We start from the raw sequence: 144,179 nt of genomic DNA, 5'->3' as shown, positions 1-144,179 counted from the left end.
AGTCTCTCGCAACCAAGACTAATGTCTGGCAGAGGGACTCCCACGACCCCCCTTGTTAATTTGCATATTTGAGTAACTTTGGGTCTCACCCTAAGTTACTAGGGGAATCCAGACGTGGACCCCTTGCTCACTATTCTTAGAGAGGCACAGCTCCTCCCTACTGATGAGGTCCAACCAGAGCAAAACACGTGTCTGGGGATGCTGTTGGTACTCTTGTTCAGAGGAGAATTGCCTAGCATTTCGGTGCTGGACTGCCCCAGGGCAGGACAAAGACTGATATGTTTGGGATATTTCTTCTCTGTGAAAGATAGTGAGCTAAAGACTCTGGGTAAGTCTCTCGCAAACAGGACTAATGTCTGGCAGAGGGACTCCCAGGACCCCCCCTTGTTAATTTGCATATTTGAGTAACTTTGGGTCTCACCCTAAGTTACTAGGGGAATCCAGACGTGGACCCCTTGCTCACTATTCTTAGAGAGGCACAGCTCCTCCCTACTGATGAGGTCCAACCAGACCGAAACACGTGTCTGGGGATGCTGTTGGTACTCTTGTTCAGAGGAGAATTGCCTAGCATTTTGGTGCTGGACTGCCCCAGGGCAGGACAAAGACTGATATGTTTGGGATATTTCTTCTCTGTGAAAGATAGTGAGCTAAAGACTCTGGGTAAGTCTCTCGCAACCAAGACTAATGTCTGGCAGAGGGACTCCCAGGACCCCACTTGTTAATTTGCATATTTGAGTAACTTTGGGTGTCACCCTAAGTTACTAGGGGAATCCAGACGTGGACCCCTTGCTCACTATTCTTAGAGAGGCATAGCTCCTCTCTACTGATGAGGTCCAACCAGACTGAAACACGTGTCTTAGGATGCTGTTGGTACTCTTGTTCAGAGGAGAATTGCCTAGCATTTCGGTGCTAGACTGCCCAAGGGCAGGACAAAGACTGATATGTTTGGGATATTTCTTCTCTGTGAAAGATAGTGAGCTAAAGACTCTGGGTAAGTCTCTCGCAACCAGGACTAATGTCTGGCAGAGGGATTCCCAGGACCCCCCCTTGTTAATTTGCATATTTGAGTAACTTTGGGTCTCACCCTAAGTTACTAGGGGAATCCAGACGTGGACCCCTTGCTAACTATTCTTAGAGAGGCACAGCTCCTCCCTACTGATGAGGTCCAACCAGACCAAAACATGTGTCTAGGGATGCTGTTGGTACTCTTGTTCAGAGGAGAATTGCCTAGCATTTCGGTGCTGGACTGACCCAGGGCAGGACAAAGACTGGTATGTTTGGGATATTTCTTCTCTGTGAAAGATAGTGAGCTAAAGACTCTGGGTAAGTCTCTCGCAACCAGGACTAATGTCTGGCACAGGGACTCCCAGGACCCCCCTTGTTAATTTGCATTATTGAGTAACTTTGGGTCTCACCCTAAGTTACTAGGGGAATCCAGACGTGGACCCCTTGCTCACTATTTTTTAGAGAGGAACAGCTCCTCCCTACTGATGAGGTCCAACCAGACCGAAACACGTGTCTGGGAATGCTGTTGGTACTCTTGTTCAGAGGAGAATTGCCTAGCATTTCGGTGCTGGACTGCCCCAGGGCAGGACAAAGACTGATATGTTTGGGATATTTCTTCTCTGTGAAAGATAGTGAGCTAAAGACTCTGGGTAAGTCTCTCGCAACCAAGACTAATGTCTGGCAGAGGGACTCCCAGGACCCCCCTTGTTAATTTGCATATTTGAGTAACTTTGGGTCTCACCCTAAGTTACTAGGGGAATCCAGACGTGGACCCCTTGCTCACTATTCTTAGAGAGGCACAGCTCCTCCCTACTGATGAGGTCCAACCAGACCAAAACACGTGTCTAGGGATGCTGTTGGTACTCTTGTTCAGAGGAGAATTGCCTAGCATTTTGGTGCTGGACTGACCCAGGGCAGGACAAAGACTGGTATGTTTGGGATATTTCTTCTCTGTGAAAGATAGTGAGCTAAAGACTCTGGGTAAGTCTCTCGCAACCAGGACTAATGTCTGGCACAGGGACTCCCAGGACCCCCCTTGTTAATTTGCATATTTGAGTAACTTTGGGTCTCACCCTAAGTTACTAGGGGAATCCAGACGTGGACCCCTTGCTCACTATTCTTAGAGAGGCACAGCTCCTCCCTACTGATGAGGTCCAACCAGAGCAAAACACGTGTCTGGGGATGCTGTTGGTACTCCTGTTGGTACTCTTGTTCAGAGGAGAATTGCCTAGCATTTCGGTGCTGGACTGCCCCATAGCAGGACAAAGACTGATATGTTTGGGATATTTCTTCTCTGTGAAAGATAGTGAGCTAAAGACTCTGGGTAAGTCTCTCGCAACCAGGACTAATGTCTGGCAGAGGGACTCCCAGGACCCCCCTTGTTAATTTGCTTATTTGAGTAACTTTGGGTCTCACCCTAAGTTACTAGGGGAATCCAGACTTGGACCCCTTGCTCACTATTCTTAGAGAGGCACAGCTCCTCCCTACTGATGAGGTCCAACCAGACCAAAACATGTGTCTGGGGATGCTGTTGGTACTCTTGTTCAGAGGAGAATTGCCTAGCGTTTCGGTGCTGGACTGCCCCAGGGCAGGACAAAGACTAATATGTTTGGGATATTTCTTCTCTGTGAAAGATAGTGAGCTAAAGACTCTGGGTAAGTCTCTCGCAACCAGGACTAATGTCTGGCAGAGGGACTCCCAGGACCCCCCTTGTTAATTTGTGATTATAGAAAACCAGAAGGTGGAAGACAAGGTGGCCAGAGCAATGGGTCTGGTGTCAATTTCTGGCTTTTCATACCCTGAGTCATTGAATTATTTCTCCTCACCTAAGTCAGAAAGGAAGCCACCTTTGCAGTCTTACATAGACTGCACGCTTGTGACCCCCTTCTGGGACAGCTGGATGGGGAAAAAACATTTTGGCACAAAAAACCTCACTTGATCGGTGAGTAAGTTGGTCTGTAATCCTCAGGTGTAGAATGATGCAGCACTAATCCCACAGTGACCGGAGTGCAAAGGAGAATTATACCAGGTAATGGCAAAGGTAGTAAGGGTTGTGACAGAGTACTGGAGGAGGCGATCCGCAGAGCGGAGCCCCGAATGGATAGAGCTTCTCATTAAAGAACCCCGAGTGAGAGTAGCGATTCCAAGGCATGCGCACCGCAAGTGTACGCAAAGAAATAAACAAACAAACGGAGCACACCGATGGAGCGCCGGTGGGGCAGAGGTGAGAGAGAGAAAAGCACTGCACAGAACGCGGAAATTAGAAAGGCTGGAAGGAAGGAGTAAAAGGAGAGAAAGGGCAGTTCCAGAAGAGTGGTTCAGCCAAGACAGAAGTTCACGTTGGTGAACGAAAGAAATCAGAGCACTAGCGTTAAGGTAGCAGTAAAGTGAAACACTCCAGTTGCAACGCATCAGCTGCTGGAGCGGAAGTGAATAAGAACCACAGGCAGCGCCGACTGGTCAAAACAAATAGACCACGCGTTGCTAGCGCATGGAGCGTGAAGGGCGTTCAATGGCGGCGCCCTGCCTTCCACCTCAGCCATAGTCTCCATGCAACTGGGTGCATGTCATCTAGTGATGCTGGAGATAGTCTGGAAAATGTGTAAAAACACAGCACTAAATGAATCTGTGGTGTAGAGGAGCAGCTGCATGCCTCTGCAGGAAATCCCACCCCCCACCTCCTATATGTTGCACGTTCGAAACTGTGTCACGTTTGACCCCAGCAGTTGTGCCCATACCGCAGCGAATCTTTGAAAAAAGGTATCCACTGAGGAAACCCTATCGAATGTATCCCCGAAGAGACGAGAATCTGAGGGAGGAACTCTATGAAGGAATATGAAAAGGAGTAAAAGAGAGAAGCCAGTGAAGTCACAAGAAACAAGCGTGACGCCCTGAGAATACTAACTGAAGAGAATGCATAGACCTTACAGAACCTGATGACGAAGTTAAGAACCAAGTAAAATTTTATATGTGAGAAGAAGATTGCATGTGTGCGAAGTGCTACAGAAAATCAGCCGTTCAATAATTGTACAGACCCTGAAACCAAGTAGACTAAGTCATCATAGAAGCTGGCTAAATGTAGTGAATAGGCTGCAGGTCGAAGCCGCCATTGTATGGAAGCTGTACATTGGTGTCATGAATTTTAGTAAGCCAGAACCCATGGAGAGGAAAGGCAGACAATTGTGTTGCAGCAAGAAAAAGCTGAAATCGTGGAAGTGCCTGACACGACTGTCTGGCCTGGCATCAAAACAGAAGCAGCCAAGGCTGGTTATCTATTCTTGAAAGCAATAAACATTAGAAGGATTAATCATCCCTTATTAAGGGGCAAAGAAAGAAAACCAAGAGTGCCAAGTTGTATTAATTAAAGACATTTAAATGCTGCAGAATAGACCAAATCATCGTCTCCTGTCACGTGACCCAAGAATGAAAATAGAGTTGAGCTCGGAGTCCTAGAACAATGACATGAAGGAGGAAGCAAACAAGTAACATTTGCCCTAACATTCTTCCTGGAAGCCATGGAAAAGACCCTAAATGGTGATGGAAATAATATATGATACTAGACGGATTCACCGAGAAACAAGGAGAAAGAGAGTGTTGATTTTGTTGTTTTTGTCTTCTTTTCTTTTAACATAAATCATATTTTAAAAGTTTGTAATGAACTATTGAAAAAATAAAAAAAATAAACAAAAAGAACAACGACAGTGAGAGTCGGTACTACCATATATTCTCACAGACAAGGATACTTGGCAAGGCCAAGTTCAAAGACAATCTTCATGGCAGAAGGCATGGGTGATGAGAGATTTTGGGCTAATGGGGTGGGGAGGTAAAGTCAAGTCCACCTCCTGGGACCTAGGTCTGAGCTTATGTGCTGCTAAATGAACTGAATGTTCCAGACATGGCACGAGCATGCCGACCAATTGTAGAGGGCCACATAACGAAGGGCCTTATAGTTTAAGAACCAATGATAAACTGTGTACTTAATAGTGTTGAAGATGACTTAGAGGTAAGCATAAGTTGTCCACCTGACAGTAGAGCAGCCAATCACAATTCAAGTCCCTATGGAATGTATACTTAGATGTTCCCCTTGAACCAATTATAATCGCTTATAGGTTTTTCTTATTTACTACGTAGGATTAATTTTTAGTATAAAGTCAATCGGACTCATTACGGGTCAGGCGGTATCCCTGCCGGTGCTACTGGCGGGTTGCTGACGGACCCGTAAAAATTACTGGTGCCTCACTTCCCAGTGCAACTGGGCTATTACAAGTCTGGCGACCGGGAAGTCAGGTGCCGGCAATTTCATTAGTCCCCATTCCCATAGAGTCCCGTACGACTCTATGGGAATGGGGACTCTGGAGCAGGCACCATTGCTAACGGTGCCGGTGCTCCCGTGAATTCTCTGTGGGTGGGTGCTGTCTGGCCGGGCAGGTCTGACCCTGCCGGGCGGGACAGCACCCGCCCGTAGAGTTGTAGTGTCCCGGTCCAGATACAACAGTGCCGGCAAGCTTCCAGGGACCATTGTTTCCGGACCGGCACACTTATAATGAGGCCCAATGTTTAATGAGAAAATTGACGAGAGCTGAGCCATTGTAACAACCCTGTTTTAGATCATTGTCAGTAAAACAGCAACCGTTGCCGTCTTCTTGAGTTGGTTTGATTATTTGATCTCAGAGTTATTCTGTGAACCCATCCATTGCATGCACGTTACTAAAGAACCATATGTTCATTATTATAGCAATTACTTCAGATGCGCAATCATATAATCAATCACGTTAAGTTATATGCCGTTTGTATAGCACCTACTGCTATTGTATGGCTTCAAAGCGCTGTGGCATGACAGCTGGCACTCTGTGAAGCACCCTACCAAATGTATTGCAATGGCTATTGTGTGGTATGATATGAAATTATATTTTATTTATATCGCGCCCATAGTGTTTCAGGGCGCAACGAGGCAAGGGATGGGTTTAAGGGAGGACAAAACAATGATCTTAATAGGCCTAGCGACATTGAGAATGCGCAAGTGCAGGGGAGAGGGAAGGGGGAAACTGCAAGGGGCAGGGGAGGACTGTAAAGTGCTGAACAAGCGATCAAAACAACAACAGGTAGTGCGGCCAGCAGTGGCAATTGCAAGAATAAGGCACGGTCAACGGGTGTCTAATACGTGCAAGAAGGGGACTGTAGGGTTTCAGATACAGACCCAAGTGCCAGGGTGTCCAGTAGGCAGTGCAGGTTTGCAGCTGAGTGGGCAGGGATGTGAGCCCAAATCAGAGGGTAGCCAGGTGCCAATGCCGAAGCAGACAGGGATAGGAGCAGGGGAGAGGAAGAGCAAAGGCAGGAGCAAAGAGAAAGGTCTTGAGGTGCTTCAGGAACCGAAGATGGTTCTCCTCAAGTTTCAGAGAGGCAGGGAGGCTGTTCCAGAGGGAGGCCCCAGCCAAAGAAACAGATCTACCCCCAACTCATTGCTTGTAGAAGCGACTAACCCTGAGGGAGTTAGAGGTGTAGGAGCAAAGAGCTTGAGTAGGAAGGTATTTCTGTAGGGAGAGTTGAAGGTATTGTGACCGAGGCCCCAGAAGGTCTTGTGGTAGCTGTGAACCTGGGTTTAATTTAGCATGCGTAGACTGGAGCCATCCAGTTTATCTGTAGATATCTGCGGACCTAATCCACTATCATGATAAAGTTCCAGCAACAAAGGCAGCTCGATCTGCCTCGTAAATCAGTTAACCTTGGTCCAGAGACACAGAGATACGCAGCGTGCACGGCAAAAACCTTACGCTCACATAAATGGTCCAAGGCTGCCCTAAAATGTGTACACTCCTCCCCCTTACATTACTGTGGGTTATTTATCAAATATTTCGTTCCCAGCACGGCCCACCATATCTTCTTGATCCTCCATTGTTCCCAGCACGGCCCACCATATCTTCTTGATCCTCCATTGTTCCCAGCACGGCCCACCATATCTTCTTGATCCTCCATTGTTCCCAGCTCGGCCCACCATATCTTCTTGAACCTCCATTGTTCCCAGCACGGCCCACCATATCTTCTTGATCCTCCATTGATCCCAGCACGGCCCACCATATCTTCTTGATCCTCCATTGTTCCCAGCACGGCCCACCATATCTTCTTGATCCTCCATTGTTCCCAGCACGGCCCACCATATCTTCTTGATCCTCCATTGTTCCCAGCACGGCCCACCATATCTTCTTGATCCTCCATTGTTCCCAGCACGGCCCACCATATCTTCTTGATCCTCCATTGTTCCCAGCACGGCCCACCATATCTTCTTGATCCTCCATTGTTCCCAGCACGGCCCACCATATCTTCTTGATCCTCCATTGCTGCTTACAGTGTTGCCAGGTCGGAAAAAAACAAAAAAGCTTAATGGCTTTCCAAAACAAGCCCAAAACAAGCTGACCCCCATCCAAATAAGCAGACAAAACAAGTGGACACTTAAAATGCTGTGGATAGGTTTCAAAAGTAAGAAACATACAGAATAGCATAGATATACATAGAGAGAACACATAGGGCCTCATTACAAGTCTGCTGGTCCGGAAATAAGGGTGCCGGTAGCAACGTACCAGCATCCTTTCCGGACCGGCAGACTACAGCTCTGCTTTCCGGTGCCTCTGCGCCCGGTAAGTCTGACCTGGAAGTTGTCCTGGATTTCAGCTAATCAAGGGCTTGTGCAATGGACCTACCTAGGCTGTAAAGCAACATAAACATACTGGGAATATATGGGTCTAGCCTCTGCCATCATATGTTACAGAGAGGGATATTTTATTGAAAGAACACCGTCTACCTGCAACAGTACATCTCCCTGTCTGAATATGACCAACTACAGCACAAAATGTGCAGTCTTTGCTTCTTGCAACATATGTGGGATGCCTGGCTCCCATGAGACACGGCCACCTACAACACAACATGTGCAGTCGTTGTTTCTCGCAACATACGAGGGATGCCTGGCTCCCATGAGATGCGGCCACCTACAACACATGTGCAGTCTTTGTTTCTCGCAACATACGAGGGATGCCTGCTCCCATGAGACTCGGCCACCTACAACACAACATGCACAGTCATTGTTTCTCGCAACATACGATGGATGCCTGGCTCCCATGAGATGCGGCCAACTACAACACAACATGTGCAGTCTTTGTTTCTCGCAGCATACGTGGGATGCCTGGATCCCATGAGATGCGGCCACCTACAACACAACATGTGCAGTCTTTGTTTCTCGCAACATACGAGGGATGCCTGGCTCCCATGAGATGCGGCCACCTACAACACATGTGCAGTCTTTGTTTCTCGCAACATACGAGGGATGCCTGCTCCCATGAGACTCGGCCACCTACAACACAACATGCACAGCCATTGTTTCTCGCAACATACGATGGATGCCTGGCTCCCATGAGATGCGGCCAACTACAACACAACATGCGCAGTCTTTGTTTCTCGCAGCATACGTGGGATGCCTGGATCCCATGAGATGCGGCCACCTACAACACAACATGTGCAGTCTTTGTTTCTCGCAACATATGAGGGATGCCTGGCTCCCATGAGACACGGCCACCTATAACACAACATGTGCAGTCTTTGTTTCTCGCAACATACGTGGGATGCCTGGCTCCCATGAGACGAGCCATCTACAACACAGAATGTGCAGTCTTTGCTTCTCACAACATACAAGGGATACCTGGATCCCCTGAGACGCACCTCTGCAGGTGTATGAACTGGTGGCACATGTCACATTTGTTTTAGGAAAAAAGTAGGTGCCTGTGAGAAAATGGCTTCTGTCCATGGGAAATTCAGATTCTTCCAAAATGTAAGAGAGGTACCAGGTATCGAAGCAAACTACCCCGCAGAGGCCTATGTTTGCAGACCAAGACCTGCGCCGACGAGATGTGTGCAGATGGAGGGCAGACCTCATACTTGCTGGCTGGAGTCTCTGCCAGGTAAGTGCTGGTGCGCTGCACACTCCTCTCTGCCTGCATTGCCAGGTAAGTCCTGGCGCTCTGCACACTCCTCTCTGCCTGAATGTGTCCATTGCCAGGTAAGCGCTGGCGCTCTGCATACTGCTCTCTGCCTGCATGCGTCCATTGCCAGGTAAGTGCTGGTGCTCTGCACACTCCTCTCTGCCTGCATGCGTCCATTGCCAGGTAAGTGCTGGCGCTCTGCACACTCCTCTCTGTCTGCATGCGTCCATTGCCAGGTAAGTGCTGGTGCTCTGCACACTCCTCTCTGCCTGCATGCATCCATTGCCAGGTAAGTGCTGGTGCTCTGCATACTCCTCTCTACCTGAATGCATCCATTGCCAGGTAAGCGCTGGCGCTCTGCATACTGCTCTCTGCCTGCATGCGTCCATTGCCAGGTAAGCGCTGGTGCTCTGCACACTCCTCTCTGCCTGCATGCGTCCATTGCCAGGTAAGTGCTGGCGCTCTGCACACTCCTCTCTGCCTGCATGTGTCCATTGCCAGGTAAGTGTTGGTGTTCTGCACACTTCTCTCTGCCCTCTCTGCCTGCATGTGTCCATTGCCAGGTTAGTGCTGGTGCTCTGCACACTCCTCTCTGCCTGCATGTGTCCATTGCCAGGTATGCGATGGCGCTCTGCATACTGCTCTCTGCCTGCATACGTCCATTGCCAGGTAAGTGCTGGCGCTCTGCACACTCCTCTCTGCCTGCATGCGTCCATTGCCAGGTAAGTGCTGGTGCTCTGCACACTCCTCTCTGCCTGCATTGCCAGGTAAGTGCTGGCCCTCTGCACACTCCTCTCTGCCTGCATGCGTCCATTGACAGGTAAGTGCTGGTGCTCTGCAGACTCCTCTCTGCCTGCAGGCGTACATTGCCAGGTAAGTGCTGGCGCTCTGCACACTCCTCTCTGCCTACATGCGTCCATTGCCAGGTAAGTGCTGGCGCTCTGCATACTGCTCTCTGCCTGCATGCGTCCATTGCCAGGTAAGTGCTGGTGCTCTGCACACTCCTCTCTGCCTGCTTGCGTCCATTGCCAGGTAAGTGCTGGTGCTCTGCATACTCCTCTCTGTCTGAATGTGTCCATTACCAGGTAAGCGCTGGCGCTCTGCATACTGCTCTCTGCCTGCATGCGTCCATTGCCAGGTAAGTGCTGGTGCTCTGCACACTCCTCTCTGACTGCATGCGTCCATTGCCAGGTAAGTGCTGGCGCTCTGCACACTCCTCTCTGCCTGCATGCGTCCATTGCCAGGTAAGTGCTGGTGCTCTGCACACTCCTCTCTGCCTGCATGCGTCCATTGCCAGGTAATTGCTGGTGCTCTGCATACTCCTCTCTGCCTGAATGCGTCCATTGCCAGGTAAGGCGGGCACTCTGCATACTGCTCTCTGCCTGCATGCGTCCATTGCCAGGTAAGTGCTGGTGCTCTATACACTCCTCTCTGCCTGCATGCGTCCATTGCCAGGTAAGTGCTGGCGCTCTGCACACTCCTCTCTGCCTGCATGCGTCCATTGCCAGGTAAGTGTTGGTGTTCTGCACACTTCTCTCTGCCCTCTCTGCCTGCATGTGTCCATTGCCAGGTTAGTGATGGTGCTCTGCACACTCCTCTCTGCCTGCATGTGTCCATTGCCAGGTAAGTGCTGGAGCTCTGCACACTCCTCTCTGCCTGCATGCATCCATTGCCAGATAAGTGGGGGTGCTCTGCACACTCCTCTCTGCCTGCATGCGTCCATTGCCAGGTATGCAATGGCGCTCTGCATACTGCTCTCTGCCTGCATACGTCCATTGCCAGGTAAGTGCTGGCGCTCTGCACACTCCTCTCTGCCTGCATGCGTTCATTGCCAGGTAAGTGCTGGTGCTCTGCACACTCCTTTCTGCCAGCATGCGTCCATTGCCAGGTAAGTGCTGGTGCTCTGCATACTCCTCTCTGCCTGAATGCGTACATTGCCAGGTAAGCGCTGGCGCTCTGCATACTGCTCTCTGCCTGCATGTGTCCATTGCCAGGTTAGTGCTGGTGCTCTGCACACTCCTCTCTGCCTGCATGTGTCCATTGCCAGGTAAGTGCTGGCACTCTGCACACTCCTCTCTGCCTGCATACATCCATTGCCAGGTAAGTGGTGGTGCTCTGCACACTCTTCTCTGCCTGCATGCGTCCATTGCCAGGTAAGTGCTGGTGCTCTAGACACTCCTCTCTGCCTGCATGCGTCCATTGCCTGGTAAGTGCTGGTGCTCTGCACACTCCTCTCTGCCTGCATGCGTCCATTGCAGGTAAGTGCTAGTGCTCTGCACACTCCTCTCTGCCTGCATGCGTCCATTGCCAGGTTAGTGCTGGTGCTCTGCACACTCCTCTCTGCCTGCATGTGTCCATTGCCAGGTTAATGCTGGTGCTCTGCACACTCCTCTCTGCCTGCATGTGTCCATTGCCACGTAACTGCTGGTGCTCTGCACACTCCTCTCTGCCTGCATGTGTACATTGCCAGGTAAGTGCTGGTGCTCTGCACACTCCTCTCTGCCTGCATGTGTCCATTGCCAGGTAAGTGCTGGCACTCTGCACACTTCTCTCTGCCTGCATGCGCCCATTGCCAGGTAAGTGCTGGCGCTCTGCACACTTCTCTCTGCCTGCATGCGTCCATTTCCAGGTAAGTGCTGGTGCTCTGCAGACTCCTCTCTGCCTGCATGCGTCCATTGCCAGGTAAGTGCTGCCGCTCTGCACACTCCTCTCTGCCTGCATGTGTCCATTGCCAGGTAAGTGCTGGAGCTCTACACACTTCTCTCTGCCTGCATGCGTCCATTGCCAGGTAAGTGCTGGCGCTCTACACACTTCTCTCTGCCTGCATGCGTCCATTGCCAGGTTAGTGCTGGTGTTCTGCACACATCTCTCTGCCTGCATGCGTCCATTGCCAGGTAAGTGCTGGCGCTCTACAAACTTCTCTCTGCCTGCATGCGTCCATTGCCAGGTAAGTGCTGGCGCTCACTCCTCTATGCCTGCATGCGTCCATTGCCAGGTAAGTGGTGGCGCTCTACACACTTCTCTCTGCCTGCATGTGTTCATTGCCAGGTAAGTGCTGGCGCTCACTCCTCTATGCCTGCATGCGTCCATTGCCAGGTAAGTGGTGGCGCTCTCCACACTTCTCTCTGCCTGCATGCGTTCATTGCCAGGTAAGTGCTGGTGTTCTGCACAAATCTCTCTGCCATCTCTGCCTGCATGCGTGTATTGCCAGGTAAGTGCTGGTGCTCTGCACACTCCTCTCTGCCTGCATGCGCCCATTGACAGGTTAGTGCTGGTGCTCTGCACACTCCTCTCTGCCTGCATGCGTGTATTGCCAGGTAAGTGCTGGTGCTCTGCACACTCCTCTCTGCCTGCATGCGTCCATTGCCAGGTAACTGCTGGTGTTCTGCACACCTCTCTCTGCCCTCTCTGCCTGCATGCGTGTATTGCCAGGTAAGTACTGGTGCTCTGCACACTCCTCTCTGCCTGCATGGGTCTATTGCCAGGTAAGTGCTGGTGTTCTGCACACCTCTCTCTGCCCTTTCTGCCTGCATGCGTCCATTGACAGGTTAGTGCTGGTGCTCTGCACACTCCTCTCTGCCTGCATGCGTGTATTGCCAGGTAAGTGCTGGTGCTCTGGACATTCCTCTCTGTCTGCATGCGTCCATTGACAGGTTAGTGCTTGTGCTCTGCACACTCCTCTCTGCCTGCATGGTCCATTGACAGGTAAATGCTGGTGCTCTGCACACTCCTCTCTGCCTGCATGCGTCCATTGCCAGGTAAGTGGTGGTGCTCTGCACACTCCTCTCTGCCTGCATGCGTCCATTGCCAGGTATGCGCTGGCGCTCTGCATACTGCTCTCTGCCTGCATACGTGCATTGCCAGGTAAGTGCTGGCGCTCTGCACACTCCTCTCTGCCTGCATGCGTCCATTGCCAGGTAAGTGCTGGTGCTCTGCACACTCCTCTCTGCCTGCATGCGTCCATTGCCAGGTAAGTGCTGGTGTTCTGCACAAATCTCTCTGCTCTCTCCGCCTGCATGCGTGTATTGCCAGGTAAGTGCTGGTGCTCTGCACACTCCTCTCTGCCTGCATGCGTCCATTGCCAGGTATGCGCTGGCGCTCTGCACACTCCTCTCTGCCTGCATGCGCCCATTGACAGGTTAGTGCTGGTGCTCTGCACACTCCTCTCTGCCTGCATGCGTGTATTGCCAGGTAAGTGCTGGTGCTCTGCACACTCCTCTCTGCCTGCATGCGTCCATTGCCAGGTAACTGCTGGTGTTCTGCACACCTCTCTCTGCCCTCTCTGCCTGCATGCGTCCATTGCCAGGTTAGTGCTGGTGTTCTGCACACATCTCTCTGCCTGCATGGGTCTATTGCCAGGTAAGTGCTGGTGTTCTGCACACCTCTCTCTGCCCTTTCTGCCTGCATGCGTCCATTGACAGGTTAGTGCTGGTGCTCTGCACACTCCTCTCTGCCTGCATGCGTGTATTGCCAGGTAAGTGCTGGTGCTCTGGACATTCCTCTCTGTCTGCATGCGTCCATTGACAGGTTAGTGCTTGTGCTCTGCACACTCCTCTCTGCCTGCATGTGTACATTGCCAGGTAAGTGCTGGTGCTCTGCACACTCCTCTCTGCCTGCATGTGTCCATTGCCAGGTAAGTGCTGGCACTCTGCACACTTCTCTCTGCCTGCATGCGCCCATTGCCAGGTAAGTGCTGGCGCTCTGCACACTTCTCTCTGCCTGCATGCGTCCATTTCCAGGTAAGTGCTGGTGCTCTGCAGACTCCTCTCTGCCTGCATGCGTCCATTGCCAGGTAAGTGCTGCCGCTCTGCACACTCCTCTCTGCCTGCATGTGTCCATTGCCAGGTAAGTGCTGGAGCTCTACACACTTCTCTCTGCCTGCATGCGTCCATTGCCAGGTAAGTGCTGGCGCTCTACACACTTCTCTCTGCCTGCATGCGTCCATTGCCAGGTTAGTGCTGGTGTTCTGCACACATCTCTCTGCCTGCATGCGTCCATTGCCAGGTAAGTGCTGGTGTTCTGCACACCTCTCTCTGCCCTTTCTGCCTGCATGCGTCCATTGACAGGTTAGTGCTGGTGCTCTGCACACTCCTCTCTGCCTGCATGCGTGTATTGCCAGGTAAGTGCTGGTGCTCTGGACATTCCTCTCTGTCTGCATGCGTCCATTGACAGGTTAGTGCTTGTGCTCTGCACACTCCTCTCTGCCTGCATGGTCCATTGACAGGTAAATGCTGGTGCTCTGCACACTCCTCTCTGCCTGCATGCGTCCATTGCCAGGTAAGTGGTGGTGCTCTGCACACTCCTCTCTGCCTGCATGCGTCCATTGCCAGGTATGCGCTGGCGCTCTGCATACTGCTCTCTGCCTGCATACGTGCATTGCCAGGTAAGTGCTGGCGCTCTGCACACTCCTCTCTGCCTGCATGCGTCCATTGCCAGGTAAGTGCTGGTGCTCTGCACACTCCTCTCTGCCTGCATGCGTCCATTGCCAGGTAAGTGCTGGTGTTCTGCACAAATCTCTCTGCTCTCTCCGCCTGCATGCGTGTATTGCCAGGTAAGTGCTGGTGCTCTGCACACTCCTCTCTGCCTGCATGCGTCCATTGCCAGGTATGCGCTGGCGCTCTGCATACTGATCTCTGCCTGCATACGTGCATTGCCAGGTAAGTGCTGGCGCTCTGCACACTCCTCTCTGCCTGCATGCGTCCATTGCCAGGTAAGTGCTGGTGCTCTGCACACTCCTCTCTGCCTGCATGCGTCCATTGCCAGGTAAGTGCTGGTGTTCTGCACAAATCTCTCTGCCCTCTCCACCTGCATGCGTGTATTGCCAGGTAAGTGCTGGTGTTCTGCACACCTCTCTCTGCCCTCTCTGCCTGCATGCGTCCATTGACAGGTTAGTGCTGGTGCTCTGCACACTCCTCTCTGCCTGCATGCGTGTATTGCCAGGTAAGTGCTGGTGCTCTGCACACTCCTCTCTGCCTGCATGCGTCCATTGACAAGTTAGTGCTTGTGCTGTGCCCACTCCTCTCTGCCTGCATGGTCCATTGACAGGTAAGTGCTGGTGCTCTGCACACTCCTCTCTGCCTGCATGTGTCCATTGCCAGGTAAGTGCTGGTTCTCTGCACACTCCTTTCTGCCTGCCTGCGTCCATTGACAGGTAAGTGCTGGTGCTCTGCACACTTCTCTCTGCCTGCATGCGTCCATTGCCAGGTAAGTGCTGGCGATCTACAAACTTCTCTCTGCCTGCATGCGTCCGTTGCCAGGTAAGTGCTGGCGCTCACTCCTCTATGCCTGGATGCGTCCATTGCCAGGTAAGTGGTGGCGCTCTACACACTTCTCTCGGCCTGCATGTGTTCATTGCCAGGTAAGTGCTGGTGTTCTGCACAAATCTCTCTGCCATCTCTGCCTGCATGCGTGTATTGCCAGGTAAGTGTTGGTGCTCTGCACACTCCTCTCTGCCTGCATGCGCCCATTGACAGGTTAGTGCTGGTGCTCTGCACACTCCTCTCTGCCTGCATGCGTGTATTGCCAGGTAAGTGCTGGTGCTCTGCACACTCCTCTCTGCCTGCATGCGTCCATTGCCAGGTAACTGCTGGTGTTCTGCACACCTCTCTTTGCCCTCTCTGCCTGCATGCGTGTGTTGCCAGGTAAGTACTGGTGCTCTGCACACTCCTCTCTGCCTGCATGGGTCTATTGCCAGGTAAGTGCTGGTGTCCTGCACACCTCTCTCTGCCCTCTCTGCCTGCATGCGTCCATTGACAGGTTAGTGCTGGTGCTCTGCACACTCCTCTCTGCCTGCATGCGTATATTGCCAGGTAAGTGCTGGTGCTCTGCACATTCCTCTCTGCCTGCATGCGTCCATTGACAGGTTAGTGCTTGTGCTCTGCACACTCCGCTCTGCCTGCATGGTCCATTGACAGGTAAGTGCTGGTGCTCTGCACACTCCTCTCTGCCTGCATGCGTCCATTGCCAGGTAAGTGGTGGTGCTCTGCACACTCCTCTCTGCCTGCATGCGTCCATTGCCAGGTATGCGCTGGCGCTCTGCATACTGCTCTCTGCCTGCATACGTGCATTGCCAGGTAAGTGCTGGCGCTCTGCACACTCCTCTCGGCCTTCATGCATCCATTGCCAGGTAAGTGCTGGTGCTCTGCACACTCCTCTCTGCCTGCATGCGTCCATTGCCAGGTAAGTGCTGGTGTTCTGCACAAATCTCTCTGCCCTCTCTGCTTGCATGCGTGTATTGCCAGGTAAGTGCTGGTGCTCTGCACACTCCTCCCTGCCTGCATGCGTCCCTTGCCAGGTATGCGCTGGCGCTCTGCATACTGCTCTCTGCCTGCATACGTGCATTGCCAGGTAAGTGCTGGCGCTCTGCGCACTCCTCTCTGCCTGCATGAGTCCATTGCCAGGTAAGTGCTGGTGCTCTGCACACTTCTCTCTGCCTGCATACGTCCATTGCCAGGTAAGTGCTGGCGCTCTGCACACTCCTCTCTGCCTGCATGCGTCCATTGCCAGGTAAGTGCTGGTGTTCTGCACAAATCTCTCTGCCCTCTCCGCCTGCATGCGTGTATTGCCATGTAAGTGCTGGTGTTCTGCACACCTCTCTCTGCCCTCTCTGCCTGCATGCGTCCATTGACAGGTTAGTGCTGGTGCTCTGCACACTCCTCTCTGCCTGCATGCGTGTATTGCCAGGTAAGTGCTGGTGCTCTGCACACTCCTCTCTGCCTGCATGCGTCCATTGACAGGTTAGTGCTTGTGCTCTGCCCACTCCTCTCTGCCTGCATGGTCCATTGACAGGTAAGTGCTGGTGCTCTGCACACTCCTCTCTGCCTGCATGTGTCCATTGCCAGGTAAGTGCTGGTGCTCTGCACACTCCTCTCTGCCTGCCTGCGTCCATTGACAGGTAAGTGCTGGTGCTCTGCACACTTCTCTCTGCCTGCATGTGTCATTGCCAGGTAAGTGCTGGCATTCTGCACACTCCTCTCTGCCTGCATGCTTCCATTGAAAGGTAAGTGCTGGCGCTCTGCACACTCCTCTCTGCCTGCATGCGTCCATTGACAGGTAAGTGCTGGCACTCTGTACACTCCTCTCTGCCTGCATGCGTCCATTGCCAGGTAAGTGCTGGTGCTCTGCACACTTCTCTCTGCCTGCATGCGTCCATTGCCAGGTAAGTGCTGGTGCTCTGCAGACTCCTCTCTGCCTGCATGCATCCATTGCCAGGTAAGAGCTGCCGCTCTGCACTCTCCTCTCTGCCTGCATGTGTCCATTGCCAGGTAAGTGCTGGAGCTCTACACACTTCTCTCTGCCTGCATGCGTCCATTGCCAGGTAAGTTCTGGCGCTCTACACACTTCTCTCTGCCTGCATGCGTCCATTGCCAGGTTAGTGCTGGTGCTCTGCACACTTCTCTCTGCCTGCATGCATCCATTGCCAGGTAAGTGCTGGCGCTCTACAAACTTCTCTCTTCCTGCATGCGTCCATTGCCAGGTAAGTGCTGGCGCTCACTCCTCTATGCCTGCATGCGTCCATTGCCAGGTAAGTGGTGGCGCTCTACACACTTCTCTCTGCCTGCATGCGTTCATCGCCTTGTAAGTGCTGGTGTTCTGCACAAATCTCTCTGCCCTCTCTACCTGCATGCATGTATTGCCAGGTAAGAGCTGGTGCTCTGCACACTCCTCTCTGCCTGCATCCACCCATAGACAGGTTAGTGCTGGTGCTCTGCACACTCCTCTCTGCCTGTATGCATCCATTGTCAGGTAAGTGCTGGTGTTCTGCACACCTCTCTCTGCCCTCTCTGCCTGCAGGCGTGTATTGCCAGGTAAGTACTGGTCCTTTGCACACTCCTCTCTGCCTGCATGGGTCTATTGCCAGGTAAGTGCTTGTGTTCTGCACACCTCTCTCTGCCCTCTCTGCCTGCATGCGTCCATTGACAGGTTAGTGCTGGTGCTCTGCACACTCCTCTCTGCCTGCATGCGTGTATTGCCAGTTAAGTGCTGGTGCTCTGCACATTCCTCTCTGCCTGCATGCGTCCATTGACAGGTTAGTGCCTGTGCTCTGCACACTCCTCTCTGCCTGCATGGTCCATTGACAGGTAAGTGCTGGTGCTCTGCACACTCCTCTCTGCCTGCATGTGTCCATTGCCAGGTAAGTGCTGGCGCTCTGCACACTCCTCTCTTCCTGCATGCGTCCATTGCCAGGTAAGTGCTGGCGCTCTGCACACTCCTCTCTGTCTGCATGCGTCCATTGTCAGGTAAGTGCTGGTGTTCTCCACACTCCTCTCTGCCTGCATGCGTCCATTGCCAGGTAAGTGCTGGTGTTCTGCACAAATCTCTCTGCCCTCTCTGCCTGCATGCGTGTATTGCCAGGTAAGTGCTGGTGCTCTGCACACTCCTCTCTGCCTGCATACGCCCATTGACAGGTTAGTGCTGGTGCTCTGCACACTCCTCTCTGCCTGCATGCGTGTATTGCCAGGTAAGTGCTGGTGCTCTGCACACTCCTCTCTGCCTGCATGCGTCCATTGCCAGGTAAGTGCTGGTGTTCTGCACACCTCTCTCTGCCCTCTCTGCCTGCATGCGTGTATTGCCAGGTAAGTACTGGTGCTCTGCACACTCCTCTCTGCCTGCATGGGTCTATTGCCAGGTAAGTGCTGGTGTTCTGCACACCTCTCTCTGCACTCTCTGCCTGCATGCGTCCATTGACAAGTTAGTGCTGGTGCTCTGCACACTCCTCTCTGCCTGCATGCGTGTATTGCCAGGTAAGTGCTGGTGCTCTGCACACTCCTCTCTGCCTGCATGCATCCATTGACAGGTTAGTGCTTGTGCTCTGCCCACTCCTCTCTGCCTGCATGGTCCATTGACAGGTAAGTGCTGGTGCTCTGCACACTCCTCTCTGCCTGCATGTGTCCATTGCCAGGTAAGTGCTGGTGCTCTGCATACTCCTCTCTGCCTGCATGCGTCCATTGACAGGTAAGCGCTGGTGCTCTGCACACTTCTCTCTGCCTGCATGTGTCCATTGCCAGGTAAGTGCTGGCATTCTGCACACTCCTCTCTGCCTGCATGCGTCCATTGACAGGTAAGTGCTGGCGCTCTGCACACTCCTCTCTGCCTGCATGCTTCCATTGAAAGGTAAGTGCTGGCGCTCTGCACACTCCTCTCTGCCTGCATGCGTCCATTGCCAGGTAAGTGCTGGCATTCTGCACACGCCTCTCTGCCTGCATGCGTCCATTGCCAGGTAAGTGCTGGCGCTCTGCACACTCCTCTCTGCCTGCATTCGTCCATTGGAAGGTAAGTGCTGGCGCTCTGCACACTCCTCTCTGCCTGCATTCGTCCATTGGAAGGTAAGTGCTGGCATTCTGCACACTCCTCTCTGCCTGCATGCGTCCATTGCCAGGTAAGTGCTGGCGCTCTGCATACTCCTCTCTGCCTGCATGCTTCCATTGAAAGGTAAGTGCTGGCGCTCTGCACACTCCTCTCTGCCTGCATGCGTCCATTGCCAGGTAAGTGCTGCCATTCTGCACACGCCTCTCTGCCTGCATGTGTCCATTGCCAGGTAAGTGCTAGTGCTCTGCACACTCCTCTCTGCCTGCATGCGTCCATTGCCAGGTAAGTGCTGCCGCTCTGCACACTCCTCTCTGCCTGCATTGCCAGGTTAGTGCTGGTGCGCTGCACACTTCTCTCTGCCTGCATGTGTCAATTGCCAGGTAAGTGCTGGTGCTCTGCACACTCCCCTCTGCCCTCTCTGCCTGCATGCGTCCATTGACAGGTAAGTGCTGGTGTTCTGCACACCTCTCTCTGCCCGCATGTGTCCATTGCCAGGTAAGTGCTGGTGCTTTGCACACTTCTCTCTGCCTGCATGTGTCCATTGACAAGTAAGTGCTGGTGCTCTGCACACGCCTCTCTGCCCTCTGCCCTCTCTGCCTGCATGCGTCCATTGCCAGGTAAGTGCTGGTGCTCTGCACACTCCTCTCTGCCTTCATGCGTCCATTGACAGGTAAGTGCTTTGCACACTCCTCTCTGCCCTCTCTGCCTGCATGCGTTCATTGACAGGTAAGTGCTGGTGCTCTGCACACTCCTCTCTTCCCTCTCTGCCTGCATGCGTCCATTGACAGGTAAGTGCTGGTGCTCTGCACACTCCTCTCTGTCTGCATGTGTCCATTGACAGGTAAGTGCTGGTGCTCTACACACTCCTCTCTGCCTTCTCTGCCTGCATGCGTCCATTGACAGGTAAGTGCTGGTGCTCTGCACACTCCCCTCTGCCCTCTCTGCCTGCTTGCGTCCATTGACAGGTAAGTGCTGGTGTTCTGCACACATCTCTCTGCCCTCTCTGCCTGCATGCGTCCATTGACAGGTAAGTGCTGGTTTTCTGCACACCACTCTCTGCCCTCTCTGCCTGCATGTGTCCATTGACAGGTAAGTGCTGGTGCTCTGCACACTCCCTCCTGCCCTCTCTGCCTGCATGCGTCCATTGACAGGTAATTGCTGGTGTTCTGCACACCTCTCTCTGTCCTCTCTGCCTGCATGCGTCAATTGACAGGTAAATTCTGGTGTTCTGCACACCTCTCTCTGCCCTCTCTGCCTGCGTACGTCCTTTGACAGGTAAGTGCTGGTGCTCTGCACACCTCCCTCTGCCCTCTCTGCCTGCTTGCGTCCATTGACAGGTAAGTGCTGGTGTTCTGCACACCTCTCTCTGCCCTCTCTGCCTGCATGTGTCCATTGCCAGGTAAGTGCTTGTGTTCTGCACACCTCTCTCTGCCCTCTCTGCCTGCATGTGTCCATTGCCAGGTAAGTGCTGGTTCTCTACACACTCCTCTCTGCCCTCTCTGTCTGCATGCGTCCATTGTCAGGTAAGGGCTGGTGCTCTGCACACTCCTCTCTGCCTGCATGCATCCATTGCCAGGTAAGTGCTGGCACTCAGGACACTCCTCTGTGCCTGCATTTATCCATTGCCAGGTACGTGCTGGTGATCTGCACACTCCTATCTGCCTGCATGTGTCCATTGACAGGTAAGTGCTTTTGTTCTGCACACCTCTCTCTGCCCTCTCTGCCTGCATGTGTCCATTGCCAGGTAAGGGCTGGTGTTCTGCACACTCCTCTCTGCCTGCATGTGTCCATTGACAGGTAAGTGCTGGTGTTCTGCACACCTCTCTCTGCCCTCTCTGCCTGCATGTGTCCATTGCCAGGTAAGGGCTGGTGTTCTGCACACTCCTCGCTGCCTGCATGTGTCCATTGCCAGGTAAGTGCTGGCGTTCTGAACACTCCTCTCTGCCTGCATGCGTCCATTGCCAGGTAAGTGCTGGTGTTCTGCACACCTCTCTCTGCCCTCTCTGCCTGCATGCGTCCATTGCCAGGTAAGTGCTGGTGTTCTGCACACTCCTCTCTGCCCTCTCTGCCTGCATGCGTCCATTGCCAGGTAAGTGCTGGTGCTCTGCACACTCCTCTCTGCCTGCATGCATCCATTGCCAGGTAAGTGCTGGTGCTCTGCACACTCCTCTCTGCCTGCATGCGTCCATTGCCAGGTAAGGGCTGGTGTTCTGCACACTCCTCTCTGCCTGCATGTGCCCATTGCCAGGTAAGTGCTGGTTATCTGCACACTCCTCTCTGCCTGCATGCGTCCATTGCCAGGTAAGCGCTGGTGCTCTGCACACTCCTCTCTGCCTGCATGCATCCATTGCCAGGTAAGCGCTGGCGCTCTGCACACTCCTCTCTGCCCTCTCTGCCTGCATGCGTCCATTGCTAGGTAAGGGCTGGTGCTCTGCACACTCCTCTCTCCCTGCATGCGTCCATTGCCAGGTAAGCGCTGGTGCTCTGCACACTCCTCTCTGCCTGCATGCGTCCATTGCCAGGTAAGCGCTGGCGCTCTGCACACTCCTTTCTGCCCTCTCTGCCTGCATGCGTCCATTTCCAGGTAAGGGCTGGTGCTCTGCACACTCCTCTCTGCCTGCATGCGTCCATTGCCAGGTAAGTGCTGGCGCTCTGCACACTCCTCTCTGCCCTCTCTGCCTGCATGCGTCCATTGCCAGATACGCGCTGGTGCTCTGCACACTTCTCTCTGCCTGCATGCGTCCATTTCTCTGCTCTAGAGAAGAAACTAGAGCGTAGGGAAGGGTTTAGTAGAGCTGGGCAGGGCTTGAATGGGCTGTATTTATTATCATTATAAATCTGTGAAAGGGCTTATGAAAACAAAAATCTTTTTAAACAGCAAGGGTGACAGTGGAGATAGCCCTGGTCCCAATCTCCGGGACTTTGCAAGAGTAAAGGCTGGGCCCCTGCAGCTAACCGTTGCCACTGGCCTACACTGAGTTACCAGAACAGGTGCTTTCCTGAGCTATGAGTGGCCTCTGCCCGGCGTGGGTTCTGTGCAACTTTGAAAGCAACTGCAGAAGGTTGCAATAACTAATACTGCCTTTCCCTATACCTGCCCACGTTGGCCATACTGTTCTCTGTGTAATGGCAGGGTTGGAAGGACCCAGAAACTCCCAGACAGAGGTATGCTGCGGCTCTGCACTTTCCAGAAGTGCATATATAGGTAACTAAACACCAATGCCAGACTGGGCATCCATGATAAGCTTGAATGGCGTCATCAATCAACGGTAATGCTTCCAGTGGGAGTGTCTGGGCCTCATTACGACCCTGGCGGTAAGGGGTTAGCGCCAGCGTTAGCTGCGCCGACCCCTTACCGCCAATTACGAGGTCCCTTAGCGCCATGGCGCTTTTAACACCTGCTTTTAGCAGGTGTTAAAATCCATGGCGCTAAGGGACCATGGAGTTAATTACGCCACCGTAATTTACGGTGGCGTAATTAACGCCTTCCCCACTCCCATTATGCCCTATGGGGCAAAAATGGGAATGGGGAAGGGTAAATGGGGATTGGGGACTTACCGCCCCGCCGACCTCGGAATGGGGCGGTAAGTCCGCCAACCACCATGGCGTAAACGTAGTTTACGCCATGGTGGTAAAGTCACGGCCCAGGCGGTAACTTACCGCCTGGGTCGTAATGAGGCCCTCTGTGTTGTGATCCATTAGATTGGGAGACAATAAAGGTGCTTTAATAAAAGGTTGTAACCTTTTATTAAAGCACCTAGAATCCTGAGGAATCCGGCATGAAGCTCAATATTAGAACACAAATTACAATCTTCAAACCTTTGCTACTCAGTGATTGAGAGGGAGCACCCATTAGCAGGCCATTGGCAGGACAATGCTGCCAACGAGAAGCCCTGCCCTGGCTGGGAATTGGCTGTAAGTAGTGTTGTGGAGTCAGTGGAGGGGCCTGTTCTGAGCAGCGTGCTGCGGTAATGAATACACTCACACAGGTGTTGGTCTCACAGGTCCCTGCTTCACACTAAGGAAAGCGCGCAAAGCCAGGTCTCGTTATTTGCTCCGCACATCGGGACGTGCAACGTCACGGCATGCGGTCACATGACATAACACCCCTCCCAATTTTTATAACAACAAACATTTCTCAATAAAATGTCAAACAAAACACCTGTTGAAACAGTAAATACATGGCACAGAACTCACAGTCACCCGGGGACTGGTGGCACACCTGCACGGGAAGCTATGCCGTTTCAACTGGGGGCTTTATTTTTCTCTCATGTCAGAGTTCAGCTGCCCAGGTCATAGTCCCTCAGGCATACAGGTGGCCCTTTCTGCTCATGGGTTGGGTACCGCCCTACGGGCTCGGCACTTGGGAGACCTCCTACCTGACAATCATGCTCCCTGGGTAGCTGGTGTGTTACTTTCTCCTGCCGGGGTTCTCCTAGACTGTCATCCGCAGCATCACTCATGTCATGGTGACGGACTGCACCGTTCTCTCTCAGTCCATGCCAGTTAGTCTGTAGTCGGGGGTCCAGAGACCCTGTGAAAGCAGCTGGAGTTCCTTTACACCAGTCCATGGCCATCTGCAGCCGTTATTTCCAAGCCTTGCACCGAACTACCTCGAGGTGCGATGGCTCAAGTGTGAGAGAGGTCTTTCCTGTCGGGTGCCGGGTTCTCACCAAGACTGTGTCCCCTACCACCAGGCCACGCTCCCTTAGGCCTCAACGTGCATTTTCCTTGCTGATTACAGTTTGTCTGGAGTTCTCCCATCCAGCTTGGGATGGAATGTGCAGGGACACCTCTGAAATAGGACCTCTGCATGGGCCTCACCTGTGGAGCAGTGTGGGGTGGTTCTGTACTCGAGCAAAAACTGGAAGCGTGCTCATCTCTCACAGGCCCCCTGGCTGAGTGCTATTCGGAATGTCTTCTTTAGGGTACGCATGAATTGCTCTGCTTTTCCATTTGCATGAGGCCACACCGGCGTGATCTTTCGGTGCTCAATCCCTCATTCTGTTTGGAGGGCCATTGTCTGAACACACAGCTTTAGGGAAACCATGGGTGGCAAATATTTTCTCTGTTGCTGGTAGTTCATCATGCAGGGCTAAGGACGGTACAAAGTCTTCGGGATAGCAAGACCATTAGCCTGCCATCACAAGAAAATGGGAGACTCGCTGGGCATGCATTGAATGGCGTATACCCTCTCTTTCGGGGCTGCCGCCTGTCACCATTTGCAGGCTCGGATGAATTCATCCACTTTCAGTTCCAGGGCAGGAAACCAGACTTTGGGCCTCATTACGACCCAGGCGGTAAGGGGTTAACGGCAGCGTTAACAGCGCCGACCCTTACCGCCTGAGTACGAGGTCCCTTAGCGCCATGGCGCTTTTAACACCTGCTTTTAGCAGGTGTTAAAATCCATGGCGCTAAGGGACCATGGAGTTAATTACGCCACCGTAATTTACGGTGGCGTAATTAACGCCTTCCCCACTCCCATTATACCCTATGGGGCAAAAATGGGAATGGGGAAGGGTAAATGGGGATTGGGGACTTACCGCCCCGCCAAGGTCGGAATGGGGCGGTAAGTCCGCCAACCACCATGGCGTAAACGTAGTTTACGCCATGGTGGTAAAGTCACGGCCCAGGCGGTAACTTACCGCCTGGGTCGTAATGAGGCCCTTTGAGTCTGAGGCGGCTTTTTGTTTTTACGCCCCATTTGTGGCCATGGTGGACCAGGGCGATTGCCCTTTCTGTTAGTTTGGTGGGGATCACCATGTGGACTCCTCTCAGAATGAGGCTGTCCTCAGTGAAAGTTAGTTTATTCCTCACCTTCTACAATTATTCAAATGTTGTCTTGGCTTCATGGGTTCTGTTCCCCAGGTCTTCGAGTACCGATTTCCACTGACATGATTCCATGGCTACCTGTAAAAATCGGAAGTATCCGTCGTGTCTTGACGCGGATCTGAGTTCTTCAATGTCCATGGATATGGGGACAGTCCCTTCCGCGACTAGTCTCACATATTCTTCTGCCTCAGCGACATCCTCCTGGGTGGCTTTGTTCTTCACTTGCGGGTGTCGGGACAGGTAATCGGCGGCATTGTTTTGTGTAGGTCTGTACACAAGGTTTACGCTGTACTCCTGAAGCGCCAGAAGATACTTCTCAATTGGTGGGTTGGTGGAGCCTCCCGTCATGACTGGCAGCAGGGGTTTATGGTCTGTGACCACTCTGACCGGTTTTCCATAATTGTATACGTGGAAGTGATGACGTCCCCACAGCACGGCTAGTGCTTCGCGTTCAATTTGAGAGTACCTCTGCTCAGTCAGGGAGAGGGCTCTGCTGGCATATGCCATCGTGCATTTCTTTATTTTAATTTTATTTATTTCATTTGTTACACGCCCATACCCTTGGGTATCACAGCGAGGTTACAGACAGCTTGTGAAATATCTAATACAGTGGTACAATACAACAATTGGTATGACAGTAGTGCAGATGAATCTAGGAACAGTGTAATTGCATATTTAACAAACAAAGTAATTCCAGCTAGGTTCTGCAAGGTTCAAAGCTAGTCATTTGATTGGTAAGATGAGTCTGTCTAGATAGGTGAGGGTGGAAGAGGTCAGTATTGGTTAAACAGCCACGTTTTCAGTGATTTTTTGAAGCTGACAAGGGTTTGCTCATTTTTAATTGTGAGTGGTAGTGAATACCAGAAGGTAGGGGCCAGGACTCTGAAACTGTTACCTCCTGCTTTGGTGCTTTTGTGACGCAGGATTTCTAATAGTGCCTTGTTATTTGATCTGAGTGCTCTGTTTGTCATATTTTTTTTATAGCATTGTTACGGTAACTAGGGGCTGTGTTGGTGAGACATTTATATACAAGTGTTTTGAAGATGATTCTAGCTTTAATGGGCAGCCAGTGATGTTCTCGCCTTATGTTAGAGATATGTTCAGATGTTTTTATACCTAAAGCTGCTCTAAGAGCTTTATTCTGCAGCAGTTGTTGTTTGCTGGTATTAGCATTGGAAGTTCCTAGGATGAGGACGTTGCAGTAGTCGAGCTTGGTTAATATCAATGCTCTGGCTAACGTTATGCAATTGGCAGGTGTAAGGAATTGGCGGCTCAGAGCGATGAGTTTGGCCGTGTATGCTGTGGAGGATGAGAAGGCTGAGATATGTTTACACATAGTGAGGTTGGCATCTAGATATACGCCAAGAGTTTTGACCTGCTTAAGAACTGGTATCAGGGTACCGTCGATATTGATGTGAGTGTAATCTGGGTGGAGAGTGGATGTTCTAGCTTGAGATCCTACGATGAGGACCTCAGTCTTCTCATCATTAAGACAGAGACTATTTATTGCCATCCAATTTTGAATGATGGCGTAGATGATATTGATGGTCTGGGTGTCTTGGGCATAATCCCCGGTGATAGGAATAAGGATCTGGGTGTCATCTGCGAAGTTAGTGTAGATGACACCCATGTTGTCTAATGCTGAGAAGAGGAATTTGGTATAGGCATTATACAGAGTAGGGGAGAGGCATGAACCTTGGGGTACTCCGATGGGTACTGCTATAGGATTGCCGCATCTTTCCCAATGGCGGCTCTGGAGGTTCGTTCAGCTAGAAATGATTTAATCCAGAGGGTGGCATCAGTGGAGAAGCTGAAGTCCTTAGCTCGAGTGTCACAGAGTTTATCATGGTCTGCAAGGTCAAACGCTGCTGATAAGTGCAGCAGCAGCAGTATGGCCAATTTTCCTGATTCTCTAATGGTGTCTATCTGTTTTTTGAGGTCGGTGAGAGCGGTTTCAGTACTATGGTTGGGTCAGAACCCCGATTGTCTAGCTCCTAGAAGATTGTTCTGTTCCAGGTGGGTTTGTATTTGGTTATATGCTATTTTATCAATGATTTTAAGAAGGAATGGGACCGAGGTTATGGGCCTATAGTTTGTTGGGATTAGGGGGTCCAACAAAGGCTTTTTTAGTAGTGGCGTGACCCAGGCTTCTTTGATACTTGCCGGGACCATGTTAGAACTGAAGGATGCATTAACAAAATTAGTGATAACAGGGGTGGGTGTGGATGCAGATAGGTTGACTAAGTGCACAGGGAAATTGTCCCCTTTGCAGTTTGAAGCTTTTAGCTTGGCTATGGTCTTAAGCACTACTTCTTGGGAGACTGGGGAGAAGTTGAAGACTGGAGTATTACATATTATGGGGCTGGAATTAGGTTCCGTCAGGGTATGTTTTTCATCTAATGTTTTCCTTTTGGTGGTGATTTTAGTTTGTAGTAATTGGATTTTAGCGGCAAGAGCGGTTGTGCACCATTCTTTGCTTGGTTGAACAGGGTTGATGATGGGGATAGAGTTTTCCAACTCTTTGAGTATGTTAAATAATTCTCTAGAGTTTGAAGATGCATTACTAATCCTCATATTGAGCGCGTTTTCTTTGTGTGCAGTCATAGCTGCTTTCTAAGTTTTATTTGCACGATTAAAGGCGTTAGTTATTTCAGGGGTAGGTAATTTGTTATAGCGATGTTCACAAGAGCACTTGATTCGTCTGAGTGAAACTAATTCCTCATTAAACCAAAATGAAGTTTTTTTATTTGTTCATCTAGATTTGCTGACACAGGGTGCTAAGGTGTCTATTGTTTTAGTAAGGCAATTTTGGTATGTATCTGCAAGGGAGCAGAGGTTATCACTTGTAATCATTTTGTCTGTGAGTGTATTCTTTAGCTTGAGTTGAGGTTTTCCTCTGATAGTTTACGAATATTTCTGGTTAGATAAGAGTCCAGCATGATGGGTTTAGGTGGGTCAGGTTCATTTCATGCGATGGAGAAGCTGATGCTATGGTTATCTGTCCAGGGCAGAGGGGTGATAATTTCTATGGAAACTGGGGTATTAAGGGATAATACACAGTCCAATGTTCTACGTTTACTATGGGTAGGTGCATTCACCAGTTGTGTGAATGGCATGTCTTTAAGGGCGGTATGTAAGGCTTCTTCTTTGTGATCTTGGCTCTCATTGAATCCGAGGTTCAAGTCACTGAGGATGATGTATTTTGCTTTTGGCTTAATCAGTGTTGTTAATAGTAGTGGTATGTCTAAGTCTGGCTGAGAGTTGTTCTTAGGTGCTCTGTATATAGTTACTAAATTAATAGTAGTTTTATGGTTGGTCGCATGTTTAGTGAGCAGAACTTCATATCCCTCTGGATTGTCTATGGGGCAAGCTCTTAGTTTAAGGCGGGTTCTAGCGATGATGGCTACACCCCCACCTACTGAAAAGGTTCTATTCTTTCTACGGATAGTGTAGTTTGGTGGAATGGCAATGGTGAGAGTAGGTCCAGAGGCTTGCTGGAGCCAAGTTTCTGTCACTATGAGCATGTCAAGTCCCTGGTCAATTATATAATCATGTATTTCTGAGGCATGGGCAGCTATGGAGCGTGCGTTGATAAGCGCTAGTTTGAGTTTAGTAATGGGCTGGGTCTGTGATGCCGGTGTAATGTGGGAGTTACCAACTTTGTTTGGGGTATTCTGGATTTTACTGGTATTGGTGATAGTCTTTTTTTGTGGTGTGAATAGGTGATCTACTATGGTTATGGTAGGAGTAATCTTAGTTAGGGAGTGGGCAACTGCAGTTGGATAGTTGAAGGCTCAGGACCTAAGCCTATGCTTTCTCCTATTGAGCTGTAATAGGTTTGGTTTGCATTGTTTATATTTGGAGTGGTCTGTATTTGGAACAGGTGGGGTGGTGTGCGTCCGTGCTCTAAGCCTGTTGCATCTCAGAGTAGCTAAGCTTGGCTAGGAGCTCCTTATGGGCTTATTCTTTGTGGTAAGGGTGTATGGGCTGGATGTGATTCTAGTTTTTTGGTTACTACTCAGTGCTGTGGGGAGATTATTGTAGTCCTGGTGAGGCTGGTAGGGGCTTATTTTAGGAAGGAATGGGGTAGGACAAGGGATGTGGTGGTGTCTCGGGCATGCTGGTCTGCTGAGACCATTAGAGTGGACATGGAAGTGAGATCCTATGAATGGTAGGTCAAAGGTTACAATGCAGAATGGAAACATGGTGAGTATTAACCAGGCTGTCATAACTATTTGTGGGTAAAAGGCAAACAATTGAACACTGGTAATTTGCTATTACCTTTGTTTTGTGTCAAGGTGGATCATTTATATACCCAAGGGATGGCCTATGTTACTTTGCTATATATATGTAAAATACCTCAAGTTAAGTTATACAGTTACTACCTGTGAAATTGTGGTCATAACAAAATCAACTTTAGCTCAGCATTTCTTAAGTATTGTAACGTTTGCATTTACACCAGTAGCCGGATGTCGGAGTACAATTTAGTATCTATGCGAACATAACATTTATGGCAAATAGGAATGGCACATGTCAGATAAAGTGAACTGAGAATTACACAGCGATGAGGTAGCTTAGACACTATGGGGCTGATTCATGGAATTATTTGCGCCGAAGAACAGAGATTTGTGCGCCATTCTGCCCGCAAATCCCTGTTTAACAAATGGGGATTTGCGGGCTGAATGGCGCACAAATCTCTGTTCTTCGGCGCAAATAATTCCATGAATCAGCCCCTATGACTAAATATTAGGCGACAGCTGAGACACATGTGTGACAATAACAATAGAGTTAAGTACAGGGTTGTTTCTATGCCAAATGCTGGTTACTATACAAACAAGGATTGCTAATGACGACGTAGTGTAGCCAGCACGCTTAAGCAAATAGGCAGATCAGGAAGACCACTAAGGGATAGCGGTCTGGTTATGGTACAGTACAGTAGAACAGGCTGGGGTGGACAGGCTTGTGAGTAGCTAGGTTTCAGGAGACAGTCGCTTACCCGGGGAGTATAACGCCCTTTGCATGTTCCGGCTCGGACAGGCGCAGACAGGGGTCGCCCTTATGAGGTGGCCCTTAGGGATGGTGGACCGCCGGCTCTCGCCTTCTGGTGGCGGCGCTTCCACTATTAGTAGGGTGGCAGCCATTCCGCAGCAGGATCCGTTGCATAGCAATGTGTACATACAATACGGGCGGCCATTTTGAGGCGGCTCCTCGTGTGTTCGTCGGGCTTTGGTTCCGACGTGGATCCAAAGGACTGGATCACGGTCTTTAAAATACATCAAAGTGGGCACGGTGGGCACGCTCTATTCAGTGAGCTTACCAATGATATTCTGTTGCATGGGGCCTTGCAACTGTCCTCCGCTGTACTTCAGCGACGGCTGGTGCAGGGACTCGGATGGGCTCCAGCACTCCCGATCAGCTGCTCTGGAGACAAAGACGACAGGCGCAGACAGGGGTCGCCCTTATGAGGTGGCCCTTAGGAATGGTGGACCGCCGGCTCTCGCCTTCCGGTGGTGGCGCTTCCGCTATTAGTAGGGTGGCAGCCAATCCGCTGCAGGATCTGTTGCTTAGCAATGTGTACACACAACACGGGCAGCCATTTTTAGGCGGCTCCTCGTGTGTTCGTCGGGCTTTGGTTCCGACATGTATTCAAAGGACTGGATCACAGTCTTTAAAATACTTCAAAGTGGGCACGCTCTATTCAGTGAGCTTACCAATGATATTCTGTTGCATGGGGCCTTGCAACTGTCCTCCGCTGTACTTCAATGACGGCTGGTGCAGGGACTCGGAGGGCTCCAGCCCTCCTGATCAGCTGCTCAGAGACAAAGACGACATGCAGTGCCATCTTGGTTGGCTTGCGTGAGGATGGCCTTTAGGCCAAACAGGCTTGCATCGACAATGATCTCAGTGTCTCTCCATGGGTCGAAGAAAGCCAGGGTGCTTCGTCTGACAGAGCTCTCTTGATATTGTCAAAAGATTTCTGCTCCAAGGCTGTACATCTCCAAGTTGTGGATTGTTTTGTGAGGTGTCGCAGGGGCTGAGAGCGTGGCTAGGTTTTCAATGAAGCAGCCAAAGTAGGTGACCATTCCTAAGAAGCTTAGAACCTCAGAAACTGACTCTGGTGATTTGGCCTCCTGTTTGTCTCTACTTTTGCCAGATCTGCGGACAGCCGTCCCTCCTGGAAGATGAATCCAAATAATTCTCTTCCTTTTGCCCTATGCCTGTGAACACGCCTTGGAACCTCTTCATCAGTGTTTGCACATCTTCTAGGAACACCCTGTATGCAAACTGGGTGAGTCTGAGGGCTGCAGCGCAGCCTAGTGGAGTCTGGGTGCGTACTTTGGTTACGTAGAAACGTGCGCTGTCCCCTCCTCTCCCTCTTTGGCTACCTTGCCCTCTCTCTCCTCCTCCTTTGCACCTCCTAGGGCCCTTTCTCCTGCACAGGGTGTACCTCTGATCTGTAGCCCTCCCCGGAAGGTCTTTAAGGCTGGCAACCTTCTTCATATTGCCACTCTCAACTCTTGCTCTGCTGTCAAACACTCCTCTGACATCTGTCACCTCCTTGAACAAATAGAACTTGATGTCCTTTGTCTTACTGAGACATGGGGCCTCATTACAATTCAGACGGTCCGGAAATAACGGTGGTGGTAAACTTGCCGCCACCGTTGTTTCTGGACCGCCTGATCCCGACCCCTGCAGGCGGGAGGTGATGTTCCCGCCAGGTCTGATCTGGCGGGTTTAACACTGCCCGCCTGTAGGCGGACGAGGAAACACCGGCAGCATTACAAGATGCTACCGGTGTTTCCATCATCCCCATTCCCATTGAGTCCCATAGGACTCAGTGGGAATGGGGATTAACACCATTCCGCCTCCGTGATTCCCGGGAAACCGTGGTTGTAATGCCCCGGTAATTCTGGGAGTCACAGAGGCGGAATGGTAATACGAGTCCAGCGGTAACCAGGCGGTTTTACTGCCTTGGTTACTGCCGGACTCGTAATGAGGCCCATGGTTCACGGCCAGCTGTCATGAGCTTTGACACTCTCCTCACTGATGGCTACAAGATCCTCTCCGCACCCAGATCGTCCCGGTCCGGTGGAGGGGGGTAGCCCTGATCTTTTCCTTCTCCGTCCACATCTCTGATATCTCTAAAACGTGAAACTTCCTACTGCACCTCCTCAGAGGTACTCTGCCTTTCCTCTCCTTCCCCAGAAGCTCATGGTCTCCCAAGCTCTGGTTCTCTCCAGGTTGGACTATTGTAACAGCCACTTTCTAAATCTACCTGCCTCTACTCTCCGCCCTCTGCAACTAATCCAGAACAGGACTGCAAGACTTGTCCTTGGCCTCAAGCCCTGGGATTGTATCTCTCCAGCTCGGAAATATCTCCATTGGCTCCCAGTGGATGCAAGGATTAAATTCAAAACCCTCTGCATTGTCCACAAGGCTTTCTGGGGCCTGGGCCCAAAATACCTTCAGCTATCCCTCCGCAAATAGCTCCCCACTCAAGCTCTTCGCTCCTCTACCTCTAACTCCCTCAGGGATAGTCATTTTTCAAAGAAACAAGCTGGGGTTAGATCTCTGTCTTCGGCTGGAGCCTCCCTCTGGATCAGCCTCCCTGCCACTCTACAACTTGAGGAGAACCATCTCCGGAAGCACCTCAAGACCTTCCTCTTTTCTTCTGCATTCGCTCCCCCTCTCCCCTGCTGATCTGTTCTCTCTTGGCACCGTGCACCTGGCCACCTTCTGTCCTCCGGGCCCAGGTACCTGCTCACCCTGCCACCTTCCCGCACTGCCTCCTGGCCACCCTTTGCACTGGGGACTGTCTCTGTACCGATACAGTCCCCCTCTTTATCTTCCTGCACTTATCAGACCTACCTTATCTGCTGCCTTAAACCCAGCACTTGCCAATTGCTGGCTGCACTACCATTGTTTGTTGCCTTTATTATTTATTTATTTATTATTATTTATCTGTTTCTCCTTTGCTCCGCACTTTCCACTTCTCCCCCTTCCATGCACTTGCGCATTCTCAATGTCACTGGGCCTAATAAGATGGTTTAGAACAATTTTACCTAACCCCAAAAGTTTGACCCCCAATTTTCCGCATATATATATGTGGGGGGGTAAAATATATAGAAAATGTATAGGGGTAAGGTGGGGGGGTCTCCCCCACAAATATATTTGCAGGAAATAAAAAAAAATTAAAAAGTCAAACTTTTGGGAAGTCGAACCTTTGGGTTCGGTAAAATCACTTGATTCTCGTAAGATCATTGTTTTGTTCTCCCCTGTACCCCTCCCTTGCCTTGTCGCGCTCTGAAAAACTTGTGTACGAGCGCAATAGAAATAAAATTTCAATATCAATATCAATAGCATATGGAAACGTCAACATGCTGGACGGTGGCTACAAAGGCGCCTTCTAGGGGTAGCAGGGTTATGCTCCCGAAGGTGAATATGTGCAGCTTGGTCATTTGGAGTGGAGGAGGTCCCGGCAGCTTCCCGTATTGTTTGCCGGCCATCACACTGATGAAGGCACCCGTGTTAAGAAGTACAGGGACAGCGGTGTCTAGGATAGTCACCGAGCACCTGGGTTGGCGCTTTCCTCTGCCCCCAACAGTGAGCGTGGCTGAGATAAAGTAGACATCCTCGCCTTCATCCCCCTGGCCCTCTCCTGGTAGCTCCATTCTGGTGTCTACTGATGTGGTGTTAGCATTCTGGATTGTACGATCCGGTGGAGTGCCTCTTGGATGCCCATCGCCCCTCGACACGCTGACCAAGGCCGACACATTGCACACTCTTAAATAGTGGTTTTGAATCCCACACCTGGTACAGGTGTATCCTTTGAGTGGGAAAGGTCATACCCACATAGCGCGCTGGAGGCGTTGGTGGATGAGTTCCAGTGCTTTTTTTGTCGCCAGGCGCTCCTTGGCTCTTGTGGGGATGCTTTTCAACTGAACAAACCTCCTCTAGCTTGACAGACTTCCGTGATGACTCCATTTTTGAGGCCCTGATGTCTTTCAGCTTGTGGCACTGTCCGAGATCAAGGATTCTGGGAAGCGTCATTCCCAGCTGGCAAAGGATATGTCCCTGCAGTTTGATGGAGTGGCACCCGTTGATAATGTGGACCCTCACCTCTTTATTTTCCCAGGCGCAGGTTGCTGCAAGTACCCTCAGGTGACTGTGGTACTTGTGTAGGCATACATCACTCTTTTGCATGGCGGTGCACATCACAAATTTCTCTGTGTAAACCATGGGAGCGAAGTAGTCTGACAGCGCTTTTACAGCTGCCTCATACGAGCCATCGGTGGGGTGCAGGGTCTTAAATAGCTTGTGGACCACTTGGCCTCCTGAATATATCAGCGTACATTTCTTTGTCAGGTCATTCTTCTCCCCCGTAGCATTGAAATACATATCCAGGGGTTCACACCACAACTCACACTGTGGTCCTAGGTTGGCTGGTGCACCATCTAAGTCGAATTTACAAAGGGGTGCGAGGGACCTTCGCTGATGTAATGTGCCTCCTTGTGGTCGTGGCGCAGGTGCACCAGCCTCATCGACTGACATCCTCCCTGGGGGGTATGGCGTTAGTCAGGTGGTGTGGGCGGACCAAGAGGGGCACACAGGCAATCCAGGCAGAGCCGCAACCCTGATCTGGAATGGCAAGGCCTCTCTTCTTGTACAGCAGGCGCACAGTCACTCCAAAGGAGGGGGTGCCGCAACCCGCTTGTGACTAATGAAGGTGATAACACAGGGCTGGCGCATGAGCACTCTCTGGCGAGAGCCAAACCCCACCCTTCTTTTGGAGTGGCCCTGTGTGGGTCTGTGGTGCAGGTGGGCAACCTGGACGAGTGTAGATTCAGGATTAGCCTGAGGTTTCCAAAAATTGAGGTGGGTGCCTCAGAATGACTACGTGAAGAGCGGCGGCTGAAAGAAGGGCATGGAGCTTTTTATCATCATTCACAGAACATGGTATCATTCTTACGTGAGGCTGAGTCTCAGCACGCAGTGGGAATCCAGACGCCACGGGCCCGCAGGGCAGGCAGGGGCGTGTCATGGGCCTGCAGGGCAGGCAGGGGCGTGACATGGGCCTGCAGGGCAGGCAGGGGCGTGTCATGGGCCTGCAGGGCAGGCAGGGGCGTGTCCTGGGCCTGCAGGGCAGGCAGGGGCGTGTCATGGGCCCGCAGGGCAGGCAGGGGCGTGTCATGGGCCCGCAGGGCAGGCAGGGGCGTGTCCTGGGCCCGCAGGGCAGGCAGGGGCGTGTCATGGGCCCGCAGGGCAGGCAGGGGCGTGTCCTGGGCCCGCAGGGCAGGCAGGGGCGTGTCCTGGGCCTGCAGGGCAGGCAGGGGCGTGTCATGGGCCCGCAGGGCAGGCAGGGGCGTGTCCTGGGCCCGCAGGGCAGGCAGGGGCGTGTCATGGGCCCGCAGGGCAGGCAGGGGCGTGTCCTGGGCTCGCAGGGCAGGCAGGGGCGTGTCAAGGGCCTACAGGGCAGGCAGGGGCGTGTCATGGGCCCGCAGGGCAGGCAGGGGCGTGTCCGGGGCCCGCAGGGCAGGCAGGGGCGTGTCATGGGCCTGCAGGGCAGGCAGGGGCGTGTCATGGGCCCGCAGGGCAGGCAGGGGCGTGTCCTGGGCCCGCAGGCATAGCTCTCAATTCACCCGCTTTTGGCGGGTGTCACCCGCCTTGCAAAGGGGTGACTCACCCGCCAGTCCTCCTGCACGCCCATTCATTCCAATGGGCGTCTCACCCGCCAGAAACAAAATCGGGTGATTTCACCCGCCTTTGCAAGACAAATGGTTGAGAGCTATGCGCAGGGCAGGCAGGGGCGTGTCATGGGCAGGCAGGGGCGTGCCATGGGCCTGCAGGGCAGGCAGGGGCGTGTCATGGGCCCGCAGGGCAGGCAGGGGCGTGTCCTTGGCCCGCAGGGCAGGCAGGGGCGTGTCATGGGCAGGCAGGGGCGTGTCATGGGCAGGCAGGGGCGTGTCATGGGCAGGCAGGGGCGTGTCCGGGGCCTGCAGGGCAGGCAGGGGCGTGTCCGGGGCCTGCAGGGCAGGCAGGGGCGTGTCATGGGCCTGCAGGGCAGGCAGGGGCGTGTCATGGGCAGGCAGGGGCGTGTCATGGGCAGGCAGGGGCGTGTTATGGGCCTGCAGGGCAGGCAGGGGCGTGTCATGGGCAGGCAGGGGCGTGTCATGGGCAGGCAGGGGCGTGTCCGGGGCCTGCAGGGCAGGCAGGGGCGTGTCATGGGCCTGCAGGGCAGGCAGGGGCGTGTCATGGGCAGGCAGAGGCGTGTCATGGGCCTGCAGGGCAGGCAGGGGCGTGTCATGGGCAGGCAGAGGCGTGTCATGGGCCTGCAGGGCAGGCAGGGGCGTGTCATGGGCAGGCAGGGGCGTGTCATGGGCAGGCAGGGGCGTGTCCGGGGCCTGCAGGGCAGGCAGGGGCGTGTCATGGGCCTGCAGGGCAGGCAGGGGCGTGTCATGGGCAGGCAGAGGTGTGTCATGGGCAGGCAGGGGCGTGTCATGGGCAGGCAGGGGCGTAGCATGGGCCTGCAGGGCAGGCAGGGGCGTGTCCTGGGCCCGCAGGGCAGGCAGGGGCGTGTCCTGGGCCCGCAGGACAGGCAGGGGCATGTCCTGGGTCCGCAGGGCAGGCAGGGGCGTGTCAAGGGCCTGCAGGGCAGGCAGGGGCGTGTCAAGGGCCCGCAGGGCAGGCAGGGGCGTGTCCTGGGCCCGCAGGGCAGGCAGGGGCGTGTCATGGGCCCGCAGGGCAGGCAGGGGCGTGTCCTGGGCCCGCAGGGCAGGCAGGGGCGTGTCCTGGGCCTGCAGGGCAGGCAGGGGCGTGTCCTGGGCCTGCAGGGCAGGCAGCAGGCAGGGGCGTGTCATGGGCCCGCAGGGCAGGCAGGGGCGTGTCATGGGCCTGCAGGGCAGGCAGGGGCGTGTCATGGGCCTGCAGGGCAGGCAGGGGCGTGTCATGGGCCTGCAGGGCAGGCAGGGGCGTGTCATGGGCAGGCAGGGGCGTGTCATGGGCTGACTCGTCACCGTTGTTGTGGAGTCAGTGGTGGTGCAGTAATGGGGACTCTCACACAGGTGTAAGCGCACAAAGCCGGGCCTCTTGCTTCACTGCGGGGCTGAGGCTTTCGTGCCTCGTGCAAGCAATAGAAGCAGCAGCACTGGGCCTTCTTAACGGCGCTTTTATGCACAAGGGGTGACGCCTTCTTGCCACGGGATAAGACTTGAAGAGGGGCACCTCAAACAGCAAAGGTTCCAGCCTCAGCCTGTGTCCAGGGCCAGCACAGCTTTGCCCCTTACAGAAAAGGACTCTAATTCACACAGAACGGCCTGGCACCAAGGTCTCCTCAATTTGCGTCACTTCGTTTCTTTTCTGTTATGCCAATAAAGCATGAATGCAGTCGTGGTCTCTGATAGTGGATCTTCTCTGCGCATGTCATGTCGATGGAAGCTGTTCTCTGCGCATGCGCAGCTGAGATAGTTTTGTACTGTGCGCATGCGTTGCTGATGGCACCGTCTTCCAGGCGCGCGGGTTTCCTCCGTGATACCTGGTTTTCGAGTGTCGGCGGTCTTTGTTGCCTCTCTGCGCATGCGTGGTTGAGCTGACACTAAGCAATACGCATGCGTGCCTGATATTTAGGCAGCGCTGCGCATGCGCATTCTCCAGAAGTGGCTCTTGTCAGAGAGCTTTTTATCGGGGATTTACCTTTATTTGTATCCGTGGAAGCCCCTCCCGGTTTCTTGCTAATTCACGTCCAAACCCAACATGTTCCCGCAGGAGACGCGGCCCAGAGGACGCAGCAGTGACGGCAGCGAGAGACGCCGCAGGTGCGGGCGGGGCTTCTAGGGGGCAGGTTGGGCGTTGGGGTTGAGGTTAAGAGAACAGCAGCGCTCCCTTCCAAGTTCAGTTATTCAGCTCGTCTGGAGGGCTTTAAGTGAGCCGGGGCCTGCCGGGGCTGTGCTCCGAAATCTCGTTTTGAGGCGGGGCCCTGCCGGGGCCCACTAATCTCCCCAGGCAGCCTGGGCCCCTACACGAAAAGGCATTTTTTTCTACAGCCTGAAGCTCTCGCTCGTGTGCGAGAGCTTCAGGCTTCAGAAAAAAATGCCTTTCAGCCATAATGGTGGCGCCGCACCTGCGAGGCATCCCTTTAATTAAGTGATGCACATGGCTCTCAACCATTTGTGTCGCATAGGCGGGTGAAAACACCCGATTTTGTTTTTGGCGGGTGAGACGCCCATTGAAATGAATGGGCGTGCAGGAGGTTTGGCGGGTGAGTCAGCGCTTTACAAGGCGGGTAACACCCGCCAAAAGCGTGTGAGTTGAGAGCTATGGATGCACGTGGGCCGGCGCCACCATTATGGAGAAAACGTGAGGCCGCTGGAAGCAGAGGCCTTGCATTCTAAATACTGAAGCTCCCGCGGATTCTCAGGAATTTCAGTCTTTAGGAAAAAGGCCTCTGCTTCCAGTGGCCTCACCCTTTCAGCCCTAATGGTGACGCTGCCTCTCCCCAGCACCGCCATTAAGGCTGAATAGGCGAGGCGCTGTCCCCTGCCAGGCAAGCTTATACAAAATAAATGCAGAGATCAGCACCCTGTCCTCCATAGGGGAGAGGGTGCTAATCTCTACAAAAGGCTGCCTGGCAGGGGTGCCAGTAACCCATTGAGCTGGGGCTCATCGAGTGGGTAAGAAGCCCAGGCTACATTATATCATCTAATTAATGATATAGTAATGTTCTCTGGTTACAGACCCGAATAGAGTATTAATGTTTCTTCGTAAGAAGCCCAGGCTACATTATATCATCTAATTAATGATATAGTAATGTTCTCTGGTTACATACCCGAATAGAGTATTAATGTTTCTTCGTAAGAAGCCCAGGCTACATTATATCATCTAATTAATGATATAGTAATGTTCTCTGGTTACATACCCGAATAGAGTATTATTGTTTCTTCGTAAGAAGCCCAGGCTACATTATATCATCTAATTAATGATATAGTAATGTTCTCTGGTTACAGACCCGAATAGAGTATTATTGTTTCTTCGTAAGAAGCCCAGGCTACATTATATCATCTAATTAATGATATAGTAATGTTCTCTGGTTACATACCCAAATAGAGTATTATTGTTTCTTCGTAAGAAGCCCAGGCTACATTATATCATCTAATTAATGATATAGTAATGTTCTCTGGTTACATACCCGAATAGAGTATTAATGTTTCTTCGTAAGAAGCCCAGGCTACATTATATCATCTAATTAATGATATAGTAATGTTCTCTGGTTACATACCCGAATAGAGTATTAATGTTTCTTCGTAAGAAGCCCAGGCTACATTATATCATCTAATTAATGATATAGTAATGTTCTCTGGTTACATACCCGAATAGAGTATTATTGTTTCTTCGTAAGAAGCCCAGGCTACATTATATCATCTAATTAATGATATAGTAATGTTCTCTGGTTACATACCCGAATAGAGTATTATTGTTTCTTCGTAAGAAGCCCAGGCTACATTATATCATCTAGTTTGGTTGATGGTGAGTTCTTGTAAGATGGCTTCTTGCGTGGAGAGCGCAATGTTATGGACGGAGGTTCTTTTGGCTAATATTTTCTCTTGAAGCATGGTGATTTTATTGCATAAGGCATTTTGAATGTTAGTGCACCAGGCTTTATCTTTGGTGCATGAGTCTACAGGTGCAATATTTGTTTCTTTGTAAGAGCCCAGGCTACATTATATCATCTAATTAATGATATAGAAATGTTCTCTGTTTACAGACCAGAATGGAGTATTACTATTTCTTCATAAGAAGCCCAGGATACATTATATCATCTAATTAATTATTATTATTTTTTTATTTTTTATAGGTTTATAAAAACCTTTAAAAAGGAGCGAACAAAAAAACAAATTGAAAAAGAAGAAAAGAAAAAAACAAAAAGATGCGCACATTACAGAATCATTACATCACTTAAAACAAATACAGCATCATGAGTGTCGAATACAGCGCCCAAATTATGTAAAAAGAGAAGAAAAAACAGTTTGTACTACACACTGGATTTAGTAAGTTCTTCTTCAATTTTTTCGAGAAGCAATGTCAGAGCATAGGTTAGTTTTCTGTCTGTTTCTCTGAAGCAATCTTCCCACCATTCTTCAATTGACCGGTGAGCTTTTTCTGCAACAATTGTTTCAAACAGTATCTTTCTTACTACTTTAAAAGCATTGCAGCTAAGGATTAAGTGCTTTATGTTTTCTTCATAATGATTGCAAAACCTACACTTTGGATCCAGCTTTCTATATTTGGGCCATCGCGTGATCACTACTTTTGTTTTGAATTGATTCAATCTGAATTTCATTAGAAGTATTCTCTTCTGTTTGTTTGGACATTTTTCCAGATATTTATACAAGGAATTATATGCTTTCCTTTCCAGAGGAACATTTTTCATTAACAAATATTTTACTCTGCTCATATCAGTATTTATCCAGTCATGTTCCCACAATTTCTTCTTAACAGCATCTGTATTTTCCATCAGAGTAGTCTTATCACTGCTTATATTCGCCAAGATTTGATAGCATTGTTTTGTCCATGCAGAAAAAACTGAATTTGATTGTTTCTTCTCTTGCTCGTGGAGAATTTTCATTTGCAGAGTACCATTGGGCAAAATTATTTTGCGAAAAATAGCCAAGGTGTTCCAAATGATCTTTGCATTAATAGATATTATTCCCAATTCATATTGTACAACTGTTGCTGGTATACCCTTCCCCACATTTAAGATTCTGGACCAAAAAATATTTTCGAGTGTATCCCACATGGTAGCTGGACATCCAAAGGCAGTTTCTGCACCAAATATTAAAGATGGCATGGCTTTTTGCTTATAAAAATTGATTATGGGTACCAAAGAAAATCCACTATATTTTTTATCAAGTGCTGCTCCTTGGGCGCTTACCTGGCGACACTTGGATTTTGTTTTTTCTATCCAGATTTGGTCGTTTATATTTGAGTTCGGCCACAGGCCCAAGTATTTTAGCTGATTCACGTGTTGCAGGGGCACACCTTCCAAGTGCCATTTGAATTATTTTGCATTTGCTGCACGTTTTCTAAGATCTTGTAAAGTAAGAACAGCTGATTTACTTGGGTTTATATACAACCCATTCTCTTTTACATACTGCTCTAAAGCTTGTATTTTGCGTTGCAGCCCAATTGGTGTAAGATCCATCATTATCAGATCGTCAGCATAGAGAATCCAATTCAGGGTAGCATCATCTATTTTGGGAGCAAAAACCTGAATTTTCTCAAAGACCTCACCAATATCAGAAATAAATGCATTAAAAATTATAGATGCCAAAGGGCACCCTTGCTTGACTCCACAACAAGTGGGAATAGATTTTGACAGAGTGCCATTTGCATCCAACCAAATATTAATTTCTGTATTTGTATGTAAGTCTTTGATAGCAGCGAGAAGGCTCTCAGGGCAATTCCAGTTTTTTAATTTTGTCCATAGCTTTTCTCTATCAATGCTATCAAAATCATGGGCCAGATCAACGGAAGCAAGATATACTTTTGAGCCTTTCCGTATTGCCTCCATTTTCAGCAGGTTAATTAAGATAAGATTTAAGGAACATCCCACGCACTTCACGAATCCGCTTTGTCTACCATCTAGATGGTTTGTTAGGGCTAGCCATTCCTTTAGTTTATGCTGGAGTTGGGTCGCATATATTTTGCTGATAACAGCTAGTAAGGCAATTGGCCGATAGTCCGTTGGATTTAATCTATTGCCTTTCTTAAATATAGGCACAACGATGGCCTTCTTCCAAGAAGTAGGTGTACTTGCTTCTGCTGCGACTTTGTCAAAAAGAATTTTACAAAACTCTGCCCACATTTCTGGGTTCACTTTGAGCATCGCATTTGTAATGCCATCTGGGCCTGGGGCGCGGGAGTTGGACATTTTTTAAATATTTATCAAGATGTCTTCCTGATCGAAATGTAAATCCCACTGTCGTAAGAATGGCATAGATGGGTCGATGGTGTTACCCTTTTTTGAAAATAGCGTGGAGAAATGCTCAATCCATTTTTTTTCAGTCACCATATTTTTTTGTGGCGCCTGCTGCACACTGCATTTGTTGTTAATTACTGTCCAGAAATCTGACGAATTCTTCTCTTTCAGACATTTCAACATTCTTTCTGCATCATGTTATTCCGTTAAGGATCGATGTGCTATGATCCAATTCTTATACCTTTGCCTGATATTTTTCTTCAACTCTAAATGCTCTGTTTTCAGGAGATTTTTAATTTGTCGTAGAGCCTTGTGCATTTCCCTCTTTCTGCCGGCAATTTCTGGGTTATAAGCATGTTTTTGCTTGTAACTCTGGGTGTTGTTTGGATTATTTCCGATCTTATATTGTTCCAGCAATGGCGTATAATCAACACCTAAGCGATCTATATGATTTTCGTATTCCTTTTTTATTTCGCTCACCTGCTTTGCATTCAGTTTCAACCTATTTCTACCGCAGTTTAGCGTTATGTTGTAGTTCCATATCGGGAAAGTAGTTTGCTTAAACATCTTAAAGCGAGCTATGACCACATTGTGGTCACTTACTTGCATTTTATGTACTTGAAGATCAATGATGTTTAAGTTTTCTGATGCAAAAATATAGTCCAATATGGATTTTTGGTTATTCCTTTGCCAGGTGTATTTCGCCGATATGTCTCCCTCTACATTTCCATTTAACCTAACAAGGTTTCGTAAGGATAATTCTTCCAACCATTTTTCAGCTAGATTCTGTTTCGCTGGTGGCTCATTTTTACTTGGCTCTATACAGTTCAAGTTAAGATCTCCACAAACAAGGATGCATGCAGAGTTGTCAGCAATCAGTAATTCATCGATCACATCAATGACTTAATCAACAAAAGAATCTGTTCCAGCTTCACTGTGATGCCAGTAGAGGTTTAGAATAAAGAGGGGTATTGATTTGTTTTCTATACCGTCATTCCTTATGATGGTAGCAACTTCTTTGTAAGGAGATACATTCTTAGACTCACGCAGTCTGTAGCCAGATGTTTTTTTGATGAGTATCAGCATGTAGTCATGTTCTCTGGTTACAGACCTGAATGGAGTATTATTGTGTTTTCGTAAGAAGCCCAGTCTACATTATATAATCTAATGAATGATATAGTCATGTTCTCTGGTTACAGGCCTGAATGGAGTATTATTGTTTCTTCGTAAGAAGCCCAGGCTACATTATATCATCTAATTAATGATGTAGTAATGTTCTCTGGTTACAGGCCTGAATGGAGTATTATTGTTTCTCCGTAAGAAGCCCAGTCTACATTATATAATCTAATGAATGATATAGTAATGTTCTCTGGTTACAGACCTGAATGGAGTATTATTGTTTTTTCGTAAGAAGCCCAGTCTACATTATATAATCTAATGAATGATATAGTAATGTTCTCTGGTTACAGACCTGAATGGAGTATTATTGTTTTTTCGTAAGAAGCCCAGTCTACATTATATAATCTAATGAATGATATAGTAATGTTCTCTGGTTACAGACCTGAATGGAGTATTATTGTTTTTTCGTAAGAAGCCCAGTCTACATTATATAATCTAATGAATGATATAGTAATGTTCTCTGGTTACAGGCCTGAATGGAGTATTATTGTTTCTCCGTAAGAAGCCCAGGCTGCGAAAGGTAAATAATGTTAAATGTTAAAGGTATTTGTACTGCGCACCGTCACCAACGGAGTTGGTCCCCATTCCCTCTGGCGGGAAACAAAAAGGTGGGATGGGTTAGTAAGGTGAAGAGTGAGTAGGATAAAGAGAGAAGTTGTGTTCTGTTGGCAGCTTCAACTCAGTATACACTGGGTGCTGACCTTTGGTGCGAGTATTGGACCGGTGTCAGTCCGCGTGTGCTGTTGGTGCAGCTTGCGTGTTGTTCCGGTGTGGTGAACTGCGTGCTGCTTGTTGTGCCAGAGATGGTTGTGTGCGTTCTTTGAGTGAGAAAAGTATGCAGAGAGTTTGAGCTTATATTGGTTAGTGGGTTATCTGACATTTAACATGCTAACATTCACAGTTCTGTCCAACTGTGGCACTCGCTAACCTTCACAATCCTATCTAGATGTGACGGAGGCCAATGTTCACAATTCTATCTAAGTGTGGGCATGACAACACTCACAATCCTATCTAGATGTGATGAGGCCGATGTTCACAATTCTCAGTTTCATCCAGATGTGGCGCTTGTTGACCTTGACAAGTATGTTAGTATGTAATGCAAGGCAACATCTACAATCGTAGGTTCAGGCTGGTGATCACAAATCTTTCTAAGCATGCCTGATGTAAATCTGTGGCAGTCTATGTTATGGGAAGATAAGATAGAGTGGCAGGGACTTTCTGGAGTAGAGCAACCGCTCCACACCCCACCCATGCCACACCCACAGTCTTTGTTGATGTCCCACAGTCTTTGTTGCAGAGGGCTGCCTGCCCTGCTGAGCTACATGCAGAGAAAGTACCAATCAGCAGGCAGGGGCCGTCCGGGGTGCAGGATAAGGCCAGAGCTTGAATCTGGCTGTGGTGCGCAGGAAAGCCACGCTCCACGTGTTTTTTAAACCTCATTGAGGTCCAAAATGGGGTGCTGGGTGCCGGGGGCCTGCAGGGGCACTCACATTGGCCACGGAAATCGAGGAATGAGGCATCATGCGGAGGAGACTCCGAGCCGTAGGCCTGGTGTTGTGGCTTGTGGAGAGCACCAATCAGGGGGAGGGGCCGTCCAGGAGGTGGCATAAAGCCAGAGCTTGAATCCGGCTGTGGTGCACTGGAAAGCTGCTCGCCATGTGTTTTTTAAACCCCATTGAGGTCCAAAATGGGGGACCGTGTCCATCTCACGCTCTCCCCGTCTGCATTTCCTCTTCTCGTACCTCTTCCTGGAAGGGGTGCCCGTGCCTTCCCTATCCGTGCCCTGTGTACCCCTGCCCTGCCTGCCTGTGTCTGTGCTGTGCGTGCTCTTGACCTCCCTGTCCCTTTCTGCATTTCCTCTCCTCATACCTCTTTGTGGAAATGGTGTCCATGCCCTGTGTGCCCATGCGCATGTGCCCTGCATGCCAGTGTGTGCCTGTGCTATGTGTGCTTGCGCACTGCATGTCCGCATCTGTCTGTGCCGTGCATGCTCTTGCCCACCCTGTTCCTTTGTGCATTTCCTCTCCTCATGCCTCTTCCTGGAAGTGGCGTCCATGCCCTGTGTGCTGGTGTGCTTGTGCCCTGCATGTCCGCATCTGTCTGTGCCGTGCATGCTCTTGCCCACCTTGTCCCTTTCTGCATTTCCTCTCCTCATGCCTCTTCCTGGAAGTGGTGTCCATGCCTTCCCTGCCCGTGCCCTGTGTGTTTATGCGCTTGTGCCCTGTATGCCCGTGTGTCTGTGCCATGCATGCTCTTGCCCTCCCTGTCCCTTTCTGCATTTCCTCTCCTCGTCCCTCTTCTTGAAAGTTGTGTCCATGCCCTCCCTAGCCGTGCTCTGTGTGCTTATGCCCTGTGCCCCGTGCCCTGCATGCATGTGTGTGTCTCAGCCATGCGTGCTATTGCCCTCCCTGTGCCTTTCTGCATTTCCTCTCATGCCTCTTCCTGGAAGTGGTGTCTGTGCCCTCCCTCCCCCCCTCGCTGTCCATGCTCTGCATTCCAGTGTGCCTTTGGCTCTGCAAGCCCATGTGTGCCCGTGCCCTGCATGCATGTGTGTGTCTCAGCCATGCCTGCTTTTGCCCTCCCTGTCCCTTTCTGCATTTCCTCTCATGCCTCTTCCTGGAAGTGGTGTCCGTGACCTCCCTCCCTCCCTGTCCATGCCCTGCATTCCTGTGCGCTTGTGCTCTGCACGTCCATGTGAGTCTGTGCTGTGCATGCTGGTGTGTGCCTGTGCCATGCATGCTCTTGCCCTCCCTGCCCCTCTCTGCATTTCCTCTGTTAGGGAGAATTCTCCAGAATGGCTAATTTCCCTTACCCACTGAGTCCATCAGCAGCTTTGCTGGAATTCTAGGATTTATTTTTTTCACCTGGTAAGAGTGTGAGCCTTTTTTCCCATTCTTACATGTGTTTTTGCTGTGTGTGTTCAACATTTTGTGTTCATAGACTGTGGAGCCTCACCTACTCCACAGGCATCATCTTTTTACTGTGTGTTACACAGCACCTTCAGTGCAGTGACACAGGGTTGTCTTTTAGAATTCCGAACCCAGACTCAATTTTCTGGGACTGACTACTGTCTCCCAGAACATGTAAAGTTGCCATTGACTTTTTTAGTCTTTTTAAATCCACAGACCCAGTACAAATAGTCTTACATGGAGTACTGAGAAGGGTTATTACTTATCCCTTTTTGTCTGTTCCTCTTGGAGCATTGTTTCGCTCCCTTTTCATCAAGACTTGGCTGGTGGCAGTGGTGACTACCCTATTTTTTCTACCACGGTTATCTTAATAACCTTGGTATTGTTTTAAGCTATCTTGGTAGCCTCGAACTTAAACCCGCTGGACCATATGTTTTATTTCGGTTCCGGCTGGGTTTATTGGCCATTTCTTTTTGGAAATGTCTTCCTCGTGTTTTACTCTGTGTGCCAAACCAAGTTTGGTTCCTTTGTTCACCGTCTTTTCGCTGGCTTCTACCCAGAAGCCCTCCTTAGGCACCTGTATGTCTGGGTGGGACCGGATGTGAGGGAGGGGTTTAGGACTCCATGCACAGGGTCTCCTTGGAGACCCATGTCGCGCTCTGAACTGATTGGCTGTGGTGACTTTCCCGGCGGGACAGCCACCCTGCTGTGTGATTGACAGCCAGGCTGTGTGAATGGGGGAAAACTGCATAAAAAGCAGGTCTCTGGGTCTGGAAAGGCAGAGTCGCCACTGGAGCGAAAGAACCGACGAGGAGTTGATGGAAGAGGATCTCTAACACGACTGAACCGCCCAGTGAAGCCCTGCTGCAGGTCCGAATCCTTGAATTCCAACGACAGAGAAGATCCTCCAGGAATCTTCTTCCCCTGAGTTGGTGGGACCAACCATTTTGCCCAAACTGCAAGCCATGACTCCCTCCTCTGGTCGAATTCCCTGTACATATCTACAGTGGGCCGGATAGCCAGGAAGGTCGGATCCTGCTTGGGTTTTAAGGAGTGCACCTTTTATTTGTTGCTTTGCTCTGCTGCTGGTTTCTTCCCTGGGCAGTGCAGGACTCTTCAGTCTTCCTACTTCATGTCATCCCTACAGTTGCTTCAGCAACCGTGAGCCTGCAGGAACTGCCGGGAACGTCCGCCTCAGTTACTGCTTCTTCTCAATTTAAAGGTACTGTGCAAATCCGGTTGTTTGTTTCGTTCAGCCGCGGTGAAAGTGTGTGAAATCTTTCTCCAATCTGAGGGCTTGTCGTTCCCACTCTTTAAACTAACTTTTGTGCCGACCAACCTCTTCTGGAACTCTTGGAAAAGACTTAAGCGCGAAATACCTTGAGCTGTGTGATCTTGAGCAAAAGACTTTTGTCCTATTGACTTTGGCCCTAAGCGTTTTTGATTTGATTCCATCACTGTAGTCCCTCTTTCTAGATTGCCCTGCTTACTTACCTGTTGGTGCTGTTCAATTTCGGCCTAACTTTGTCTTTCCCTATCTTTTTAATTTCTGGAGTGCCATTTTGCTCCCACTTCATTTGTGAGCCTAACTTGTCTGGAACCTATTGGGCGTGGTGTGGTGTATTAAGAGTGTGATTTTTAAACTGCTTTACTTTAGCGAAATGTTATACAACTGATGTGTAAATAAATGTATATTCTTTTACTCAGAAACCTTGAGTCACTGTTGGTTTGAATCATAGTAATTGCTGTCCTTTGTGTAACTATTGATACTGCTCACTTTAGTCTTGAGATAAGTCTGGCTGCTCAGCCATCGCTACCACTTTACTGTGTAGTACGGGCTTGTACCAAAGGTGAATTTGTACTGTCACTTGTAGTCTTAATTGTGTGTGGTGTTCCCAAAGGGTACTGCATATAATTCTGCCTAACATCCTCTCCTCGTCCCTCTTCCTGGAAGTTGTGTCCATGTGCTGTGGATCCCTGATTCTGGGTTTTGGTCGGTGGCTCAGTGGACTAATATATCCACTAGCGGCTCTTTTTTGACCTTGTGGTTACCAGTTCAATTCCATGCAGATCCAATTGTCCCTTCAGGTGTCTGAGATTGACAGAAAGAGTAAGTGAAGTCCACTGTACAAATGCACCTGTTGTATTATGTTAATACCTTTCTCTGTGCCTTCCTATTGGCAGTGTTCTTTGTTGGAGCACAACAAATTAGCCCTACCCTCAAGGTTTAGTCATTATTCTTTTGAGGAGTCCACCTTCCACCTATTTTGCTCCTCATTACATCATGAAGAATCCACTGCAAGGTTGAGGCATCACTCTAATATCGAAGGCCTGTTGTCGAGTCAAAACCTGGCGCATTAGGGCTGCATGGTGGCAGGTGAAGCAGTTCATTCTGGACTGTGAGAACAGTTTGGGGCTTGTGGGAGACATCCGAGTAGACCTCTGGATGAGATGAGGTGGGATTCTGCCCCCTGCCCCCACCAATGACTGATAGACATGACAAATGCCTTACCCTGCCTCGATGGACCCTTCCTTCGACAGGCAGACATCCCATCAGGCCATCAAGCATAGCACCTGAGCATGTTCAATGTTATGCAGCCTTTCCACTGAACTTTAAGGTCTTGCCTCCAATAAACCTCAGCAGGTTATTGCAGTTTCTATCCCTGGGTATTAAGCACGTTATAAATAACCAATTATAATCGAAGTTGGTACTCATTTATCAACCTCTGAAGGATGAAAGGCTCAGCTGGCCTTGCCGGGATTTGAACCTGCAACCTTGCAGATGAAACACAGACCACAGCAACAAGCATTTAACCCGCTGAGCCATCTTAGTGGCTTGGTCAGCACAGTGCCAGAGAGGAAGACGCTCAAGATGCAGCTTTCAAGATATACACACCACTAACGTATGATATTTGCTTCTTTCTATAGGTGACTCTCATAACGCTGCACGCCAGTTTACTGCTGTTTTCGAGAGTTCTGAGGCACTAGAAGCATGCAGAAATGCAGGTATGTAAGTCTTCACTTTGAACCTGAGCAATGGCAAATAGTCCCTTCTATGTGCGAGCTCGCCAGAAAGGCAGACATTATGCAGCACCTGCTGTAAGAATCTTGAAATGTGCCTCATTGAAATGTATCATCACTTTTCATAGTGTTCTTTTACTGGCAAAACTAAATGTCTGCATAAGACGATTGTGTTCTAAATAATGAGTTCAGTATCTAACTTCATTTTGCAGCACTTGTGTGTATGTACCCCGCATTCTCAAACTATTATAAATAGCTGAATTATACAAAGGCATGGCTGTGTGTTCTATCTAAGCACAGGTTGCACACCACACCATTCACTGAATGCCAGGGATCTTCCCTGCATGCTGCACAGGTCGCACACCACACCATTCACTGAATGCCAGGTATCCCGTAGGAGCAAAACAAAAAAGGGTTATGCTAGAAAGCAGCTTTCTGTGCATATGTGCAGAAGTACAGGCCCCTGGAGTCTCCTTAGGAGCATCCCCGCCATACCTGTCTTTTTTCAGCTATCACTGCCCTTTAAGACTGTTTATCTCTGCACCTCGCGCCTTGAAACACTTGTGTATAGGCGCGTTTGTTTGTTTATTTATTTATATTGCGCACCAGACCCTCGGGTATCAGGGCGCATTGGAATCAAGAAGTCTTACAGCCTAGTTAACATCAGAAGGACATGCAGGTCAAAAAGTGCAAGTACATAATACATGATGGAATTACAGGTAGACATATATAATAGGGTAATTTCCAGAGAGTCAGCTGGGGGCTATACAGATGGGGCCGCATTCAACATAACATTCGGAAAGCTATTTACAGTGCAGGAATGAATGGGGCAGTGGCATTACTGGTCGTTCTCCGTAAGCCATTTGGTGAGATTTTGTCTAAAGTTAGAGTATGTTTGATCCATTCGCGTGGTGGGGGGAGGGGCGGTATGGCATTCCAGAGCTGCGATGCCTTAACAGGAAAGCTGCACCCGCCGATCTTGGTGAGTTTGAATCTCGGGATAGTAAAGCTGTTTTTATTGGCTGTTCTAGTGGGCCTAATTGAAGGTTTCCTGGAGAATCTCTCATTGAGGTAGCTAGGTGAAACATTATTCAGACATTTATGAATGAGCGAGGCAGTTTTTAGCTGGATTTTGTCGTGGGTGGAGAGCCAGTTGTTTTGTCTTCTGGTCCCGACCAGTGCTCTCTCCTTGCTATTCCAAGTGCTGCTCTCAAGGCGTTATTCTGGAGTGTTTGAATTCTTTTGATGATGTGCTTATTGGCCCCAATGTAGAGCGAGTTGCAGTAATCCAGTTTTGACAATATTAAGGCTCTGGCAAGGGTGATGCAACTATTCTTACATAAGAAGGGTTTGCCTGCTCTGATTAGTTTGCAGGCATATGCGGTGGCCGATGACATGGAATTGACTTGTTTGGTGAATGAGAGGGTGGAGTCGAGGTAGAATCCATTTGCCTCGTTGGCGACTATAATGGGGTTGTTGTCAATATTAAAGGTAGTATATTTAGGACCTAGTTTTTTGAGACTTAAAGTAGTGCCCAGGATGATGAGCTCAGTTTTGTCATCATTCAGGTATAGACTGTGTGTAGCCATCCATGCCTGGATGATGAGATACACCCATTTCACCAAAGCCAAATCCTTATCATAATCCCCAGTTAGTGGAAGGAGAATCTGGGTATCAAATGCATAATTTGTGTAGGTGATACCAAGATGGTCCAGATCATCGATTTTGTATAATGTGGGTGAGATACATGATCCTTGGGGCACACCGCAAGTGATGGGGAAAGGGTCTGCAGCTTTTGTAGGTGAGAACACTCTCATAGTTCTATTACTTAGGAATGATTGTATCCAGACTATGGCTTCTTTCGAGAAATGCACTGCTGTGTCCAGATGGTCGCATAAGACCTTATGATCCACAAGGTCAAATGCAGCCGAGAGATCGAGAAGCAGAAGTAGGGCTGATTTCCAATTATCCCTAAGCTCATCAATTTGAGCCTTGAGGTCAATTAAGGCAGTTTCCGTACCATGTTGTGGCCGAAAGCTTGATTGCCGCGCTCCGAGAAGTTGGTTAGTTTCCATATATTTCTGTATTTGTAGATAAACCACCTTATCTAGAATTTTAAGAAGAAATGGCACTGTGGTGATTGGCCGGTAATTAGTAGGTGTGGCTAGGTCAAGTGTCTGTTTTTCTATTAGGGGGAGGTCCCAGTATTCTTTAAGGTTATTTGGGATGGTGGCGGAGGTAAATGAGGCATCAATTCGCTTTGAGATGAATCCTTAATGAGTTGAGCAGGACATTGATCACCCTGGCAGTTCGATGGTTTAAGGGAGAAAATGGGCCTGATTACGACCCTGGCGGTCGCTGTATGAATGGTGCCGGTAAGGTACCGACACAGTTCGTACCAGGCCGCCACATTAAGAGTTTGCTCGCGGGTGGTGGTATGCATGTCTGATCTGGCCAGACGTGCATACCGGCCCCGCGAGCAGACCAGGATGCTACCAACGGACCCGTCATTAACGGGTCCGTTGCTAGCATCCTCCCCATTCCCATTGAGCCCTATGGGGGCTTAAATGGGAATGGGGACGTACCAGGTCTGGGTCCCAAAAATGGGAATTACCGGGCCCGCAAAAGTCGGAATGGCCCGGTAATTCCCTTTTTTCAGGACGCGGACTCGAGTTTGGAAGTAGCCATGCCGGTAATGACGGCATAGCTACCTCCAAACTCGTAATGAGGCCCAATGACTTTTTCAGTCTCGAGAATAAAGACTTCAGAAAAACTGAAGCGTGGGGGAGGAGCAAGGTTGTGAGAGTGGGCAGGAGGGTTGTTCAGTGAGGTAGTAATAGTTATGGAGGCTTTTTTTTGCAATTTTATCTTGGAGGGTGATAACTTTGGTTGCTAGTGCTGAGCACCAGGATTTGTCTTTAACACAATTATCTTGCACCGGGATGGGTGCTTCTAATTCTTTCAGGATTACAAATGTCATATCATATACCTCATGAGCAAGACACAACCCTGCTTCAGTGTTAAAGGCAGTGCCCTCAAATGAGGTTGTCTTACCTGCTTTGGTCAAGAACTGAAAGCAAGCTCTTTTTAGCAGATGCTTAATTATTTGTTGCAAAATTAAGTTCGAGACAGAATTGTAAATGTACAATCTTAATTCACAAGAACGTTCATTATTTAATGTACTTGCTGAAAGCACTGAACGCTTTCTTTAAAAATTAACTTGAACTTGCCTGAGTCATTTGCCTCTTGACAAAAACAAAAATGCATGTCTCTTAAAACCATTGCCTGAACCCCTAGCCCCTGGGCCTGCACTTGATGTGCTTGCCCCTGTGGCCCCCACATTCATGGCTTGCACTATAGGTTCTCACTAGTGCTTCTTTATGTCTCATAGCACTTTCCCTCTTCCCTCCCTATTGTATGAGCCCTTAGCCCTTCAGACTGCACTTGATCCATTTTCCCCATTGCTGCTTGCACTATAAACTCTCACTAGTGCTTATGCTTCTTTATGTCTCATAGCACTTTCCCTCTTCCCTCCCTATTGTATGAGCCCTCAGCCCTTCTAATTGCACTTGATACATTTGCCCCCATTGCTGCTTGCACTTTTAGCTTGCACTATAGATTCTCACTAGTGCTTATACTTGTATATGTCTCATAGCACTTTCCCTCTTCCCTCACTATTGTATGAGCCCTTAGCCCTTCAGCCTGCACCCGCTACGTTTTCCCTCATTGCTGCTTGCACTTTTTGCTTGCACTATTGGATCTCACTAGTGCTTTTCCTTGTATATGTCTCATAGCACTTCCCCTCATTCCTCCCCACTGCTCTTACCTGTCTGAATGCCTCTGAGCCTCTAGGGGGATCATTGCCTGTGCTATTTCCCTTTACCTCCGAGACATGACAAGAGTCCACAGACGATTCCATGTAAATCACCAGTCACTAATGTGTGTATCGTGTGGCACTAATTTGGTTTGCATGGTGTTTCCTAATGTTGCTAATTGGATGCATTTTAATACTCCTTTAGTTTTGTCCTTTACTTCCCAGTGTCACCTGGTTGATGAGACCTCCTTGTATAGACGCTGCACCAGGCAACATTACAGTCTCTCCATGAAGCCCCCTCCAATTGATCCCTAGAAAAAGCATGCTCAGGTTCCACCTACCAAAGTGACTGCTCCTGGCCTGCTAGCCCGCTTTAGGGTCCACCTACCAAAGTGACTGCTTCTGGCCTTCTAGCCCGCCTCAGGGTCTACCTACCAAAGTGACTGCTTCTGGCCTTCTAGCCCGCCTCAAGGTCTACCTACCAAAGTGACTGCTTCTGGCCTGCTAACCCACCCCAGGGCCCACCTACCAAAGTGACCGCTCCTGGCCTGCTAGCCCGCCTCAGGGTCCACCTACCAAAGTGACTGCTTCTGGCCTTCTAGTCCGCCTCAAGGTCTACCTACCAAAGTGACTGCTTCTGGCCTGCTAGCCCGCCCCAGGTCCCACCTACCAAAGTGACTGCTCATGGCCTGCTAGCCCGCTTCAGGGTCCACCTACCAAAGTGATTGCTCCTGGCCTGTTAGCCTGCCTCAGGGTCCACCTACCAAAGTGACTGCTCCGGGCCTGCTTGCCTGCTTCAGGGTCCACCTACCAAAGTGACTGCGTCTGGCCTACTAGTCCGCCTCAGGGTCTACCTACCAAAGTGACTGCTCATGGCCTACTAGCCAGCCTCAGGGTCCACCTACCAAAGTGACTGTTCCTGGCCTGCTAACCCGCTTTAGGGTCCACCTACCAAAGTGACTGCTTCTGGCCTGCTAGTCCGCCTCAGGGTCTACCTACCAAAGTGACTGCTCATGGCCTGCTAGCCTGCCTCAGGGTCTCCGTACCAAAGTGACTGCTCCTGGCCTTCTAGCCCGCCTCATGATCTCCCTACCAAAGTGACTGCTCATGGCCTGCTAGCCTGCTTCAGGTCCACCTACCAAAGTGACTGCTCATGGCCTGCTAGCCCACCTCAGGATCTCCCTAACAAAGTGTCTGCTCATGGCCTGCTAGCCCGCCTCAGGAACTCCCTACCAAAGTGACTGCTCATGGCCTGCTAGCCCGCCTCAGGGTCTACCTACCAAAGTGACTGTTCCTGGCCTGCTAGCCCACCTCAGGGTCTCCCTACCAAAGTGACTGCTCCTGGCCTGTTAGCCTTCCTCAGGGTCTACCTACCAAAGTGATTGCTTCTGGCCTGCTAGCACGCTTCAGGGTCCACCTACCAAAGTGACTGCTCCTGGCCTGCTAGCCCTCCTCAGGGTCCACCTACCAAAGTGGCTGCTCCTGGCCTGCTAGCCCGCCTCAGGGTCTACCTACCAAAGTGACTGCTCCTGGCCTGCTAGCCTGCCTCAGGGTCTACCTATCAAAGTGACTGCTTCTGGCCTGCTAGCCCGCCTCAAGGTCTACCTACCAAAGTGACTGCTCATGGCCTGCTAGCCCGCTTCAGGGTCCACCTACCAAAGTGACTGCTCCTGGCCTGCTAGCCCGCCTCAGGGTCCACCTACCAAAGTGACTGCTCCTCTCCTGCTAGCCCGCTTCAGGTTCCACCTACCAAAGTGACTGCTCATGGCCTGCTAGCCCGCCTCAGGGTCCACCTATCAAAGTGACTGCTCATGGCCTGCTAGCCCGCCTCAGGGTCTACCTACCAAAGTGATTGCTTCTGGCCTGATAGCCTGCTTCAGGTCCACCTACCAAAGTGACTGCTCATGGCCTGCTAGCCCACCTCAGGGTCCACCTACCAAAGTGACTGCTCATGGCCTGCTAGCCCGCTTTAGGGTCCACCTACCAAAGTGACTGCTCCTGGCCTGCTAGCCTACTTCTGAATACCACCCCCATAGGTAAAGGCGGCATATAAGCACTTATACCGACCTAAGGGAGCCTCAGCAGCTGACTGATAACCTGGTTAAGTGCCACAAGGGTTACTAGTAACCTGCTTAACCTACTCATGGCTTATCTTGGAGACTCCTCTGGGGGTAACTTGTCAGTCTGTTGAGGTCTCCAAGGCAGTAAACTCTGAAGTGTATTTTGCGTGAGAGCCTTATCGAATCTATAAAGGGCTTATGGGGCTTGTCATGAGGGTGAGCTGAGGACCGGGCTGATGACACATGCCGATTGTGGGTGAATTGGAGACCTATTCCTATACTTTCTCCATTGATTATTGTCAAATGGATGCAGTGTTGTCCAAAGCATTGGCTGCACAGCAAAGGCAGCACTGAGTGAAATATGCACACCCAGGTGCAGAGAGGCGGCTGGTTGAAGAGAATGAGGTGTATGCAAGGTGAAGCATAGGACGATGTCCGGGCATTAATGTACTAGGTAAGGAGGGCAGGGGAGTAATAGATAACACTTGCAGGGAATAAATGTGCTGAGGAGAGTCAGGACTCTGTGTGCATAGGGACTTCTCATCCATTGCATTATGCAAGCAAAAGTAGGGGTGCTTTGATGATAGGAGGTGCAGGGCAGGGGGAGGAATGGATATCTCCTGCAGAGGAGAAATGTATTCAGGAGAGTTGGGTCACTGTGTGCATAGTTGCTCTCACGGATTGGCCACACACAACTATTTGGGCCAATCCTACCTACCGGCAGGTGGAAGCCTGCCCACTATCCTACGGGCCCTATCCCAAGGCCCTGTCTGTGCCTGTCCGGGCTGCTGGAGCACATTACTCTGCTCTACTTTCCAAGGGCAGGGGCTCAGGCACTGGACTGTTCCATACGCAGAACCAAACTGGCACTACGGTGGTAGCGCATGGACGGCGAGATACATCTGCAGTGAGCGTTGATTGGTCAAACTTCTGGAACCTTAAAAAACTTGTGAAGCTTCCAATGTTAATAGATTTCTTATTCTGAGGCCCCGCCTCTTAGCTGACTGTTGCTAGCCACTGTAGCTGCATTATAGGGCAGTTCTATGTTGCTTGCCTTAGGCTTCTGTTATCAGCGATGCAATACTAAATGCTGCGCCTGGTCACATCGAGCCTATCATTTGTTAAGTACACTGACAAAGCTATTAGGAGGTTGGCTTAGGGGCAACGCGCTCGCCTTGGAAGCAAGATGACATGGAGCAACACAGGTTCGATCCCCGGGTTCGTGCTAAGAAACCTCTGGGTATTAAACATGTTATAAATAACATATCATATCTGTTTTAAGATTATGTCGGGTCTGACAGCTGTTTGCATACGGTACCTACTTTACTGTGCTGTAAACTGGCTAACCACCACCCTACTACTTCCCTAACCAGCCTTGTTTCCACGAAACCACCTGTGTTAGTCTCCTTTAACCAATGCCTCGTCATCTATGCATTCACTTCCCGGCTGAGACTCACCAACCTCGTACACTGTACTGCCGCCGTATGCTATTTGTGTACGGTGAAATATCCACCTGACTTCAACGTCCTTGCCCAGTTAAAAAATCTGCCATATTGTTGTCACCTAAACGCCATATTATGCAAGGCCATCACGTCTCGAATGTCAGCCTTTAGCTTGTGCTTCCGCAACTTGATCCCATTGTCACAGCCAGGCTTGAAACGTTTGTTGGTACTCAACGATTCCGTACAAGGTTCGAAGACCCAACAGGACGGCAGACCAGCAAAACCAGAAAACTGTCAAAGCGCTTGACAACCTGGGTTAGACCGTAACCCAGGTCTTCTCAACATGGGGGAGTTCTTCCTCTCAATATACCCATATACCCATCCGCCATTGGTTTTGGGATGGACCAGAGGAGTGGATCAAGCGAAAGAGCGGGGAGCACCCATTTCTATGGTACCAAAGCTGCAAGAGAACAAGACACTTATTACTTGATAGCAAAAGGAAATCACAAGGATTAACAGAGCTGGCGCGACTTATACCTGTGAGGTATCGAACTGTGGCTGGTTGGGTACAAGGAGAAGCACTAGTAGACCAGTATCTATGGAAATGAAGGGAGATCTATCTAGGCATGAGTAACACAACACAGACACTATAGTAATCGCTAAAGCAATTGGGTTTCTTACCGGTGTTTAGTGGGAAGAAGGAAGGCTGAGGTTCAACCCACTGTTAGAAGAAACGTAGGGTTTCGGGGGAAGATTAGTAGGGGCCGGTATGGCGCACCTGTTTGCTCTCTGCAGATCGTCCTGCGAGGTACACGTACAATCTGAGAAGCAGGAAATAAAGAGGAAGTCACTGAGCAGCAATTTGTGTAAGCCGATGCGGGTCTAGGAGTTTCTAAGATGAGTGCTGGAGTTGGAACTGCTACTTTATTCCTACCGGAATTCCGTCGGGAGCAGGAGGCAGGCCTGCGTGATTCCGCTAATGGTAAGGCAAGGAAGCAGGAGATGTTGGAGTCCCGTGGTCATGATTGTATTTGCACCCAGAGGTCTGGGGAACAGGAAAGGTAGCGGTAAGGATCGGGGGGAAGGAGGGCGGGATCTGGAGGCAAGGAAGTCAGGAGAGGAAAAGTTGTGAACTCAGACAAAATCAGAAGGCAAGAGGCAATCCAGTAAACGGAAAGTAGGTCAAAACAGAGCCAGAAGATGAAGGTGCTGAATCAGTGTGCAGAGGGATATCTGAATATCAGGCAAGGAGGTCAGGGAGACAAATCATATTCACTGAAGTACAGACAAGCCGAAACCAACTTCAAGTAGAAGCAGCGTCTGTGTTCCCGAGCAGGGTTTTATGGGAACGAGACATGCAGCTCTCAGAGCGGTGATTCGCTGTGGCCGTCAGCTGATTAGAGGACGTTGTACACTGTGTGGCTCTGGAACGCAACGCTATAGAGGAATGCCTCATGCGTTTCCATGGTAACTGCCAACGACAGTAGAATGGGGCAGTTCTGAGCCTGCTGTGGTGAGCAGTAGCCTGGTAAACACCACGGTTTGGAAAGTGTGTGTGTGGACTGGGTTCCATAACAACGTTCATCTACCTAATTGAACCCCAGCCATTTTTACTATGTATGATGTTGCGCCCACGCGCTTCCCATACCTTGCCTAGTGCTAAACCTGCCATATTGTTGTCATTGTACTGTTTTCTATGGACTGATGGCCACTTTGGTATGATATGATAATTTATTATGCATTGCACTATATATTGCCTTTCCGCCTTTACCCGCCAGACCATCCCGACTTGCTACTGTTTTTTTACACCGCTTTACACTGAAGTATAATCCATATGAAATATGTTCTATTATTTATGCCCTCGTGTTTGAATGTCCATACAGCCACTAGTCAGACGAAGCCTTCAGATATCGTATTGCTAAGCCTGTGAATAGGGTTCTTGCCCTCAGATCTACATGGCGTACCAACACGGCACCTAAGGAACTACACGCTCTCTTGGCAGCCTGTGAATTAGTTATAGCTGTCGCTTGATGCACACTCTTGCGCCTGTACTCCAACACCACCGTTAGGATTCTTATATACAGCCTCTGCGGCCCATTATCTCGGCCTACATGGCTAACCTACATAAGATAACTTTAACTATGTCCACCTCATTGCCTCTGAACAATACCATAATACTCTCATGCCCCATGTCGCTTTTCCCGTAAAGCTTGTTTACACAAAGCCATGGAAACTACCGTGGCGGCTGTTACATCTCCGCCATTTAAAATACATGTCCCGGCATCCTCGGCTCAGGAAAGGTTACGTGATTCACACGCGACGTGCTTCTCATGTTCCTTGTATGCCGCATAGTACAACTATAAGTACGAGAGAAGTGCACGACCCCAGTGCTCCTTAACAGTTGTCCTGCACCACATTGAGTTGCGCCTTGTGTCCTGTCTTTGTTGTTCTGTTATTTTGGACCCGGACCACCTTCCCGATCAAGCTCACGGATTACCCTTTACCTGTTTCCGACGCCTGGCTCCTGCTCTGACTGCTTTCTTGGTTTATCGAACCCTTTGCATTCCTCCTGACATTGCTTCTGCTCAGCGCAAGTTGATTTGTTCTTTACCCATTCCAGAACCCCGATGTTGCCGGCTGGTATACTCACTTGGTTCCTGTTTTGTATACGGCCGCCGCGTCTTGTTTTTTGGCTCTTCCTGAGAGTCAAAGGACTTCCCCTTTAATCCCAAACGTACTGGCCCTGTTTGATTCCCATCACATTCTATCACTGAGTGACTTCTGGACGCTCTGCTACTGGTCACTTGTTGTCACCGATTTGAAGGTTCTCTTTGGGACGCTATGCTGTACCGGTGGATTTCTTTTGGACACATTTAGGTGGATTGCACTTTTGGGACGCTTTGCTGCACTCGGAGGATTTCCTTGGGACCCTTTCTTGTGTGGATTGCACAGTTCTTTGGACATTAGTTGCGCCCTCGTTCCGTTCGGGTTACCTGCACGGGACTTCTCTTCATGGAACACTCAAACTCTTTCACTGAATTCCAACACATGTCCCCAGCACTCCAGTAGGTTCCTCGCTTGATCATTATTCACCGCAGGTAAGAGTGGGAGTAAGAGGGCGGTGCGGTGGGGTTGCTTGCTGTTGTTCCGTACGTACAGTGAACCTGTGATCTTTGTTTTTCTTCCCTTAGCTCTGTTGCTGTTCCTGACTTTTTACCCAAGCCCCTTGCCTGTCGGGTGTTTATTGTCCTGCAAGCTCTTGGGGGAAAGGTCTCTTGGGGGAAAGGTTTACTGTCTACGGTCTACTGTTCAGCTGGCATATAATTCCAAGGGCGAACAGTCTCCTAGTGAGGATACTTGTTGTATAGCCTCCATTGCATCACGGCAAATACCTACTAATTTCCTACCCACTCTCCAGCCTGTCAGGATCCCAATTGACTCTAATCAAAGAACCAAAGCTGTTAATCAATGCCTTCTTACACCACTACGATGGATACAGCTATATGCCACCCGGCCCACTCCGAATCAACCATGTCCCATAAAAATCAGAAACTTCAGATTGGACTCCTGTCTAATGAACGGGAGTTGCCCGCCCACTCTAGAACTCTAGAACCCGCCACTCTAGAACCCGCCTAAGCACTAAGAATACCTGCCCTGGGACAAAAAGGGACAGTCTCAACACCCCCAAAGATGGTAGTAACTTGCCATCTCCTGCCAATAACAGCCCACTAGCAGATAGACCTCCAAACAAATGTCGCCCTCATAAATGCCAGGCCACTTCTGGCTCATGCGCTCGATATAGCAGATCTCATCCTAACTAATTTAGACTTCCTGGCCATCACGGAAACCTGTCTACACTCGGCAGCAGGCCCCACACTATCACTAGCCATACCTGCAAACCACATGATCCTTGGAGCAGACAGAGAAGCGACCAGAGGCGATGGAGTAGCCTGTATTGCCAAAATTCAGTAAGGCTGTAGAGACTCAATAATCAGCAGAGGAGAACTTCTATCTGTCAAACTACCCCTAACGCCTACACGCACCATCTTGATGCATCTCATGTATGGACATCCTGGCCCAATATCCTCATACAAGGAAGACATTACACAACTCCTTACTTGGAATACTAAACCCAGATCACAAATGATGATACTGGGGGACCTAAACATAGGCCTTAATGACACCAACAATGATAACGCAACATCACTAGCAAACACAATCACGGAATAGGGTTTCTCCCACCGCATCACCAACCCAACGCAGAGCAAAGGTAGAACCCTGGACTGGCTAGCAGACTTAAACTGTGATACTAAGGTTCTCGCCAACTCACCGCGCGCCTGGTCTAACCACCATGTTATCTCCTTCTCTATCCAAGACAGCCAGCACCTAAACTCTATCTAGCCCTACACATGCACCACCTGCTCGCACCTGAAATAATCATAATATCACAGCAGAGAAATGACTACCCCTACTGCAGGCTATCTCCAATCATCCCAAGCCTATGAATATGGATCCGTCCTCTCTTGTGGAGCTGTATAATCATACCCTACTTCAGGCCCTAGCCAATTAGCACCGCTAGAAATGCGTAAAGCTAAACCTCTAGCTCGCCTAAACAAGTGGTTCACCGCCCACCTGAAATCCCTACCCAATACTAAAACACTCTCGGAAGCAACCTGGAAAAAATGCCCCACAGACTTGAACAAGGAAAAGTTCATAACTGTCTCTAACAACTACAAAGTAGCCATTCTACAAACTAAAAGTGATACTTATAATGATAGGATCATGAATGCCAACTCTGGTTCCAAAATGTTATTCACCATCCTCGGAGAATTAGAATCCCCATCATAACGGATAGAATCATGCACCAAAGACGTGACCTGGGGCGCTAAATCCTAAAAGCGTTACTTGATAAAATCTCTCTCCTACAAACTAAAATAGAAGCAAAAAAGCTTAGCCTGCCAACAGGCATAACGTTTGCCAAGCCACAAAACCCACCTTCCAGACCTTACTGTCCCTGTCACCATAAGGGCAGTAGAAGGAATTATATCTAGCCTAAAACCATCAAGATGCCAAGGGGACATCTGTCTGGCGACAGTCATTAAAGAAGCAGCGAATGAGATCGCTCCTTTCATCACCTCATTAATAAATGCCTCCTTTGAAATATGCACGCTCCTGATTAACTTAAAAGATGCCTAGGTCATGCCGTTACTTAAAAAACCAAACCTTGACCCCAACATTCCTATTAACTACAGGCCTATAACCACAGTGCCCTTCCTACAGAAAATTCTGGACAGGGCGGCCTACATACAAATACAAAACCATCTGATAACCTCTTAGGCCTCCAGCAATCAGGTTTCAGACCAGGGCATGGCACAGAATCAGCCCTTATCGATCTTAAAAATCCAAATGGATGAATTAAAAGACCAAGGCAATCTGGCCCTCTTTCCCTTGCTTGATCTATCAGCAGCCTCCGATTTAGTCAACCATAAAGTCCTCACAAAACACCTGACTTCAGCAGCCTCTTCGTCTACAAAAGCCGCTGCATGGATACAGTCCTTTTTAGCTAATAGGACAATGAGGGTATTTGCACCGACTGCCTCGGCGGAGCCAGCTCCTATCTCCAGCGGAGTACCACAGGGATCTTGCGTTCCCCCTACATTCTATAATATCTTCACTAAGATGCTATTTGACCACCTAGACTATTTGGGTGTCATCTACTGTTGGGCAGAATCCTGTGCAGTTCCCTTAGGGAGCACTACAGAAGATTAAGACTACAGGTATATGCAATAAATCCCCTTTGGTATCAGTCTGTACCACAAAGATTTAGTTGGTAGCTGTGGCTAAGCAGTCAGACTTATCTCAAGAGGGAGATGACCACTATTCAGGGTTTACAAATTAGGACTACAGTACTATGGCACAAGGAAACACTGACCAAAGCTTTGCATCAAAAGGAATATATATATATATATATATATATATATATATATTTATTTTACACACTCTGATGTTCACACACAAATCACTATTATAAAAGCAAGTCAAAATTAGTCAAAGTATACACAACTCTCTATTTAAATTGTAGACAAGTTTGAGCAAGAGTGAAAACTGAGTAAAATGGCACAGTGAAAAACAAGCAGAAATGGCACTCCATCAATTTCTCAAAAGGGAGGGAAAGGACAAGTTATACATGTTTAGACTCTTTAACACACCAGCAACACTTCCCAGGAAGATTGTGAACAAGTTAGGCAAGGCAGTACTTTAGCATATGCAATACTGAGGAGAAAACCGAGCAAAATGGCACTTCACAAGTTTAAAAAGAGGGAAGGAAAAGGTGGTTATAAGAGTTGGGTGCACCAACACATTTCTAGGTGAGAAGCAATCTAGAGAAGGCAGTTGTAACAGATTTAGCTATAGTCAATAGGCCTATGCCAGAGTCAGTAGTACAGGGCAAAGTGCCCAGGATCAAAATGTTCTCGTCGCTGCAGTCAAGTCTTTGTTTAACGATTCGAAAAGGCGGTTGCAGAAGGTGAAAGACAATGTTAGATGATAGGGGCGGCCAACCCAGTAGGTAAGAAAAGGATTTAAAACACCTTTAGCAGTACCCAACGAAAAGGGAGGCCTGGGAAAACAATGTACCTTAAAAGTGGAAGAGGCTCCTGCAGTGGCGGTAGTTCCTGGCAGTTCCTGAAGTTCGGGGGATCCAGCAGAGGAAGAGAGGCTCTCGTCGTGGAGAAAGGTTCGAGTTACTGCACTGTCCAGGCATGAAACTAGCCGCGGTGCTGCCCAACGAATAAAAGGTACGCTCCTTTAAATTGCGGTCGTGGTGGACGGCTGCCTGGCTATCCGGTCTCCTAGTGCTTGGCACTGGCGAATCGACCAAGGCAGGACCTGGAACGCGATTGGCGAACTGGTTGGCCCCACCAGCTCAAGGGAAGAAGACTCTTGCAGGTGAAGATCTTCTCGAGTCGTTGGAGAAAAGTGGTGAGGATCTGCAGCAGGGCTTCGCCGTTGGTTCAGTTGTTGCAGATGTCTTTGGCTTCTCTCCTGTTCGGCTTCTTAGTTCCAGTGGCGATGTCTTGTCCGCCAGTCCTCAGGACCCTGCTTTTATGCAGCAAGACCCCCATTCATGCAGCCTAGCTGTCACTCACACAGTGGGGTGGCTCTCCTGGTGGGAGAACCCCCCAGCCTATCAGAGCAGAGTGTGACTTGGGTTGCTTAGGCAACCCGGTCCAGGGTGCATAGTCCCCCTCCCACACATCCTGTCTACCCAGACTCAGTGGCTCCAAGAGGCGGGCTTCTGTGCAGAAGCCCGCCAAAAGGACGAACAAAGGATCCCCGACCTAGGTTAGGACTATAGAGAAAGACACGAGAAAGAAATTAAATCAAAGCTCTGGCAATAAAAACCTACCGGAGTAAAGTTAATATTAAAATAAAGCTGACGGTATGTTAGAGGCTGTCAGTAAAAGTGGTAGCCTCGAACAATGGGAAAATCCCATAGGGAAATATTTGTGGTCGAATATTTATGTTAGTAACCACTGCCACCAGCCGGAAACTTTTGCAAGAGCGACTGTACAATACCCCCTCGAAAATGAACACTAGCGAAAAACTATTAACTCTTCCCAGTACCTCCATAGTAAGATGGGTTGTACTGGTTTGTTCATAGGAATTGACTAGTAAAGTCAATGGGGAATTTACATGCCCTCGGAGACAGTAGTCAGTCCCAGGGTATGGAGTCTATGACACACCTGTGTTACGGCACGGAGGGTGCTGTGTACCACACATATAAAAAGATGATTCCTATGAGGGTGAGAAAAACCCTGTAGACCATAAGCACACCTACGCAAACTATGCAGATGATACTCAAATACTCATCACCACTTCAGGCACGTATGACAGAGACACTAAACTCCGTAACAAAATCTATTCACAAATTCAGGCTTGGATGGCCATTCACGGCCTCTGTCTGAATGACTGCAAGACAGAGCTACTTCTCATTGGTTCTCAGACCCATCTAAATAAGCTAGACAACCAATACCAATCCTTCAATATTGATGGCAACAACATCAAAGTCTCGAATGAAGTCAAAACACTAGGCCTATACCTGGATTCTACCCTCTCACTGACCAGACAAGTTAACGCGACAATGTCAGCAACAGCCTACACATCTTAACTTATTAACGTCTGTCAGTCCTTCCTGTCCTCTGTTAGCTGCATTACCGTGGCTAGAGCATTTATATTATCAAAACTTGATTATTGTAATGCCCTATATCTAGGTACAAATAAACATAGCTTGAGAAAATGTACAAGTGCTTCAAAATAATGCGCTCAGAGCGGCACTAAACATCCCTCGAGCTAACCACATCTCCTCAGCTAGACACAACACCCATTTGCTCCCAGTGCAGGACAGAATTGCATTCAAAACACTAGCGATCACTCAGAATGCCTTTCTAATTCGGCTCCAGAATACTTGGTAGACAAATTCAACAGATATTCTAACAGGCCTACCCGGGCTATACACACACTGCTTAAACATTCCTAGATTCAAGCTCTGAAAAGCAGGGGGCACCATCTTCCCAGTTCTAACTGGCAAACTCTGGAACTCCCTGTCTATTGCACTGAACCGTCTGTTAGGAAGAGTTTGTATGCTGTACCCTTTGGGACCACTACACACAACTATGACTACAAGTGTAAGCAAAACCAACCTTTGGTATAAGTCTGCACTACACAGTTTTTGGTAGCAGAGCTGAGCAGCCAGGCTTATCTCAAGAGGGAATGTGAGCTGTAATGATGTACAATCACAGGTGTTCAAATACACTCTTACACTCAAGGTTTCTTGGTTAAACACATATTAATTTATTCAACAGTCAGTTATAAAACATTCACTAGAAGGAGGCAGTTAAACATCATACACAAATACACTTCAGTACTATACTCGTTAAGTTTTTGAAGCAGGCTACTTTGAAGGAGGAGCAACATGGCATTCAGAATACTTTGAAGGAGGAGCAAAAAGTAATAAAGGAATAGGTTCAGAACATAAAAGAATGACAAGTTTCTTAGGCAGTGCAGATACTTTGAGGTCACCAGAAGAGTCAATTCAATTCAATAGGTTAGGCCAAAGTCAATGGGCTTAAAGTCTTGGATAGGATAAAACGGTTCTTGTAAGTAAACGGTAAAGTCTCTGTAGAACTTCTCAGAGGTAGTTTGTTGCGAGAAGAATGTAATGCTGGGTCACAAGCTGATTAGGCCTGCTAGTTGCGAAAGTTTCAAGAACTTTCACAGCGAGAGGTAAGTACTCTGTCTGGTTTTACAGTACCTTACAATTGAAGAAAAAGATGCAGCTGATGACTTCTGCAGATCTCGCTGTTCCTGAGCCTCAGTCTTGGGGACAACAGGGAGGACGTCGGGGGACTCCTGCACTGCATGGGGACTGGTCAAAAAGCTGGCACTGGCAAATCTTCAATTCCGGTAGCCATATTAAAGCACACAAACTGGTGTCCCTCTCCCTGGTTATTCGGTTTCCTGCAGCACTCAGAGGAAAATACAACCAGCTTCGAGAATGGTATCCAGGTGGCTTAGTGTCAAGTTGATTGGTCCCACCAAATCAAAAGGGAGAAGTCATCCTTGCAGGGCTTCTCTGTCAAGAGGAACTTATCGATTCGGACCTGCAGCAGGGCTTCACTGGGCTAACCAACGGTCCAGGAGTTGCAGCAGCCGTCCTCTTCAAAGCCAGTCTTCGGTTCTTCATTCCAGTGGTCGACTTTGCCTTCCAAGCCACAAGACTTGCCTTTTATTCAGTTCTCTCCCATTCATTCCAGCCTGGCTGTCACTCACCCAGCAGGGTGGCTGTCCTTACCGGACAGTCAGCCAGCCAATCATACCAGAGTGCATTTGGGTCTCCGAGGAAACTAAGCACAGGGAGTTTCGGGCACCTCCCTCACTTCCTGCCTACCCCAGACACTCGGGCACCAGAGGTGGTCTTCAGTCCTGAAGCCCGCCAAAGGTGAATGAACAAAGGAACTAAACCTGGCTTGGCGCGCAGAGCAAAACTCTAGAAGGACCTTTCCACAAATAGATGGCGAAAAAAGAAGACCAGGACCTGTTTAAACAAAGGGTGCTCAGACGCCATCTTGAAAAACATGGCTCCCGCAATTTAACGCTACCGGTGTTCACGGGCCGGGAAAAATCATGGTAGTTCGTTGTAAAACCACTGCCACCAGCCATATCGAGAGGAAAGGGTAGCATTTGACTGCTACATGAGTATCTAGACATAGGGGATACTAAGTAACCCCTCCAGCACTAGGACAGACTAGTAAAGTCAATTTAACTTTACTTTCTCTGGGAAACAGTAGTTTATCGCAGAGAAGGTATTTTCCTATGCCACTGAGGGTGCTGTGTGACACACATGAAAGAGGATGCCTATGGGGTTGTCTAAAACTCCATAACCAAAGAAAACACAAGAGGAAAACACATTTCAAAACCCATGAGTGAGTGGGGAAAGAAAGGTCACGCTCTCTCCAGGTAAAAAATCAAGTCCTCAAAATCCAGCAAAGTTGCTGGGGGTCTCTAAGGTGAAGGGAATTGGCACATTTTTGAGAATTCTCCCTAACACCGTCCTCCTGGACTTTTTGAAAAAAATGAAAAACCTAGCTCTTCGCACAGGATAGTTAAAGGTGCCTCCTTGCTCAATTGGCAGCTGTGGGCCAACAAAGTTGTCTTCCTCTGTAACATTTTGCTTATACTGTACTTTGATTTTGTATGTAACCTTTTGTATACCTAATTTATGCGCCCCTCTGCCTTCTCCTGTGACATGCTATTGTCGTCAAGTTCACTTCCTATGCAACCACATTGTATGCCCCAATTGACGTGCCCAGATACCTTTGGGATAGGAGCGCCATATAAATAAATAAATAGGGACTTCTCATCCATTGCATTATTAAGTCTTGTGAACTACTCTCTTTCTCTTTCCCTTGAAATTTGGCCCCTAACCCAGGCAGCCGTGACCCCCAGTGTTAAAGCATTTACTGTATCTTTGCTTGCCGCATATAAAGTGTTGGCAAAGTCCTTGCAGAGGGCCAGCAGAAGCAAATGCAGAAGCTGCTCCGGAAGGGTCCCGTAGTCACCTGATGTCGAGTGCAAGCAGATGGGGGGGGGTGTGCATAGACCCTCAATGTAAAGGTGTGTGTTTCAGTGGCAGCAGGTAGGGGTCAAAGCTCCCGCCCCGACAGAAGTGCTTGAGGCTTCTCCGCTCATCTTCTCTTGAAAATCCTAACGCGGAGGGCTCTTTTACTCAAGGTAACACGTGGTACTATGGATGAGACCGAGAATACATTCTCAGACTAAATGGCAAGACTGACTCAGGAAGTTGGGAAATCACACTGTTTTAATATCAATTGTCTAAAACAGAGTTCAACGGACGTCGCACATTAATTCTCAACAAAACTTGTAAAAAAAAACAATTGTATGCTAAAAGCTAATCATAAGTGATGTCGTACTACATTGCAAACTGAGAAAAGCTCTGTGAGATTGTGATAGTCTCTAAGGGGTTTTCTACGTATACTTCTATAGGGGAGAGGATTCTGATTGGGTCTCTATAGTCAGGTGGGCCCTCTTGGCCTCCCTTTGTGCAAATCATAGTGCAAGTCATCGTCATCAATAATAAGAAACAAACCATTTCATTGGCTCTCAAACTATAAGGCTCTGCGTTATATGGCCTTCTACAATTGGTTGGCACGCTTGTACCCTTCTGGAATATTCAATGCTCTAGCAGCACATAAGCTTGTACCCCAGGTGTTGGTGGTGGGTTGGCCTGACCATGTCTCCCCACCCAATTAGGCCCATATCTCTCATCACGCATGCCTTCTGCCAGTCATTTTCTTTGAACTTGGCCTTGTAGTAGCTTCTCGTCTCTGGGAATAAAAGTTGCTATCTTCGCTCTGGTGCACCACCCTCTCCGTCTATTTCCATCCTCAGCTTACATGATTAGAGACCGTGATTTAGCTCATATTTAATAGTCTTTAAAAAACTTGGTGGAAATCATTGTATGTGAAGTGTTTAAATTGCAGAGTACGCTAAAATCCTTGCTCCACTATTTAGCCAAAGTATTATGATGCCAGGCAAAATATTCAACCTCACTCTGACTTAACGAGACACGAGTCCTCATAAGTGATTACATTCATTGTTGACCCACCCCCACCCATCCGCATGCCTCTTTCTCTACTCCACTCTACCCCCTGAATCTTTACCCTCCCCACGCACGCTAACCCCTTCTCTCTAGCCCCACCGTACACCCTTAATTGCACCACCCACCTTAACTTCTCTCCCTATGCCCTCTCATTCCTCCTCTCACACGCCCTTTATTTGTTACCCTCTCACTCTCGTCCGTTCACTCATTATCGATGGCACCCACTATCAATGCCTTCCTCCCTTGCTTTTGTTGGGAAAGGGACACACTCTTCCCGCACTCCCAGGCACTTTAGACTAAGGCAAAGGCCTTCACAGGGACTGTAGGAGACAATGTGGCAGGGGGGTGCTGTTACATGATCGTAGCAATGCATGCTTCATGGCTATAGGGCATCACACAAGAATAAATCCTAGATATTAGCAGCCATGTTGTGGCACAAAGCTGAAATGTAGCGCAGCAGTTAGCACACCAGACGTAGGCCGCGAACATGAGCAAAAGAATAGGTTGCGTCTTGGACACTGATGAGAAAGGCCACAGCTGCACAGATCCATAAAATCTTTAATTCATTCAAAATGTTGCCAGCGTTAGCACCCTGGGAGGAATGTGCCCTGCAAGGCCACGGGAGGAGGGCTGCACGTCTGAACATCGCAATCTCATGAGAAGGTGGTACGAGCCTCTGACCCCCACCAGTCCCAATTTTAATTTATAGTACCCAAATGCCTTAGCCATGCGACCCCTGAATTCCAAGGTACCAGCCAGCCCCAGACCAATGATCATAAAGCTGTTAGACCCCCGATAGATCAAGAAAGATCAGAAAGCAGGCCTCTCTTGCCTTCACTTCTAGGTCACTTTTTTGTGCTGTAAGGTGCAGGGATGGATGAAATTATAACCTAGAATGAGGGTGGAAGACCTTGGATAGGTGTCGGCCTGTCTGGGAGTGAATGAAGTGTGTGCGATAGTATGACATCGGCTTTTCCCTCGCGGGCCCCAGTCTGCTCGCACCAGGTGCACTGCTGCATAGATAAAGATGTGTTGTTCAGCTTGCTAATAAATTGCCAATTACCTTGCCTGTCACCGATGACAAATGCAGCATCACCCATGTATTTGTATTTGTATTTTATTTATTTGTAAAGCCCAGCCAAGCCCTGGGCCATCTGGGCGCTGGACTTACATGTTACATAGGCATGAATATACAAGCAATCTTACAATTTACAAAAGCATTAATATACACACAGTAGAAACTATTAAGAAGTAGTACAAAAATAGAGGCGGATATTATACAATTTGAAACTTATATACAACTGGCACTTGAGTAGTGACTATGCAGATTATTTATACAGCAGGTGGGTTGTGGTCCTGCTTGGAGAACCATGCTTTGACCTTGCTGCGGAAGAGTGAGATGGAGATTTCCTCTCTTATGGAGATGGGAAGAGCATTCCATTTCTTTGCAGCAAGGACTGGGAAGCTAACTCCACCAGCACATTGTTGGTTGAATCTTGGGATGACAACGCAGTGGGATTGCGCTGTTCTAGTAGGTTGTGTCGATGTATGACATGAGACGGTGTCACATAGATATGAGGGCGCCAGAATGTGTAGGCACTTGTGAGTAAGTGAGAGTGACTTGAGGTCTATTCTTTGCTTGATGTTGAGCCATTTTATATTTTGTCTAATTGCGGTGATATGCTGTTTCCTAGGAATGTTGCATGCTGATCTAATTGTGTTGTTTTGCATGACTTGCATTTTATTAATATTGTGTTGAGAGGTGCCCAAATAGAGCGCATTACAGTAGTCAAGCTTTGATAAGACTAGGGCTCTTGCTACTGAGATGCAGTTAGTTGTAGTCAGATAAGGGCGGCAAGCTGTAATAAGCTTGCAAGTTTACGCTGTAGACAATGCTAGGGGATTGGTCTTGTAAGTGAGAGGGCTGAGTCTATGTAAATTCCTAAGGTTTTCACATCATTGGCTACCTTAATGCTATTGCCAACAATGTTAAAGGATTTGAAGAGTGGCTCTAGTTTATTCAATTTAGTTGGGGAGCCAAGGAGAAGTAGTTTGGTTTTATCGTCGTTTAGGCATAAACTGTGCTTAGCCATCCATATTTGGATGGTACTGTAGATATCATTAAGGGTTTTACTGTCTGCAATATAGTCACCCGTTATGGGGATGAATATAGTCACCCGTGATGGGGATGAGTATCTGGGTGTCATCCGCATAGTTGGTGTAAGTGACACCCATATAGTCAAGTATATCAAGAAGTGGTTTGGTGAACACATTGTAGAGAGTTGGGGACACGCAGGAGCCTTGGGGGACTCCACATGAGACTGGCGATGGTGCGGCCGAACTGTTACCGAGGAAGGATTTAATCCAGGTGTTACCTCGGTCCGAGAAGTGTGCAGCAGATGACAAGTATTTACATAGAATTTCATGATTCACCAAGTCAAATGCTGCTGACAAGTCAAGTAGTAGAAGTAAGGCAGATTTGCCTATGTCTTTTAGTATCTGGATTTGTGTCTTTAAGTCGATGAGCGCTGTTTCACTCCCATGTCTTGGTCTAAATGCTGGCTGTCTGAGTCCTAGCAGATTGTAGGCTTCCAGGTACTGCTGTATCTGGAGGTAGGCTGCACAGTCCAGAATTGTATACAAGAAAGGGACAGTTGTGATAGGTCTGTAGTTGGAAGGGTTGTTAGGATCAAGAGACATTTTTTTTAAAAGTGGGAGTACCCAAGCATCTTTCAGGTTGGAGGGCACGGTACTCGAGTCAAATGATGCATTAATGAATGAGGTAATGAAGGGGGCGAGTGCATTAGCGCCCTCTTTAATGAGCCTGGCTGGACAGATGTCGCCCTGACAATTGGATGGTTTGAGTTTAAGAATTATCAACTCTACTTCTTTAGTAGAGAGATGCTTGAAGTTAAACTGAGGCATGTTGGATGAGGGGGAATAGGGCAGGTCCTGTTGGATGGCTTTATCAATTTTTTGTTTTTGTTTTTAGTTTCTATTTTGTTTAAAAGCAAGGTCATTTTATCTTGGAGAGCATTCTGTATATTAGTACCCCATAGAGTGTCCTTAGTAAAGGAGTCGGGTATAGAGGCAGGAGATTCAAGTTCTTTCAGAATATTAAATCATTCCTTGGTGTTGGAGTTAGCTTTAGCTATGCGATCATTGAAGTTGTCTTTTTTTTGCCAGGATAATGGCTGACTTGTAAATGAGTGAAGCTACGGTGAAGTTATTTTTATTGGACTCTGTGAGGGAGTTTTTCCATGTGGTTTTCACTGTTCGTTTTGCTTTCCTAAGAGTCTTAGGTGAGGCGTTAATGTGGGCACAGGGTTTAGATTTCTGCATTTTAAGGGTGCTATTGTGTTCATAGCCTTGAGGATAGTTTTGTTGTAGAAATTCACTATTTCGGAGGGGTCCGAAGGCAAAATGCTGGGATGAGTAATTGGGCATAGTAAGGGTAGTAAATTCTCAATAGTAAGGTTCTGTTTACTTCTCGTCATCATGGCTGGGGCATGAGTATGTGGAGTGAAGGGTACTGCCTTGTCGATGGTGAACGTGATTAGGTGATGGTCAGTCAAGGCGCATGGAGTATTGTTGAGTACATTGGTACTGCAGTTGCTAGCCAATCTAGGGTTCTTCCTTTGTTGCGGGTGGGGTTATTTATGCGATGAGTGAAGCCTAGCTCAGAGAAGGTATCCTTAAGGGCAGAGGCCTTGGGGTCGGTAGGATCGTGGAGGCCTAAGTTAAAGTCTCCCACAATAATAACTTGGGAGTTACTTTTGGTATTGACGGACAAAAGGTGAGTGTAAAATAGTAGGCTGTAGTCGGATGTAGGTTTAACAATTTTAAGATTTATTGCGGTGTTAACCTAAACAACAGCTCTCCTTGTGCACATCAAACAGTATTAGTTTTCATGAGGTTTGGTTTCCGTGAAAGGGTTAAAGAAGTCCAGAGTTCAAAAGAAGTTCCACTTGGCTTCTCGCATCTTTAAAAGGGAAAATAAAGTCAACTTAATTCTTTTCTCCACGGACCTTAGCCTTCAGTCTGACTCACCCTCTGTTCACTGGGTTAAGAAAACAAAAAGACAAAAATCCACACGGAAGGCAGAGTCCTTGATTAATGGTTGACGGCTGGCGCTTCTCCTCAGCGAGTCCGCCTCCGATAGGGATCTCCCCTGTGCCTCTCAGTGAGCCTTCTAGTATGCCCAGTCGCAATCACCTTTCCATTCCTATCTGGTCTCTGGCTCGGCTTGCAGCTGTAATCAGAAACACCTGGTGAGCTCTCTGTTGCTCCATTTAACCCCCTCTCTGCTCCTCCCCTCCCTTCAGTCTCCAGCCAGTTTTCCCTCCCATTCCCCACACCTGCAGGGCGTTTTCCTTCCTCATTCCACCCAGTTTCATGCACTGTTTGACCCCACCCTTTATGTCTCTGGGGCCACCCATCTACATGCGGGCTGACTGCATTGTACCAGTGCCAGTCTCTGGTACACCTATTTCCATGCTGTATGATTGGGTTGTACCTATGCCGTTTTCACTTTTTAATTCTGTCTCTGCCCCCTCCTTGGTTTCGTTTCTCGTGGTGGTTTCTAGGACATGTAGTTTTCTTTTGATTTGCAGCGTTAACCTTTTGTTGGCTGGGTCTCATTACTAGAATAGGGTCCTCCCTTGGTTCTGTTGCCTCTTTGACCACCTCACATACTCCCCCTCGGGAACTAGGCCGTTCGGGCATGTTCAAGGCCCTGGACAAGTAATCAGCGACTATCTGATATTTTCCGGGTTTATGTACTGTAACAAAATGATAGGGTTGAAGGGTTAAGAACCACCTAAGGACCCTATGGTTTGAGTCTTTCTGGGTGGCTAGCCATCGAAGAGGGGCATGATCTGTAAAGATGGTAAACTTTCGACCTAGTAAATAATAACGAAGAGATTCAACGGCCCACTTTATTGCCAAACATTCTTTTTCTAAGGTGGAGTATGGTATCTCATGTGGGAGGAGTTTTCTACTGATGAAGGCTATTGGGGAGAGGTCTTGTTCTGATCCTTGGGATAGCACGGCACCTAGACCACAGCCTGATGCATCAGCCTGTAAATAGAAGGCTTTTGAGAAATCTGGGCAGTGTAGAACCGGTTGGGTTGATATTAGTTGTATTAATTGGTGAAAAGCTTGCACAGCTTCTGGCTTGATTTGAAGTGGCCGGTTGGTTTTTAAGGCGTCTGTCAGTGGTGCCGCTATGGTAGAAAAATGCGGTATGAATCTTCTATAATATCCTACGAACCCTAGAAAGGCTCGGATCTCTTTCCGGGTTTCCGGTATTCGTAATTTTTTCAAAGCCTGTATTTTGTCAACCAACGGTGTGATTACTCCACCTCCTACAGAATATCCCAGATACATGGTAGTTTTGGCTGCCAGCTTGGTTTTTTTGGGGTTGATATGCAGTCCTGCCTCTTGTAAGGACGTAATTACTTTGATTAGATGTTCTAAATGTTCCTTCCAGGTTTTACTAAAAATCACTATGTCATTCAAATAGGCAGCTGCGTATAGTTCATGAGGTTTCAGTACCTTATCCATTAAGGCCTGAAAAGTGGCAGAAGCCCCGTGCAACCCAAATGGTAATACCGTAAACTGAAATAGACCTTGAGGTGTTGCGAAGGCTGTTTTCTCCTGATCCGCTGGGTTGAGCGGTATCTGCCAATATCCTTTGGTTAAGTCCAAGGTACTCAAAAAGGATGCAGCTCCCAGTTTCTCTATTAGTTCATCTATCCTGGGCATAGGGTAGGCTTCATATCTGGAAATGGCGTTTAGTTGCCTAAAGTCCATACAGAACCGGGTGGTACCATCTGGTTTGGGTACTAGTACCACCGGTGAACACCATGCGCTCTTGGAGGGAATAATGGTACGTAGTTTCAGCATGCTCTCTATTTTTTGTGCTATCTCCCCTCTTTTTGCTTCAGGGATTCTATAGGGTCGGAGGCGTATAATCTTGCCTGCCTCGGTTGGGATTGAGTGAGTAGCCATATGAGTCCTTCCAGGTAGACTCGAGAATGTCTCTGCTACAGGGCCCAAGGTGTCAAATAACTCAATTCCTTGGGTGTCGCTTAATTGTTCCCCCACGCTCACATCTTGTAGGTTACCAGCCGAGTGTGTGACCATTTGTTCCGGGACCGACATCTCTACTAGAGACGTACACAATATTGCTGAGTCTCCTTCTTTCCACAACTTGAGTAAATTAATGTGATAGTTCTGATGTTTGTTTTGTCTATCTGGTTGCTCTACCTCATAATTAACTGGACCCAACACCTTTGTTATACTATATGGGCCTTTCCATTGGGCGAGCATTTTGTTCGTGTGAGTAGGTAATAACACCAGCACTTTGTCTCCTATTTTAAGCGTCCTAGGTCTGCTTCCTTTATCATAATACTTCTCTTGCGTTTCTTGAGCCCGCCCCAGGTTTTCCTTAGCATAGTCTGAGTTTTCCCAGGTGATCTCTTAGTTCATTCACATATTCCGTTAGGGTTGTTTCTTCCTGTTGTTCCCAAGTGTCCTTTAGTAATCCCAAGATAGATTTTGGCTGTCTCCCAAATAATAATTCAAATGGGGAATACCCTGTTGAGGATTGAGGTGTATCACGTAAAACCATCAATACCCATGGCAGTACTTTCTCCCACCCCAGACCAGTGGGGCTGGTTGCTCTTTTTATCATTTGTTTGATGGTTTTGTTATATCTTTCCACCAGCCCATCAGCCTGTGGATGGTACACACAGGTCCTTAAATGGTTGATGCCAAGGGTCTTGCATACTTCTTTCATGACGCTCGACATAAAATTACGTCCTTGGTCTGTTACAATCTCCAGGGGAATTCCCACTCTAGCGAAATAGGGTAAAAGTACATCACATACTTGTTTGGCAGACATTCCTTTTAATGGAAATGCTTCTGGATATCTAGTGGCATAGTCCACTACCACTAGTATGAACCGGTATCCTCGGCTGGTAGGTTCCATTGGACCCACAATGTCTAGCCCTATTCTCTGAAATGGCTCTTTGATCAATGGCATTCTTTGTAAAGGGGCTCGCGCTGGAATATGGGGGCTTATTTTCTGACATATTGCACACTCTTGGCAATATTTGGTTATCTCAGCGTAAACTCCGGGCCAATAGAAATTTTGCAACACCCTTTTTATGGTCTTGTTCTCAGCTAGATGTCCCCCTGTGGTGTGATCATGTGCCACCTGAATTAGCCCTTTCCTGTAGGACTGGGGAACCAACAATTGCTCCTTCTTTATGTTATCAGATCCTTGGGTTACTCGATAGATTAACCCCTGTTTCTCTTTAAAGTAGGGATTAGTAGGTTGGACCCTGCTAGTGTCTAGAGCTTGTTCCCTGGCCCTTTTTAACGTTTCATCCAGCCCTGTATCTGTTCGAAATGAAGGCATATGGTCCCCCACCTTCCAGTCTATGATGGAAATGTCTTTATACGCTTCCTGATTCACTCGGTTTCTCCTTTTCTGGGCCTTAGATAATTTTTCCCGACTACATTCCCCCAATAGTTCAGTTTTTGAAAACGGGGCTTCTCTCAACCATCTATCGAATTCAGGTAGATCTGTTCCTATTAGCACCGGAGCGGGCAAGGTAGGAATAATGGCGGCTTTGATTGGCATCTCCTGCCCCTGTATTCCCAACACAATGTCTTTAGATGGATACCCTTTTACATCCCCATGCACGCACTTTATGTCAATGGTTCTCACCTGTTCGCTATCTTGCTCGCTCACATGGGGCTGTATGGCCGTCTGTCGGCTTCCGCTGTCCATCATTGCTTGACGGGGATGTCCATCCACTGTGACCTCTATCACGTAAGGCAGTCGTTTCCTTCTGTATTCCTGCGCTTGCATGGACCCGATTTCCATTGATTCAGTTTTTGGTTTTTTGGAACAGAAACGCACAATATGACCCCACTCGCCACACTCAAAACATTGGGGTGCCGGTCCTTTGCTTAAGCCAGCCCCATTAGTGGGTCGGGGTTCGGCCTTGTTCCTGGGTTCGGTTCCTGGTCCTTTATAGGTTCCGATGCGTACTTGGGAAGCTTCCACACTTGGTCTCAATTGGGTGGCAGGGGAACGTCGGGTGCTCCCTGCCTTCTGATATGCTGTTGCCACGTCTATTGCCTCGGCCAGTGATAGATGGTGATGTTGCCTCACCCACCTCTGAATTGGTCCTGGTAAGGCATCAATGAATTGTTCCATCATTACTTTATCCTTAATCTGTCCTATTGTGGCTGTGCCTGTTTGCAGCAATTTGTCCGCCAAATCTTGCACTCTGTAGAACAATTGTCTTGGACTTTCACCTGGTTTCAATCGGGTTTCTCGAAACTTGAGCCTGTAAGATTCTTCATCCATGCCGAGTCTTTCCAAAACAGTTTTTTTTAATCTCGGTATAAGGAGTGTCTCCGGTGGGGTTAGCCGCTTGGTATGCCCCCTGCATTACCCCTGTGAGCAAGGGAGCCAGATAGAAAGCCCATCTGTCCTGTGGCCATTGGGCTGCTCTAGCTATTCTCTCAAAATTTACGAAGAAAAAACTGAGGTCTTCTCCTGCTTGGTATTTTTGTAATACCATAGGCGGTATTAATGGATATGTCCGGGTTGTGGCCACTGCTTCTCCCAGTATTCTTAAGGCTTCCCGTCCTTGCTCTTGGGCAGCACTTTGCACTTGTATGGCCTGTTGGAGTGCTTGTCTGTCCGCCTGCGCCTGGTGACTTTGCACTTGTAAAAGTTGCTGCAGCTGCTGTTGCCCTTCTGCGAGTGCCTTTACCACAGCTTCCATGTCTTCTGCTTGGGCGTTCTCTTGAATCCCACCGCTGCCACCACTGTAAAATAGTAGGCTGTAGTCGGATGTAGGTTTAACAATTTTAAGATTTATTGCGGTTTTAACCTAAACAACAGCTCTCCTTGTGCACATCAAACAGTATTAGTTTTCATGAGGTTTGGTTTCCGTGAAAGGGTTAATGAAGTCCAGAGTTCAAAAGAAGCTCCACTTGGCTTCTCGCATCTTTAAAAGGGAAAATAAAGTCAACTTAATTCTTTTTCTCCACAGACCTTAGCCTTCAATCTGACTCACCCTCTGTTCACTGGGTTAAGAAAACAAAAAGACAAAAATCCACACGGAAGGCAGAGTCCTTGATTAATGGTTGACGGCTGGCGCTTCTCCTCAGCGAGTCCGCCTCCGATAGGGATCTCCCCTGTGCCTCTCAGTGAGCCTTCTAGTACGCCCAGTCGCAATCACCTTTCCATTCCTCTCTGGTCTCCGGCTCGACTTGCAGCTGTAATCAGAAACACCTGGTGAGCTCTCTGTTGCTGCATTTAAGCCCCTCTCTGCTCCTCCCCTCCCTTCAGTCTCCAGCCAGTTTTCCCTCCCATTCCCCACACCTGCAGGGCGTTTTCCTTCCTCATTCCACCCAGTTTCATGCACTGTTTGACCCCACCCTGTATGTCTCTGGGGCCACCCATCTACATGCGGGCTGTCTGCATTGTACCAGTGCCAGTCTCTGGTACACCTATTTCCATGCTGTATGATTGGGTTGTACCTATGCCGTTTTCCCTTTTTAATTCTGTCTCTGCCCCCTCTTTGGTTTCGTTTCTCGTGGTGGTTTCTGGGACATGTAGTTTTCTTTTGATTTGCTGTGTTAACCTTTTGTTGGCTGGGTCTCATTACTAGAATAGGGTCCTCCCTTGGTTCTGTTGCCTCTTTGACCACCTCACAGTGAGAAACATCTTTTTCAAAGGTAGAGGTTGTTTCCGGGGCTTGGTAGATTAGGTGCATGCTGATAGTAGATGTGGCAGAGGTGGATAGTTTGATGGAGAGTAGGTCAGCGGATGGTAGATGCTGTTTATTGATCATTCTTAACTCTAGCTCTGTTTTGTGGATGAAAGCACGCCCTCCTCCCTTAGAGGTATTGGCATCTCTACCAGAGCGTAGGATAGTGTAGTTGTCCGGTATGGCAAATGCTAAAGAAGGGCCTGAAGTTGGATTTGGCCAGGTTTCTGTGATGTCAATGAAGTCAAAGTCGTGGAGGGTTAAGATGTCAGCCATGTCCATGGCATGTGCTTGGAGCGATCTGGCATTATGGAGTCTGGCTGTAATGATGTTAACAGGGCTACAAGGTGCTGGCATTTGTGACTTACCGTTGTTAACAGTTTTTATGGGTGTTGGGGTAAGATTGGTATTGGGAGTGGTAGCTGTACTGTTGTCTTTAAGAGCAAGTCTTGTCAAAACAGGTTCACCCCTATTCCTCCAAAGTGATCAAGGACCACATCGACTCCCTGGCTGATTTCTGCAATCACTCATTTGCCACCGGAGTCTTCCCATTCCCCTTGTGCACCCTCTTCTTAAGAAACCCTCTGCCGACCCCTCCTGCCCGGCTAACTATCGCCCAATATCCATTACTCCCTTCCTGTGCAAGCTCCTGAGAAACTGACCATATCCCAGCTTAATCTCCACACCGAAGCTGTTGGTTGTCTTCATGGCCATCAGTCTGACTTCACAGCTGCCAGAAGCACGGAAACTGCTCTCCTGAACATCCATGAAGGCCTGCTCTCCAATCTTGACTCTAACACCCCTTTTGTCCTCATCTTGCTTGATCTCTCTTCTGCCTTTGACACTCAACCATGCCATCCTGCTCAACAGTCTCTGTGATAACCTGGGAATCACTGGTCAGGCTCTGGCGTGGCTGACTTCTTTCTCTCCGACCGACCCTCCCAGGTCCAATTTGGGTCCTTCCTCTCCGATACCTTTTTCTCTACCTGTGGTGTTCCCCAGGGATCTAACCTCTGTCTCTGGCTGTTCAACCAATACCTGGCACTCCTTGCCCACCGCATCGCCGCTCTCTGCCCAAATTTCCAGTGCTATGCGGATGATACCCAGCTCATTTTCTGACTGTCTATCTGCTATCCAGTAATGGTGTGCCGCCAATGACTTCTGCCTTAATACTCATCGGCACACCCACTCCCTCCTTCCCTGCAGCTCTCTGGCCGGCCTCTCTTGGCCCTCTTCCTGCTCCCATCTGCAAGGCTAAAAACCTTGGGGTTATCTTCGATTCCACACTCCTTCTCTCCTCACATCTCTGATGTCTCTAAGAAGTCACACTACCAGTTGCACCTCCTCAGAGGTATTCTTCCTTTCCTCTCCTTCCCGCAGAAGCTCACCATCTGCAGATCCCTGGTTCTGTCTAGGCTGGAATATTGTAACAGCCTCTATCTTAATATGCCTGCCTCTATTCTCCGCTCTCTTCAATTTATCCAGAACAGAACTGCAAGACTTATCCTTGGCCTCAAGCCCAGGGATCGTATCTCTCCAGGACTGAAATCTCTGCACTGGCTCCCAGTGGCTGTGAGGATTAAGTTCAAAACCCTCTGCATTGTCCACAAGGCCTTCTGGAGCCTGAGGCCGCATTACCTTCAACTCTCTCTTCCCAAATATCTTCCTTCTTGAGCTCTTCGCTCATCCGCCTCCAATTTCCTCGGGGTCAATCGCTTCTCCAAGCAACAAGTTGGTGGTAGATCTCTCTCTTCAGTAGGGGCCTCCCTCTGGAACAGCCTTCCTGCCTCTCTGAAACTTGAGGAGAACCATCTCCGGTTCCGGACAGATGCACCTCAAAACCTTCCTCTTTGCCTCCGCTTTCTCTCCCTCTCTCTCCCCTGCTGAATTCCTGAAACTGCACTGGTTACCTGGCCACACTTTCTGATCTCGGGGCCCAGGCCCCGCAAGTTGCACTGCCTCCCTGGCAACCCCTGGGACTGTTTTTCTGCATCCCTACAGTCCCCCTATCAGCACTTATGTTTGCACTTACCTCGCACTTGCTACCATCTGTCCATTTTATTATCTTATTTATTCTACTATGCATGTACTGCACTTTTCCCTCTCCCCTCCTCCACGCACTCTCCCTCTCCCTCCTTCCCTGCACTTGCACGATTTGAATGACACCTGGCCTAGTAAGATCGTTGTCTATCCTCCCTTGTTCACCCTCCCTGGCCTCATCGTGCCTTGAAACACTTGTGTATAAGCGCGTTATAAATGCAATATCATATCATATATCATATCATGTGTGTGTATTGGTGTGGAATTCTCAGGCCAAGTCTGAGGTTTCTCAATGGTGTAGGGCATGAGTTGGTTGGGCTAGGTGGGGGGGAGCATACAACTAATTGGCATGTCTTGGTTGTGGTGGCAATTGGATGTTGTGATGTGGGGACATTAGGAAGCAGTGTTGCGTGTAGTTCAACCTTAGTGTCATGAGGCGGTACTATTTTTGGTTGAGGGTTGGTGCAGTCAGATAATGGTTTAATGGAGGGTGCCTCTGTGGGTGGTATGTAGCCGAGTTGAGGCATGGTTGTAAGAATTTCGAAGAAGGGATGTCATTAGATAATGGAAGTTTGATGACATGGAGAGGTGTGTGGTGGGTGTGATAAGAACTGAGCTGAGGTCCATGTGGTTAGGGTGAGGGAAGCCTATCTGAGGTACTAGGTTAGACAACATAAGGTAGGTAAGGCCATAGATAAAGGGTAAGAGCGCTAGTTGTGAAGACGGCATGGCTACTTGTCCTCATTGGCCTATTTGTGTCTGCTAGATGATTTTACTAGTACATAGCCTCCGAATGCATAGTAGGGACAGTATGGCCACAACGGCTAATTGTTCTATCATGAGGCTGACACATTAATAGTTACAGTATTAGTACAATCAAAGTCAAATACAAATGACGGCGCGGAAGCCCACGTATTAGGACAGAATATAATCTTGATTCCATGAGAGACAATGTGTCTCATGAGCAAGGGACACAGACAAATCAAATGTGCAAATTACAGTGCTGGCGGCTGCGGTTGGAGCAAGTATACTTGTAGAGCGGAACTATCACCAAAGAGGGTCAAAGTGGTTTGTGAGCAGGTGCGAAAGGTTGTGAAACGGCGTAGAGCACCGCTAGTATGGGTGATTTTAGAATGACTGCAAGGGCGGGACTCGTGAACGGAGTGAGACCTTACTAATCGGGATAGGATACAAGTTACAGCGTGAACGGCTAGCATATTGGGACAGAAGAAAATCTTAATCGCATGGGCAATGTATCTCCTTAGTAATGGAGCATACAAATCAAAATGTTATGGAGATTACAATGCTGGTGGTCAAGGTTGGAGCAAATATGTTTCTCAAGCAGCAATTTCAACAGGATGGTTTAGGACAATAACGCGCAAAAACGACCGGTTGCAATGTGGGAGTGGTACACAGTTAATGCATATCAGCTTAGTATTTGTACGTGCAATACGATGGCCGGACGGGGCTGGCACCAATGGCCTGGCATCCCCTATGGAGCAGGCGGCCTATGTGTAGGGTTTCACCAACCAGCCGCGTGATTTTCTACTGTATGCAATGATGTCACTGATGACGCTATGTACCCTTATAATGTACAGCTCATACAGATTTTGCCAGAACGTTCCGATGTAGCAGAGTTCGTGGTCGGCTCTTTCCATTTTTGTGTGGACATACATTTGTTATCCTTGCAAGAGGTGTATTGGGCCTTTTTTACTAGTGGGTTGTATTTTTTTCTGGCATGACCTTCTCACATTTGGTAACCCCGACATGATCTCAGCGACCCCTGTGACGATGCAGCCTTCCAGGCTGCTTTTCTAAAGGGGCTATGCCCATCTGCAAAGACAAGTTCCAAGTGCGCAAACAGCAGAGGTGTGCAGGAGCCGTTTTTACAGAATTCTTGTCTGCTCTTTGGAGTGGGGCAGGGATCCCGGGAGAGTGCAGGCCGTTATGGGGCCAAGTGATGGAGGAGCTCAGGTGAGCATGCAGACAGGAGTACACCCTTTGCGAGGGATAACGAGGGGTATGGTGTGAGGAAGTGCTGTGTGTGTGAAGGAGGAGTGTGTTAAGGCCACATGGCAAGGTTTATTTCTGTTATCTTTTGGCAATATAAGAGGAGAACAGGAGTGTAGGGAGCCTTTCCAAGTGAGGGAAGATGATGGCCCCATTTGTTTTGTGACAAGGAGATAAAGGAAAAATAGCAACTCCATATAATTAGAGGGCCCAGTGGTGGTTGTTTTTGCTTGTTATTTTAGCTGGTTGTTTCGGTGTGTTACTAATTTGTCCAAGAAGAAGAGGTCATGGGTGGGCCAGTGTTGACAATTTATTGTGAGAGTGTGTAGCGTGAGGGCATCGGTGCGTGCGCGTGGAAAACGGGGGAGGCGGAAGACCTCACAGAGGGCAGTTTGGCAGTGACTGTTTTAATGAAAGCACGCATAGCTGATATTTGTAAAAGTTGGGGTTCTTTTTTGACCGCGCACATTTGCAAAGATGAGGGGGGGGCTCCCTTGAAGTATATGTATAGTGCATTACCATTGTACAGGGATAAAATAGAGAAGTATCACAAACAGTGGGTGGTAGAGACACAAGGGGGATACCCAGCTCTTGGCCAGAGCGGGGCACCCACAATAAAGGGATACTAGACCACATAACCACATGTAAAAAAGAAAAAAGTGTTTTATTGCAATTTACATACAACAAAAAGACGACCGAATCACACCGCTCATAAAACATTATTAATGCCCCCTACTTCGCTTCTTGACAGTGAATCACTCTGGTGGTCCTCATTTAAATCGGGGGAATGTCTTGAAAATTGCAGTAGATGTCCAAATCAGGCACTCATTACCACCTTCCAGACTCATTGCGCCTCCCGGACGTTTTGGGCCCTCGCCACATTCTCCAGGTACTCCAATCTGTTCCCCATTTCCATGTTCAATTTAACCAACACTTCCACCTCTTGCCTCCTTTACCAGGGTAAACATTTGGGCACATTGCTGGTACATTTCTAAGGTTTTTTGCTCAAGGGTAGCAGTCCTTGTCTCCGACTGGGCCACTTTCACACGCAGAGCATCAATCTTGGTTTCCAGCCGTGACATAGATTGCTCAATCAATCAATCAATCAATCAATCAATCAATTTATTTATTTATTTATTTATTTATTTATTTATATGTTTGTAAAGCGCTGAAAGCCCGCGGGCATCAGAGCGCTGACAATGAGACAGGACAACGAATAGTGAAAAACAGGACACCGTGTGTATTGACAGATTTCCTCGTGAACGATTTGACCTGTTTAGCGGAGTTAATTGAAAAGTGATGTTTTCAATTTTTTCCGGAAGAGAGTGTAGTTGGACTCGAGCTTCAGTGAGGTAGGAAGTTCGTTCCATTTTTTTATGCTTAGAGTCGGAAAGGCTTTACCGAGTCTGTGCTGCTTTTTTGTTGTGGTGGTTTGCAGTTGGCCTGTATTAGAGGATCTGAGCAGCCTTGTCGGCGCATACCACTTGAAATGTTTCTTGAGGTAAGCTGGTGCATTGCCATATAAGCAACGGTGAACCATAGTGAGAGACCTAAATGTAATTCTTTCTTTCATAGCCGCCGGTGATGTGTTCCCTCCAAGTTCTTCCTGTGATGGTCCTGATGGCGTTATTTTGAATTATTTGGCATTTCTTCACGCAGTTGCTTTTAGCTCCTAAGAGTAGGGCGTTACCATAATCCAATCTGGATAGTATTGTAGCTCTAGCAATGGTCGTGCTATTTTTTTGGTCTAGCAGTGGTCTGATTTTTTTCAGTAGTATTTGGTGATATTGACAATTTTTCTTTAGGTAAGCTGTATGTGCTTCAGCACCTAATGTAGTTTGAAGATATACTCCTAGAGTCTTCACTTTTTCTGAAGTCGGAATAGGGGTGTTTTTAATGGAGAATGAAGATTATAGTGGGCTCAATTTTATTTCTGGCCTGTGTAGAACCGAATATCATGAGCTCGGTCTTAGAGCTGTTTAAACACATCCAATTTTCTTTCATCCAGCATTCTATGATGTTGTATAAAGATGAGAGAGTGTCACAGTCCTTGTTGTAATCCCCACTGAGTTCGAAGACTAGCTGGGTATCATCAGCAAAGTTCGTAAAGAAAATACCCATTTGGGGGAGCATGGTGCAAAGGCAGTGCATATAAAGATTAAAAAGAAGAGGAGAGAAACTGGCCCCTTGTGGGACGCCACAATCCACCGGTTTGGTATTAGATGTTTTATTTCCCCAGACAATCCTAGATTGCCTGTTTTGAAGGAATTAAGCTATCCATTCGGTTGCCCCTGGTGAGCAATTTCCTGAATTTTCCAGGGCTTCTCAGAGTTTTGTGTGATCCAGCAAATCGAATGCTGCCGAGAGGTCTAACAATATTAATAGGCCTGATTTGCCTTTATCTAATGCTGACAGCATTTCAGTCTGAAGGTCTAGCAGAGCAGATTCTGTACTATGGCTGGATCTAAATCCGGACTGCTGTGGGTGTAATAAGTTATTTTCATCCACGTAGCTTTGTAGTTGTTCTGTAACCACCTTGTCCAAAATTTTCAACAGAAAATTGCAGTTGGTTATGGGTCTAAGGTTGGCAGGATCTTGTTGGTTAAGGTCCGGTTTCTTTGGTAGGGGCGTGACCGTGACTGTTTTGATGATATTGTTTACAGTTAGGTCCCTAAAAGAAGCGTTTACCATTCTTCTAAAGAAGGGGGCGAAGATATCTATGTTGTCCAAGATAAATTTTGGGGATAGAACATTTTCCAAACACGATGTGCATCTCATGCTGGAAGGTGTTTTCTTCATTTCATCAAGAGTGATGGACCTGAAATGAAATTTGGGGTTTTCTGATTTGATCTTATTCTCTACAAGTTGAGTGTCAATTGAGGTATTTGTGGTCTGGCTATTTATGATGTTTTCCCTGGCTTTGACAATTTTATTATGAAATGCGGTTTGAACTTTCTCGCAATCCATTTCGGTGGGTTGGAATGGTGGAGTAAGAGTGGTGGGTTTGTCTAAAGATTTGAGGATCTGGTAGAGCTTTCCGGTGCAGTTTGCCGCAGTACTAATAATGTTATTATATTGATTTTTCTTCAAATCAATAAGTTTGGATTTATAGTTGCTGTCTGCATTCTTCCAATTTGCTTTGTTAGTTTCTGTAGGTTATTTTAGCCATTTCCTCTCAAGATTCCTTTTGTCCTTCTTGAGTTCAATAGCTCCGGCATGAAACCATTTTTGGTGGTTAGAATTGGGTCAGACTTTTTTGTTTTTGAGGGGGGCGTGAAGATCTAATAATTTTATCATGCCATGATTATATATTGATATTAAATGTTCACAAGAGTCTTCATCATTAGTGATGTTCATCATTTTCTGCATTTCTTCTGAGAGCATGCTACTCGTAATTTTTTTTAGGTTCCGGTCAAAGACTGATTTCAGTATGTTAGATGGTTTTTCCTTTTTAAAGTTCAGAGTTAGAGAGATTTCAATTTTGAAATGATCTGACCAAATGCATGGATATGTGCCAAGCATGGTTATATTAGAGCTGTTTGTGACGATCCAGTCCAACTGGTTTCCTGTGATAGCCATAGGGCCTTTGTTAATGATGGTAAAATCACTGCTTTGTAGGTCCTCTTCTATGGCCAATGCTTGTTGATCATGTTGATTTCCTCTCCATCTATATATGTCACCCATCAATATAGTTTCTGTATTGGTGGATTTGAGGTTATTTAAGATGCTCACAATTTCATCTTTAAATTCTGATGTTAGAGATGGAGGTCTGTATATAGTTATGATGTTTATACAGTTGTTTTGGGTGGGGGTCAGTTTGAGGTGAATGACCTCACATCCTGAGCACTGAATCGGGGTGGCAAAGAGCTTAATTGAGTTTTTTGCGATGATCGCCACTCCTCCGCCCTTTCCAGATTCTCTGTTTTTAAGGTATATGTTATAGTCAGATGGAATAGCAATGCCTATAGTAGGTCCAACAGGTTCTTGTAACCATGTTTCTGTTAGACATAAGATGTCTAATTTTTCATCAATAATATAGTCGTAGATTTCTTGTGCATGTTTGGTCATTGACCTGGTGTTTAATAGTGCAATTTTAAGGTTGGCATTATTGGCCACTGTCTCATGAATTGCTTCAATGTGAGTGTCACCTTTGGGTGGTATACTTTTAGTCTGTGTAACAATTTGTTCAGGAGGCTCTGGTCTGTGTCTAAGAAATTCTTGGACCAGGCCTTGCTGTTGTAGAATAGCAGCTTGGGACAGTAGGTCGTTAATATTAGGGTAGCCCATACCTGTATTTTAGCTGGCAGTGCCTGTGTTCGAAAACCGGCAGCGATTCCTGCCGTGTGCCGTGGGACGCCGTGGACCGGCGTAGACTGGCTTCGTCGCAGAAGCACCGGCGCTGAAGCGCCTGACGTTTCCTTAAGGCGACATTCAGTGATTCTGGGAAAGGTAGTTCCCGGTGTCAGGGCTTGTATCTGCGTCGGCAGAGGAGCCTGAAAGCGCGCAAGGTGCTTGTTTTCTTAAAGTAAGTAAGCAAAGACAATGCGGATAAGCAGAGAAAAAGAACCTTTCAATCTCAATTTGTCCACTATAATGCTGGCTTATATGTAGGTTTCAGATATTCAATTTGCAATACAATTGTTAGAGTAAACAATTTAGTAATCAAGTCTAGTGCTTTAATCCTTATGGGACTGAGCTTTTATTTCTGGTGCAGTTGCAGTTGACAAGGCACAAGGCACAATGCTTAGCGTTCCGTGCACTAAACTTTACCAAATGAATGGATGAATGCTTCAGTATGGCGCGCAGCGCACAGTTACTAGCAAGCCACCTGGGGCAGACTAACCTTGAAGTGCCCCAACCGCACCTTCACTGGGTCCTGCACTGCTGACCTCTCCTGTTTTAGTGGATTGCCCCACGGCGAGAATAGAATCTACCTCCCCTTCCCTGGTTTTCCTGCTGGATTTCCCGAATGGTCTGTGACAGCGCAGGAGAATGGCGCTGTACCCCCACACACAGGGCTTTACCCACCCACCATTCACCAAGCCACGGGGTATACAAACCCAACGTATGTGCACACCTGGCGACGGCCCCACCTTCTTATGTACCAACACCAAGTGCTATTCGGCCCCAGGACATTAAGGTTCAGAAGGAGTTAGGCTCAATGGAGACTAAGCAGGTAGAATTGGCTCGACTGAGAGCATCCCAAGAGAAAGGGGGAAAGAAGGGGCATGGGGGTGGATGAATGGAGAGAAGGAGACATTTTGTTTCGTTTGGATAGCATTGCCATAAAGAATGTGCACGTTGAGAAGAATGGATATGGTGATGGGTGAGCGGGAAATATGGGGTACGGGACAGTGAGGTCCGACAGGGATGCAGTCAAAGAAATGGGGGAAGATGAATGGGACACAATGGAGGAGAATGAGAATGAGGATGATGATGGGGACGCGCAACAGGCATTGGAGGTCTCGCCGCGGCTGGAAAGCTTTTGCAGACTTTGGTTGAGGAGTGGGTTTGGCCATGTGGCCGTAGCAAGGAAAAAAAAAGGAAGTGCTGGACATAAAGAAGGGAAGAGTACAAGTACCAAGATGCTGTTATTACATAGAGGCCTGGGCAGGACACACTATGTGCCTTGGGCACAAATGGATAATAAGTTACTCCCTACCCTTACTTCTGGGGACAGAAAATGGATTGAGACCTTTGAGAAGCAGGAATTCCATTGGTCGTGGGGGACATGAAAAGCTTATTTGTCCCAATTGTGGGGGGATCAGGCTGGGAATGTGTGGGTTAAAGCAGGATAAGCATGAGTAAAACTGGATGCTGACGCGCATGATGGCACACCCTTTAACAATATCAGGGCACAGGTATGGAATGCACTGCAACAAATGTACCCCCGACACACCAGACCTGCAGTCTATCATGCAGTATACAATTGAGTACAATGAAGACCCTGTGCAGTACATTATTAAGGTTCAAGAGATGTTGCGTGTGGAGACTGGGGAACCAGTGGGACCGATCACTTCCTCTCTTTTATTTTGTTGTTAAAAGGGGTTTACCCAAGGAAGTTCAGAAGGCACTTGACAAAATAGAGGGCATTGAAGCGAAGGGATGGGCCAAGATTCTGACCATAATTATACACCATTGTAAAAGGATAAAAGAGCGCGAAAAGGAAACAGCCGAATAGCTTTTTTGGCCAGGAGGAGGACAAGGACAGTGGGGAGGCAGACCTCAGTACCCCTAAAAGGAGTGGCAACAAGGTCAGCAGCGTGGAATGGGACAGGTTCTGAGGCAGAACAGGGGGATTTGTAGGTATGGGACCTCGGGGAGCAGGTATAGGTCCTGCGCAATGCTGGAACTGTGGGAAGTGGGAGACATTTTGCAAGGGAGTTTAGGGGCAGGCCGGGAAGAGGTTTGTATGCAAATTTCTACCCACAGTCTCAGCAACAACCACAGGTACCAACCCTAAGGGCAACCTTCATACCCTATGAAATACATCAGGCCTATACTCAATTACCCCAATGACCACTGGGGGTACAAGGACAGAACTTTCACATGACGCAACCACCAATGCCCAAACAGAACACCATGCATGGGAGTGGCATGCCAACGACCGATGCAGTGCCAAATTGCACCTTTGTACCCTACTGAGGGGTGAACGTGATCGAGAACAACCCCTTCACCTTCCCGGACACAAACACAGACCCTGACTAGGACAGCCAACGTGTGTGTCCAGTCCTGTCCATGACAGTACACCCAGATAGGAAACCCTTGGTGCGTGCTGAAATAGGCATAAAGTAGTTCATCTTGGTGGTTGACACAGATGCCACTAAATCATGCATCAGTGAGGGAAACTTCCCAGTATCAAGTGAAACTCTTGGCACGCAGGGCTTCTCTGGGGCTGTCGCCATGGTTCCCTACACAAAGGAAGTGGATATCAAAATAGGAGGAAGGTTGATACATGCACCTTTATAAACTTGTTGGGATGAGATGTGTTAAGGAAATTGAATATGACCATCTCCTTCACCTACCATGGAGCAGTGTGTGCCACCCTGGGCATGTGTGCCACGTGAGCAATGATCATTATACATGCAGGGGGTGCAGTGGTTTGCGATATTCCCATGGACCCGGACATGTTTGTGTATGGCATAATGGTGCTTCTCAAGGTAATATCTGAGATTTGTAAGGCTTGCTGGCGACTGCCATCTGACTTCATGTTCCGGCCTGTGGTAAAACCTGAAATTGGTGGCAGGGACAATACTATCTCTGGATTTACAGAGTCTGGTGGTGTCGCAGACACAGATTGTTTTGATTGGGACTGACTCGGAGGGGTGCGAGTGGCACACAGTGTTTTGTATTGATTCTACAGTGCCTCTCGAGGAAGTGACTGTTGCAGACTTGTTTGAAGATAAGTGCAGTGTCCTCTGATGGCTCTCGTGGCCCCGCCCCCTTGCACTGGGACAGACTTGGAGCAGGTGCCTCAAAGGCTTTGGATGACTAATGCCCACGGTGTTGGGCTCCTACAATGAGTAACCCCAGTGCGAATAACACTCAATCCAGGCGCAGTGCTGCCCTGGGTGATGCAATACCCTTTATCAAGAAAGGCAGAGCAAGGGAAAACGAACGCTATCACTGCCCTACTAAATCAAGGGATAATTGTACCATCCACCACCCCATGCAGCATGGATATCTATCTGATAAAGAAAGCAAACGGGGGAGATGGAATATGATTCAGGATGTGCGCCCCCTTAATGACATTGTACAGGCAGAATTTCCGGTGGTCCCGAACCCTACGACAATCCTTTGTAACATCCTAAGGAAGCAACCCACTTTACTGTGGTAGATCTCCAGAAGGCCTTTTTTCTGTATCTTTACTCCATGAGTCACAAAAACTCATGGGGGATGCACTTTGAACACATAAGATTGCCACAAGGGTATTGTGAGTCCCCCAGAATTTTTATCAGGATACTACACACTGATTTAGGTAACATTCAGGTGCCCAGTAAAGTTATTCAATATGTTGATTTACTAGTGTGCAGCTGTGATGCTGGAAATGCATCAGAGGGAAAGGGCCTCCATATCCTTGTCCTTTATTGCTTTTTATCATATGTTCTGTCTTGTTTTCTGCACAGGGGTTCATGTGGGATGCCTGGCGGTGTGGCTCTTCCCTGGTTTGATGAACAGACCCCTGGGAAACCCTTATGACACCCATGGGTGGGGGTACAACCCTGTACACCTAGTGTATGTTTTCGGGCACTTGTGTGTGGCCCACAGAGCAGGGTATGGGCTGGTGGCAGCTCCATGCTGGATTACCAGGTGTTCTGAGTATCCTCCATGTTGAGATGCCCAGGCCCTGTCATTGAGATCACTGGATTCCTGATGGAGACAAGATGGCCTCCGTGGCCTCTTGCTTTCCATTGCCGGTTACTTTGTTTTCTCAAAGTCTCTGGAAGCCCTGACTCTGTCCCTTCCCCTGACTGGCTTTTGGGTGGAAGTTCCATATATGGTAGTGTGAGGGAAGTCCGGGCCAGATTGGCTGGATCCTTCCCAACGACTGTATGTTGTGGGTATGCCATGGGGTGGCACCTGGGTGAATGGAGTGTGTGACAAATATGCATTTCATGTTATGTTAGCTGGTTTCTGGTGTATGACACAATGACTGAGACAGCCCTGCCCGAAACTGATATGAATTCAGTGCGGAGTGCTGAATGGCAGAGTGCGTGTCCAAATCGACATTCTGTGTTGTGTGTGTCTGGATGAAGAAGAATGGCCTGAATGCACTGTGAGCCTGATTGCTTGCCTGCCTGACTACCCTTCTGAATGATTGGTTGCCTGAGTGTGACCCAGCAGAGTGAATGAGAGACCAACAGTATATATGGGGACCTCTCACTGATGGAAATCGTTCAGAAGCTGAAACTAAAGTCGAAACTGAAGCCGTTTAGGAGCTGAAGTCGATACTTGAAGCTTAACCTTGAGGCCCGCTCGAAGAAGAAGAATTGCTGCTGCTGTCCTTTGCTAATCCGAAAGTTGCGTGACTGTCACGGAACTGATACAAGAGAGGACCTGGCTAGGAGACCTCTTCCTGAGCTACGAGGGACCATCGTGCACCACCTAATCTTCACCAAGTCACCCTGGAAGTCAGACCCTCGAAAGGCTGCCGACCAGAGAAGGGGATCGCTGAGGAGACTGAAGTGCAGCGCCCGGACATTGAAATCGACCGAGGTACAGCTGTTATCTCGTCGACCGGAGCCGCTGTGCTCTATTGCCTACGAACACTCTGAATCAACGACTCCCTGGCTCATCACCGCTGACTGCTTTCCTCCTGCCGGAGAAAGTCAAGGTCGCCGACGACCGAGGAGAATCTGCCGGTGGGTTTCCTGCCACGTGAAGACCTCAAGGGCGCCAGAGAGAATCCAGACACCAACCGTGGTCACGTCCCGTTCGCTGACGCCGGTCACCGATGACCCAACACCCTTGCTGGGCCAAAGTTCTTCATTGCGGGTCATTACAAGTTTGCCGGTCAAGGAACTACGGTACTGGTAAGCTTGTTGGTACCGTAGTGCCCGGACTGGCAAACTACAAGTTGTACCGGCACCCGTGAGCAGAACTTGACGGTGGCACCGTTAATAACTGTGCCGGTGCTACCGTGCTCCCCATTTCCCATTGAGCCCTATGGGGCTCAGAACCCAGATATAGCAGCCCCTTCCAAATGATCTATGCCACTACCCTTGCGGTCAAAGTAAAGGAACTATGTCACTGGGTTCACCTCTCTGTCCGCAAAGCACCCCAGCCTGAGCTAATAGCACCTCAGCCTGAGCTAATCCAAACAATTAAACTGCCCTAAAAGAACAGTGCCCAGCATCCTAATCCAAACGATCCCCACACAAACTTTACGAAAACGCTGCTACGCATTACATTTGCACATGAAGTGCATTCTTGCAGTTCCCCATACTCTTTGCTATCACTTTCCTTGTCCAATCTTTCCCCACCCTTCCCCCCCCTTTCTCTCTCTCTCTCTCTCTTTCTCTCTCTCTCTCTCTCTCTCTCTCTCTCTCCCCCTCCATAACATTCCTTTCCAGGTGTACTTTGTATGATACTATGTTAAGATTCTCCTACTTGTATTTATGTGCTATGCATTACATTGCTGGATTATTCGTGATGTTCATGGTTGGATTAGGGATCCATTGGGGATGTGTTTTTATATGGGGTGGACAAATAAAAGGGGGGAATTGAACAACAGGAGCAGATATTATGAGTAACGGGTCTATTAGCCCTGTTGTACGGCAATTGCGGCAGCTGTGCATCCTCGTTTACACCCAGGAGGACGCACTGCCGCCGCCATTGCCGTACAACAGGTCCCCATCAGAGCCCACAGGTCAATGTGACATAACTGACGCTTCACTCCCATCTCAGGACCCTATTGGGGGCTTTGCACCATCAGAAATTGCCTTGATAAAGACCCAATGGTCGAAACGCGCGTCGACTGACCACTACTGGGACCAAGAGCCCACGCAATATGATGAATAAAAGCAATTATAACCAAACACCAAACGGTGTGGAAAATCCATTGTACAAAATGAACCAATAACAAGGTATTCAGGATATACACAATAGATAGAATAGAAGATTTGCACCATCCAAAACTGTCAAATAGCTGGTATGCAGACATGAGCGCAGTGGGGAAAACAATGGTGAATGGAAATTATGTGTGCTATTGATGCCACACGTGCCGTTTGCGCCTGCAAGAATTACCAATTTTGGAGGCTCTCAACGCCTATTTCATCTGGCACTGTGTAGGTTACAAGGAACTTTCCAGGCACGAGATGTACAACTAAAAGTGATGGATCCTGATGAAATGCAATGCACTCAAATTCCCAAAACATCCAGTCTTTGCAGAGCCCATTCCTAAAATTGCAAGGAGTAAAATACGCGGTGAGCTAGTGGCAAGAAACATCAATGAGATGTGCAGCAGGAGGACTGTTGAGGTTTGGAGATGAAATATTGGCCTGAATGAATGACGCATTTGCACCATTCTGGAATTAACATATTACAAAACTGACATGGATCGAAGCAATGGAAAAGCCAGTGAAAGTGCAAAAGAAAGAGACTTATGAGCTATGTAGGGACCAACCAAAGATGGAACAAGACATTGTTCATCCCAGATCTCAAGAAAGGCACTGCTGTAGTAATGGACTATTACTGGGTGTGTGGACAACAGGCATTTGTGTACCTTCTGCCATCATGGAGGGGCTACTGCTCGCTGGCCACGATACACTCGGCACTTCCCGTGATCCCTGAAGATCACCTCAGATGGGGTGGAAGGACTTGTTTGCGCCAACTCCAAGTCTGACGATAGGGGGGCCCACCAGAAGCCCGGCACAGTCCACCATCTTCTGTATCTTACCTGAAAAAAGAAAAGAACCAAAATCTGTGCAGGCGTAGAAGGTCGAATTACCATCCTCAAGACTCATCTGAATTGCTCAAAGAAATACCAGATGAATATAGACTGTTCAGTAAAGAAGAAACCTTCTTCGCATCTCTCCTACTTCCTGTGATCCAGACAGCTGCAAATGCCAAATGGCTCCAGATAGTGACGTGGGAGGTCATACAGAATGACAAAGAGCAAGGCCTCAACACAATTAAGGTCGAGATGCACGCAATGAGAATGATGACCACCCAGAAGTGATGCATGCTTGATCTTCTCACATCCATGGAAGGAGGGGTTTGCCACAAAATCGTCGATTCTTGCTGCACATTCGTTCCTCCAAATGACATAGAGAACGGCTCCTTGATGCAAATAATAGGAGCTCTGCACACCCTCGGCTCACACATGCAAACTGAAGTACAGAAGAATGACTGGTTTGACCTCTTCGCCTGTGCACCATACAGGATGGGGGCGATCGTAAAGTTATTGGTGCCTGTGATCATGTTCATGTTGGTCCTCTTCTGCACTTGCCAATTGGGACCCCAATGTTGCACCAAAGCAATACCTAACAGTGCCATGATGATAGTTTCAATCGGGGTTTCCAATGAACCTCATGGTACAAAAGACAGTGCTGTCCACACGGATGACCCAAATAAGTTGCAGTTTCTTTATTTTCTACATCGTTCTATTTGTTATGGTGTCCTTCACATTTACTGCAAATGCCCCCTCTCCCAAACCCCTTTTCTCCTTCCCGACTTCCCATGCACTGACGCCATCTCAATGTCATCTGCCCTACCAAGCTTGTTGTCTGTCGTCACTGTGTTCATCATCCCTGGACTCTGTGCGGCTTCTTACACATGTGTATATGCGCATTATGATTGACATGTCATTTGATAAGATGTCATGTCATGTCCTTCACACATGGAAGGAACAGTGATGTGTTTATTAGGTTATCTGTTCTGGTGATGTCCGCTCATTGGGGCTCTGGATGTGACACACCTGGGCAGTGTCTGTTCATGTGACACACATTGAGGGTGCTTAGGATTCTGTCACTGTGACTATTTCAACATGAGGCTTATTTACATTAGTTTGTAACATGGACTGCAGGGCCTCACTTTACCATTCACTTGTGTGTTGTGTATGTTGGGAGATGGTTGCAGACCGAAATTATGTTTGAGCAGCCACCAAAATGTTGGATGTGGCACAGGTATATGCATTTGTTTCTGTTTGCAGGGTATTTTCTTTTTTACAGGAGGTTCAGGGTGGTGCACTACACGGTAGACAAGGTGCTCGACACGCCATTGATGGATTGAACATGTGTCACACTTTTTACATCCAGCATACAGGTGATGTCCAGTCAGGAGGGGGCTGCCTGCGTGGCGGCGTCACGGGTGATGGGGGCTGAGGGGATCCTTGTGGTGTGGGCTGCCTGCAGGGTGTGGTCACAGTTCATGGGGAATGGGGGTTCCCATGTGGTGTGGGCTGCCTGCAGGGTGGGTGGCATAATGGCGATACCTGGCATATGTTGGTACATGGATGGTAGGCCCTGTCTATACCTGGCATATGTTGGTACATGGATGGCAGTCCCTGTGATGCTGTCTATACCTGGCATATGTTGGTACATGGATGGCAGCCCCTGTGACGCTGTCTATACCTGACATATATTGGTACATGGATGGCAACCCCTGTGATGCTTTCTATACCTGGCATATGTTGGTACATGGATTTCTGCCCCTGTGGCACGGTTTATACTTGGCATATGTTGGTACATGGATGGTAGACCGTGTGGCACTATCTACACCTGGCATATGTTGGTACCTGGATGGCAGCTCCTGTGATGCTATCTATAACTGGCATATGTTGGTACCTGGATGGCAGCCCTGTGATGCTTTCTATACCTGGCATATGTTGGTACATGGATGGCAGCCCCTGTGACGCTGTCTATACCTGGCATATGTTGGTACATGGATGGCAGCCCCTGTGATGCTATCTATACCTGGCATATGTTGGTACATGGATGGTAGGCCCTGTCTATACCTGGCATATGTTGGTACAAAGATGGCAGCCCCTGTGATGCTGTCTATACCTGGCATATGTTGGTACATGGATGGCAGCCCCTGTGATGGTGTCTATACCTGGCATATGTTGGTACATGGATGGCAGCCCCCGTGATACTATCTATACCTGGCATATGTTGGTACATGGATGGCAGCCCCTGTGATGCTGTCTATACCTGGCATATGTTGGTACATGGATGGCAGCCCCTGTGACGCTGTCTATACCTGACATATATTGGTACATGGATGGCAACCCCTGTGATGCTTTCTATACCTGGCATATGTTGGTACATGGATGGCAGCCCCTGTGACGCTGTCTATACCTGGCATATGTTGGTACATGGATGGCAGCCCCTGTGATGCTATCTATACCTGGCATATGTTGGTACATGGATGGTAGGCCCTGTCTATACCTGGCATATGTTGGTACAAAGATGGCAGCCCCTGTGATGCTGTCTATACCTGGCATATGTTGGTACATGGATGGCAGCCCCTGTGATGGTGTCTATACCTGGCATATGTTGGTACATGGATGGCAGCCCCTGTGATACTATCTATACCTGGCATATGTTGGTACATGGATGGCAGCCCCTGTGATGCTGTCTATACCTGGCATATGTTGGTACATGGATGGCAGCCCCTGTGACGCTGTCTATACCTGACATATATTGGTACATGGATGGCAACCCCTGTGATGCTTTCTATATCTGGCATATGTTGGTACATGGATTTCAGTCCCTGTGGCACGGTTTATACTTGGCATATGTTGGTACATGGATGGTAGACCGTGTGGCACTATCTACACCTGGCATATGTTGGTACCTGGATGGCAGCTCCTGTAATGCTATCTATACCTGGCATATGTTGGTACGTGGATGGCAGCCCCTGTGATGCTTTCTATACCTGGCATATGTTGGTACATGGATGGCAGCCCCTGTGACGCTGTCTATACCTGGCATATGCTGGTACATGGATGGCAGCCCCTGTGACGCTGTCTGTACCTGGCACTTGTTGATAGATGGATGGCAGACCCTATCTATACCTGGCATATGCTGGTACATGGATGGCTGCCCCTGTGATGCTATCCATACCTGGCATATGCTGGTACTTGGATGGCAGCCCCTGTAATGCTGTCTATACCTGGCATATGTTGGTACATGGATGGGAGACCGTGTGACACTATCTGCACCTGGCATATGTTGGTAAATGAATGGCAGTCCCTCTGACGCTATCTATACCTGGCATATGTTGGTACATGATACTTAGCATATATCGGTACATGGATGGTAGACCGTGTGGCACTATCTACACCTGGCATATGTTGGTAAATGCATGGCAGCCCCTGTGATGCTATCTATTTATGGCACTTGTTGGTACATGGATGGCAGCCCCTGTGACACTATCTATACCTGGCATATGGGTAACAGACCACAAGGGCATACAAAGGCATTATTGGGGCAGTTCGGGCTGACCTTGACATGTGATGATAAATATAAAATAAACACATAAATACATATAATGAAACTGGCAGCACGATTCATGTGCTTTGTGCCTTAACAGATGGTACTGCCAGCCAGCGGGTATAAATACAAAACCTCTCCTGTCCCCTCTCACAGCTACAGAGCACGCACAGGCCTAACTAGGAGGAGCCACAGCTTTGAAGTCCTGGTGTGTCTCTAAACTCAGCCCGACTCAGTCGCCAGAGCCTTATGGATGTTGCTCCAGTATTCGGGATACTCACTGCATCATTCCATAAAAAGTGTGCACACAAGCATGCCACTGCCACACACCGACTAACAATGGAGGGCACATTGGTTAGGATTGGCTCGGGATTACTTTGTGGTGGGTCTTCCTCCTCCCCCTCTTGACAAGGCCAGGGGACTAGTTGTGTCACATAAATATCTAGCAGATATCGATGATGGAGCTGTTCTTGAGATTTAATCGCCTATCTTTTATGAAATTATTTGTTGATTTAGTTACTCGGGCATTTGCTAAATCTCTTGTGCCATCAGGACCGCACACTTCAGTCATAGGTTCTTGCACTACCACGTTTGGATTAGGCTATCTTACTGGAGGAGTAGAAGCGACTGCTGTAAAAAGCAAAAATGCCACCCACGGTTTGGACTGAATCGCATTGTTTTGGATTTCGCATACATTACTGTCCAAGAGTCGGACTCTTAGAGATCAAACATATGGAGTCTTTCAATGGTTTTGCTGTTTTATTGGAGTTCCATTTTAGTTTTTTCCTGCCACCCACTAGTATGATTTTGGATTTAAGATGTTGATGGTCAAATCGAAGTTAGCACACAAGGATTCAAAGGACCCCATTATTGGCGTTGAGACTGGCTGCCTATCAATGAATATGGTGAAGCGCTGATGCTCATTGAAGCAGCTAAATCTTCCCGGGGACCGGAACACATGGCCTGACCAAGAACACGTTCAAGGGCCACCCTATTGCTTGGACGCAGATCCACACGCTGCTATTTAGAAACATTATTAAAAGCGGTCCAATTCCAAGTACTTGGCAAACCGCTTACGTAGTCCCCATCTATAAATGCAGTGAGAGAGATCAGGCTGGGATCTATAGATCCACTGCATTAATCGAGTCCAACTGTAAAATATGTGCATCTATTTTTTAATGACATTGGAATGAGTGGATGGGCAGCTCCAAGCAATTGAACAAACTCCAGACGGGGTTTAGGGTAGGTCACTCCACGAACCCGAATGGATTGGTAATGAGGGCCCTTCAGGATAATGCATGGGAACGTTATGGCGGAGGAATCTATGTAGCAGCAATCGATTTGTCAACAGCTTTTTGAACATGTTGTTCGGAACCGCCTATGGGGTAAATTGGAAAAATGAAGGCTGCCAGGAGGTCTTTTGTGGCTTATAATGGCACTTTATGATAAGTCGGGAATCTATGCTAGGCTGAACCTGGAGGGGAACTTGCCACGTCAGACCGATACCACACTGGGTTTGAGACAGGGGTGCTCCCTTGCCCCCTGTCTTTTTCATTTATATGTATCTGATATTGGAGAGTATAGTGGGCCTGGTAACCCTGAAATTGGGTGATCTGTGTGTATCCCTTGGCTGGCACTCGAGGGTGATTACCTGTTGCTAGATTCCACCAAAGGGGGTCTCCAACGTCTTATTAATAAATGTGCAATTGGTTTTTATGAGGGTAAAGGTGAGCCAAAATGACATATGGAATGGAGCTGCACTACTTTCAGTTAGAGAAATGTTGGGAAACACTGGAGGGAAGGATGTGGAGAAAGACGCTGAAGTTGCCCTATAATATCCCAATGGCTGCCGTCTGATAGGAATTAGGGATAACCTCGCTGCAGGCCCGGCTGAGATGGACATTGTTATCCCTTACATATGGTTCTTGTGAAAATGTATTTTCTTTTACGCTGTAAAGGTTTCTTTGTAAGCCGTATACAATTAAAACATTTTTTTTTTAAAACACCAATATTTTAGAGAGAGCCATTTCTGTCTTTGTGATGACTGCATCATCGGCAAAGAGAAGTGATGTAATTGGTTGCGTTCCTATTTTTCAGTGTTCAGGGTTTGTAAGCGACTTCAATTCAACACTACAGCTAAGTCAATGCCTAGTCTGGGATGCTGATGGAAGCCCTTATTGATGTATTTTTATGTCCAGTTCATTTACTCTGGATTTCAACCCTTATATAACACCCCTCTCTCAGAATCCCCCCGACCCCGCTGAGCCAAGAGGTAGGTTTGTTTTGCAAATTTAAAAGGTTTATTTGAAAATTAAACAATATATATCTATCACACTTTTATAGTAAATTAAAATTTGATATCACACTTGAGAATATGATGTTGATCAACAATGGATAATGTTATAGTGGTACACTCTTTTTAATGGCTTAGAAGTTGATATAGAGAGGATGAAGTAGCTGAGAATGCTTTTATGGCTTCAAGGACAATGCAATGATGAATGAAAATGCAGTACAGAAAATAAACTTGATATGATTTCAACCAAAACAATGCAATCACTTTTCCCCCTGGTAGCAATTCACCCCCCCCTTAGGCAATGTAAAGAGATGGAAAAAAAGCACACAGTTCTCAGGAATTCAATCAAATATAATTCAGTTCCCCCCTAGCAAGCTTAGATGAAAACAGGTAGGAGTTTGAAACACAGGCAATATACTTTGATGTGGTATGCAAAGAAGTGAAAAATATGCGAAACATGCTGTTAATTCCCTGTATGAGGTTCAGGGTGAGTGAGAGATACTTAAATTAATTCAGGATCACTTTAGCAATGCTCTATGAATGATTGTCAGGTTGCACACGAATTTCAGCAAGGAAAGCAAGGACAAATTTTTTTTACACGTGGCTGAAATTAAGCAAAATGTCAAATCGCGGCAAATTTAGTCGCGCGCGTCGAGCGCAATTACGGAGGCACTATAAGGAGTAGGAAGTCGCTCCTAGCACAAACGGTTCCGGAGATACGGCCGATTTAGTAAAGGTAGTTTTTCGGATTTGAAATTTTAAAGCTCAGAATGACAGATGACAGTTTTCAGTTTTAAACATGACAGAATGACACGATTCTAGGAGGCAGTTCTAATAGGCTAAAATAGTTTGGATTAGATTATTTTAAACTAAGAGATTGGTTTTGGCACAATGCTAGCTGGGTACTCACACTAGATTTTGGACAGGAATACGACTTCGTCACGGATCGGGTCAGGATTGGCTGGACTTCTGCTAGCGGTTCTTCACAGCGATCTGGTCTCTGGTTCCGGATACAGCACTGCTTTCTGGATACTGCTACAGGTTCTTGCAAAAGTGCTTGGCAAAGAATTCAAACAGCTCGCCCGGCTGTTAAATAGTTTGGTTGGTTTTGAGGCCTGCTGAAGAGGATTCAGCTTGTGGATTCAGGCCTCTCTGCTACAAATTCTGGAGTTAATTTCTGGTCTCTGGAGATTGATGGATTTGAAGTCTGGATCTCTGGATGTGAAGTCTGAAGTCTCCCGGCAAAGCGTCCCGCAAGAAAGTGGAAAGTGAATGTCTCTACCTGGGTTTCAATGTTCCTTTTATGTGTTTTGAAAATGGGTGTGTGCCTGGGCCTAGCTAAGCCTGCCCCTCTCACTTATCATTGGCCAAGCTTTCCTCTCTCCCTTGATTGGGGGAAAGACATGGAGTGTCAGAGTGATGCTGTAGGTTTTATGTTCAGAGGAACCTCCCCTGTCAAATTGCACACAAATCTATTTCTGACCCAAATACATATTTATCTATATACCATTTTTCCAATATTATAGGTCCAGTTAACATATTTTCTGTAGCACCAAACCATCCGATCCCTGTCTTTGTACGATGTCGTGTCCACTGATGACAGAATTCTCCCCTTTTCATCCAGATAACGACCTCTAAACCTTTCCAGATTTTACACAAATGTGCACCAGGGATATGGGTTTCAGATGATAAAGTGTCAGAATTTTAACATGCATACATTTGGAGTAACAACCCTTTTTTCCGCTACTATCCCCAAGAACATACCACAGGGTCCTAACACCTCTTAAAATGTGCACAGAAAAATCACACGAATGAAGATGTTATTTATATAATGTTTACAAGTCTGCACTATGAATTATCCATCTTTTTTAAAATCATGCTCTGGCCCCAAAGGGGTGTGGTTTTCCAAAGCACATGGTGGAATTTCTGGTTTATCCACTTCCCCCAAGCTCAGCTGGCTCTCACAGGCACTGCCCCTCCCAGTTTCTCCCAAGAGGAAGCCATTTTATGACCCCCCTAATATAACATTTGCCTGAGTCCAGGACAGGGCTTTGTTCAACTTCCTGCAGTCTGCAGGTACCACTCCCCTAATTCAATCAGGGAGGTGTCACCTCCATTTGGTGGGGACAGCAGGATGCAGCCAGGCCTGGGAAGAGTGGTTGAGCCAGTTCAACTCCTGTCGGGGGTAGTTGTCAGGCAGAATTCAGCTAAATGTCACTTTAGTTCCCAGTTTTCTACATTCAAATCCAACTTGCAATTTTTGCACATGCAGCTAGAATGCTGATTCTAAGTTCAAAACTATGACATTTAACAGTTGCAACCTATGTGACACTCACAAGTAGGTCACACATTTATTCTAAACATTTCGATTTTAGTGGCTTTAAACCCAAATTCACGTAAGCTGCTGACATCCCCAGCTATTTTTTATATATATATTAAATAATTACTTCCTTCAAGTCATTTCAGAATATAGTTTTACATTGTATCCACCTCTTAGCAAGTCTTTCCTTGGCCTGGTTTGGGTTCATTTGTTCAGTTTTACACAAAAGTCTGGTGGTTTCAAAACGCTGGCTTTCTGATAGTGATGAGCACCAGTATTGCATCCATTTTTGACATTAAGAAAATGAATTCCCCACAGTTCTGGGTTGCTTTTGGCAATCAGCATTGCCATTCCCAATGGTTTCAGGCTACTGTGTGTGTAGCCCAATGGTGGTTTTAGGCAGTGCCCTCCTGTGCTCACAACATAGGCAAACATGGGTGGCAGCCTATTCTTCATGTTTTCCCTGTGCACTCTCTGGGGAGTTCTGGCCATCGTGATGTTTTCAATGCCAGTACTGCACAGTTTTATGGTAGGGCTTGGATGCATGGGTAAAAACATCCCACAGGTTATACCCAGGACATTGATGTATAGTACGAATAACAATGGAGTCCAGACACAACCCTGCCTTCCGACCCTAATGATCTTGAAATAAATAGTTCTCTAACCCATGCCTTCTTGTCACTGTTCACTGTACAATGCATGCTGTGAGATCCCTGTTTATCTTCATTTCAACAAGTATTTTCAAGAGCTTTTTATCTTTTATTGGCCAGGTCAAAAGCTGTACTAAGAAATAACATAGCTAGATATGGTTCCATTTTTGTTCCATTTTGTTGATTCCTCGTGGACATGAAAATGTGATGGGCCAGACACTGATCAATGGTACTTGTCTTTTCTTGAAAGCCAATTTGGTAGAGGTGGCGGTGCAGGGATGCAAGAGGAGCAGGACATATATTACAGTGATGGAAAAGGTGAGAGTGGTGTGTGGCAAACCAGAAGAAGGTGTCGGAGTCAAGGATGTTATTTCAAGGTTGTTTATTAAACTAAAATAGAAAATGCCCATCTCTCCCAACAGCTAAGAGGTATGTCCCTACCTACCATACTAAACTAAGGGTGCTAGTCAGTCAGCCTATTTGCTATTTGGCCAACCACTGTGGAAAAGCAACATAACATTCTTTGATGACAATACTGAAAGGGGTGCATCCTGACCAGTTACTTGGGATGTGATTAAAGCAGTTCATAGGGGAGAACTGAAAGGAATACATCCTGACCCGTGACTTGGGATGTGATTAAAGCAGTTCATAGGAGAGAGCCTAGTGGGTCAAGGGGCTTCCGAAGCTGAAGGTAGATTCCAAATATCAAAATTAGAATTTCATTGTGCTGCTTATTTACAAAAGTGATGGCATCCGTCTGAAAACTATGCAGAAATATTTTCAAATGGGCAATACAATTGGTGCTCCCTTAGGCGAACATCATTGGGGGTACATCAATAGTGCATTTGCAACACATTAGGCAGACAGATGGGAGGATAATAGGTGAAGTCACATAGACTCAGCCTCATCTCTGGCAGATGGGAGGATAATAGGTTGCAGACTCTCATAGGCTCTGCTTCATCTCTGGCAGATGGGAGGATAATAGGTGACGAGTAACATAGACTCAGCCTCTTCTCTGGCAGATGGGAGGATAATAGGTGAAGACTTGCATAGACTCTGCCTCATCTCTGGCAGGTGGGAGGATAATAGGTGAAGAGTCACATAGACTCTGCCTCATCTCTGGCAGATGGAAGGATAATAGGAGACGAGTCACATAGACTCATCTCTGGCCGATGGGAGGATAATAGGTGCAGACTTGCATAGGCTCTGCCTCATCTCTGGCAGATGGGAAAAATAATAGGTGCAGACTTGCATAGGCTCTGCCTCATCTCTGGCAGATGGGAGGATAATAGGTGCAGACTTGCATAGGCTCTGCCTCATCTCTGGCAGATGGGAGGATAATAGGTGACGAGTAACATAGACTCAGCCTCTTCTCTGGCAGATGGGAGGTTAATAGGTGAAGGCTTGCATAGACTCTGCCTCATCTCTGGCAGGTGGGAGGATAATAGGTGAAGAGTCACATAGACTCTGCCTCATCTCTGGCAGATGGAAGGATAATAGGAGACGAGTCACATAGACTCATCTCTGGCCGATGGGAGGATAATAGGTGCAGACTTGCATAGGCTCTGCCTCATCTCTGGCAGATGGGAAAAATAATAGGTGCAGACTTGCATAGGCTCTGCCTCATCTCTGGCAGATGGGAGGATAATAGGTGCAGACTTGCATAGGCTCTGCCTCATCTCTGGCAGATGGGAGGATAATAGGTGACTCTGCCTCTTCTCTGGCAGGTGGGAGGATAATAGGTGAAGAGTCACATAGACTCTGCCTCTTCTCTGGCAGATGGGAGGATAATAGGTGCAGACTTGCATAGGCTCTGACTCATCTCTGGCAGATGGGAGGATAATAGGTGCAGACTTGCATAGGCTCTGCCTCATCTCTGGCAGATGGGAGGATAATAGGTGACTCTGCCTCTTCTCTGGCAGGTGGGAGGATAATAGGTGAAGAGTCACATAGACTCTGCCTCTTCTCTGGCAGATGGGAGGATAATAGGTGAAGAGTCACATAGAATCTGCTTCATCTCTGGCAGATGGGAGGATAATAGGAGACGAGTCACATAGACTCTGCTTCATCTCTGACAGGTGAGAGGATAATAGGTGAAGAGTCACATAGACTCTGCTTCATCTCTTGCAGGTGGGAGGATAATAGGTGCAGACTTGCATAGACTGCTTAATATCTGGCAGATGGGAGGATAATAGGTGAAGAGTCACATAGACTCTGCTTCATCTCTGGCAGATGGGAGGATAATAGATGAAGAGTCACATAGACTCTGCTTCATCTCTGGCAGGTGAGAGGATAATAGGTGAAGAGTCACATAGACTCTGCTTCATCTCTTGCAGGTGGGAGGATAATAGGTGCAGACTTGCATAGGCTCTGCCTCATCTCTGGCAGATGGGAGGATAATAGGTGACTCTGCCTCTTCTCTGGCAGGTGGGAGGATAATAGGTGAAGAGTCACATAGACTCTGCCTCTTCTCTGGCAGATGGGAGGATAATAGGTGAAGAGTCACACAGACTATGCTTCATCTCTGGCAGGTGGGAGGATAATAGGTGAAGAGTCACATAGACTCAGCCTCATCGCTGGCAGATGGGAGGATAATAAGTGAAGAGTCACATAGACTCTGCCTCTTCTCTGGCAGATGGGAGGATAATAGGTGAAGAGTCACACAGACTCAGCTTCATCTCTGGCAGGTGGGAGGATAATAGGTGAAGAGTCACACGGACTCTGCCTCATCTCTGGCAGATGGTAAAAATAATAGGTGCAGACTTGCATAGGCTCTGCCTCATCTCTGGCAGATGGGAGGATAATAGGTGAAGAGTCGCATACACTCTGCCTTTTCTATGTCAGATGGGAGGATAACAGGTGAAGAGTCACATAGACTGTGCTTCATCTCTGGCAGATGGGAGGATAATAGGAGACGAGTCACATAGTCTCAGACTCATCTCTGGCAGATGGGAGGATAATAGGTGCAGACTTGCATAGGCTTTGCCTCAACTCTGGCAGATGGGAGGATAATAGGTGAAGAGTCACATAGACTCTGCTTCATCTCTGGCAGATGGGAGGATAATAGATGAAGAGTCACATAGAATCTGCTTCATCTCTGGCAGATGGGAGGATAATAGGAGACGAGTCACATAGACTCTGCTTCATCTCTGGCAGATGGGAGGATAATAGGAGACGAGTCACATAGACTCAGACTCATCTCTGGCAGATGGGAGGATAATAGGTGCAGACTTGCATAGGCTCTGCCTCATCTCTGGCAGATGGGAGGATAATAGGTGAAGAGTCACATAGACTCTGCTTCATCTCTGGCAGGTGGGAGGATTATAGGTGAAGAGTCACATAGACTCTGCTTCATCTCTGGCAGGTGATAGGATAATAGGTGAAGAGTCACATAGACTCTGCTTCATCTCTTGCAGGTGGGAGGATAATAGGTGCAGACTTGCATAGACTGCTTAATCTCTGGCAGGTGGGAGGATAATAGGTGAAGAGTCACATAGACTCTACCTCATCTCTGGCAGATGGGAGGATAATAGGTGAAGAGTCACATAGACTCTGCTTCATCTCTGGCAGGTGAGAGGATAATAGGTGAAGAGTCACATAGACTCTGCTTCATCTCTTGCAGGTGGGAGGATAATAGGTGCAGACTTGCATAGACTGCTTAATATCTGGCAGATGGGAGGATAATAGGTGAAGAGTCACATAGACTCTGCTTCATCTCTGGCAGATGGGAGGATAATAGATGAAGAGTCACATAGAATCTGCTTCATCTCTGGCAGATGGGAGGATAATAGGAGACGAGTCACATAGACTCTGCTTCATCTCTGGCAGATGGGAGGATAATAGGAGACGAGTCACATAGACTCTGCTTCATCTCTTGCAGGTGGGAGGATAATAGGTGCAGACTTGCATAGACTGCTTAATATCTGGCAGATGGGAGGATAATAGGTGAAGAGTCACATAGACTCTGCTTCATCTCTGGCAGATGGGAGGATAATAGATGAAGAGTCACATAGACTCTGCTTCATCTCTGACAGGTGAGAGGATAATAGGTGAAGAGTCACATAGACTCTGCTTCATCTCTTGCAGGTGGGAGGATAATAGGTGCAGACTTGCATAGACTGCTTAATATCTGGCAGATGGGAGGATAATAGGTGAAGAGTCACATAGACTCTGCTTCATCTCTGGCAGATGGGAGGATAATAGATGAAGAGTCACATAGACTCTGCTTCATCTCTGGCAGGTGAGAGGATAATAGGTGAAGAGTCACATAGACTCTGCTTCATCTCTTGCAGGTGGGAGGATAATAGGTGCAGACTTGCATAGACTGCTTAATATCTGGCAGATGGGAGGATAATAGGTGAAGAGTCACATAGACTCTGCTTCATCTCTGGCAGATGGGAGGATAATAGATGAAGAGTCACATAGACTCTGCTTCATCTCTGGCAGGTGAGAGGATAATAGGTGAAGAGTCACATAGACTCTGCTTCATCTCTTGCAGGTGGGAGGATAATAGGTGCAGACTTGCATAGACTGCTTAATATCTGGCAGATGGGAGGATAATAGGTGAAGAGTCACATAGACTCTGCTTCATCTCTGGCAGGTGAGAGGATAATGGGTGAAGAGTCACATAGACTCTGCTTCATCTCTTGCAGGTGGGAGGATAATAGGTGCAGACTTGCATAGACTGCTTAATCTCTGGCAGGTGGGAGGATAATAGGTGAAGAGTCACATAGACTCTACCTCATCTCTGGCAGATGGGAGGATAATAGGTGCAGACTTGCATAGACTGCTTAATCTCTGGCAGGTGGGAGGATAATAGGTGAAGAGTCACATAGACTCTACCTCATCTCTTGCAGGTGGGAGGATAATAGGTGCAGATTTGCATAGACTGCTTAATCTCTGGCAGGTGGGAGGATAATAGGTGAAGAGTCACATAGACTCTACCTCATCTCTGGCAGATGGGAGGATAATAGATGAAGAGTCACATAGACTCTGCTTCATCTCTGGCAGGTGAGAGGATAATGGGTGAAGAGTCACATAGACTCTGCTTCATCTCTTGCAGGTGGGAGGATAATAGGTGCAGACTTGCATAGACTGCTTAATCTCTGGCAGGTGGGAGGATAATAGGTGAAGAGTCACATAGACTCTACCTCATCTCTGGCAGATGGGAGGATAATAGGTGAAGAGTCACATAGACTCTGCCTCATCTCTGGCAGGTGAGAGGATAATAGGTGAAGAGTCACATAGACTCTGCCTCATCTCTGACAGATGGAAGGATAATAGGAGACGAGTCACATAGACTCATCTCTGGCAGATGGGAGGATAATAGGTGAAGAGTCACATAGACTCTACCTCATCTCTGGCAGATGGGAGGATAATAGGTGAAGAGTCACATAGACTCTGCTTAATCTCTGGCAGGTGGGAGGATAATAGGTGAAGAGTCACATAGACTCTGCCTCATCTCTGACCCGTGCTAGTACTTACCAGCAATCCTTCAGGGGCGTGATGTGTTTGCAGCTGCCCCAGGGTTTACAGTGAAGGTGTGAGTATGAGTCATTAATATTATTATTTTTCTAATATTGGGAAGAGACTGGTGCTTTTTGCTCTAAACCTAAATGCAGTTTTCCCCTCTTCTGCAGTAAAGTCTGTTTACAAATAGTGATTGGTGACAAACCCGTGACCTAGTGTGAAGCATCTGCCTTTAGCATTCATATATGGATTGATTGAGGACCGCAAAGACAAGTACAAGCTTGCCTTATTACTCCTACTAGACCTTTCAGCAGCTTTCCACTTGGTCAATCAGCAAATTCTCTGCCATCACCCAAAACACTGCTGCTCACTTCTCAGACGAGGCTACCTCCTGGATCAGATCTTTCCTGGCAAACAGAACCATGCATGTCTTTTCCCCCGTCTGCCTCGGCGGATCCATCACCAGTCGCATGTGGGGTTCCGCAAGGGTCTTGTGTATCCCCCACACTGTATAATGTGTTTACAAAACCATTATTTGATATTCTCGACTATCTGGGTGTCACCTACACTAACTATGCGGATGACACCCAGATACTCATTTCCATCACTGGTGACTATACAACTGATTCAAAAGCTCTCAATGAGGTCTATACAGTCGTTCAGGCCTGGATGGCACATCACAGCCTATGCTTAAACGATGATAAGACAGAGTTACTTATCCTAGGCTCCCACCTTAGACTTAACAAACTGAATCCTGCCTTTAAAGCTTTTATCATTGACGGGAACACCATTCAGGTGTCTAATCACACTAAAACTCTCGGTTTCCATCTGGATTCTACTCTCACTCTGACGAGACAAATTAATGCGGTGATCTCAGCATATAGATGCAAACTTGTGACAGCTTGCATACCTTTCATCACTGCCTCAAATTGCATTATCCTGGCAAGAACTCTCATCATGGCTAAAATGGACTACTGCAATGCCCTTTACTTGGGGACTAGTCAGAAGAACATCAACAAACTTCAAGTAACCCAGAATAATGCTATCAGAGCAGCCCTTAATATCCCTAGAAAATCTCACATCTCCGACACAAGACGGTGTCTCCACTGGCTCCCTGTTGCACTCAGAATATCACACAAAACCCTTGAACTTACACATAAGTGTCTAGATAATTGTGCACCAGAATATCTAACCAACCGATTTACTCACACACGGCCACCCGACCACTCCGATCTGCCCAAACCCAACTCACTTGCTATACCCAGATTAAACTACAGAAAGCAGGGGGGTCCAGCTCCCCAGTCTTCGCCTCTAAACTTTGGAACACACTTCCCAACACTCCCAGAACTGAACTCCCTTACCTTGTACTTAAGAACAAAGCCAAATCATGGCTCATCGAGCAGGACCTAGCTGCCACAAGTGCATACATGTAGATCCTGTCACGTTCCTGCAAACATTTTATCTGGTCATTCTCGCACATACTGGCCTTGTAGATGATCCACCCCGTCTCCTCTAAAAGGCCAACCAGATCACCCTATACCAACGTGCTCTATGTGCCACTCGTATAAAGAGCCAGAGCGGGTGGTTCCAGCTTCCCATATCTTGCACCCACTCACTGGAATGCCCTACCTCCCACAATCCGAGGTGAGGCCTCCCTCATCGCTTTCCGTAAAGCTGTCAAAACCATCCTCTTCACATAAGGTCCCTCCTATCAGCATGAATACTATACATATGACCCACTGCATAAGCTGTAACTATAGAACTATGTCTGTAGTATTTATAATGTACCAACGACTGCTACCATTCCTGTACCTCTGTAACTAAGCTCTTACAAGTAACAGCGCGTCAAATCCCCTGGGCTGTCTGCGTGCTATATAAATAAATACTGACAGCCTACTATATGTAAATGTGTATTCCCTTGTACATTATGTTATATATGTACCTCTTTTATACCTTGCACTTCCTCTATGTAACATGTACCCCCAAGAACTGTAATTGGAGGATGTTACCTGTAACCTATGCATGATATGTACCCAGATGCCCCCGGGCCAGGCGCGCAATATAAATAAACCAAATACAAATAAAAAATACAAATGGAAACATGGAGCTTCTATCTGCTAGTTTGGCTGTTATGAATAAATAGGATTTAAATGAATGGTGTTGGTAAGTACATTATCCACTTGGCATGAAAGTACTTGACTAGCTCACAGCAGCACTACCACTGAGGCCCATTCTGCCTCTTCAATGTCGTAAATAGTAATAAAGCAAATCTCCTTTTGTTTCAACAGGTGATTGACACCCAGGAAAATGCAGCCACTGTGATGATGTTAAATGCGCTGATGGACTAATACAGTGCAAATCTTCATTGATGGAAGACATAATTTCTACGCATCTTAGAAGCCAACAAGGCTAGGAACTCCTTGCCTTTTTAGAATAATATGGTGCTAGGATGTAAGAAGCCTAATGCACTCTAGAGGGTTTTCAGACTATCACCTGCGTGGTAACAACCAGCATTCTACAACATAGAGCTGCACTAAATAGTAGGTTAATCATAGGATCACACTGTACTGTAATGTTCTTTTAAAAAGGTGTATACTAATAGTTATGATAGAATGCCTGTTTAGCTTATTAAAAGGATTTTAGGAAGAATCTTTGAATACAAATGGACAATCACTGACTATGATGATACCTTGAGTAGAAACAAAAGTCTTGTTTGTCACTAGAGGAGGTCTTCAATGTGAAATTCTATCTGTGCTTTAAATGCAGGAGAACGTTCAGTGGGAATTAACTTGTAATGCACCGGACAACGCATTCAAGTAGGAAATCCCATCCGTGCGCTGAATGTGGGAAAGGTTTCATTGAGAAGGGAAATTGTATTAGTCACCTGAGACCTCACACAGGGGAGAAACCTTATCAGTGCACTGAATGTGGGAAAGGTTTAATTGAGAAGGCAACACTGATTGATCACCTGAGAACCCATACAGGGGGGAAACCTTAGTGCATTGAATGTGGAAAACACTTCACTGTGAAGGGAACACTTATTATAGACACCTGAGAACCCATACAGGGGCGAAACCTTATCAGTGCACTGAATGTGGGAAAGGTTTCATTGAGAAGGCAACACTGATTGATCACCTGAGAACCCATACAGGGGAGAAACCTTGGTGCATTGAATGTGGGAACACCTCACTCTGAAGGGAAGGCTTATTGGGCAACTGAGAACCCATACAGGGGAGAAAAATCATTAGTGCGCTGAATGTTGAAAACAATACAGAGGGAAGGGATCTCTTACGGAACCCATTAGAACCCATACAGGAGAGAAACCTCAGTGCACTGAATGTCAGGTACACTGCATTTATAAGACACATCTAAATTGCCACCAGAAAACTAATTCAAGTGCGAAATCCCGTCAGAATTTGGGAACCTCTTCATTGAGAAGGGACAATCTCTTGACCACATGGGAACACATATAGGTGAGAACCTCTTTCAGTGCTCTGGATGTGGAAAAAGCTTCAGTCAAAAAGCAGGTCTTATTTACCACTGGACAACTCATGCATGTGAGAAACCTCATCAGTGCAATGTATGTGGGAAACGCTTCACTGCGAAGGGAGGACTTATTAGGCACCTGAGAACCCATACAGGGGAGAAACACCATCAGTGCACTGAATGTGGGAAATGCTTCATTGAGAAGGCAAAACTGAGTGACCACCTGAGAACGCATACAGGAGAGAAACCTTATCAGTGCACTGAATGTGGAAGACGCTTCACTGTGAAGGGAACACTTATTAGACACCTGAGAACCCATACAGGGGAGAAACGCCATCAGTGCACTGAATGTGGGAAATGCTTCATTGAGAAGGCAAAACTGAGTGACCACCTGAGAACACATACAGGAGAGAAACCTTATCAGTGCACTGAATGTGGAAGACGCTTTCATACAAAGGGAGGACTTATTCGGCACCTGAGAACCCATACAGGGGAGGAACAACAGTGCACCGAATGTGGGCAACGCTTCAGTGATAAGGGAACTCTTATTAGGCACCTGAGAATCCATACAGGGGAGAAACCTCATCAGTGCACTGAATGTGGAAAATGCTTCATTGAGAAGGCAAAACTGATTGAGCACCTGAGAACACATACAGGGCAGAAGCCTTATCAGTGCTCTGAATGTGGGAAACAATACAGAGTGAAGGGATCTCTTATTGCACACCTGAGAACGCACACAGGAGAGAAACCATATCCATGCACTGAATGTGGGAAACCTTTCAATTTCAAGACCTCTCTTAATTCACACCTGAGAACACATACAGGTGAGAAACCTTATCAGTGCACTGAATGTGGAAAACAATACAGAGTGAAGAGGTCTCTTATTGAACACCTGAGAATGCACACAGGAGAGAAACCTTATGAGTGCACTGAATGTGGGAAACATTTCAGTTTGAAGACCTCTCTTAAAATACACCTGAGAATACATACAGGCGAGAAGCCCTTTCAGTGCTTGGAATGCAGGAAATGCTTCACTCAAAAAGCAGGTCTTATTTATCACCAGGCAACACATTCATGTGAGAGACCTCATCAGTGCACTGAATGTTGGGTACACTGCAATCATAAGACAAATCTAACTCGCCACCAGAGAACACATTCAAGTGTGAAACCCTGTCAGTGCACAGAATGTGAAAACTGCTTCATTGAGAAGGGACAATCTGTTGACCACATGGGAACACATACAGGTGAGAAACTCCTTCAGTGCTCTGGATGTGGAAAAAGCTTCAGTCAAAAAGTAGGTCTGATTTACCACCAGACGAGACATGCATGCGCAAAACCGCATCAGTGCACTGAATGTGGGAAATGCTTTCCTGTTGAGAACAATCTTAATCGCCACCAGAGAACACATTCAGGTGATAAACCGCATCAGTGCACTGAATGTGGGAAGCGCTTCATTGTGAAGAAATCTCTTATTATGCATCTGAGGACACATACAGGTGAGAAGCCCTTTCAGTGCCCTGAATGTGGGAAAAACTTCAGCCAAAAAGTAGGTCTTATGTACCACCAGACGACACATGCAGAGGAGAAACCTCATTGGTGAGAAGGAATGTCTATATCTGGCGTGGGGCGAATCATACAGTCGAGGCAGTTCATTGGCAACTAAAGTCCTGCGTATGGCACAGAGGACCTTTAACCGAAATACTAATTATAAATGAAAGAAGTGTTTGTGCTTGATATGCAGTCCTGACATATTAGAATGAGAGACTTGCCTGCTGTGTTATGAAACCCATCCTATAAAACACTACTTGAGGGCTCACGCCCCATTAATAACAATCTTAAACCCTGGAAATGCCGATCGAAATGGATTTTAACTCAATAGCCATAGTCCAACCGTCATAATAGCTTAGCACAAAGCCGCCACTTTACACTGAATTTGTCATCACTTATTTATTTTGTGCCAGCAAACACATACAGTGTTTGGGATGTTTCTGCCACCTTTGACCATCGGGCCCTTCTACATAAGCTAAGAGGCAGACACTGGGGATACAGCCTACAGTTCTCCCTGGCTGATCGAACATATGCAGTTATGATGCCTACTTTTGCATCAAACCCTTTCTCCTCTGACCTCTGTATCCATGCCACCATCCTAGTTATTAAAATTGACAGCAAGCTCTCAATTAGCCATCAGGTAAATGCAGTTGTTGGCAGCTGCTTTCTGTTCCTTAGGGTGCTGCATAAAATGCCTCCCTTTCCTATGCCTCCCAATACTCCAATGCCATTGGTGGTAGGCCAGATGTGTCGCTGGCTCGACTACTGGGATGCCATTTACCTTGGTTTTCTGATTTCGGTCACTTAACCTCTTAAAGCAGAGCCCACCGTGGCTGCCCTCCTTTGAGGCATTAGGACATGTGACCCCATCACTGCAGTTCATCACTGTTTGCTTTTGGCCAAGCTGCTTTTATGGTCAATGCCCTCGTTCCTGCAGTCCTATGCCCTCCCTGTGCTTTTAGATCTAGCTCCTCATTCCAGATGAATGGTTTCACATTTCAGAAGGCTTTTATAGAGGGGTGCAATTCAGTGTATCTAAAATGACCTCCCTCTGAGACTACACATTATAACCGACCATGAGGTCAGATACTTGTTGAAGACCCATTGCTATGCTTAATGGTTTCTTGTATATTTTCATGTCCATCTGCTGTTTGCACTAAGAAACCTTTGGGTGAACAAAGGGAGCACTTAAAACCATTTCACAGAGAGTACCAGCCACTTTTACTCCCTAAAACAGACAAAAAGATACTTGGAGCCCAAAATAAATTATAGGAATGGACACATTAGAAGGCCGCCTCCCGCTTCCACCCGCAGAATTACCAGCACTGCAGTGCTAGAGCAAGGGGTTAGATAATTGTCATTGTCTGATCTGAAGAGGAGTGTTAAGGTTAAAATGTTGCATCTAGCGTTCGTACATTTCAAGGTACAAAGAATTATTAGTAAAATATTGCAACTTCAAAATGTTTCCTGGGACTCTCTTTAATAACATCGGAGAAAGTTGTGAAAAGGCAGTGTGACTGAAGGAAAAAATGATGCAGTGAGTGTTTCAGGAAACTGGAGCCTTCACCACTGGCTGCAGAAGTAAAACACCGCCCTCAGAAATTCCAAGGAATGTGGGTCTCGTAGCCTCGTATGGAATGCCCTTCTAACTTGTACACTTGCCAGGTATTTGTTCAACTCTATATTCCCCTCCTGTTGGGATCCCTTAAAGGCTTCTGCCTTCCATTACTGGAGCATTTGAGATGAGCAGGCCGTTTCCTGGACTTGGATCAACGTATGGGGTGGACATTGTGCCCTTTAGGTTCTATTGAATGAGAAAAGAGTTGGGGCCACGAGCTGAAGATGTCAATGATTTTCTGCTACATAATATGAAATATCTTTAAAAAATACTCTTTGTGAATATATTAGGAACAGAGAATGGAATAGAAATATTCACTATGGTCCGATGAAATATGATTCCTGAAAATCCATAAATCAAATGCTGTCCTTTCTTGGTAAATTTGAACATCATTGTGGTTCCATATTTATTCAAAAAAGAAATGGTGGATAAATATGTTTTGCCAAAGGAAATCTGACTGCAGCTAATTTAAATTTCTAATTTAAACAGCATCCATCCGAGTTCATAAAATGAATTACACATGTAATAATGCTGTCTCAAATAATGTCGAAATGTATTGTCTCCTAACATTAAAAATCATAACTGACCAAAATCATAATGAAGTATTTCCTCCTTTTTATTGTTCTATCTGTTTCTGTTGTGTGCTGGCTTCTCTTAAGCGCAAACCGCTTCCTGGTTCAGAAGCGCCCTTTATGCTTTAATTAGTTGGGTCCACCTCCAGATGTCCTTATTGTTAAGGACTGAGTGCGACAGGTGTCTTGTTATTGCGCTCTTGAGGGGGTGCTGACACAGTCTCCTCGCTAGTTTCAATGTGTAAGTTCCCCTATAAGAGCAATGATTCTGTCAGGACTGGATGGCCCCGTGCTGGAAAAAATGTGAATGTCACATATCGATGCAAGATGGTTTTGCAACATGTGATCTGAAAACAAATGACTTAAACAGATCACGTACGTATGACCGAAGTTGATTTAAGTGAATCAGAGAACCTCAAGGCCACTTGTGCTCAAAGCGATCTACACAATATGGAAAAAAAGGTGACATTAATCTACCTCATCCCAAAACTGCACCCAGTGGTGAATGAGCGATCTAGCTTTAAAATAACAAAATAGCATGTGGGATTGCACAGCTAGAAGTACTTTAAAAGTATAAGAGTTATGTATATTCTGAATGTTTTCAGGTGCAAATGGGTATCGCCCATGGCTCGATGGGAGAACAAATGACAAAATCACTAAAACAAGGACTCGTTAGAGAACACAAGTTGCCTAATTGCACTCCTTTAGGGATAAACCCTTCACTGGATTTAAATAACCCTTCACATTTAATGATTCGATGATGATTTTTGTAAAAATATTTATTTGACTTTCAAACAAATCGCATTCTAACAGACAATATTTGTGATCTTCAGTTTTGCATGTATGTGTTCCACACATAATTATGTGGCTTCTCTTTCCAAAATAAAGCACACATTTAGGCGTATACAAAAAGTGTTCTGGACCGTTTGCTTCACTTCCTTCCTACACCTCTATGTAACTATGTATGGCTTAAGAGTGATCGATTAGCATTTGACATTTAAGATACACGACACAATTCAGACATTCATTTGTCCGTTCTCGAGGGCTCTCCTACCTTATCGTATCAATAGCCGAGACAGCAGTTTCTGTTACATTGGTTTTGACAGATGTCTGGTAAATGACTTCCTTGTTGGGAGTAGTGAAGTTCATGGTCTGGTTTACTTTTCCAGGTAGCGGTTTTAGTTTGGTTGGAACCTATGCACATGGATGCAGCCTATATAGATGGGCATGGCCCAATTGAATTTTATGATCAAAACTCGGCAAACATAGATTTGTTTCTGATTATTTTATGTTTTACATTTTCAGAGATTTTAATTTACATTTTGAATTGTCCAGAAGTTCATACATATTTGTAAATAATGTTTCAGGAATTGATTGTGCCTGTGTAGGCTATTGAAAGATGTGGCGGGAGTGCCCTTAATGGACAAATGAATGTCTAAAACGCATCGGGCATCATGAATGTTCAATGCTAATAGATCACTGGTAAGGGTGCCTGAGAGTGCTTGCCATTTAAATACTGCACTGCCGCATTTCCTTTTAACTCTAATGGGGATCTTTAATTCTACGTGACCTGTGAATATAGAACATTGTTTTACTTAGCTGCTATTTTAAAGACAACTGTTTAGTAATAGGTTTTCACTGACTGTGCATCATATCTACAGCGTGAAAAGACAGGAAGTATTTCTTCCCTTTCTATCAGTCCCCGACACAAAGCCACGTGACTCACAGCACTTATGTTCTGGAGTCAGCGACTGCACAGCGATGCACGAGTGCGCTAAAAGCAAGCCTGTCTATGCCTGTCCGTGACCGGGAGGGGCCGTGGCATTTGACATTATGTCAAAATATGTGCGAGACAGGCATGGTATCAAGAGAGACACATGCTCAAAGATGTTAGTTTCAAAACCCTTATTTACTGAAGTTCCTTGGTTGGTAGAATACCTGACCGGCCCTAACTCTAAAGGGATGGTTCCCTTAACTGAAGTTTCTAAGGGCTGTCGATGTCTGAAAGTCCAAAACCATAATCAGTCTGTATATAAACCCATGCTTGTCCTCACTCTTTACAAACACGTGTTAGGAAGTCTTTAAAAAGGAAAGATATTGGTTTAACAGAAAATAGGAAACCAAGGTTGGTTTCATTTGTTCTTTTCTCCACGTGTAGTTTGGCCAATGTCACAAAAATTAGTTCAATCAAAAAGGGCTGTTCATAAAACTTTCTCCACAGAGCCCTTGTTAGGCAGAATTATATGCAGTACCCTTTGGGAACAGCACTCACAATGAAAACTACAAGTGACAGTACAAATTTACCTTTGGTACAAGCCTGCACTCCACAGTAAGTGGTATCGATGGCTGAGCAGCCAGACTTATCTCAAGAGCAAGTGAGCAGTATCAATAGCTACACAAAGGACAGCAATTACTAGGATTCAAGCAAACACTGACTCAAGGTTTCTGAGTAACAGAATATACATTTAATTACACATCAGTTGTATAACATCTCACTAAAGTAAAGCAGTTGAAAAATCACACTCTTAATACACCACACCACTCCCAATAGATTCTGGACAAGTTAAACTCAAAATGAAGTATGAGCAAAATGGCACTCCAGTAATTTAAAAAGGGAGGGAAAGACAAAGTTAGATAAAAATTGAGCAGCACCAACAGGTAAGTAAGCAGGGCAATCTAGAAAGAGGAACTACATTGATGGAATGAAATCAAAAAGGCTTAGGGCTAAAGTCAATGGGACAAAAGTCTTCGGCTCAAGATCACACAGATCAGGGTAGTTTGCGGTTAAGTCTTTGCCAAGAGGTAGGGACGAAGTCCGTCGGCAGAAAAGTTAGTTTAAAGAGTAGAGAAGGACAAGCCCTCGGATTGCCGAAAGGTTTCACACACCTTCACTGCGGCTGGACGAAACGAACAATTGGATTTGCACAGTACCTTTAGATGGACAAGAAGCTGTGGCTGAGGCGGACGTTCCTGGCAGTTCCTGCAGGCTCACGGTTCCTGAAGCGACTGTCAGACTACCGTGAAGTAGGAAGACTGGAGGGTCCTGCACTGCCCAGGGAAGAAACCAGCAGCAGAGCAAAGCAACAAATAAAAGGTGCGCTCCTTAAAACCCAAGCAGGATCCGACCTTCCTGGCTATCTGGTTCACTGTAGCTCTGTACAGCAAATTTGACCAGAGGAGGGTGTCCTGGCTTGCAGTTTGGGCGAAGTGGTAGGTCCCACCAGCTCAGCGGAAGAAGATTCCTGGTAGATCTTCTCTGTCAATGCAGCTTGAAGATTCGGACCTGCAGCAGGGCTTCACCGGGCGGTTCAGTCGTTGTAGGGGTCCTCTCCTATCAGCTCCTCGCCGGTTCTTTCGCTCCAGTGGCGACTCTGCCTTTCCAATCACAGAGTCCTGCTTTTTATGCAGTTTTCCCCCCATTCACACAGCCAGTCCGCCGGGACAGTCACCTAGCCAAACAAACAGGAGTGCGACTTGGGTTACCAAGGGAACCCATGGCAGGGGTCCTAAAAAACCCTGCCTACCCAGACTTTCAGGCGCCTAAGGAGGGCTTCTGTGGACAAGCCCGCTAAAAGACGGTGAACAAAGGAACCAGACCTGGTTTGGTGCGCAGAGCAAAACATAAGAAAGACATTTTGAAAAAGAAATGGCGAATAAACCCAGCCAGAAATGTATAAAACCTTTATATGGTCAAGCAGGTGAACGTTTGAGGCTATCAAGATAGCCTAAAACAATACCAAGGTTATTTAAGATAACCTCGGTAGGAAAAATAGGGTAGTTACGACTGCCACCAGCCAAGTCTTGATGGAAAAAGGAGCGAAACAATGCTCCAAGAGAAACAGACAGAAAGGGATAAGTATTAACCCTTTCCTGTACTCCATGTAAGATGGTTTGTACTGGGTCTGTCATTTTACAGAGGCGAATAAAGTTAATGGCAACTTTACATGTTCTGGGAGACAATAGTCAGTCCCAGAAAATGGAGTCTGAGTTGGGAAGTCTAAAAGACAACCCTGTGTCACTGCACTGATGTTGCTGTGTAACTGACCATAAAAAGATGATGCCTATGGAGTAGGTGATGCTCCACAGTCCATGAACACAAGAAAATGTTAAACACACACAGAAAAACACATGTAAAAGCGGGAAAGAAGGGCTCACACTCTTACCAGGTGAAAAAAAGAAATCCTAGAACTCCAGCAAAGGTGCTGAGGGACTCAGTAGGTAAGAGAAATTAGCCATTCTTGAGAATTCTCCCTAACACTTGCACCCCTCCCCCAGACTAAGGGACAGGAGGATTAATCCACACCTGGATTAATCTCTACCTCTAGTCAGTTAAAAACATCCTAGAGAGACCATCAGCATTTTGGTGGTGACATCCTACTCTGTGCTGTATGGTGAAATCCAACTCTTGCAGGCAGGATGACCATCTAAGAAGTTTTGGGTTTTCACCTTTCATTTGCATTAACCATCTCAAGGGTTGGTGGTCTGTCTGAATCACAAAAGTAGATCCATACAAGTATGGTCTAAACTTCTTCAGAGACCACACAATGGCAAAACATTCACGCTCTATTGTTGCCCACCTTGTTCCTACAGTTTCCTACTGATGAAGCAAATGGGGTGCTCCCTACATTTCTCATCCAGTTGACTAAGGACTGCACCTATACCTGTATTGGAGGCATTGACAAAGTGTTTTCTTCAGGTTTTCAAAGGCTGGAGTAGACTCCTCATTCCTCTAACCTTTTTAGGGAATTTTGGAGAGGAGATCACATTCAAGGGAGAGGCTATGGTCCCATAGTTCTCTAAGAAATTCATGTAGTACCCAGTGAGACCTAGGAAAGCTCTCACTTGGGTTTGAGACGTAGGGGTCGCCCAGTTTTGCACAGCTTGTACTTTGCTAGGCAATGGCCTTATTTCACCTCTTCCTACCTCATGACCAAGGTAGACCACTTTGTTCTGACCAATTTGACATTTGCTTGCCTTTATGGTCAGATGGGCCTGCTCAAGAGCCTGCAAAGCATATCTTAAGTGATCAATATGTTCTTTCCATGTAGGGCTGAGCACTGCAATGTCACCCAAGAAGGGACAGAGTCAGGGCTTCACAGGACTTGGGGAAACACAAGGTAACAGGTAAAAGAAACCAAGAGGCCACAGGGCCATCTTGCCTTCTATCAGGAATCCACAGATTCCTATGGCAGGGCCTGGGTATCCCAAAATGGAGGCTACTCAGAGCACCTGTCAATTTCAGCATGGTGCTGCCACCAGCCCATACCCTGCTATGTGTGCCACACAACATACACTAGGGGTACAGGGTTTTACCCCCACCCATGGGTGCCATAAGAGTATCCCAAGGTATCTGTTCACCACAAACGGAGGAGGAGCTACACTGCCAGGAGTCCCACATGGACTCCTGTGAAGAAGACAACACAGGACACACATGATAAGGGAGTAAAGCACAAGAACATGAAGGCACTGTCCCTCCAATGCCTTTCCAGAATCACACTCCTCCAAGGGATCTTGACATATGTCTGGTTCCTCCTCACATCCAAGGTTTCCTGAAGATCTGCTCAGTATGTATGATGAGAAGAATGACATCATGACTGGCTGACTGCATTTGAGTGTGCGTGTGAAGTCCAAGAAGTTGTGGATGCTGACAAGATTGCATGGCTGTTCAGTCGACTACCACATTCTGGCTGCAGTGCCATCATGGAAATGTCTAAGACTGATAGTGTAGATTTTGCAAAACTGAAGCAAACTCTCATCTTCAAGTTTGGTAAGACTCCTGCTCAATACATAAAGAGATTTAGAGAGTACAAAAAGAAAGAAGGCAACACTTGGGTGTCCTATGTTACTGATGCCTCATGGGGTCTTCTGCAGGCCACCCATAACCAAAGCCATAGCCTCATGGGGTCATGTGCAGGCCACCCTTAACCAAAGCCATGCCCTAATGGGGTCTTGTGCAGTCCATCCATAACCAAAGCCATGCCCTCCTGGGGTCTTGTGCAAGCCACCCTTAACCAAAGCCATACCCTCATAGGGTCTCGTGCAGTCCATCCATAACCAAAGCCATGCCCTCATGGGGTCTTGTGCGGGCCACCCATAACCAAAGCCATAGCCTCCTGGGGTCTCGTGCAGTCCATCCATAACCAAAGCCATAGCCTCATGGGGTCTTGTGCAGGCCACCCATAACCAAAGCCATAGCCTCATGGGGTCTCATGCAGGCCACCCTTAACCAAAGCCATACCGTCATGGGGTCTTGTGCAGTCCATCCATAACCAAAGCCAGAGCCTCATGGGGTCTCATGCAGGCCGCCCATAACAAAAGCCATAGCCTCATGGGGTCTTGTGCAGGCCACCCTTAACCAAAGCCATGCCCTCATGGGGTCTTGTGCAGGCCACCCTTAACCAAAGCCATAGCCTCATAGGGTCTTCTGCAGGCCACCCATAACCAAAGCCATAGCCTCATGGGGTCTTGTGCAGGCCACCCTTAACCAAAGCCATACCCTCATGGGGTCTCGTGCAGTCCATCCATAACCAAAGCCATGCCCTCATGGGGTCTTGTGCGGGCCACCCATAACCAAAGCCATGCCCTCATGGGGTCTTGTGCAGGCCACCCATAACCAAAGCCATAGCCTCATGGGGTCTTGTGCAGTCCATCCATAACCAAAGCCATGGGGTCTCATGCAGGCCACCCTTAACCAAAGCCATGCCGTCATGGGGTTGTTAGGGGTCTTGTGCAGTCCATCCATAACCAAAGCCATAGCCTCATGTGGTCTTCTGCAGGCCACCCATAACCAAAGCCAAAGCCTCATGGGGTCCCGTGCTGGCCACCCATAACCTAATCCATAGCCTCATGGGGTGTTCTGCAGGCCACCCATAACCTAAGCCATAGCCTCATGGGGTCTTCTGCAGGCCATCCATAACCAAAGCCATAGCCTCATGGGGTCTTCTGCAGGCCACCCATAACCAAAGGCAGAGCCTTATGGGGTCTTCTGCAGGCCACCCATAACCAAAGCCATAGCCTCATGGGGTCTTCTGCAGGCCACCCATAACCAAAGCCATAGCCTCATGGGGTCTTCTACAGGCCACCCATAACCAAAGCCAGAGCCTCATGGGGTCTTCTGCAGCCAACCCATAACCAAAGTCATAGCCTCATGGGGTCTTCTACAGGCCACCCATAACCAAAGCCAGAGCCTCATGGGGTCTTGTGCAGTCCATCCATAACCAAATCCATAGCCTCATGGGGTCTTGTGCAGGCCACGCATAACCAAAGCCATAGCCTCATGGGGTCTTCTGCAGGCCACCCATAACCAAAGCCATAGCTGCAGGCCACCCATAACCAAAGGCAGAGCCTCATGTGGTCTTCTGCAGGCCACCCATAACGAAAGCCATAGCCTCATGGGGTCTTCTGCATGCCACCCATAACCAAAGCCATAGCCTCATGGGGTCTTCTACAGGCCACCCATAACCAAAGCCAGAGCCTCATGGGGTCTTGTGCAGGCCACCCATAACCAAAGCCATAACCTCATGGGGTCTTCTGCAGGCCACCCATAACCAAAGCCATAGCCTCATGGGGTCTCGTGCAGGCCATCCATAACCAAAGCCATAGCCTCATGGGGTTTTTTGCGGGCCACCCATAACCAAAGCCATAGCCTCATGGGGTCTCGTACAGGCCACCCATAACCAAAGCCATAGCCTCATGGGGTCTCATGCAGGCCACCCATAATCAAAGCCATAGCCTCATGGGGTCTCATGCAGGCCATCCATAACCAAAGCCATAGCCTCATGGGGTCTTGTGCAGGCCTCCTTTAACCAAAGCCATTGCCTCATGGGGTCTTCTGCAGGCCACCCATAATCAAAGGCATAGCCTCATGGGGTCTCATGCAGGCCACCCATAACCAAATCCAAAGCCTCATGGGGTCTCATGCAGGCCATCCATAACCAAAGCCATAGCCTCATGGGGTTGTGTGCAGGCCACCTTTAACCAAAGCCATAGCCTCATGGGGTCTTCTGCAGGCCACCCATAACCAAAGCCATAGCCTCATGGGGTCATGTGCAGGCCACCCTTAACCAAAGCCATGCCCTCAAGGGGTCTTGTGCAGTCCATCCATAACCAAAGACATGCCCTCATGGTCTTGTGCAGGCCACCCATAACCAAAGCCAAACCCTAAAGGGGTCTCATGCGGGCCACCCATAACCAAAGCCATTGCCTCATGGGGTCTCATGCAGGCCACCCATAACCAAAGGCATGCCCTCATGGGGTCTTGTGCAGTCCATCCAGAACCAAAGCCATAGCCTCATGGGGTCTTGTGCAGGCCATCCATAATCAAAGCCATAGCCTCATGGGGTCTTGTGCAGGCCACCTTTAACCAAAGTCATAGCCTCATGGGGTCTTCTGCAGGCCGCCCATAACCAAAGCCATAGCCTCATGGGGTCTTCTGCAGGCCGCCCATAACCAAAGCCATAGCCTCATGGGGTCTTGTGCAGGCCATCCATAACGAAAGCCATAGCCTCATGGGGTCTTTTGCGAGCCATCCATAACCAAAGCCATAGCCTCATGGGGTCTCATGCAGGCCATCCATAATCAAAGCCATAGCCTCATGGGGTCTTGTGCAGGCCACCTTTAACCAAAGTCATAGCCTCATGGGGTCTTCTGCAGGCCGCCCATAACCAAAGCCATAGCCTCATGGGGTCTTCTGCAGGCCGCCCATAACCAAAGCCATAGCCTCATGGGGTCTTGTGCAGGCCATCCATAACCAAAGCCATAGCCTCATGGGGTCTTTTGCGAGCCACCCATAACCAAAGCCATAGCCTCATGGGGTCTCGTACTGGCCACCCATAACCAAAACCATAGCCTCATGGGGTCTTGTGCAGGCAACTGTTAACCAAAGCCATAGCCTCATGGGGTCTTCTGCAGGCCACCCATAACCAAAGCCATAGCCTCATGGGGTCTCATGCAGGCCACCCATAACCAAAGCCATAGCCTCATGGGGTCTTGTGCAGGCCACCCTTAACCAAAGCTATAGCCTCATGGGGTCTTCTGCAGGCCACCCATAACCAAAACCATAGCCTCATGGGGTCTCATGCAGGCCATCCATAAACAAAGCCATAGCCTCATGGGGTCTTGTGCAGTCCACCTTTAACCAAAGCCATAGCCTCATGGGGTCTTCTGCAGGCCACCCATAACCAAAGCCATAGCCTCATGGGGTCTCATGCAGGCCATCCATAACCAAAGCCAAAGCCTCATGGGGTCTTGTGCAGGCCGCCCATAACCAAAGCCATAGCCTCATGGGGTCTTGTGCAGGCCGCCCTTAACCAAAGCCATACCGTCATGGGGTCTTGTGCAGTCCATCCATAACCAAAGCCATAGGCTCATGGGGTCTCATGCAGGCCACCCTTAACCAAAGCCATGCCCTCATAGGTCTCGTGCAGTCCATCCATAACAAAAGCCATAGCCTCATGGGTCTTTTGCAGGCAACCCTTAACCAAAGCCATGCCCTCATGGATCTCGTGCAGTCCATCCATAACAAAAGCCATAGCCTCATGGGTCTTGTGCAGGCCACCCATAACCAAAGCCAGAGCCTCATGGGGTCTTCTGCAGGCCACCCATAACCTAAGCAATAGCCTCATGGGGTCTTCTGCAGGCCACCCATAACCAAAGCCAGAGCCTCATGGGGTCTTCTACAGGCCACCCATAACCAAAGCCAGAGCCTCATGGGGTCTTCTGCAGGCCACCCTTAACCAAAGCCATAGCCTCATGGGGTCTTCTGCAGGCCACCCATAACCAAAGCCAGAGCCTCATGGGGTCTTCTGCAGGCCACCCATAACCAAAGCCAGAGCCTCATGGGGTCTTCTGCAGGCCACCCATAACCTAAGCCATAGCCTCATGGGGTCTTCTGCAGGCCACCCATAACCAAAGCCAGAGCCTCATGGGGTCTTCTGCAGGCCACCCATAACCAAAGCCATAGCCTCATGGGGTCTTCTGCAGGCCACCCATAACCAAAGCCATAGCCTCATGGGGTCTTGTGCAGGCCACCCTTAACCAAAGCCATAGCCTCATGGGGTCTTCTACAGGTCACCCATAACCAAGGCCAGAGCCTCATGGGGTCTTCTGCAGGCCACCCATAACCAAAGCCATAGCCTCATGGGGTCTTGTGCAGGCCACCCATAACCAAAGCCATAGCCTCATTGGGTCTTGTGCAGTCCATCCATAAGCAAAGCCATAGCCTCATGGGGTCTCATGCAGGCCACCCATAACCAAAGACATACCCTCATGGTCTTGTGCCTGCCACCCATAACCAAAGCCAAACCCTAAAGGGGTCTTGTGCAGGCCACCCATAACCAAAGACATACCCTCATGGGGTCTCGTGCAGGTCATCCATAACCAAAGCCATAGCCTCATGGTCTTGTGCAGGCCACCCATAACCAAAGCCAAAGCCTCATGGGGTCTCGTGCAGGCCATCCATAACCAAAGCCATAGCCTCATGGTCTTGTGCAGGCCGCCCATAACCAAAGCCATAGCCTCATGGGGTCTCATGCAGGCCACCCATAACCAAAGGCATGCCCTCATGGGGTCTTGTGCAGTCCATCCATAACCAAAGCCATAGCCTCATGGGGTCTCATGCAGGCCACCCATAACCAAAGCCATAGCCTCATGGGATCTCATGCAGGCCACCCATAACCAAAGGCATGCCCTCATGGGGTCTTGTGCAGTCCATCCATAACCAAAGCCATAGCCTCATGGGGTCTCATGCAGGCCACCCATAACCAAAGCCAGAGCCTCATGGGGTCTAATGCAGGCCATCCATAACCAAAGCCATAGCCTCATGGGGTCTTTTGAAGGCCACCTTTAACCAAAGCCATAGCCTCATGGGGTCTTCTCAGGCAACCCATAACCAAAGCCATAGCCTCATGGGGTCTTCTGCAGGCTGCCCATAACCAAAGCCAGAGCCTCATGGGGTCTTCTGCAGGCCCCCCATAACCAAAGCCAGAGCCTCATGGGGTCTTCTGCAGGCCACCCATAACCAAAGCCATAGCCTCATGGGGTCTTTTGTGGGCCACCCATAACCAAAGCCATAGCCTCATGGGGTCTCGTACAGGCCACCCATAACCAAAACCATAGCCTCATGGGGTCTTGTGCAGGCCACCCATAACCAAAGCCATAGCCTCATGGGGTCTCATACAGGCCACCCATAACCAAAGCCATAGCCTCATGGGGGCTCATGCAGGCCACCCTTAACCAAAGCCATGCCGTCATGGGGTCTTCTGCAGGCCACCCATAACCAAAGCCATAGCCTAATGGGGTCTCGTGCAGACCACCCTTAACCAAAGCCATGCCCTCCTGGGGTCTTGTGCAGTCCATCCATTACCAAAGCCATGCCCTCAGGGGTCTTGTGCGGGCCACCCATAACCAAAGCCATAGCCTCATGGGGTCTTGTGCAGGCCACCCTTAACCAAAGCCATGCCCTCATGGGGTCTTGTGCGGGCTACCCATAACCAAAGCCATGCCCTCATGGGGTCTTGTGTAGGCCACCCATAACCAAAGCCAGAGCCTCAAGGGGTCTTCTGCAGGCCGCCCATAACCAAAGCCATAGCCTCATGGGGTCTCATGCAGGCCACCCATAACCAAAGGCATGCCCTCATGGGGTCTTGTGCAGTCCATCCATAACCAAAGCCATAGCCTCATGGGGTCTCATGCAGGCCACCCATAACCAAAGCCATAGTCTCATGGGGTCTCATGCAGGCCACCCATAACCAAAGGCATGCCCTCATGGGGTCTTTTGCAGTCCATCCATAACCAAAGCCATAGCCTCATGGGGTCTTGTGCAGGCCACCTTTAACCAAAGCCATAGCCTCATGGGGTCTTCTGCAGGCCACCCATAACCAAAGCCATAGCCTCATGGGGTCTTCTGCAGGCCGCCCATAACCAAAGCCATAGCCTCATGGGGTCTCGTGCAGGCCATCCATAACCAAAGCCATAGCCTCATGGGGTCTTTTGCGAGCCACCCATAACCAAAGCCATAGCCTCATGGGGTCTTTTGCGGGCCATCCATAACCAAAGCCATAGCCTAATGGGGTCTTTTGCGGGCCACCCATAACCAAAGCCAGAGCCTCATGGGGTCTCGTACAGGCCACCCATATCCAAAACCATAGCCTCATGGGGTCTTGTGCAGACCACCCATAACCAAAGCCATAGCCTCATGGGGTCTCGTACAGGCCACCCATAACCAAAGCAATAGCCTCATGGGGTCTTGTGCAGGCCACCCATAACCAAAGCCATAGCCTAATGGGGTCTCGTGCAGGCCACCCTTAACCAAAGCCATGCCCTCATGGGGTCTTGTGCGGTCCATCCATAACCAAAGCCATGCCCTCAGGGGTCTTGTGCGGGCCACCCATAACCAAAGCCATGCCCTCATGGGGTCTTGTGCAGGCCGCACATAACCAAAGCCATAGCCTCATGGGGTCTTCTACAGGCCACCCATAACCAAAGCCAGAGCCTCATGGGGTCTTCTGCAGGCCCCCCATAACCAAAGCCAGAGCCTCATGGGGTCTTCTGCAGGCCATCCATAACCAAAGCCATAGCCTCATGGGGTCTTTTGCGGGCCACCCATAACCAAAGCCATAGCCTCATGGGGTCTCGTACAGGCCACCCATAACCAAAACCATAGCCTCATGGGGTCTTGTGCAGGCCACCCATAACCAAAGCCATAGCCTCATGGGGTCTCATACAGGCCACCCATAACCAAAGCCATAGCCTCATGGGGTCTTGTGCAGGCCACCCTTAACCAAAGCCATAGCCTCATGGGGTCTTGTGCAGTCCATCCATAACCAAAGCCATAGCCTCATGGGGTCTTCTGCAGGCCACCCATAACCAAAGCCAAAGCGTCATGGTGTTCCATGCTCGCCACCCATAACCTAAGCCATAGCCTCATGGGGTCTTGTGCAGGCCACTCTTAACCAAAGCCATACTGTCATGGGGTCTTGTGCAGTCCATCCATAACCAAAGCCATAGCTTCATGGGGTCTCATGCAGGCCACCCTTAACCAAAGCCATGCCGTCATGGGGTCTTGTGCAGTCCATCCATAACCAAAGCCATAGCCTCATGGGGTCTCGTGCAGGCCACCGATAACCAAAGCCATAGCCTCATGGGGTCTTCTGCAGGCTACCCTTAACCAAAGCCATACTATCATGGGGTCTTGTGCAGTCCATCCATAACCAAAGCCATAGCTTCATGGGGTCTCATGCAGGCCACCCTTAACCAAAGCCATGCCCTCATGGGGTCTTGTGCAGTCCATCCATAACCAAAGCCATAGCCTCATGGGGTCTTCTGCAGGCCACCCATAACCAAAGCCAAAGCCTCGTGGGGTCTTCTGCAGGCCACCCATAACCAAAGCCATAGCCTCGTGGGGTCTACTGCAGGCCACTGTTAGGCGGAAACCTGTGAAGTTGCCTCTGGGACCACTGCAAAAGATTTAGGACTACAGGTGTTGCGATGAACCCACTTGTTAGCAGTCTGTACCACACAGATTCAATTGGTAGCTGTGGCTGAGCAGTCAGACTTCTCTCAAGAAAAGTTGGTCAGTATAGGGAGCATACAATATAGGGTAATTCTTCGCAGCAAAACGAGTAAACACGCAACCAGGCTTTAGTATAAAGATAGTAAGTTATTTATTGATAACAGAACGTCTACGAAAAATACTAAAGCGAATCACGGCAAATAACTCAAAATACAATTACTCTGCAAAATGGAATAAGCTCAATCCCCCGAAACACACTATCGACAACTCTAGGTTCTACGGCACCACTTATTTTCAGACAGAGGTGTATACCTCAACCCAGATGACACTCGAATATTTAGTGAGGAAGGGAGAGAAGAGAAAGGCAGGTAATGAAGTCAACACGGTTCGTACTGAAGCGGGTAAAAATGCAAGGCAAGAAAGCATTAATCACACTAGATCATACAGTTCGGCGGCCAGGCCCACTCGGTGAGAGGCAAGGCACGATGTCCTGGAAAGTCTCTACGGATGATGCATTCAAGTCTTGTTTAGCAAATTGGTTAGCGTCAGGTTGAACCAGTTCAGAACAAAGAGTGAATAAAGCTTGGAGGCAACCCAACGGAACGGGGAGGAATCAGATACCTCACACGAACCGATCGAAAAGGGAAGCCAGGCGGGTACGGTACCTTGTTGTGGAAGACAGCTCCGACGGGGGCAGTTGTTCCTGGTGGTGGATGCACGACGGGTCTTGGCCAAGAGAAGAGATGCTCTCGTCGTCGAAGAGAAGATGTCCGGTGCACCACCAGGGAAGAAACCAGCCGCGGAGTGCTCCGTCACAAGGCACCACCTTCCGATCACGGTGCAGGAGTAGTGGCTATCCGGTTGCCGGGTGCTCTGCACGGGCAATTCGACCACTGCGTCCTGGGCGACCAAAAAGCACAAAGAAGAAGAAGACTGGTTGTTCCCACCAGCCAGGGAAAGAGCCTCTCCGGCAGGGAGATCTCTTCTGTCGTCGGGAGATTGTGAGACGATTCCGCAGGGCTCCACCGGAGGTTTCGTCGTGCAGATCGAGTCAGCGTTACCCTCGTCGGATTCTTTAGGTCCAGTGGCGACTTCCTGAAGATCCAGTCCCAAAGGCCCTGCTTTTATGCAGACGTCCCCCATTCAATCAACACATGCTAAGTGGTGAGCGGGAAGGCTCACCACCTGGGCCAATCACTTCAGAATGCGACCTGAGTTGGCAAGGCAACTCGGTCCAGGGTGTCTAAACCCCCTCCCACACCCCTGAGGTAACCCAGACAGAATGGCGCCACCTTCGCGGGTCTCTGTCCAGAGGCCCGCCAAAAGTGGAACAAAGGGCTCAACCTTTGGTTTAGGAGTCACAGAGAAAAACACAGACGCCATTTTACAACCCGAGTTCTGGCAGAAAATACCACTCGATAAACCTATTTAAGATAAGTAGATCGGTGGTACGTTGGAGATTAACGAAAAACAGTATCAATCTTCAACAATGGGACGGATCCCATAGGGTTATGCTCGGGGTCGAACATAACAAGTAGTTTCCACTGCCACCAGCCAAAACTCGACGAGGTTGGACGGGACAGTGCCCCCTCGAGTAACAGATCCAGGAGTAATCGTATTACCCCTACTAGCACGTCCACAATAAGATGGTTGGTACTAGTTCTGTTAGCAAATTTAGGTCTAGTAAAGCCAATGGTGACTTTACATGCCCGGGGAGACAGTAGTCAGTCCCCGGGTATGGAGTCTATGGTGGGGGGACCTGCTAGGGCGCCCCCGTGTCACGACACGTAGGGTGCAGAGTGACACACATAGAAAAACTTATGAGACCCTATGGAGTAGGGGTAAAGACCCCATAGCCCATCGAACACATTGACATCTCAAAGGAATTACACACATACATGTCCAAGAGTGAGAGGAAAAGGGTCACACTCTTGGCAGGATGGGAAAAACAAACTCCAGAAATCCAGCAAAGCTGCTGGGGGACTCACCAGGTTAGGAAATGCAGCCTAAACAGAGAATTCTCCCTAACACTCGCCCCCCCCAGACTAAGGGACAGGAGGATTTAATCCACTCCTGGATGAATCTCATACCTCTAGTCGATGATATACATCCTAGAGAGACCATCAGCATTTTGGTGGTGACACCCTGACCTGTGCTCAATGGTGAAATCGAACCCTTGCAGGCAGATCGACCATCTCAGTAGTTTTGGGTTTTCCCCTTTCATTTGCATTAACCATCTCAAGGGTTGGTGGGCAGTCTGAATAATAAAAGTAGAACCATACAAGTACGGTCTAAACTTCTTCAGAGCCCACACGATAGCAAAGCATTCTCTTTCGATTGTTGCCCACCTTGTTTCAGGATCCTTCAGCTTGCGGCTGATGTAGCAAACGGGGTGCTCCCTACCTTTCCCATCCAGTTGACTGAGTACGGCACCTATCCCTACATTGGAAGCGTCTGTCTGCACAATGAAGTGTTGGCGGTAATCAGGAGCTCTGAGTACTGGGGTTTGGCAAAGAGCCTTTTTCAGGTTTTCAAAAGCCTGATTGCACTCCTCGTTCCATTTAACCTTTTTAGGGAATTTGGGCGAGGAGATGACATTCAGTGGAGAAGCTATGGTCCCATAGTTCTCTATGAAATTCCTGTAATACCCGGTGAGGCCTAGGAAGGCTCTCACCTGAGTCTGAGTAGTCGGTGTTGTCCAATTTTGCACAGCTTCAATCTTACTGAGCAAAGGCCTTATTTCGCCACCGCCTACCTCATGCCCAAGGTAGACTACCTTACTCTGTCCAATTTGGCATTTACTCGCCTTTATGGTCAGATTGGCTCGTCTAAGAGCCTGCAAAACATCTCTCAGGTGGGTTACATGTTCGTCCCAGGAATTGCTGAACACTGCTATGTCATCCAAGTATGCCATGCAGAAGTCCTCCATCCCGGTTAGAACCTGGTTTACCATCCGTTGAAACGTAGCAGGTGCATTTTTTAGTCCGAAAGGCATTACCGTAAACTGGTATAAACCAACGGGGGTAGAAAATGCAGATTTCTCCTTGGCATGGTTAGTCAGGGCTATTTGCCAATAGCCTGACGTCAAGTCAAATGTGCTGAGGAACTTGGCGGCGCCAAGTTTATCCACCAACTCATCTGTTCTTGGCAAAGGGTGGGCATCAGTCGTGGTGACTGCGTTAAGAGCTCTATAATCCACGCAGAATCTAAGTTCTTTAGATCCGGCCTTTGGTACTAACACAACTGGGCTAGACCATGGACTAGTAGAGGGCTCTATTACCCCGAGATCAAGCATCTTGCTGACCTCACCTTTGATGTGGGTTCTTACGTTTTCTGACATGCGATATCCTCTGCTTTTGACAGGCAGACAGTCACCAGTGAGTATCTCGTGCTGGCCCCAAGGGGTCAAGCCTGGTGAGAGCGAGAACAGAGAGGCAAACTGATTCAACATAGACTTGCACTCTTCTTGTTGCTCGGGTGTCAGATTGGAGGAGAGATTTACTCCTTCAATGTTTTCATCTAAAGGTAAGCCTCTGAGGAGATCCGGAAGAGCTTCACTCTCTTCTTCTTCCTCGGCCGATGCTAGAAGCAACGCTCCTACATCAGGTCGTGAGACATACGCTTTAAGTCGGTTGGTGTGAAAGACTGTCGGAGCCTCTTTGGGGTTGCCCAAGTCCACCAGATAGTTAACCTCACCGAGCTTACCCACTACTCGGTAGGGTCCCATCCATTTATCTTGCAAGGCCCTCTGCCTTGTGGGGATCATAACAAGAACAAGCTGGTTTTGAGCGAACTCAACCATGTTAGCCTTTTGATCGTGCCAGTGCTTGACCAATGCTTGTCCAGCTTTCAAGTTATCGCTTGCTTCTGTCATCAGGTGCGACATTCTCCTCCGGAGACCTATCACGTAGTCAGTCACTCTGACTGGCTTGGGGGAAGGAGCACTCTCCAACCCCTCCTTAATCAGTGCCAACGGACCTCTGACGGGATGACCATAGAGTAGTTCGAAGGGAGAGTAGCCTACTCCCTCCTGAGGGACTTCTCTATAAGCAAAAAGAAGGCATGGCAATAGAAGGTCCCACTTACGCTTAAGGGGTTCTTCTAGAGCACCTATCATGCTCTTCATGGTTCGGTTGAACCGTTCTACCAACCCATTGGTTTGTGGGTGGTAAGCCGTTGAGAACTTGTAAGTTACCCCGCAGGTTTTCCACATGGCTTTCATGTAGTGGGACATAAAATTTGACCCCCTGTCAGAGATAACTTCCTTAGGAAATCCGACCCTAGTAAAAATACTAAGGAGGGCCTTAGCCACAGCCGGAGCTGTAACAGTCCTCATAGGAATTGCCTCAGGATACCTAGTAGCATGGTCTACTACAACAAGTATAAACCTGTTGCCTGAGGAGGTTGGAGGATCAAGGGGACCAACGATATCAATCCCTACTCTCTCAAATGGGACTCCCACAACGGGAAGAGGCACTAATGGTGCCACATTCTTGGACCCAACCTTACCAGAGATTTGGCAGGTATGGCAGCTTCTGCAGTGTTTTTCTACTTCGGCCCCCATTTTTGGCCAATAGAAGTAGAGTCAGAGCCTTTCCTTAGTCTTCTTGAAACTCAAGTGACCAGCCAAAGGAATCTCGTGGGCTAACTGCAAGAACTGTGGTCTGTTCTCTTGGGGTACTACAAGGCGTTTGTAGTCTCCAGGTGCAGACTCGGTTGGTTCACTATAGAAGAGGCCATCTTCCCAGTGCAACCTATGTTTCCCAGGCTCTTGCCCTTCAGCCTGAGTTTCTGCCTGACGGCGAAGACCTTCCAGAGTTGGACATTCTCTCTTTCCCTTACTGAAGTCTGCCCTGCTGGGTCCACCTTCTGCCAGTAACGACTGCAGCTCAGGATGGTCAACAGGATCCAAATCTCCAATGAGTTCCTGGCCTTCCATTAGCTCTTCTTCAGAGTCTAATTCTACCATACAGCGTTGTACTTCCCCCTCAGCCTCAGCTGGAGGTGGAGTTACGGGTGTGACGTTGGACAACCGCGGGGAAGTCCGTGTCGGCTGCATCGGAATGTGGGCTGTTGGTTTCGGTTTAGAAGTTTTAGGTTTCCCTTTTACTTCTGTGTTCCTAGAGACAGCGGCCGCCATTTCCAATGGAGCAGGAGTGATTTCTTTCTTCATCATCTCCCCGAGAGTACCGCGCAGGGTCCTCTCTCTTGCAGGTCTGGTTAGCTCCTGTAACCGTTTACTAGGAGGTCTGGGAGTATGCGATACAACTCCGAGAGTTTTCAAATCATTACCCAACAGTACGCGTCCTGGTACCTCACTCTGTATGCTGACAGGTATCTTTACAGTCATGTCGTTACACTGGATGAGAACTGGTAATTGGGGAAGCATCTGCACAGGCCCTCCAGCTAACTTGGTGAGGCGTTTGGGTGCCTTAGCAACATCCTCAGCCTGAAAAAACGATTTATCCACCACAGTTATGCTGGCCCCAGTGTCCCTAATGGCAGGCGTCTCCTGACCATTCACCTGGACACTGTCCTTATAATACTCTTTAGTATTATCGGGGATAGAATTATAGACATCTAAATTCTGTTGTTCCCACAACCCCAGAGATACTAAAGAAACGCTGGCTGAGACTCCAATGGGTTCGTCAGCTAGCAGTAGAAAGTTTCCACTTGCCATTTGGACTTCCTCCTCTGGAGCGAAGGCTAAGGAGACAAGCTGGACCCCTGAAGGTTTACCCTTACATCTGGGATCTCCTTTCACGTGATCAGTCGAGCCACAAACAAAGCATTTCCCGAATGCTTTCTGGAATGGTGGCTTGTTCTGACCTCCTTCCGGTTTGGCACCAGAAGACACACTATTCTGCTGTGGTTTTCCCGGTGGCTTACCCTTCTGGTTTTGTTTGGGGCCCTCTTTGGAATGTGAGTTATTCGAATTCTCTTTTGAGTCTTTTTTAGGCTGTTTTCCCTCGTCCTTTTTCTGAGTTGCCCCAGAATCCTTGTGAGTAGCCCTGTTGGCAACCCACAAGTCAGCAGCCTTAGCTAGAGCCCTGGAATCTAATTCCTTCGAATCAGCCAAGTGCTGTCTGAGCTCAGGAGAACAGGCATCATAAATTGACTCCAACATAAAAAGATTTCGCATACCCTCGTAAGTGTCAACTTTGTAACCCTTAATCCATCCCTCTAAGTTTTTCAACCCTTCACTCACCCAGGTAGCCCAAGGGGTACCATCATGCTTTTTGAGGGTTCTAAACCTCTTAAGATACTGGGAAGGGGTCTTCCCGAATCTAGCTATCAAAGCTAGTTTCACACTTTCGTAATCCGTCTTATCCACCTCCCCCAATTCCATTACCACATCAGTCGCAACAGGAGGAAGCCTAGAGAACAACCAGGGAAGCAACGCATTCCCGGTGATGTCCTGGAGCCCATGATTGTATTCAAACAGTTTCAACCAATCCAACACATCCAATCTCGGTTCGTACATACCCACTAATTCCTTCGGCATCCGGGGTCTTTTGGGACTGGAGCTCCTAGAGGAACCAGAGGAGAGAGAAGCATTTTCCATAGACAACTTTTTCATTTGTAACTCATGATTAAGCTCTATTTCCCTGAGTCTTAACTCAGCTTGTTTCTGCTCAGCCTGGGCATTCATTCGTCTGAACTCGAGCTCTTGGTTTCGTTCAGCTTGAGCCAAGAACCATTTATATTCTAATTCGAGCTTCATTTTTTCAAGTTCAAAATAAGCAGGGTTACTTGTGGGACCTGGTATGGGCCCCGTAGGCACAGTTGGTAAGGCAGGTAGAGGAGCGGGGGAGACAGTTTCGCTAGCCTCGCCGTCCTCGTCAGCCTCTTCATCGCTATCATCAGAATTACGATTCAGATCAACACCATTACTGTTATCTACAGTTGCTGGAGAGTTTGGTTCCTCTGAACCAGTACCCAGACTTTGGTTCGCCAGCAATCTCTCTATCAGTTCTAACTTCTTGCCTTTTACAGGAAGATTCTCTTGTCTACAGAGAGCTCGCAGACTCTCAGTATTTTTATCCGACAAAGACTCTTGGCTGTAAATTTCCATTGTAGACATGTTTTTTGAAAGTTGCTTTTGTAACGTTTTGTGGTTAGTCGTCCTACAGCGTCGAAAAACACTCTAAACTGTATCCTCGATACTAATCCCACCGCTGCCACCAGTGTTAGGCGGAAACCTGTGCAGTTCCCTCTGGGACCACTGCAAAAGATTTAGGACTACAGGTGTTGCGATGAACCCACTTGGTAGCAGTCTGTACCACACAGATTCAATTGGTAGCTGTGGCTGAGCAGTCAGACTTCTCTCAAGAAAAGTTGGTCAGTATAGGGAGCATACAATATAGGGTAATTCTTCGCAGCAAAACGAGTAAACACGCAACCAGGCTTTAGTATAAAGATAGTAAGTTATTTATTGATAACAGAACGTCTACGAAAAATACTAAAGCGAATCACGGCAAATAACTCAAAATACAATTACTCTGCAAAATGGAATAAGCTCAATCCCCCGAAACACACTATCGACAACTCTAGGTTCTACGGCACCACTTATTTTCAGACAGAGGTGTATACCTCAACCCAGATGACACTCAAATATTTAGTGAGGAAGGGAGAGAAGAGAAAGGCAGGTAATGAAGTCAACACGGTTCGTACTGAAGCGGGTAAAAATGCAAGGCAAGAAAGCATTAATCACACTAGATCATACAGTTCGGCGGCCAGGCCCACTCGGTGAGAGGCAAGGCACGATGTCCTGGAAAGTCTCTACGGATGATGCATTCAAGTCTTGTTTAGCAAATTGGTTAGCGTCAGGTTGAACCAGTTCAGAACAAAGAGTGAATAAAGCTTGGAGGCAACCCAACGGAACGGGGAGGCATCAGATACCTCACACGAACCGATCGAAAAGGGAAGCCAGGCGGGTACGGTACCTTGTTGTGGAAGACAGCTCCGACGGGGGCAGTTGTTCCTGGTGGTGGATGCACGACGGGTCTTGGCCAAGAGAAGAGATGCTCTCGTCGTCGAAGAGAAGATGTCCGGTGCACCACCAGGGAAGAAACCAGCCGCGGAGTGCTCCGTCACAAGGCACCACCTTCCGATCATGGTGCAGGAGTAGTGGCTATCCGGTTGCCGGGTGCTCTGCACGGGCAATTCGACCACTGCGTCCTGGGCGACCAAAAAGCACAAAGAAGAAGAAGACTGGTTGTTCCCATCAGCCAGGGAAAGAGCCTCTCCGGCAGGGAGATCTCTTCTGTCGTCGGGAGATTGTGAGACGATTCCGCAGGGCTCCACCGGAGGTTTCGTCGTGCAGATCGAGTCAGCGTTACCCTCGTCGGATTCTTTAGGTCCAGTGGCGACTTCCTGAAGATCCAGTCCCAAAGGCCCGGCTTTTATGCAGACGTCCCCCATTCATTCAGCCTAGCTTGTCAATCAACACATGCTAAGTGGTGAGCGGGAAGGCTCACCACCTGGGCCAATCACTTCAGAGTGCGACCTGAGTTGGCAAGGCAACTCGGTCCAGGGTGTCTAAACCCCCTCCCACACCCCTGAGGTAACCCAGACAGAATGGCGCCACCTTCGCGGGTCTCTGTCCAGAGGCCCGCCAAAAGTGGAACAAAGGTCTCAACCTTTGGTTTAGGAGTCACAGAGAAAAACACAGACGCCATTTTACAACCCGAGTTCTGGCAGAAAATACCACTCGATAAACCTATTTAAGATAAGTAGATCGGTGGTACGTTGGAGATTAACGAAAAACAGTATCAATCTTCAACAATGGGACGGATCCCATAGGGTTATGCTCGGGGTCGAACATAACAAGTAGTTTCCACTGCCACCAGCCAAAACTCGACGAGGAGGGACGGGACAGTGCCCCCTCGAGTAACAGATCCAGGAGTAATCGTATTACCCCTACTAGCACGTCCACAATAAGATGGTTGGTACTAGTTCTGTTAGCAAATTTAGGTCTAGTAAAGCCAATGGTGACTTTACATGCCCGGGGAGACAGTAGTCAGTCCCCGGGTATGGAGTCTATGGTGGGGGGACCTGCTAGGGCACCCCCGTGTCACGACACGTAGGGTGCAGAGTGACACACATAGAAAAACTTATGAGACCCTATGGAGTAAAAGACCCCATAGCCCATCGAACACATTGACATCTCAAAGGAATTACACACATACATGTCCAAGAGTGAGAGGAAAAGGGTCACACTCTTGGCAGGATGGGAAAAACAAACTCCAGAAATCCAGCAAAGCTGCTGGGGGACTCACTAGCTTAGGAAATTCAGCCTAAACAGAGAATTCTCCCTAACAGCCACCCATAACCAAAGCCATAGCCTCATGGGGTCTTCTGCAGGCCACCCATAACCAAAGCCATAGCCTCATGGGGTCTTCTGCAGGCCACCCATAACCAAAGGCAGAGCCTCACGGGGTCTTCTGCAGGCCACCCATAACCAAAGCCATAGCCTCCTGGGGTCTTCTGCAGGCCACCCATAATCAAAGCCATAGCCTCATGGGGTCTTCTACAGGTCACCCATAACCAAAGCCATAGCCTCATGGGGTCTTCTGCAGGCCACCAATAACCAAAGCCATAGCCTCATGGGGTCTTGTGCAGGCCACCCTTAACCAAAGCCATAGCCTCATGGGGTCTTCTACAGGCCACCCATAACCAAAGCCAGAGCCTCATGGGGTCTTCAGCAGGCCCCCATTAACCAAAGCCATAGCCTCATGGGGTCTTCTACAGGCCACCCATAACCCTCATGGGGTCTTCTGCAGGCCACCCATAACCAAAGCCAGAGCCTCATGGGGTCTTCTGCAGGCCACCCATAACCTAAGCCATAGCCTCATGGGGTCTTCTGCAGGCCACCCATAACCAAAGCCAGAGCCTCATGGGGTCTTGTGCAGGCCACCCTTAGCCAAAGCCATAGCCTCATGGGGTCTTCTACAGGCCACCCATAACCAAGGCCAGAGCCTCATGGGGTCTTCTGTAGGCCACCCATAACCAAAGCCATAGCCTCATGGGGTCTTGTGCAGGCCACCCATAACCAAAGCCATAGCCTCATGGGGTCTTGTGCAGTCCATCCATAACCAAAGCCATAGTCTCATGGGGTCTCATGCAGGCCACCCATAACCCAAGACATACCCTCATGGTCTTGTGCCTGCCACCCATAACCAAAGCCAAACCCTAAAGGGGTCTCGTGCAGGCCACCCATAACCAAAGACATACCCTCATGGGGTCTCGGTCAGGCCATCCATAACCAAAGCCATAGCCTCATGGTCTTGTGCAGGCCACCCATAACCAAAGCCAAAGCCTCATGGGGTCTCGTGCAGGCCATCCATAACCAAATCCATAGCCTCATGGTCTTGTGCAGGCCGCCCATAACCAAAGCCATAGCCTCATGGGGTCTCATGCAGGCCACCCACAACCAAAGACATACCCTCATGGTCTTGTGCCTGCCACCCATAACCAAAGCCAAACCCTAAAGGGGTCTCGTGCAGTCCACCCATAACCAAAGACATACCCTCATGGGGTCTCGTGCAGGCCATCCATAACAAACGCCATAGCCTCATGGTCTTGTGCAGGCCGCCCATAACCAAAGCCATAGCCTCATGGGGTCTTCTGCAGGCCAACCATAACCAAAGCCATAGCCTAATGGGGTCTCGTGCAGGCCTCCCTTAACAAAAGCCATGCCCTCATGGGGTCTTGTGCAGTCCATCCATAAGTCCAATGCCATGCCCTCAGGGGTCTTGTGCGGGCCACCCATAACCAAAGCCATAGCCTCATGGGGTCTTGTGCAGGCCACCCTTAACCAAAGCCATACCCTCATGGGGTCTCGTGCAGTCCTTCCATAACCAAAGCCATGCCCTCATGGGGTCTTGTGCGGGCCACCCATAACCAAAGACATGCGCTCATGGTGTCTTGTGCAGGCCGCCCATAACCAAAGCCAGAGCCTCATGGGGTCTTCTGCAGTCCGCCCATAACCAAAGCCATAGCCTCATGGGGTCTCATGCAGGCCACCCATAACCAAAGGCATGCCCTCATGGGGTCTTGTGCAGTCCATCCATAACCAAAGCCATAGCCTCATGGGGTCTTGTGCAGGCCACCTTTAAGGTCCAAAGCCATAGCCTCATGGGGTCCCGTGCTGGCCACCCATAACCTAAGCCATAGCCTCATGGGGTCTCATGCAGGCCACCCATAACCAAAGCCAAACCCTAAAGGGGTCTCGTGCAGTCCACCCATAACCAAAGACATACCCTCATGGGGTCTCGTGCAGGCCATCCATAACAAAAGCCATAGCCTCATGGTCTTGTGCAGGCCGCCCATAACCAAAGCCATAGCCTCATGGGGTCTTCTGCAGGCCAACCATAACCAAAGCCATAGCCTAATGGGGTCTCGTGCAGGCCTCCCTTAACAAAAGCCATGCCCTCATGGGGTCTTGTGCAGTCCATCCATAACCAAAGCCATGCCCTCAGGGGTCTTGTGCGGGCCACCCATAACCAAAGCCATAGCCTCATGGGGTCTTGTGCAGGCCACCCTTAACCAAAGCCATACCCTCATGGGGTCTCGTGCAGTCCTTCCATAACCAAAGCCATGCCCTCATGGGGTCTTGTGCAGTCCATCCATAACCAAAGCCATAGTCTCATGGGGTCTCATGCAGGCCACCCATAACCAAAGACATACCCTCATGGTCTTGTGCCTGCCACCCATAACCAAAGCCAAACCCTAAAGGGGTCTCGTGCAGGCCACCCATAACCAAAGACATACCCTCATGGGGTCTCGGTCAGGCCATCCATAACCAAAGCCATAGCCTCATGGTCTTGTGCAGGCCACCCATAACCAAAGCCAAAGCCTCATGGGGTCTCGTGCAGGCCATCCATAACCAAATCCATAGCCTCATGGTCTTGTGCAGGCCGCCCATAACCAAAGCCATAGCCTCATGGGGTCTCATGCAGGCCACCCACAACCAAAGACATACCCTCATGGTCTTGTGCCTGCCACCCATAACCAAAGCCAAACCCTAAACGGGTCTCGTGCAGTCCACCCATAACCAAAGACATACCCTCATGGGGTCTCGTGCAGGCCATCCATAACAAAAGCCATAGCCTCATGGTCTTGTGCAGGCCGCCCATAACCAAAGCCATAGCCTCATGGGGTCTTCTGCAGGCCAACCATAACCAAAGCCATAGCCTAATGGGGTCTCGTGCAGGCCTCCCTTAACAAAAGCCATGCCCTCATGGGGTCTTGTGCAGTCCATCCATAAGTCCAATGCCATGCCCTCAGGGGTCTTGTGCGGGCCACCCATAACCAAAGCCATAGCCTCATGGGGTCTTGTGCAGGCCACCCTTAACCAAAGCCATACCCTCATGGGGTCTCGTGCAGTCCTTCCATAACCAAAGCCATGCCCTCATGGGGTCTTGTGCGGGCCACCCATAACCAAAGACATGCGCTCATGGTGTCTTGTGCAGGCCGCCCATAACCAAAGCCAGAGCCTCATGGGGTCTTCTGCAGTCCGCCCATAACCAAAGCCATAGCCTCATGGGGTCTCATGCAGGCCACCCATAACCAAAGGCATGCCCTCATGGGGTCTTGTGCAGTCCATCCATAACCAAAGCCATAGCCTCATGGGGTCTTGTGCAGGCCACCTTTAAGGTCCAAAGCCATAGCCTCATGGGGTCCCGTGCTGGCCACCCATAACCTAAGCCATAGCCTCATGGGGTCTCATGCAGGCCACCCATAACCAAAGCCAAACCCTAAAGGGGTCTCGTGCAGTCCACCCATAACCAAAGACATACCCTCATGGGGTCTCGTGCAGGCCATCCATAACAAAAGCCATAGCCTCATGGTCTTGTGCAGGCCGCCCATAACCAAAGCCATAGCCTCATGGGGTCTTCTGCAGGCCAACCATAACCAAAGCCATAGCCTAATGGGGTCTCGTGCAGGCCTCCCTTAACAAAAGCCATGCCCTCATGGGGTCTTGTGCAGTCCATCCATAACCAAAGCCATGCCCTCAGGGGTCTTGTGCGGGCCACCCATAACCAAAGCCATAGCCTCATGGGGTCTTGTGCAGGCCACCCTTAACCAAAGCCATACCCTCATGGGGTCTCGTGCAGTCCTTCCATAACCAAAGCCATGCCCTCATGGGGTCTTGTGCGGGCCACCCATAACCAAAGCCATGCGCTCATGGGGTCTTCTGCAGTCCGCCCATAACCAAAGCCATAGCCTCATGGGGTCTCATGCAGGCCACCCATAACCAAAGGCATGCCCTCATGGGGTCTTGTGCAGTCCATCCATAACCAAAGCCATAGCCTCATGGGGTCTTGTGCAGGCCACCTTTAACCAAAGCCATAGCCTCATGGGGTCTTCTGCAGGCCACCCATAACCAAAGCCATAGCCTCATGGGGTCTTCTGCAGGCCGGCCATAACCAAAGCCATAGCCTCATGGGGTCTCGTGCAGGCCATCCATAACCAAAGCCATAGCCTCATGGGGTCTTTTGTGGGCCACCCATAACCAAAGCCATAGCCTCATGGGGTCTCGTACAGGCCACCCATAACCAAAACCATACCCTCATGGGGTCTTGTGCAGGCCACCCATAACCAAAGCCATAGGCTCATGGGGTCTCGTACAGGCCACCCATAACCAAAGCCATAGCCTCATGGGGTCTTGTGCAGGCCACCCTTAACCAAAGCCATAGCCTCATGGGATCTTCTGCAGGCCACCCATAACCAAAGCCATAGCCTAATGGGGTCTCGTGCAGGCCACCCTTAACCAAAGCCATGCCCTCATGGGGTCTTGTGCAGTCCATCCATAACCAAAGCCATGCCCTCAGTGGTCTTGTGCGGGCCACCCATAACCAAAGCCATAGCCTCATGAGGTCTTGTGCAGGCCACCCTTATCCAAAGCCATATCCTTATGGGGTCTCGTGCAGTCCATCCATAACCAAAGCCATGCCCTCATGGGGTCTTGTGCGGGCCACCCATAACCAAAGCCATGCCCTCATGGGGTCTTGTGCATGCCGCCCATAATCAAAGCCATAGCCTCATGGGGTCTTCTACAGGCCACCCATAACCAATGCCAGAGCCTCATGGGGTCTTCTGCAGGCCACCCATAACCAAAGCCAGAGCCTCATGGGGTCTTCTGCAGGCCACCCATAACCAAAGCCAGAGCCTCATGGGGTCTTCTGCAGGCCACCCATAACCAAAGACATACCATCATGGTCTTGTGCAGGCCACCCATATCCAAAGCCATGCCCTCATGGGTTCTTGTGCAGGCCACCCTTAACCAAAGCCATACCATCATGGGGTCTTGTGCAGGCCACCCTTAACCAAAGCCATAGCCTCATGGGGTCTTCTGCAGGCCACCCATAACCAAAGCCATAGCCTAATGGGGTCTCATGCAGGCCACCCTTAACCAAAGCCATGCCCTCCTGGGGTCTTGTGCAGTCCATCCATTACCAAAGCCATGCCCTCAGGGGTCTTGTGCGGGCCACCCATAACCAAAGCCATAGCCTCATGGGGTCTTGTGCAGGCCACCCTTAACCAAAGCCATACCCTCATGGGGTCTCGTGCAGTCCATCCATAACGAAAGCCATGCCCTCATGGGGTCTTGTGCGGGCTACCCATAACCAAAGCCATGCCCTCATGGGGTCTTGTGTAGGCCGCCCATAACCAAAGCCAGAGCCTCAAGGGGTCTTCTGCAGGCCGCCCATAACCAAAGCCATAGCCTCATGGGGTCTCATGCAGGCCACCCATAACCAAAGGCATGCCCTCATGGGGTCTTGTGCAGTCCATCCATAACCAAAGCCATAGCCTCATGGGGTCTCATGCAGGCCACCCATAACCAAAGCCATAGTCTCATGGGGTCTCATGCAGGCCACCCATAACCAAAGGCATGCCCTCATGGGGTCTTTTGCAGTCCATCCATAACCAAAGCCATAGCCTCATGGGGTCTTGTGCAGGCCACCTTTAACCAAAGCCATAGCCTCATGGGGTCTTCTGCAGGCCACCCATAACCAAAGCCATAGCCTCATGGGGTCTTCTGCAGGCCGCCCATAACCAAAGCCATAGCCTCATGGGGTCTCGTGCAGGCCATTCATAACCAAAGCCATAGCCTCATGGGGTCTTTTGCGAGCCACCCATAACCAAAGCCATAGCCTCATGGGGTCTTTTGCGGGCCATCCATAACCAAAGCCATAACCTAATGGGGTCTTTTGCGGGCCACCCATAACC

General features: G+C 48.5%; 1 protein-coding gene across 2 annotated transcripts; it reads left to right on the top strand.

Moving 5' to 3' along the window:
- The first annotated feature begins 37,723 nt into the window (after positions 1-37,723).
- LOC138473380 (zinc finger protein 84-like) lies at positions 37,724-115,452 on the top strand. 2 transcript variants are annotated; one of them, XM_069612070.1, is made up of 4 exons: positions 37,724-37,924; positions 43,734-43,783; positions 49,101-49,178; positions 110,497-115,452. In XM_069612070.1, exon 4 carries the CDS (start codon positions 111,666-111,668, stop codon positions 113,292-113,294), a length of 1,629 nt encoding a protein of 542 aa, XP_069468171.1. In that variant the 5' UTR covers positions 37,724-37,924; positions 43,734-43,783; positions 49,101-49,178; positions 110,497-111,665; the 3' UTR covers positions 113,295-115,452. The 2 variants fall into 2 exon arrangements, with proteins under 2 accessions (XP_069468171.1, XP_069468170.1); XM_069612069.1 differs by lacking the exon at positions 43,734-43,783.
- The last annotated feature ends 28,727 nt before the right edge of the window (positions 115,453-144,179 follow it).

This window comes from Ambystoma mexicanum, chromosome 8, assembly GCF_040938575.1.
Source record: "Ambystoma mexicanum isolate Mex_15411 chromosome 8, UKY_AmexF1_1, whole genome shotgun sequence".
Classification (NCBI taxonomy): Eukaryota; Metazoa; Chordata; class Amphibia; order Caudata; family Ambystomatidae; genus Ambystoma; species Ambystoma mexicanum.
The sequence above is the reverse complement of the archived record's forward strand: the minus strand, read 5'-3'. Positions and strand labels throughout refer to the sequence as shown.

Bases quoted from the DNA above. Each gene is read 5' to 3' on its own strand.
- LOC138473380 (XM_069612069.1), top strand. From the start codon at position 111,666: ATGGGAACACATATAGGTGAGAACCTCTTTCAGTGCTCTGGATGTGGA.